Here is a 104,986-nt window from a genome sequence, read left to right as displayed (position 1 = left end):
CTAGTGGATCACGAGTCTCGGTCTCACCATGAACAAAAGCATTTTTATTTCTTCTAAACGGATGATCAGTAGGCAAGAACCGACGATGACAGTCAAACCAAGTAGCCTTCCCACCGTTGTGTAACCAAAACGCTTTGGTGTCCATCATGCAAATAGGACATCCTATTTTAACCCTCTTTCCAGGATTATGTCTATCGTACATCCAATTACGATTGGTAAAATCCATATCTGCGTAGTTTAATTAATATATAATTAGATCAATGTATTAAATTTATTACTTTATTTTTCAAAAGTATTTTGGACATATATATATGTCTACTCAACAATAACATATAAACTTTTAACATTTTATTTTTAAAGTTTATGGTTTATTAAATCTAAAAAATACAAAGTTTTTTAGTTGACAAAACTACCGACTTTTTAACATATATATTATAATTTTTTAAAATATTATTTTTTTTCTTTTTTTAAATACATAGTAATAATAAAATGCTAAGTAACTATTTCTAAGTGTACGGTAAAAAAAAAACTATCACTAAATATTATAAATTAAAATTACATATATTACTTACTTGGGTGCCGGGTAGAGTCTTACTTGACGCGCTCCTAACCACTAACTCCGCTCCTAACCCACGACCTCCGATGACCACGAGAATTTGCTAATAAAAATTGTAAACAACAAAATATTAGAACATATACATTTAAATAACAAAGTAAAAATTACATATTACTTTTTTAAAAATACACAAACTGTTAAAAATTTTCTTTTTTAAAAAGAATTTTTTTAAAATTTCATTTTTTAAAAAAAGAATATAAATATACTGTTTTTTTGAAAAAAAAAATACTTATTTAAAAAAAAAAATTCTGTTTTCGAAATAAACAAAACTAAATATATTTTTTAATTTTTTTTTACAAAAACAATAATTTTTATACATAGTGATAAGAAATTATTAGTAACAAATTACAAAGTATTAATTAATAACTATTACTAAGTATACGGTAAAAAAAAACTATCACTAAGTATTATTATAAATTAAAATTATGTTACTTACTTGGGTGCCGAGTAGATTCTTACTTGGCGCGCTCCTAACCCACGAACCTCGCTCCTAACTCACGACCTCCGATGACCACGAGAATTTGCTAATAAAAATTGTAAACAACAAATATTAGAACATATACATTTAAATAACAAAGTAAAAATTTTAACTTTAAAAACACTTACCACTTTTTGGATAGAGATATGAAAATGACATTACTTTTTTAAAAATACACAAACTGTTAAAATTTTTCTTTATTAAAAATAATTTTTTAAATATTTCGTTTTTAAAAATAAGAATATAAATATACTGTTTTTTTGAAAAAAAAATACTTATTTTAAAAAAAATATTACTGTTTACGAAATAAACAAAATTAAATATATATTTTTAATTTTTTTTTTACAAAAACAATAATTTTTATACATAGTGATAAGAAAATATTAGTAACAAATTACAAAGTATTAAATAATAACTATTACTAAGTATACGGTAAAAAAAAACTATCACTAAGTATTATTATAAATTAAAATTATGTTACTTACTTGGGTGCCGAGTAGATTCTTACTTGGCGCGCTCCTAACCCACGAACCTCGCTCCTAACTCACGACCTCCGATGACCACGAGAATTTGCTAATAAAAATTGTAAACAACAAATATTAGAACATATACATTTAAATAACAAAGCAAAAATTTTAACTTTGTAAAAATAAAACACAAACACTTACCACTTTTTGGATGAAAATATGAGAGTTAAAAGTATGAAATTTAAGAGAGAAGTTAGAGAAAATTTAGAGAGAGAATGGAAATGTAAAAATGAAGTGAAGTGTAGAATGGATTTGTTGAAGAATTTATAAATAGGAGAAGTGTAGAATGACCGTTGCTCGTTGATTCAAAATTCAAACATACATTACTGACGGCCTGCAGCCGTCGTTAATTATTTGCAGGCTTTTGCATTACTGACGGCCTGTAGCCGCCACAAATTCACAACGGTCAGTTCATTACTGACGGCCTGTAGCCGCCACAAACGTCTAACACGTTTTCTTGCATTACTGGCGGCCCCTAGCCGCCAATAATGTCCAGTCTGACTTTTTTCGTTCTTCAAGGAGGGATAAATGCATTACTGACGGATTTTAGCCTTCAATAACCCACAAATGCATTACTGAGGGCTAAAAGCCCTCAATAAGTTTGGTCAGTAATATTATGTTTTCTTGTAGTGGAGATGCAACAAAAAGAACGGTTAAACTTAAAGGCATATCATTATGCAAGAAAGTGTTTATATGAGATTCAAGACTTATATTCCTCTTACATATAGCAATCTTCCTACTATATCCATTATTCAGTTTATATGAGATTTTCATTTGTCACGCCATTAGATTCGTGTGTCCTTTGAAAACCCAAAAATACCTTACTCGAATTCTAGAACTTGAACTGAATTTTTGAGATTTCGAATTCTAGGACTCGAACCATATGAATACCTGAAAGGATGCAAAATACTTGAACACATAAGCTTTCTATTGCCAATAGTCACTACTAGAAAATTGCTATTTAGATAGGGCAGAAATCCGTCGCAAAATGGATAAAATTCCATCACAAATCTTTGCGATGGCTAATTTTCCGTCGCTGGTCTTTGTAATCCGTCACAAATTAGTGGATTAAAATATCAATTTAAAAAAGTTATCCAGTCACTGACCAGTGACAGATTTGGAAATTCCAAACAAACAGCTATAGGAGGGCCTGATTTAGCGACGGTTTACCGTCACAAGCAGTGATTTTTTAATTTTTGCCAAAATAGAAATTTTCTACTCATATATTTGCTTTAACATTTATGAGAAATTTCATTCAGTATCAAAATAAATTACTCATTAAACAAAAACTATTAAACCTGTCAAAAAATAAAATAGAACACATTAAATCAAATAAAGTTGAACATCAACATAATTATAAATTAAAAACATCACTTAAACATATGATTTTGCAAGACTTAAATTATTTAATTCATCTTCAGCGGGTTCAGCCATGCATGCCGCAATTTCATCAAAGATTCTTGGACGAATGAAGTTTGATTTGATAGCATGAACATTTCTAACTAGTGTCGCGTCTAAGTTGAGTTTTGTTCACCACAATAACTCGAGTCTTATGTATTTATCTCTTAACTCTACTGTAATTTCTATAACAATTATGAGTAGCTAAACTCTTATAGATCAGATCGTTAGATAGATGAATCTATTTTGATGCTACTTAAATCATGTTGTTGTTATATTATTTTAATCAATTATGCTACCAAAGTATTTTCTTGAGTATATATGTACGTATTAGAAGAATAGGAATATTAACCTCAATCAAGTAATGAAATCAATAGAAGCTCATCTCTCAGAGATTAATACTGCATCTGAAAAGCAATCATGAAGATAAATAGTCCGATGAATACGAAATATCTTCTTAAAAGTTATAAAGATTAAAGCGTGAAGATTCATTTTAATATGTAATAATTTTATGACCGTCAAAATTTTCAACAAATATAAAACTCAAATTAATTATTGACATTTTCATACTTTGAAATGTGGACGTACATTAGTCTATTTATTATGTAACAAAAAAAAATTAGTCTATTTATTAAAATTAATCAGAGACTAATATGAGTTTTATTTTTATTAGGGACAAAATTGAAATGTTAGGAAATTGTAAGATACTAAAATGATTCTTCACTCAAGTACCCTTCCCCTAAAATTTTCTTTATATAAAATGAAACCATATCGTAATTTAACAAGACATAAATATCTGCGGTGATATTAATCTACAGTGAAATCTCGGCCATTGCTTATGTTTATTGCATGAGGTCAAAAACAATCTAAATGGTGGGAATTTACACTCGACCACCTTTGGTGGATATTTCACGCGAGACAATCCTCTCTCCGAATGAATATAGGAGAAACCAAAGATATGAAAATTAAAACGAAAAGGAAATATTGACTTAACAACATGCATCCACCTAAAGATTCTGTCACCGTTATATATTTTGCTTTACTCTCCACAACAACAGTTCCATGTTTGATTCTTGTCTGCTTTTTCCAACGTGTATGCTGAATTGTAAAGACATTTGCCAATGTGGCTGTAGAAGAATGCATAACACATGCTGATAACAAGTGATGCACACACCCTAATCATAACTCCACACTCCCTCTGTGCAGAGTTTGTGCCAGTACATGGCCAACAACTTTTGTTTTTGTTATATAAAGACCAATTGATCTCTAACCTCAATTCAAACACAACACAACTTACACATTTCAAGTCACTTTCTTTGCTTCATTCTCAACCAAAATGGCATCTATTTCCATAGCTGTTGTTCCAAGGTGCATTAAGAATGCATGCAGTGAAGGTGAATGGTTCGGTTATACTTCGGTATCTTGCATTGAAGAGGAAGATTATTACAACGGCAATGGAGATTCATACAGGGAAGGTGACGATGATGACGATGGTGACTATGACTATGCTCCTGCTGCTTAAATTCTTAAGAATGTGTTACTTAACTAAAGCTAGCTAACTAGCTAGTAATAGTAATTAACAAAATGTATGCTCTGATCTTTGTTTAAGCAAAGGCATGTTATGGTCATAGAGTAGTCTTATGCTAGCTAGTAAGAGTGTATTATTCGATCCTTTAATGTATACTTTGTTTTTAATTGCCAACTTAACTCTAAGCATCAATTAGGCTAACGTAAAAAGTGGTTGACATATTTATATGATATTAGACATTGAAGAGAAGGTTCTCTGATAGCTCCGTTTACAAACTAATGTTTTTTATATGAAGATGAGATGCAACAAGATGAAATGGTTAAATTTAAATGGATATTCAAGACGGCCCTCTGTCTAAACTATCTGTTATATACATGCCGAAATTTCCATTTGCGCCCCTGATCAATATTTCTCAGGCATCCTGTCAAATAAACAAAATATCCCCTTGCTACTTAAGCAACCAACTCTATTAATATTTGCTGGTTTCGTAGGGAGTGACACCATTTATTTAACCTGACTCCTATGTTTGCACCTGTTACACACCAGATGAAATAAAACTCTGGTTTGAAAAAACTATTGTTTGCTACGTAGTTTGCAATCTCCCTTCATGGGTCTGCAAATGTGTGGTTTGCTTTTGCAATATGCACTAGGCAGTCTGTCTGGTATAAAATGCACCAGAACATGTATAAATAAACATTTGTGGTTCATTTTTTTCAATCACAACTCAAAAAATGAACATTTATCATGTCCGGAAGAGCACTCACCTAGTTGCAATCAAGGTTTTAAATTGCGGTTGCGGTTGCAGTTGTTGCGAATGTGGTCATTGCGGTTGCTGCACGCGCAATGCGGTTGTTGCGGCGTGAAATCATTTTAAAATTTCACAAGCTATATAAAATCAAACTACTATGTAACTACACTATTTATCCACCATTACATAGTCTTAGTTTATTCTATAAACAATAATTTGAATGTATTTAAAATACACGGTTGAAAGATTGTTAAAAGTAAGATTTTTCATTAATTTGACACAAATTAGGATTTGAAGTTCATAAATTTTACTTTTTTGTGAGAAAATTTGAAGGAACATCGCCGAAAACATCTGATGCGACTTCTGATGCGGTTGTGATGCGGTTACGATGCGGCCGTACACGTGAATTAAGATCACACCACAATTGCGGTGCGATGCGGTTGCGGTGACTATCGTATCAACAATACTGCGGCCGCAATTGCGGATGCGGACCGCAATTTAAAACCTTGGTTGCAATCTACTACAACAACGAGAAACCAAATCTTTTTAGGATCTACGTTGATGTTACATTGGTTGATCAGAAGCACCTGCTGCGCCAACTCAACGGTCTCAACTGCGGCGATGCAAAAAGGTGGCCGATGTTGAGTCAGTCTGCTCAGACGGACATGTTGTTTAGAAATGAAACGATGAAAATATAACAAATGTTAAAAATTGAAAGAATCAAAGAATTTGAGAATGCAAAAATGTACGTGTAAAGAGAAAAAACAAATTAACTCAAGGTCCTCTTTTATGGAATTCACCAACACTGTGATTGGTGGATGCTATTTCACAGACTCACAGACACACATGTTGCCAACCAAATATAGCCACGTGTACGTCAATACTATTTTGACTACAACAAGGCCTTTTTTTACTGCTATCAGGTTTACCGGTTAAAATGCGAACTCAGGTCGTTGTGTAGGCAGCGAACGTTTTTCTTATAGATTTTTCTATTTTTTACACTAGCCACCTAATATGCAAGGGAGTAAAATATGTACGATCTGTTTGGTAAAAATAAGCTATAAGTTAGCTGATAGCTGATAAGCTAGCTGATAGCTGAAAAGCTAGCTTATTGAAATTAAAGTGTTTGGTAAAATTAGCTTTTAAAGTGGTTATTAAATATAAAATTACATAATTGATAGTGGGTAGTTTATTTTTTAGAGTGGGTAGTTATTAAATTAAAGGGTAAAAATAGAATAAAGTGTAAAAAGCTATAAGTTATAAGCTCATATGCTACTTGAAATAACATCTGGAAAAAAGCTATAAGCTAGTACAAAAAGCTTGTTACCAAACACCTCTAATTTTTTGAAACAAGCTTATAAGCTCATATAATAAGCTATAAGCTAGCTTATTTGTGTTATCAAACACACCCGTAGTTAAAGGATGTTTGAGAAGCTTGGGGTGTGGATGGTCCAGTTCAGTCTCTAAAAAAAATAAAACTAAAAAATATAGGGAAATTGTTTTTTCCACCCCAACAATTATACCTCTACCCCTACAAATCAAATTTTTTCCCCAATTCTACCCTTTATTATTTTTGGTAGAATAATTTTATGCATTATTACAGACAAACCTGTCATTACAAGTCAAATTTCTTTTAAACTCAAATAATAAGAGTAAAATTATTCTAACAAAAAAAAATTAAAGGGTAAAATTGGAAAAAATTGAATTTTAGGGGTAGATGTATAATTGTTGGGGTGGGAAATTTATTTTTTTAAAAATATAGTCCTTGATTATTAGATCCTTAATGTATATCTTGTTTTAAATTTCCAACTTAAATGTAACATTTGTCTAATGTGAAATGTGGTTGACTAATTTATAACCAATGTATTGCTTGTTATATCTTTGTAATGGTAATGTCACTTGTATATGTTAAAGAACACAAGCAATATATTGGTTACAAAGTAATATAAAAGAAAGGCTTGACTAATGATTTTTATATGGAGATGAGATGAAACAAAAATAAATGGTTTAAATTAAAGGGATATCATTAAGCGAGAAAGTGTTTAAGCAATCTCATTCTTCAAGAAGATAATCACGAGATTCAAGATTTACATGCCTCTTGCAAATAGCAAATAATCTTCCTACTATATGCATTATTCAATTTATATGAGATTTTCATTTGTCATCCCATTAGATTCTCGTGTGCCCCTTGAAAATCAAAAAATACTTTACTCGACTTCTAAAACTTGAAAGTGTTTTTGCAATTTTGTGTTCCTCGACTCGAACTATATGAAATCAATACAAGCTTATATCAGAGACTAATACTGCATCTGAAAAGAGATTCATTTTGGTCAGTAACAATATTATAGTAATGGTCAAAATCTCCAACAAAAATAGAACTCAAATTAGTTATTGACATTTTCATATCGTGGAGTGTGGACACATTAGTCTATTTATTAAAATGAATCAGAGACTGATTTGTCATGAGTATAAAAAATGTCGGGGACTAATATCACTTTTATTTTTATTAGGGACGAAATTGAAATGTTAGGAAATTGTAACAGACTAAAAGCCATACGAACATCGTAATTTAACAAGACATAAAGTATCCCATCATCGAAAATAGATACTCTACTGTGATATTATTCTACGGTGAGGTCTCGCCAATTACACTAGACCACCTCAGGTGGATATCTCACGGGAGACAATCCTCTCTCCCCATCATCGAACGAATAAAACGAAAAGGAAATATTGACTTAACAACTTGCATCCACCTAAAGATTCTATCACTGTTATAAAACGAAAAGGAAATATTGACTGGACAACTTGCATCCACCTAAATATTGACTCCAAAAAAAAGTTCCATGTTTGATTCTTTGCTTCTTTTCCCAACTTGTATGCTGAATTGTAAAGACATTTGCCAATGTGGCTGTAAAAGACTGTATAACACAAGCAGATAACAAGTGATCCACACACCCTAATTATAAGTCCACACTCCCTCTGTGCTAAGTTTGTGCTACTACATGTCCAACTACTGTTCTTGTTATTATATAAAGACCAATTGGTCTCTAACCTCAATTCAAACACAATACAACTCACACACAAATAGCATAATTCCATTATCTTTCAAATTTCAAGTAACTTGCTTCTACATTCTCAACCAGATTATGGCATCTGTTTCCATGGCTATTGCTACAAGGTGCATTAAGAATGCAAGCGGTGAAGGTGAATGGTTTGGTTATGCATCTGTATCTTGCATTGAAGAAGATTATCACATTGGTGGTAGAGATTCGTACAGGGAAGGTGACGACGATGATGACGGTGGCTATGACTATGCTCCTGCGGCTTAAACTCTTAAAGATAGCTAACTAGTAATAGTATTGATTAACAAAAATGTATGCTCCAAATCTTTGTTTAATTAAGGAAAGGCTAGTTATGGTCAGAGAATAGTCTTGAGCTAGCTAGCTAGTAAGAGTGTATTATTCAATCATAATTAATGTATACATTGTTTTAAATTGCCAACTTAAATTTAAGCATTAGGCTACTATGAAATGTGGTTGGCTAATTTATATAATCTGAATTCTGAACCATGTATTGCTTCCTTCATATTCGCTATCGTAATGTCACGGCTTGTCTGGGGCCGGCCCAACACATAGCACTACTAGAAAAATTCTAATTAGCGAGGGAAGTATTCCGTCACTAAACACTAAATTTCCGTCACAAAGCAATTTAATGATGGAATTTGTTGCGGCCCTAAATCCGTAAACAATTTCAACGTCGCAAACTATTAGCGAGGGAATTTCAATTCCGTCACAAACTGGTACGGAATATATCCGCTACTAAAGTTAAATTCCGTCACTAAATTACAAACATGACCAATTTTATTTCCGTTACTGATTAATGAGGGAATCATGGACCAATTTTTCCGTCACTGATTAATGAGGGAATCTTAGACCAATTTTATTTCCATCACTGATTAATGAGGGAATCTTTTCTAATTGTGAGGGATTCATTATATCACAAATTTGTGACTGAATACATTTCCGTCACTGATATTGCATTTGTGAGGTTTATGTTTCCCTCACTAATTATGAAGGAAACTGCTATGTTAAATTTATGGTTAATATAGCAAACTTATTGCCTAATTTCACTCATGATATAGAAATTGCATTTACTATATATATTAAATAAATAAAATTAAAATCATCAATACATGTATTTAATAAGAAATACTTTTTAAATTGTGTTCATAAGTATTTATACACAATCACCAAAATACATGGAAGCCATAACTAATATAACATTGTTCTTGAAACTAATACTACTAACATTGTTTTTTTATCAAAAAAGCATTGTTCTTGAAATTATAGTGAGGCTAAAGGCGGAATTAAAAAAGATGTTTTTTTAAATTTCTTAATAATACTTTGATAAAATTACTAAATTTTAGTATCAATGTTAGTTTTCATACATTTAAAATACAAAATTACTTATTAAATTAATATAATCAATTTTGTACGTATTTTCTTTATTTAATTATTTAATTTTTGGTGGCCTAAGGTCATTGCCTTGTTGGTGTTACCCTTGGTCTGGCATGAGCTTCTCTTCTTTGACATATAAAAGAAAAGGTTCTCTGATAGCTCTGTTTACAAAATAATGTACTTATTAACTAATGATTTTTAATGGGGACGAAATGCAACAAAAAGAAATGGTTAAGCTTAAAGGGATCATATCATTTAAGCATGACCGGCTGAAAAAAGAGTTAATGTCAAACTTGAGCCGAGTTTCAAGTTGAACCAATTTTTATCGACTCGACTCATTTCCAGCACTAAATTACAGACAACAAGACTATGAAAGAGATAAATTAATTATTTCATTTTTAGCTAGCAGGTTCAACCATATAAAAGGCCCTCGGAAAATTGAAGCTAGCGAACCGGTAGCATCAGCGTATATGACTAGTGTCGATGTTGTGTTGTGTCTAACTCTATCAGTCCTTTGGTACTATACTGAGAGACAATAGGGAACATGGTTCGCACATCATCTTCATTTACAAGTTTCATTTTGGTGAGCCTAACACGTCCATTTAAGTGGATCGACAAACGGTAATACTCAACACTGGTCACCCTTCATGTATCTTTGTAGTTGAAACGACCATTCAATTAGTCTAATTGGTGCTTCAGATAACACAGTGTAACATCGACGTTGATCCTAAACAAATGGAACCCTTTTGTAAATTTTAGCTTGTTATAGTTCATTTTGATTGGGTATAAGAGTTGATATTGTTCTGTCTTGTGAATGAACATGAACTAAGCACATCTATTTATACAAAATTTTGTTCCAGGAGCTAGTCCATGCAAAGTGTAGTGTACTTTAGACCACACATAAAAAATCCTTGCATTTTTCTGATTCGAGTTCTAAAATTCAAACTTCTCTTTTATGAATAAACATCATAAAAGAGAAGTTGGATAGTGAATTGATAACTAAAACTTACATTCCTTTTGGATATTAGTCGCAAACAAGGTTTTAAATTGCGGTTGCGGTCGCGGATGCGGTTGCGTTTGCGGTTGTTGCGAATGCGGTCATTGCGGTTGCTGCACGCGCAATGCAGTTTTTGCGGCGTGAAATCATTTTGAAATTTCACAAACTATATAAAATCAAACTACTATATAACTACACTATTTATCCACCATTGCATAGTCTTAGTTTATTCTATAAACAATAATTTGAATGCATTTAAAATACACGGTCGAGAGATTGTTAAAAATAAGATTTTTCATTAATTTGACACGAATTAGGATTTGAAGTTTATAAATTTTACCTTTTGGTGAGAAAATTTGAAGGAACATCGCCAAAAACAACTGATGCGGTTTCCGATGCAGTTGTGATGCGGTTACGATGCGGCCGTACACGTGAATTAAGATCACACCGCAATTGCGGTGCGATGCGGTTGCGGTGGCTACCGCATCAGCAATACTGCGGCCGCAATTGCGGATGCGAATCGCAATTTAAAACCTTGGTCGCAAATGTGTTAATAAAAGACTTACCAACCAAAAATTCAACCAACAAATACTTTCAGCCAAATGATAGATATCTATTCACTAGCTTGAATGAAAGGAATATCAATAAATGGAGATTAATTGATGAAAGACAGGGGGTGTGGGCTGATTTGTTGCGGTATAGATATGGGCATCTACCTACTAAAATTTTGACGGGAACAACACCTCAGGTTGGGGCTAAGGACTCTATTTGGTGGAGGGATATTTTGAGCATAGGCAGAATGGCTGATGAGGATTGCTTCAAATCGAATGTGGGTTGTTGCGTTGGTGATGGTAATGATATCGGATTTTGGAAATTCAAGTGGTTTGGAAATAACAGTTTTGGTGAATTATATCCTAATCTGTATGCAAAAGAAGCTTTTAAGGATGTTTTGATCTCAGATAAGTTGAGTCGAAATGGAACAGATACCGAGTGGCATTGGCAGTGGTGTGAAGAACTTTCTGACAATGACGCACATCATCTTCGAGCTCTTAAACAACTTTTACTTGATTGTCCTTTTGATCAAGCGAGGTCGGATAGATGGCGGTGGGTGCCGGATTCGGTTGGCCTCTTTACGGTTAAATCGTGTTATAGTTTGTTGCTTCAATATTCTAACACGGTTGTTTTGGAGTCAAATGTTTTGGATGCTATCCAAAAGCTTTGGAAAAACGATGTTCCATCTAAAGTTAATATTTTTGGTTGGAGATTGCTTCTAGAGAAGCTTCCTACGCGGGCAGCCCTTCATCATAGAGATATATTGAATAATCCGCATGATATTTCTTGTACTTTTTGTTATATGCAAATGGAAGACTGTTCCCATCTATTCTTCAATTGCTCTTTTGTTAAAGGTGTGTGGGAAACTATATATAGATGGTTAGGATAGAGTTTACCGACAGGTTTGGAAGGTTGGAATCACTTTTTATCCTTTGGTTCTTTGGTTAAATCAAGAAAAGGTAATCAGATTCGTCATTTGATTTGGTTGGCCACTACATGGTGCTTATGGAAGCTTAGAAATAATGTTGTTTTTAATGGAGACTTACCAGATGCTTCCAAACTTGTAGATGATATTAAAACTTTTTCTTGGTTTTGGTTTAAGGGTCGTTTTGGTCGTAAGTCCTCTTTCTCTTTTTCTGAATGGTGTTTAGATCCTATTATATGTCTTCAAAGCATACTATAATTTATTTTATGTTGTGAGGGATTGAGTACCCCTTTGTACTCATTTATAATATATTGTTTGCTTATAAAAAAAATATAATTTTATATTGTGCAATTATTTTGTATATATTTATTCATGTCAGCTCATTAATTATGTCCATTAGGTTTATATTTGTAGTATTTTATTCAGTCCTATGTCCATTAGGTATATATATTTAAACACTTTCACCACTACAAATTTGTTTTTTTCCTGTGGAATTTCTTGCGAAAACTTATCTCCTGGTATTCCCAAGGATTTTTCTACGGATTTTGCTATTCAGAACCATTTCCTGCAGATTTTTGTGTTTCAAGAGATTTATTCTAATTTGAAAAAATAGTGTAAATTAACAAGATATGTATAGAATTATTCAACAAGTTAAAATATTTTGGATAAAAATGTTTTTTAATAAGCATTTTGGTATTTAATAAATGCAAAAAATTGATATCTACTCACGAAGGTTTTAGCTGGAAACTCGAATCCGTAGGAAATTCCGCATGCAACGTGTTCCCTGCGGAATTTTTAACTAAATCCACAGGAAAACAACAAATTTCTAGTAGTATTTAGTGATGGTTGTTAGAAATTTCATTTTTTTGTGATGATCTACACAAATTAACTTTTCATAATATTAAAAAATTATTCCCCAATTCATTTTTTTTGTCTAGTAGTATGGTTGTTAGAAATTTCACCGTGAATAAATGAAGTATTCGAAGTTTGAACTCTGGCTTCTGCATAATATATGTGATGTCTCTAACAACTGAACTAAACTCACGGGAGGATTCCCAATTCTATATAGTGTTAGAAGTCCCACATTGGCTAGAGATATGGCATAGATAGCCTTTATAAGTGTAGTGCAAACCTCAACTCTCAAGCTAGCTTTTGTGGTTGAGTATAGGCCTCATAAATTCTAATATGGTATCAGAGCCTATCCTAGATCCATTTGTTGTTTATTGTGGAGACCTCCCATATTTGGGCCACCCGTTGTTGTTGATTCCACGTTCCAGCTTGTTCAGTTCTGGACGTGAGGGGGTGTGTTAGAAGTCCCGCATTGGCTAGAGATATGGCATAGATAGCCTTTATAAGTGTAGTGCAAACCTCAACTCTCAAGCTAGCTTTTGTGGTTGAGTATAGGCCTCATAAATTCTAATATATAGTATTATATATATGATTAATTGATATTGAAAAATGTGCATGTCTTACATTCATATTGAGAAAATATTCTCCAATTCTACATATTGACTTGCAGATGGAACATAAAAGATTCCGGGGGCAATTCACTTTGTTTGATTCTATTCTTCTTTTTCCAACGTGTAAGCTGAATTGTAAAGGCAATTGCTAAGGTGGCTGTAGAAGAATGCATAGCAAGTGATATACACACTCCCTAATCATAATTCCACACTCCCTCTTTTGCCTTCTTGTGCCAGTATAAGTCCAACAACTTTTGTTTTTGTTATATAAACACCAACTGGTATCTAATTACCTCAATTCAAACACAATATAACTCACACAACTAGCTTAATTAGTTTGTCATAGCTAGTTCCATTATCTTTATCATTTCAAGTCACTTGCTTTTCTTCATTCTCAATCAAATTAATGATATCAAGTTCCATGGCCATTGCAACAAGGAGGATTAAGAATGGATGTGTTACTGAAGGTGAGTGGTTCAGCTATATATCTGGAGCTTGCATCGAAGAATATTATCACAATGGGGATACAGATTCTTACAGGGAAGGTGACGATGATGACGACGGTGACTATGACTATGCTCCAGCTGCTTAAACTCTAAGAATGTTTTTAAAGTTACCTAACTAGCTAGTAATAGTATTTATTAACAAAATGTATACTATAATCTTTGTTTAAGCAAAGGCTAATTATGGTCATAGACTGAGCTAGCTAGTAAGGGTGTATTATAAGATCCTTAATGTATATTTTGTTTTAAATTGGCAACAAATTTGCCTAATGTGGTTGATTAATTTATATGATGTTAACCAATGTATCACGCGGCTTGTCTTCTTTGACTAATGATTTTTAAATGGAGATGAGATTCAACAAAAAGAAATGTTTAAACTTAAAGGGATATCATTAAGCAAGAAAGTGTTAACCAATTGGTCCTTTTCCATCAAGCAATCTCATTCTTCGGGAAGAAGGATCATGAGATTCAAGATTTACATGCCTCTTGCATATAGCAATCTTCCTACTAGATGCATTATTCAGTTTATATGAGATTTTCATTCGTTACCCCATTAGATTTTTGTGTGCCCCTTAAAATCCAAAAATACTTTTACTCAACTTGAACCGTGTTTTTGCGATTTTGAGTTCTAGGACTCGAACTATATGAATACCTGAAAGGATGCAAAATATATACTTGAACACATAAACTTTCTATTGACATCAACCTAGTAGTACCGACATAAACTTGAACAATATAATTATAAATTTACAACATCAGTTAAACATAGGATTATGCAAGAGTTAAATTAATTACTTGCATTTTAGAAGACCAACCTTTTGATTATAAATCCTACGGGGCTTACCACTTAGCTGCTCCCACCTTTTAGTTTGGTAGCACATGATAGTCTCATATGTCTACGGGAAAACCCCATTTTGTTAGAACTTATTTTTGTTAGTCATAACATTTTCAATTTGGCCAAAAAAAAATATTCGTCGCATACCATAACGTTCCCTATCATGATCATTAAAAAACACTGATAAGAACAATATGAGTAATTGGAAAAGGATTATGCGGCCGTCTACAAACGAAATGATGAAAATATAAGAAATGTTAAAAATTGAAAGAATGAAAGAGCTTGAAAATGAAAAAATGTGAAAAAAGAATAAACAAATTAACTGAAGGTCCTCTTTTATAAAATTCACCAAGACTGTCATTGGTGGATGCTATATCTGTCACAAACACACATGTTGCCAACCAAAACTAGCCACATGTCAATACTGTTTTGACTACAACAGGGCCATTTTTTTTCTACTATTAGGTTTACTGGTTAAAATGCAACCTCATATCGTTGTGTACGAGCCAATGATTTTTCCCAGATTTTTCTATTTTGCACACTAGCCACCTAACATGCGAGGGAGTAAAATTGGTAGTTCGAAGGACGTTTGAGAAGCTTAGGGGGTGTGGAACAAAAACTCCATACATGCCTATTGCTGATGGAATTTAAGGTCCATTATAGTTTTTGGCCCTTAACAATTTTCTGACTGTCCAGTTCAGTCACTAACAAAAATAAAACTCAAAATAGTCCTTGACATGTTCATACAGTGGGCAATTTAGTTTATTTATTAAAATGAATTAGAGATTAATTTGTCCTGAATATGAATTAGAGATTTATTTTAGTTCGGAACTGAATTCGAACTGTCAGAAAATTATAAGAGACTAAAATGAGTCTTCACACGTCCCTTGTCCAAATTTTTCTTTATAACAAGATATAAAGTAAAGGACCGAGATTGTATTATATGTTGCTTTCACGCAGTTTTACGAACTAGAAAATCTATAGATCGTAGAAACACATTCCAACGGTTCTGATTAATTCAATTTAATTTGATTATTTTTTTACAGTACTAATCACAGTCGTTCACATCTGATCGAACAACCTTTAGCGGTTTTTGTGTTAACATAGTAAGTGCGTTCAATACAATTCCATCTAAAGTAGGGGTGTGCAAAAAATCCAAGTAACCTTAACCAAATCATTAACCAAACCATATCCAAAATTAATAACCAAATCCATTTTAAAAAAAAACCAAACCAATCCAATACAAAAAAACCAATTCTAAACCCTATCCAATTTTTTATAATTGGTTTAAAATTGGTTTTTAAATTGAGGCCCAATAAGGAAAAAGCCCAATAGTTTTTTTTTTTAAATTTTTTTTTCTTCCAAATTCAATTAATTATATAATTTAATAAATAAATAATTAATAAGGTGGTGGAGGAATTGGTCAACGCCGGACCACCGGCGGCCGGCACGGCGGAGCTCCGGCGGCGGACGGTGGCGGACGGCGATTTTCCGGTGGCGACCGGCGCGGTGGTTGACGGCGGCGCTCCGACGGCCGGCACGGTGGTTGGTGGCGGCGCTCCGGCGGCCGGCCACCGTCAGCCACCCTTTAATATTTAATTATTTTTTATTTAACAAAATTAATTTATTTTAAAAATAATTATAAAAAACAGATTTTTGATGATTTTTTTTAAAAAAAAATCTATATTTTAATTATTTTGGGCTTAAAAAAATCTGTTTTTTTGGGCTTATTTTGAAATATGTTGGGCTTAGAAAAAAAACTCTTATGAATTCATTATAAACCAATAATTCATAAAATTAAAGAAAAATTATGTTTTTTCTATAAACAATAATTATTAAATATGTTCTTTTAATCAATTAAACAAAAAAAAATATTGGCTTAATTATTGTAAAAAAAAAAGTTCAAATATATAGAAATTAAAAGTTATAATAATGCATTTTAAAAAAAAATAAAAAATAAAATAAAATTTAAGATGAATCGGTTATAAATAAGTAACCTATTTTTTATTATAAACCGGTTATAAATTGGTTCCGAACCAATTATAAACCGTATCCAAATTAGTTTTGCAAAATAACCAATTTTTCATTAAAATGGTTTTGGATATAAACCAAAACCATAAATATGGTTTGGTGTGGTGTGGTTTTTAAACCATGCACACCCCTAATCTAAAGTATCATCTAAAGCTAATACTGACTTTAACATGCATCCACCTAAAGATTCTATCACTTTGTTATATGTTACATTACTCTCAAAAAAACAGTGCCATGTTTGATTCTTGGAGGCTTTTTCCAACGGGTATGCTGAATTGTAAAGACAATTGCTAATGTGGCTGTACAGGACTGTGGTAACACAAGCAGGTAACAAGTCATGCACACACTCCAATGATAATTCCACACTCCCTCTGTGGTAAGTTTGTGCCAATACAAGTCCAACAACTTTTGTTTTTGTTATATAAACACCAATTGGTGTCTCTAACCTCAATTCAAACACAACACAACTCACAAAATTAGTTTGTCATATCTCTTTCACATTTCAAGTCACTTGTTTCTCTTCATTCTCAATCAAAATGGCATTCCTTCCCATAGCTGTTGCTCCATGGTGCATTAAGAATGCATGCAGTGAAGGTGAATGGTTTGGTTATAAATCTATATCTTGCTTTGAAGAAGAAAATTATCACAATGGGGATGGAGATTTATACAGGGAAGGTGACGATGATGACGACGGTGACTATGACTATGCTCCAGCTGCTTAAACTCTAAGAATGATTTACCTAACTAAAGTTAGCTAACTATCTAATAATAGTATTGATTAACAAAATGTATGCTCTAATCTTTGTTAAGCAAAGGCTAATTATGATATAATAGTCTTGAGCTAGATAGGAACAGCGTAGTATTCTATCCTTAATGTGTACTTTGTTTTTAATTGCCAACTTCACTTTAAGCATTAGGCTATATAATGTGAATTGAAATGCAGTTGCCTAATTTATATAATCTTAGGCATAAATGAAAAGGTTCTCTGATTAATATACAAACAAATCGAAATGGTTAAATTTAAAGGGATATCATTAAGCATAAAAGTGTTTAACCGAATGATCCTTTCGCATAAAACAAACTTCTCTCTCTTCAAGAAGAGATCATGAGATTCCAGACGGACCTATGTCCAAACTAGATGCATTACCCGAGACTTTCTTTTTGCACCCCCTAAGTTTTTTACGCATCTACCTATGTGTCAGCTACCTAAGTAACAAACAGATACCGCTACATAAGTAGCGGATGTGTAAAATATATTCAAATTTTGAAATGTTTTAAGATTTCACGATCCCTGAGACCAAGTTAAAATTTTGATTTTTTTTCTCATCCGCTACTCTTAAGTAGCGAGCCGGTGAAATTGTCCCCTACCTAAGTAGTGGACTGTTCCTACGTATATAAGGAAAACTGCCACTTTTCCTCCTTATTCTATCAGTTTTAAAAAACGAAGCGGAGCGTGGTTTTAAATATTCTCGACAATTGACTATGTGGAGATAGTCCATAAAACATGCAGCGGACCGTGGTTTTAAATATTTCTCGAGAATTACCTCACTTGTAACACATCCACTACTTAAGTAGCACATGGGGCGCCAAAACAATATCCCGCACCATTCAAGTTATATCAGATTTTCTGTTGCACAAACTTTCTTTTGCCACCCCATTAATTAGCATCTCATGTGCGCCCTAAAAATCTAAAAATACCCTGCTTGAGTTTTTGAACTTGAACCGTGTTTTTGAGGTTTCTAGTTTGAGGAATATATAGCACTAGTGCAGAAAGGGGATTCCACTACCGGCCAAATAGGGATTCCACTACTGGCCGCGGCCGGTAGTAAATACACTCGTCGTTGTAAGTCAATACTTTCCACGACGGGTCTTTTTATACCCGTCGTGGTATGTCAGGTTTCTACTGTATTATTAATTAAATTTATGAGGATTCCACTACGGGTATTTACAAATACCCGTAGTGGTATGTATGAGATTCCACTACGGGTATTTTCAATATCCGTAGTGGTATGTATAGTTTTCATTTTTTTTTTATAGTCTGGGATTCCACTACCGGTATTTGTAAATACCGGTAGTGGTATGTGTGGTTTTAATTTTTTTTTTTTAGAATTGAGGATTCCACTACTGGTATTAACAAATACCCGTAGTGGTATGTATTGTTTCCAGTTTTTTTTTTTTAGAATCTGGGATACCACTACGGGTATTTAACAAATACCCGTAGTGGTATGTATTGTTTCCAGTTTTTTTTTTTTAGAATCTGGGATACCACTACGGGTATTTAACAAATACCCGTAGTGGTATGTATTGTTTCCAGTTTTTTTTTTTTAGAATCTGGGATACCACTACGGGTATTTACAAATACCCGTAGTGGTATGTGTGGTTTTCATTTTTTTTTTTTTAGAGTCTGGGATTCCACTACCGGTATTTGTAAATACCGGTAGTGGTATGTGTGGTTTTAATTTTTTTTTTTTAGAATTGAGGATACCACTACGGGTATTTACAAATACCCGTAGTGGTATGTATGGTTTTCACTACTGATTGTTATAAATATCAGTAGTGGTATGTTAGTTTTTTTTTTTGTTTTTTTGTTTTTTTTCGTTTTTTTTAATTCCTGTGCCTGCATATTAATATATGGCGCCCTTCCGGCGCATAAATTATACGTTCTTTTAGTAGGTAATAACGCAAAAGAAAATTGTCATAATTTCGAATATTATTTTCCACAATTCATTGTCAATTCCTAACAAGTTACACATTCAATACATTAAAATCACAAAACTTAACATTATCACTAATTATATCTATTCTAATTCCAAGCATACAGCCCCCTAATATACACAAAAATCAAAACTAGCTCTATCCAATTCCAAAACAGCAACTCAAACTACCAATTCCATGACAGTCCAAAACAGCAAGTCCAAAACAGTGGGATCTCAAATTCCTCATCACCCTGCAGAATTGGTTAATAACAGCAAGTCCAAAACAGCAAATTCCTCAAATTCCTCATCACCCTGCAGAATTGGTGATGAGGAATTGGTTAAACAGCAAGTCCAAAACAGCCCCCTAATATACACAAAAATCAAAACTAGCTCTATCCAATTCCAAAACAAAGTTCAAATAATGAACTATTCTATAACTCACCAGATAAATCGATCTTAACCCTCCAATAACGACAAAAAATATGTTGACCAACGTAATCGCAATTCATACATCTCCTCAGCTGTTAACTCTTTTGGGTCATTAAATACCTACAATAAGTAAATAATAATATAAAACTATTCTTGACTCGGTTATAAAAAATTATTGATGTATAAAAAATAAAAATTATTACCTCCATCCAAGAATCAGTTATCTTAGCAGTGACAATGTCCAACATATTTTTCATTACATAGTATCCACAGTCATTTGAATTATATTGTTTCCTCGCCTACAAATTATATATAGTAACATTTGATCAAAAAATACCACACTTACTTATCAAAAAAGTAAATATATATAAAGTTAGAATACCACACTTACTTGTGGATAAAGCCATACGGTATTGTTCTTTCTATTGCCATTCGCCATTTGATCAACCGTAAAAACACTAATTCATAAGAAAAAAAAGCCGCATAAAATCATATAAAATTTGTAATAATTTATGTTTATAGTATATAACCAAAACCCCTAAAGTATAAACTTAATTACCTTGAAACAATTTTCTCCATTATTGGATTAAGTTTCCAATGTAGTGAACAAATAACAACCACGGTATTTATCTTTGGACAAAGTATTATCAACTGCCAATGTCCTCTGTACGCGTGCGTGGAAGAACAGTATTATATTGTTAATAACTATGAGTTATAAAAAATAAATAAGTATTAAAAAAATACACAAATTCATACAAACTTACCCATGGTTAAATGGTAATAATTGACACTCTTTCTTTTCATTTTCTAACTTATGCTGGATGTATTTCTTGCATTTACTTTGAGATATTCTCTGATCACTTTTTTTCCCAGCATCACCAACAATGTTCAGAAAACTTGGTTCCAAAATTCCATATACATTTGTGGTGTTGTTTTCAATGCATAAACGATGAATGTACCTGAATATAATTTTAAAGTTAGGAGAGATATATAACATATTAACAGATATTGAGATAGTAGTAAATAAGAAAGTACACTTACGAGCACCAAACACTTAGAGTACTCATGTCGAGCCAAATAAAACCCACCAACAACTCTCTTATACACTTGCAAGACATGAGAAAATTAGTACACATTGAACAATGAGTTAATTGTACATCCAAATGATCATCACCCTTTTTCAGAACCATGATTAACAATCTCTGAACATCGTCCATGTTATCTTCAGCCTCTGCTACCGGTGCAGGAGAACGACTTCCTTTTGCGCTTTCAGTGACAACAACCTCCTTGAGTTCATTTTGCATCTTGACCGGTGCAGGAGAACAACTCCCTTTTGCGCTTCCGGTGACAACAACTTGTTCAGCACAAGCTTCAGGTACCATGACTCTATTATTTGTATCAGAGGTTTGGGATAAACCCATGGACTTTAGTGTCTCCATAAGAGAATCTTGCATCATCTTACGCTCTTGCGCCAACTTTTCCTCAAACTTAGCTTCCAAATCTGCTTTAAATGCTGCTAGTTGCTCTTTGACATCTATACCTTGTCTTTGACGTGAAACCTTTGATCTTCCCCAGTAAGTGGTAATGTTATGTTTTTTTCCAACACCACGAACACTACCACCATGCTCAGGTGTTCCAATGGCTTCTGTTAGGACATCGTGACGTCCCGTTGGAACAAAGTCACCCTTTTTTGAGTCTTCAACAATTTTCTCCTACAACATGCACAAACAAAGTCACAATATAGTAAATAATTGTGTTACTTGAAGCAAAAGCATGATTATAATGTTACTTACAATTTTCTCAGCAACTTTTTTTACAGGCTCAGATGTGAATTCTCCCCCTTTCTTTTGTCGTGCTCTCGTCCATGTCTCATAGCGTTCCGGTGGAGATGGATGACGATCATCATCAGTTAAGCCAGAACTATCTTTCGATAAGGATTGTCTCTTTTCATTGATCATCTGCTCCTCGAGCCTCTTATACCCGCCACGGGATAATACATGTGGGTAAACATTCTTTGCATGATTCTCCCTACCCTTTTGACTTTTTTCCTATTATAAACTCAAATAATTAGTAATGTAAAAATCACATTCAGCAGTTTCAACAGACTTTTTTCCTATTCTTTGCAAGATAGTTTCAGAATCACAATCACAAAATCACAAAATCACAGTTTCAGCAGTCAAGACAGTTTCACAGTTTCAGCAGTTTAGGCAATGTTAAAGACAGAATCAGCAATTTTAGCGCGGTTTTAGCGCAGTTTTAGCGCGGTTTTAGCGCAGTTTTAGGCAATGTTAAAGACAGAATCACAGTTTTCAGCAGAAAAATGAAGGTGTTAAAGGCAGTTTCAGCAGAATCACGGTTTTAGGCAATGTTAAAGACAGAATCAGCAGTTTTAGCGCGGTTTTAGCGCAGTTTTAGCGCGGTTTTAGCGCAGTAGCAGCAGTCAAGACATAAAAATCACAAAATCACAAATCACAAAACACAATATTTAACACAGTAGCAGCAGAAGCAGCAGTCAACACAGTTTAATGATTTTGAAATTACACTAACCTTAAAATCAGAGGTCTGTCGATACTTCACAAACTCTTCCCATATATCTTTTTTGATGTAAGGATACTTGACGTATGGAGGAACGTCATCTGGTTTGGGGTCTGTGATATAAGTTCTAGTCAACCGTGATTTAAAATCTTTCCATCGCTCCCCCGCATAGTGAAACCATATTTTCTTAAAATGATCACTCTTTTTTGCATCATCAAACTCAGGTATAACAAAAATAGCCTATAATATTTACATTAAAAAATTTGGCGTTAGCATAAGATGTATTTGATATGATAATAAAATATAACAAAATGTTGAATTTCAAATACCTTAATATCTGTCCACATAGCATTCTTTACTCCTTCAGGTATATGTTTCCACAACTCTTTCGCAATACTGCATCTTTCTCGAGTAAGAAGTGCTACGTAACTCTTAAAATGGGAGGCATTGTTACCATAACACTCTCCAGTTTCTAGATCAAACTGGAGAGGGATCTTTATACCCGTTTTACGAACGTTTTCAATTGCTTTCAACATAGTGGGACCTCTAACACTTTTTTTATTACTTTGACTAGTTTCAGCAGAGTTGTCGGTTGAATCAGCCATATCGTATCTGTTTACACAAAACACAAAAAAATGAATTAAGCATAAGACACAAAAACTGAGTTGTTGGTTAATAGCAATAACAACCAAAAAATAAATGTCGCAAATTAAAATGTCTCAGCACAAAACAAAAAAAAAAAACTGAATTAAGCATAAGACACTTGCAATATAAATGTCGCAGCACAAAACACAAAAAACTGAATTAAGCATAAAACACTTGCATAAAACTGAATTAAGCATAAATGTCGCAGCACAAAAAATTCAATAACAATCAAAACAAATGGTGTTTTATTACTATGTGTTACAAAACAAGTGGTAAAAAAATGCAAATAGTGAAAGTAATGTCTAATCCCATATTCCTTCGTCATGATCTAAACGAATAGCTGCATGCACATCATCCTCTTCGTTTTCTTCAATGAAGGTAGGCACATCTGTTGAGAAAGGAGGAATTTCGGAAATATCAAGCTCTTGATTTTCATAACTACCATGCACATTTTTTCCTTGTAGAACCACCGACCACCGTTCATTAGAAGGATCTTTGACATAAAACACCTGTTTTGCTTGGGATGCCATGATGAAAGGTTCGTCTTTATAAGCTAACTTGCAAAGATCAACTAGTGTAAATCCTAATTCATCAATTCTCACACCATTGTTGATATCAATCCATTTGCATTTAAATAAAGGCACTTTAAACACAACGTAATCAACCTCCCAGATCTCTTCAATCACCCCAAAGTAGGGTGTAGATGCCATAACCGGATTTTTATCTTTGGAACTAGAGAAGTGCATGGACTCTGCCACAATCATAACCCCACTATTTTGCATGGTACTGCGGTCATCCTTTGATTTTGTATAAAAGGAAGTTTTGTTAATATCATATGCACTCCAAGTCAATATGTTACATTTAGGCTCATAGGACAACCACTTTATTGTATCGGAAACACTATCATCTTGGCAGACCTTTTCTTTAAACCACTCTGAGAATTTCTTATTATGCTCTCTTAACACCCATTTTTCATTCATCTTATCGTGCATTTTCTTTATGATGCTTTTGTGAGCAGACAAGTAAGGTTGAACTTCATCAGTGTTATTCAATATATACAAATGCGCTTGAAGAATTATATCAATATGCATGCTCTTGACATTTAAACCTTGCGTGCCCACACCGTCACATCTTCCATCATGACGAGACTTGGGAACCCCTATAGCATCCACTTCTGACAAATAGTTTGAACAAAACTCAATAGCTTCTTCTGCAATGTACCTCTCAACAATCGAAGCTTCCGGACGGTGTGGGTTTTTTGTATACCCTTTTAGGATCTTCATGTATCGCTCTATTGGATACATCCACCGTAAATAAATTGGGCCACACAATCTAATCTCCCTTACTAGATGAACAATCAAATGAACCATAATGTCAAAAAATGAAGGAGGAAAATACATCTCCAATTGACACAAGATAACTGCAGCTTCGTTTTCCAACTCGTCTAACTTCAATGGATCAATTGCTTTACAACATATTGCATTGAAGAATAAGCACAACCTGCATATAGCTTTCCTAACATTATCGGGCAATATCCCACGAATAGCCACAGGTAGTAGTTGTTGCATCAAGACATGACAATCATGAGATTTTAAGCCGATTAATTTGAGATCTTTCATTGATACAAGGCTCTTGACATTTGACGAGTAACCATGTGGCACTTTGATACTTTGTAAACACTTGCAAAAACTTGTTTTCTCGTCTTTAGACAAAGTGTGACACGCGGGAGGCAAATATGTCTTGTCATTGATTTTTTGTGGTATTAACTCTTGTCGTATACCCATCAAATCCATATCAAGACGAGCATGTGCACCATCTTTTGTCTTGCCTTTAATGTCGAGAAGTGTTCCAATTACACTATCACATACATTTTTCTCCACGTGCATCACATCAATACAATGTCTTACATCAAGACTAGACCAATATGGAAGATCAAAGAACACTGACCTCTTTTTCCATATACTTTTCACAACAGGCTGCTTTTTCCTTTTGACACTTTCACTTTCGGCTTTTGGCACTTTCGCTTTTGGCACTCTCCCTTTTGGCTTTTGGCACTTTCCGAAGACAACATTAATGTCTCGTTGTCGTTCATAAACTTCCTCTCCAGTTAAGGGCGTTGGAGCAACACCATTCTCTTGGTCTCCGTCAAAAGCTTTTCGCAATCTACGATATGGATGATAACGATTTAGAAATTTTCGGTGGCCAAGATAAACAGTCTTCTTTCCATTTTTCAGTTGCTTATAACATGTTTTTTTTTCACATATGGGACACGCATTATGCCCTTTAACGGAATACCCAGACAAATTGCCGTATGCCGGAAAGTCGTTGATGGTGCAAAACAACATGGCACGCATGTTGAACTGTTCACCAGAATACGAATCAAAAACATCCACTCCTTCCTCCCACAACACTTTCAAATCATCAATTAGTGGACTTAGATAAACATCTATGTCATTTCCTGGTTGTCTTGGGCCTGAAATCATCATCGATAACATAATATATTTACGCTTCATGCACAACCAAGGAGATAGGTTGTAAATCATCAGGAGAACAGGCCATGAACTATGGTTAGTACTTTGATTACCAAACGGATTCATTCCATCAGTAGCAAGTCCAAGTCTAAGGTTTCTCGACTCTTTGCCAAAATTTGGAAACAAAGAGTCAATTTTCTTCCATTGCAAAGAATCAGCTACATGGCGAATTTGGCCATCACATTTTCTCTCTTCTGCATGCCATCTAAGATTCTTTGCGTCATTTGCATTAGCAAACAATCTCTTGAACCTTGAAATTATTGGTAGGTACCATACGACTTTCGCGGGAGGACCCGTTTTGGTCACCTCATCATCACTAGAATCACCATCTTTCTTTTTGTAGCGAGACGCCTTACATGTCGGACAATGATTATAGTTTACAAACTCTTTTCGGTATAATATACAATCATTAGGGCATGCATGTATCTTTTCATACTCCAAACCCATTGGACACAATACTTTTTTCGCCTCGTAATAACGATTTGGCATTACATTACCTTCTGGAAGCATTTGTATCAACAATTCAAGCAATTCAGTGAAACTTTTGTCGGTCCACCCATTTTTTGCTTTCAAATTAAACAATTTTAACACCGCAGACAAACGGGTAAAATTTGTGCATCCCGGATACAATGGTTCATCCTTGTCACTGCATAAAGTTTCATACACATGCGCCCTCTTAAACGAATCTTCTCCAATATCACGCATCATGTCTTCTAGTCGATCATCGATATCCACACTACCACTTTCTCTATGGGACACACTTGGCGTTGCTACTACTTCACCGTGCCATATCCATTGTGTATAATTTTGACAAATCCCGTCACAAATTAGATGATTCATGATTTCTTTCTTAGTACGTTTTGGTTCTTTATTTGCACAATTTATACACGGACATAGAAAAAGTGGAGGAAATTCAGGAGGAGGACGTTCTAGTTCAGCATTACTTTCCGCAAACTGTAGAAATTCCATCACTCCATGTCTGTACTCAGTACTTAATCGATTAGCTCTCATCCAACTACGGTCCATACCTACGTTTCGAAATTTATGCATTCTAAGTTAAAGGAATGACTAGGTTGTTACTATTGCGAAACATTCTCTCGCCCCATTTTAATAAAAATTCATAGCCTATAACAGAATTTGCATATAGCAGAATTTTTACATAGTAATTTGAATTGCATCTAAGTTTATAGCTTCTATATATGTTTTGAAATAGAATCGGTACCTGTAGATGAGACCGTGATTGAACCTTCTAACTTCAAACAAAGAGGACAACACCAAAAAACAGCAACACCAGCCCCTAAACAGCAGCAGTCAACACGTAGGAGCAGCAACCACCGCCTAACACAGAAAACAGCTCCACCCCTGCAAAGCACAAGCATTGAAACCCTCAATTCATACATGATCTAAGAATCAATTATGTATTAATTCTACCTAAATATAAGTCAATTATTCAACCAATAAATACCAAAAGCAGACTATTATGTGTTAAAGTGAAAAGTAACTTTACTTAAGATCACCTTTGAATTCAACTAGTGGAAGAAAAAAACACAAAACCCTCCCAAAATTGGGTCACTATCAGTAACACATAGCATCAGGAAAAAAAAACACTAACCATTTTCTTTGTCACATAACAAACATTAACATAGAAAGACCAGAAGGAAAATTATCCTTAACTTTCTTCTAATCACATGTTGTCTATTTTCTGTTTCTGCTTAATACTTTTCACTTCTTTTAACCATTGTTTAGCTAGAGATACCATAACCATAAACAACTTACTAAGAGATGAAGAACAGGAACCCAAAACACATGAAAACGAATATCCAATTTAAAACCTTCACAATTTAAAACGTGAACTTAGAATATCCAATCTTCATTCAATGCTACCAAAATGTACTGAATGAGAAAAATGCGTGTTTTTCTTACCAGCAAATAACCATAAACAGAAAAAGAATGAAAACGAATACGAATGAAAACGAATACGAATGAAAACAAGATCAACCATAAACAGAAAACGAATGAAAACGAAAACGAATGAAATTTGGGGGAAGTTTGATTTATTCATACCTTTACCGAATGAAAACGAAGAGATTTGGAGGCGATTAAGCGTTTGCAGGTTCGTCGTTCCGTCTAGGGTTTGGAGAATGAAACCGCGAATGAAATTGGGACGATTGGAGATTGGAGAGATTGGAGAATGATTGGAGAACGATTGGAGAGTGTTTGATTTGAAGAAATTGGGACGATTTGAGGAACAAATTAGGGAGAACTAGAATTGGGACGATTGGATTGGAGAGTGTGTTCTTCTTCGCGTTTGCAGAATGAGGGAAATTGGGAAGAATGAAAAATATAATTAACACTATTAGGATTCCACTACCGGTGATAAGCTAGATCGGTAGTGGAAAGTGGGAATATGAAAAAACTAATAACACTATTAGGATTCCACTACCGGTGAATCCTAGATCGGTAGTGGAAGATAATTAAAACAATTTTGCACGTAATTACGACATTGCCACCGTGTCTACTTTCCACTACGGATTTAGCAAAGCCGGTAGTGAAATCCCTTGTCTCTGAACTTTCCACTACCGTTTTCAAAATATCAGTAGTGGAATCCTTTGGTCAAATGTATTTCACTACTGGTATTCACATACCGGTAGTGGTATCTCCAAACCAAAAGTCATTTTTCTACTAGTGTAGGAATATAGTTTTTGAACTATATGAATACCGGAAAGGATGTAAAATACATTTTACACTAACATAAATTTTAAATTACAAACACTAGTTAAACACAACAAAACTATGGAAGAGTTAAATTAATTACTTTATCTTCAGCATGTTCAACCATGCATGCCCCGCAATATGTAGGTTAAATAAAGACTTGTTATCTAACTCTTAAATGTCACCATCTGCTATTTTAGGTTCAAATCCGAGGGTGTTACTCAATGGTAACATTGATTGCAATGCTAAGATAAATATGCAACAGGAAAGCAAGGTTTGGGCATCATCGAACAACTCATGAAATGTTTGTAATAAAGCATTGGGTAACTATTTACTTCAAGTTACTATGTTAATACATTACTTGTAGAGTTGTAGTACTAAACATTGTAGTAGCAGTGAGTGAACCATGTATGATATAGTCCACTTAATTTATGTTTGGGTTAATGAATAAATTTGTAACTATAATTTTATTTACAAATTTGTATGAAGTTCTATGATATATTTTGTATTAAAGGATTCTGTGAAATTTTGTTAATGTAAGAAAAAAAAAAAGTGATTTTTAAAATAAATAATAATTAGATGTTAAATCGGGTGATCAGATTTAAAATCTGAGATTTTAAATCGGTTTTGTATATGGTAAAATTTGAATCTTTTTAAATGGTGTCAACAGATTTAATAAGTATATTTTAAATCATTTATTAAAATTTGTGAGGCCTATGCACTAAAAAGACCGACCTCTTATTTTTAGTCCTACAGCTTGCCACTTAGATGCCCCCACCTTCTAGTTTGATAGCACAAGAGAATCCCATTTGTGCACTCGAAAGTCCCATTTTGGTAGAACTCATCATTTCGGTTAGTGATAATGTTTCCAATTTGACCATAAAAAATCCCTCGTCACTTACCATAATGTTCCCAACCATGATCATTAAAGAACACTAATAAAGACGTTATGAGTAACTGACGACAAATTATGAGGCCGGCCATTTACAAACAAATTGATGAAAATATAACAAAAGTAGAAATTGAAAGAATGTGAAAAAAATAAAATTTAACACAATGGTCCCCTATTATAGAATTTACGAAGACGAAGGTTTGTGATTGGTGGATGCTAGATCACAATCACACACATTGCCAATCAAAACAGGCCATTTTTTTATTTTTGACAGATTCGCCGGTTAAAATGTGAACTCAGTTTGTTGTGTAGGTAGCGAACAGTTCTTTCCAAAATTTTACTATTTTACACACTCGCAACCTAACCCATATGTAAAGTATCACCATCATCAAATAAAGATATTTGGAGAAACAAAAGATATGAAAAATAAAACGAAAAGCAAATATTGACTTAAGATATGCATCTATCTAAAGATTCTATCACTATTATATATTGCTTTACTCTCCAAAAAAATAGTGCCATGTTTGATTCTTTGCTGCTTTTCACAACTTGTATGCTGAATTGTAAAGACATTTGCCAATGTGGCTGTACAAGTCTGCATAACACATGCAGATAATAAGTGATGCACACTCCCAAATCATAATTCCACACTCCCTCTGTGCTAAGTTTGTGCCATCTACAAGTCCAACTACTTTTGTTTTTGTTATATAAACACCAATGGGTCTCAAACCTCAATTCAAACACAACAAAACTCACAAAACTAGCTTGTCATAGCGCATTCCATTATCTTTCAAATTTCAAATCACTTGCTTTTCTTCATTCTCAACCAAAATGACATCTATTTCTATGGCCTTTGCTTCAAGGTGCATTAAGATCGCATGTGTTGAAGGTGAATGGTTTGGTTATATATCTGTATCTTCGATTGACGAAGAAGATTATCATAATATTGGGCGTCGAGATTCATACATGGAAGGTGACGATGATGATGACGGTGACTATGACTATGCTCCTGCAGCTTAAACTCTTAAGAATGTGTTACTTAACTAAAGTTAGCTAACTAGCTAGTAATAGTATTGATTAACAAAATGTATGCTCTAATCATTGTTTAAGACAAGGTTAATTATGGTCATAGAATAGTCTTTTAGTAAGAGTGTATTATGCCTTAATGTATTGCTTGCTTCATCTTCGCAATGGTAATGTGACAACTGACAAGGTTCTCGGACAGATAGCTCTGTTTACAAAGTTATATAATAGACTAATGACTTTTATACGGGGATGAAATGCAACAAAAATACTCATTTCTGCTTTTGACGGGATTCAACTATTCGAGGGAGAGTGTGTTTTGTATGATAAGTTCTTCTTTAAGTGAAAACTAGTTCCCAACTCCCATTTAATGGGTGTCATGTCTTTCTGGTAGTGTTTTTCTTTCCATTTATTATTGCCAAGGTGTAGTTTAAGTTATTTTGTAATCTTATCAACTTTGAAACTTAAATGCTTGGTTGTGGTAACTTAATTATGACAGTAACAAGAGGATCTTCATCTTGATCCATGATTTGGAAAGCAATTTCACTTTCCAAATTTGCAAAATATATATCATCTTTCATGTTGGTGTAATCTAAATTACAACTATACGAGTTCTCTAATTGTTGTTGTGTGGTCTATCTGGGCCTCCGGAATGAGTAGTATATCTTTGACGGTGGGTCTTCTTCGGCCGATAATTTGGTGGATAGGGTGAAACTCATATCCTGGAAATAATTTTTAGGTAAAAATCCGTCTCGCCTTTGTTTCTTTTTTGAGTGGGAGGTACAACCAGTCCCGTGCTGGGTCCGCAAGGGAGTGGTGGGGTGGTTTATCAGACTATTCGAGGTATTGGCTGCACTGTCTCACTCAGGGTGGTGTTGTCATCGACTCAGATTCTCCCTTTTCCTTTTCAGGTTTGTCTTTGAGTCTTGGTGTCCTTTGGTTCCTTTGAGTTTGACAGCCTCTTGTACTCTTTTTTTTTTGGTTTTTTTTTCTTCCTTTTTATTGTGAGTATTTCCAGTGCTCTTTCTTTGTACTCTAACTTTATCTTTATATATATAAATATAAGAGTTCTCTAATTTGCCATGAAACCAAGGTTAGGAGTTTCTAAACTTGCTTTTAATCATGCATAACTTAATTAAATAACCATTTCGTTTTGTAAAACAGAGGTATCAGAGAAGCTTTTCTTTAATGTCTTAGATCATATAAATAAGTTTTGGCTTCCATTTGGTTTTTTTGAATATGTCAAAACATATTAAAAACCTAATAAGCAAAAGAAGTGCCTTAAGACTAGCGGTAATTTACAAAGAAACAAAAGGGGATAAACCCGCCAAAATCCACAAGAGAAACATCACCAAGAAGCATTTCCTAAATATGCATGATTAAACCAACAAAGATTTAAATGATCAAAATAAGTTCATTTCTATTTTGCCTTCAAACAACACTAAACTGTGTATTCGATTTGCAAAACAGCAAGTAGAACAGTACATGATAGAACAAGATATATGTACAAGATAAGATAGAATTGTACCTGAGTTATATAGAGAAATAGTTTTTTTTATATTGGAAAATAAAATTAGTATTTTCGTTTTTTTTTTCTAAACTAAAGATATCATCCGCGCAACTGTAGTGACTAATCCCCTCGAGGTAACTGAGATTCATTTAAGGGGTTAACCTCTCCCAACAAATGCTTCTCCATACGCACCAGCCGGGGATCGAACCCAGGGCCAAATTGTTAAGGAATTCAAGTATCTACCACTTGTGTCACACTATGTTGATAGTATTTTCGTATCTTTTACTAGTAAAAGGAAGGTTGAGTTGCTCATAAACAAGCATTGTGATGATGTGGCACCTCTAAGAAAACTCCACTTATTTGATAAAAAAAAAAACTCCACTTATAAATATTTAATTTAATTAAATTTTTCATAATAATGAATTGCACAAAACATGTTTTTATATTATTTATAACTTTTCACTATCATAACCGTACCATTAAGTATTTTCCACTATTACACTTCCCTAACCTTAGAGCTTCTTGCAAATGTAACCAACATAGAGTAATAAAAGAAATATTGCTTAATTTTCAGTTTCACTCTAACTTTTATAATCACCACTTATCACATTTTTTTCATATTTGTTCTATACATTTGACACTTGCAATGATACTCATGAGATCAATATTGTACATTCTTAATTATTGTAAACATTTTTTCAATAATTGTACATTCTTAATTATTGTAATCTCAACAAGATATCTAAACATTTTTTCAATATTGTACATTCTTAATTATTGTAAACATTTGTCTATTGTTACTTTTATTGTAAACTTAATTATTGTACATTCTTTTGTTCTTTTGTTACTTTTATATTCATTTATTCTTTAATGTCATGAAGGGAAAACATGATTGATTGCTCATATTCGGAATGTGAGGAAGATTTGAAGGAGAACTTAGGTGAGTTTTGTCAATCCCTTGAATAATTTCTCAACTTATCAGCTACACTCAAAACAATGTCAACAAGTAAGTAGATCATCTTTTACCAACTTTTTATCTATTGTATTTTTAAATTTACATATTTGTTGTTTTTATATATGAACACATAGATGAAGACATATGATTTTATGGACAACCACACCATTAACACTAATATTTATTGCAATTTCATGTTTTTCAATCGTTACCAGTGTTATGAAGAATGATATGTTGCTGATTGGAGAATGGCGTATGTATTGGTGCAAGTCAAGTATAATACATAATTGTTATATATTATTACTGTAATTTTTATTAAATATATGGCTAATCTTTACTTCTTTTATTCATTGCTAGCAATATCTCTATTTAATTTTAGGTAGACGTAAAATTCAAAACACATAACTCAAGAATCGTCCCCAAGAATTTTGATTATGTTAAAGCAAGCATAATCAAATTTATCCATCACTCATTCCACAAATTAGTTAATTAACACTCTTTTTCTATTTAATTTTATTTATAAAATAACAAATTTAGTAAAAAAAAATATTTTTATTTATAAAAATAATAAAAGGTTTAAATTGATGAAAGGTCAATGAAAAGTCCTAAGTTACAAACTATTTTTATTTTATTAAAATATCAATTATTTACATTTTTTTATTAATAGTATAGGAAAAAAGTAGTTGAAAAATTGCACAAATGAAAAAAAATGATCAAAAAAAAAAAATTTAGAATAAATTTTAATGATAAATAAAACTCAACACAACAAAGTCAATATATCAGCATAAGGCAAGCATGACTACCTCTAACATACAAAAGTAAAAAAGCAACTGTAAGAAAACAAAAAAAAAAGTAAAAAAGCAAAGCAAGTTGCGACTATACTATCACAATGCATAAAAAGAAAATTAAATTCTCATACTATTACACAATTAGAATAAAATATAATGCACCTCTTCAAACTTATGAATATTAACAGATATTCACTAAAAACTATATTAATTGTCCTCAATATACACAATCTACTATGTAGGTTAATATTAAACAATTTTTTTTTTTAAATAACCTTCTTATTTTTAATATAGATTTATATTAAATATAACCATGTTACTATATTTATAATATTATCAATCATTTAATTATATATGATTATACTTATCATAATTATTATTTTTATTGATAAAAAATATTTTAAATGTGTGTTCTAATCAAACCCATGAAATGAAAGAAAAAAACAAATCCTCTATAAAAAAGAGTACTACATTATAATAAGTACTACTAAACTAAATTGAAAATCGAATAAAAATTATTAAATAAAAGAATTCAAAGCAAAATGAGCGGAGAAAAACCTCAGAAAAAAAAAACCAAACAATAGACTAAAAAAAGCCACCATACTTCTTAGTTCAACATTAGTCATGAGCAATATTTTCACCAAGTATAAGTAAAGTATGTATGACCTCCAACTCTTATTGAAAATAAATAAGGGATACATTAAAAATAAAAAAGCAAAATGATTTGTGACTAAAATTGCAACTCATATAATGAAAACTAAGATTTTATACGATAACACAATTAATAAAATAAAATATGATACCTCATTTCAATAAAAATTATTTTAATTCTTAACAACTTTTTTTGTTTTTACACATATATAATATTGAATATAACCATATCGTAAAAAGTATTTAACTATGTATTTTAATCGAATGTGTGATTATACTTATCACAATTATTATTTTTAATTTATAAAAATATTTTAATTATGTATTTTAATCGAACCCGTGCAACGCACGGGTTTACCCCTAGTTTTTATAGTTGTACTATGGACAAAAAGCTATAATGTGATTAAGCGAGGGACAAAAATTATGTATTTGTCCTATCCCTTACTACCCTTAATAATTTTATTATAAGATTTTCCCGTCTCTATTTTGAAGAGCTAAAACAAAAATAAGAAAAATATATTGAAAGGTCAAGTGAGTAATTAAATAAGCTAAAGAGACAAACATATTTTATACAAATACAACTAAAAAACATTTAATAATAATAATAATAATAATAATAATAATAATAATAATAATAATAATAATAATAATAATAATAATAATAATAATAATAATAATAATAATAATGATTTTAGGAATGATTTCTTGTTAACAAAAAGCATGGATTTATTTTAACCAAGACATTGGATATAAGTGGTTAATGAGTTTCCCTTAAGATGAATTGTTCTGAAGAATCTGAGTTCGATTTTTTGTGGGAACAATTTTTTGTTAGATATCACGCAACCAAATTTTAAATTACCAGATTCCCTTCCGTGACAACCAGAGGGTTAAGAAATAAATATTTTTTTGACACTATAAAGTGATGAAATAATTCCTATTTCTAGATTCATAAAAAAGATATGGTTAAAGTTTATATGTTAATTTATGGGGTGATTATCTTTTTTTCCATATTTATTTCTACAATAAATTGTGGTAAGTAAATTTTATCAATGCTTTTAAATTCGGTGAAACAGTACATTAAAATTTAAATTTAATTTTTAAATAAATTTTGTCTAAAAGATACTGATAACAAAAACATTATCTTTAAATTTTATCATTCAAAATTATTTGACACCCATTTTAATAACGTTCCTCAATTCTTATTAGCTGTGATTGCCTGCGAAGAACATGTGGGTTGTCTAAGTTATAAGTGTACCCTTCCTGCTGTTCCACTCTGCTCGTTTTCAGTTTCAAAGCCAGAAGGATTTGGGATATGTAGATGTTTCCGGAAGATCACAGTGCACAATAGTGGCTTGTGAATGTCTGAAGAAGCGGTAAAAGTTAATTACTATCTCTACTCCTATTTATAAGAAATAGATGAATTTTTTATGTTTATTAAATAATATAATTGATATATTTAATCTATATAATAAGATTAAATACATCAATTATTTAATAAACGTAAAATATGAGTTGTTTTTTATAAAAAAGATAGGATAGAGTAAAATAAACTAAAATTATGTTAGTGCTTTTATGATTTATTTTACAGTTATATTTTTGGAATTTTATCTTTTTTAACGTGAATAAATGAAGTGTTTAGGTTTTTAAAAACAAAATGAAGTGTTTAGGGTGTGTAAAAAAATTGTAGTGTCTATAGTTCAAATTCTGACTTTTGCATATAAAATGTGAAGACCCTGCTAAGTGAACTAAAATTAAGAGAACTTTCAAAATCATTATGATTCGATTCTCCAAAAAGCACCAAGCCATGATTTTATCAAGTAGATGTATTCAACCACCAGAGATTTAATTCAAAACATGTGCATTTTTTCTTTGCCTTCAACCACCAAGCGATGATTTTATCAAGCATTAATCTTTAATACAAAAAAAAAATAATAATAATTTTGCACCCCCTGAACCAGGGTCCTGGATCCGCCACTGCCTTCAGTGGCATGTTTGTGTTCAGCAACTTCTCTTTTCACTATATAAACACCAACTGCTCTCTAATTCCAACTCAAACACAACACAACACAACTTATAACTTTCTCATAGCAAATTAAATTATCTTCTTTTCAACTTACATTTTAAGACATACAGTTTTCTTCATTCTCAACAAAATGGAATCCATTTCCATGGCCTTTGTAACAATGAGAATTAAGAACGGATGTGTTACTGAAGGTGAGTGGTTCGGTTATTGTAGATCTGGAGCTTGCATTGAAGGACATTTTCAAAATAGGGATCCAGATTCATATAGGGAAGGTGACGATGATGATGACGGTGGCTATGACTATCTCCTGCCGCTTAAAATCAAAGATTTCTTAAACGTGTTTTATGCGGAATTTTGGTCTAAGTCCACTGGAAAAATGCAAATTTCTAGTAGTGGAATGTGTTACCTAACTAAAGTTAGCTAATAGTAATAGTATTGTTAACAAAATGTATGCTGCAAATCTTTGTTTATTCAAAAGGCTAATTATGGTCATAGAACAGTCTTGAGCTAGCATGTTTTAATTTCCCATTTGAGCATTAGGCTATGTCAATTGTGAAATGGGTTAATTTTTGTTTTTTTGAATGGCAAATGTATTTTTACATTAATATAAAAATGAAAAAAAAATATATAAGAAAAAGTTCATAACAACAAATACTTGATCTAACAATTTTTAAGGTAACACATGCAAATAAAACTACAAGAAAACAGAAAAAATTAGAACCCCTCAAAATTACCATCACGTAAAGAAAAATACCCATCACGGAGATAGAGGAAATTATCAACCAGTTTCAAGATAAAAGTTTCACTCTAACGACCAGGCATTCGACAAATCTATGAAATTGGCATAAAAGAAAATGTTCTCATTTTTTTCCGGGTCTAGCCATAAGCTAAGAATTTAGTATTTGTTTGTGAGTTAGGTTTTAGAGGTCGAAGTCTATATTTTGATATTTAAAGAAAAGTAATGCCATTATATGCCATAATGTTATCGTCGGTTGGGCGGAAAAGCACGAGCATGAGAAAAATAGGAAGGGTTGTGATTTAAGTGTGCTTGTTTAAATTTTAAAATAAAATGATTTTGTTTTGAAAAAATCTAGATATTTACTTATAGAGAATTTAAAAAAATCTAAAGTTATTTTCCATTTGTTTACTATCATAAAAATATTTGATGATTCAGTCACACTTCATTAATTTTGAAAAGCGCGCATTTGCATCAACTCCTCTCTAAAATCAACCTCACAAGTAGTACTGAAATATTTGATAAAAAAAAATATATAATATTTTTGAGTTTATTATATAAAACAATAATGAAAATGATCGTGTCTGATCAGAAGATGCGACTGCGCCGGCGTTGTGCTCTTGATTCCCTTGTTGAAGCGGAGGTGGGTTGTGTACCTGCGGGCACTCCGACGCTCAAGTCAGTTCAAGTGTGGAGTGAAGGTTTTCTGTGCTAGATGATACGTACCTTGTGAATGGCATGAGATCACGTATATATAGCCCCCAGCGCAGGGCCAAGATCCTTGATGGCATTAATGACCATCAAGTGGCTGCCGAAAAACGGCTAGAAAGCCTTGATGAGAAGTTAATGCTCATCATTCCGGTGGGATTTGACGTTACAAGAGGGATTGGAATATAACCGTTGGAATGTCGAGCATCCATGACATTAGGTGTTGTTAGGTGCTGTTCCGGCTATATAAGCTCGTATGATTGGGCTACCGAGCTTGTAAGCTCGGTCCAGAACAGAAAATAACATAAAAAGTTTTAATTAAACTGATTCATCAAAATATCTCATTCGAAGCATCAACAAAATCACAAGAAGCATAATCTGATTATATCAGAAGAGCTTAATTAGCAATGCACTAAATGTGGCGTTGTAGTTGATGTAAAATGTTGTAATGCCATCTCCGATAGATTTGGTTGTAATATTAATTTTGAGTACCGTTGACATTTCGGTCTATGAATTTGTGAGAGACTTTTAATATAGTCCTTAAACATATTAAAATTGCAAACACATCTCTAGTATATTTTTTGAAAGAAATTTTATGAATTAAACTGACAAACAAAAGTATCTCCATCGTCAATTGAAGATATTTAGGGAAACAAAAGAAACTATATAATAAAATGAAAAAAAAAAGGAGAATATTGACTTACATGAAGATTCCAAGCTACATGGATATATGCTTGGTAATTAATCAATATGTTCAAGGTCGGCTTTCCAAGTGCACAAAATCACTACCAAGTAATAAAGTAGCAAGTTTATCGTTCTCCACAGGGATTGTGCCAAGGCCACTAGTTTCGGTTAGGAAAAAGGATAGCTGCATTCGCTTTGTTTGTTTAAGGTATCTTTGCGGGTACTTTAGTAAAATGCAGGAAATAAATGACAAAAAAGTAAATTGCGAAAAATAAAAGGTGTGTGTGTGACCATACGGGGTGGTTAAGTGTGGTCGGATCCCTCTCTTACTCCCGCTTGGTGGCTCAATTATTTCTCTCTCTAAGGATTTAAACTCTTGAAAATAGGTTTGAAGCAATATATGTTCCTATTTCTATTACAAGCTTTTACAGAGCCTATAGTTAAAGGTTACCTTATCTTTATTTAGACGACACCCTAATCCAGAACTCCACTCTTTCGTTTAAACTGTGGTCTCATCGCATTGGGGACCCCTAAATTATAAGCTGTCACGTGTGCCTAAAACTAGTCACCTACCCACATGCAAACTTTGCAAGGTAGAAATTAACGTTCTTTCCAATCTTATACTAAGATGGCAGATACTGAATTTAATGGTCTCATGTAGGCCCTAGTATGTCATCTTTCGGTCGGGATTACTAGCTTCGCTTCCTATGCGATATCCACTAGGTTCTTAGATTTTATTCTAATGTGATCGATATTAAAATAACTAAAACCAGACAACAAAAGAGTTTGAATAACAAATCAAAGTACACGGAAAAAAACGCCCGTTGGTATAGGTTTTTCGGCCTATACCCACGGTTTTGGAACCATTACCTACGGGATTTTGCTGTGGCTATAAGTCAAATTTCTTGTAGTGATAGAAATAACTAAAATTTATAAATATTATAAATAATACAACCAAGCATTCGTAAGGGAGTTTCTCGACTCCACCTAACCTAGGAAAAATAAATTACAAAGACATAAAAAAAAACCTTATTGGCCTTGGAGTTCCTTGGCCTCCTTGCCTCCTCCTTAGAGTTCTCCTAACTCTCTTGCGAATATTGAATTGTTCTCAACATTTCTAAATGAATAATTGTGAAGGAGGAAGACTTTATTTATTATAGTTTTACAGCTGGGTTTGGGCTTTTTCTGCGCCTTCATCGTACCCATCGTGGCCACGATGGCGTGTAATTTTGCCTCATCGTGGCCACGATGGATCCTATCGTGGTGTCATGGAAGATTTACATCGGGATTTTCTGCTTATTTTTCAAGTCATCATCGTGCCACGATGACAAGCCATCGTGCCACGATGGTAAAGATTTTCAGCAAATTTTCTTCAATTTTATCCATTTCTCATCGCACCACGCCCAGACTCATCGTGGTTACGATGGTGCGCTTCTTTATTCCATTTTTTGCCCTTTTTTGCTGCTTTTTCCACTTTTCTTGATTCTGGTCTTTGGTGTTCACTTTTCCCGATATTTGCTTGCTTTTGGTCTTTATTTACTATAAAACTACTCTAATCTACTATAAAAGTGTCATATAATTGGCTGTCATCATCAATCAACTGAAAGATTCTATATATTGTTTCTTTGAAATGTAAAGAAGATTTGCACAAAATTTGCATCAAACAAGAATAGATCGTATTGCTCTCCACTTGAATATATAGCATGACATATAATGTAACACATTTTTTTTTTTTTTTTGACAAATATAATGTAACACATTAGTAATCAACTTATTGTAGAAGAAAAGTACTAATAGTATGAGCCTGTTTGTTATAGATTTTTTAAATTAGATTCTTGTAGTGTTACATAATTTTGTGTAAAAACAATTTACAAATAATTTTTTTATAAAAGCTTGAAAATGAAAATTTGGTTTCAATAGTTATTCTTAAAATGTTATTTTAGGTATTTGATCATTTTATTGAAAAAAATTTGGATATCAAAATTTCGAAAAATCACTTTATTTTGAAGCTATTTCAAATAGATTTTCATAAAAATCAAATATAAAAAAAATCAAAATTTCGAAAAATCACTTAATTTTGAAATACAACTTTTTGAAAAAATTGTGATTTTGACTATTTCAATAATGTGTGTTTATGTTATATGATGTCAAAATTAGTGTTTAAATTTAGAAAAAATGAATATAAAAAATCTTGTAATATTTTGAAAAATGGTTTTAAAAAATCTATTTTCAAAAATACAAAGAAAAAAAATTCATTTTCTTAAAGCTGAAACAAACAGGTAGGGTTGGGAATAGGCCAGGCGGCCTACAGGGGCCTTCGGCCTGGCCTGTATAAGCCCGGCCTGGCCTGGCCTGGTTATTAAAAATGCCAGGCTTAGGCTTTGAAAATGGCCTGTTTACATAAATAGGCCAGGCTTAGGCTTCTTAAAAGGCCTACGAAGCCTGATAGGCCGGCCTGTTTATAATAATTATTATTTATATAATATTATTATTTATATCTTATAAAAAAATATTATTTATAATAATTATTATTTTTCGTAATCGTATTTGTTATTTTATTAGTTTTTAATTATTGTGTTAATCATATTATTAGCTTTTTCTTAATGTTGTAGAAATTATCAAAATTTAAATGTGAACTTTTTAAGGCCTGTTTAGCCTATTTAAAAAAACTATATAGAGAAACTTTAATGTAACACAGGCTTTTAAACAGGCTATAAGGCCAGGCCAGGCTTTTAAAAGGCTCAGGCCAGGCCAAAAAAAATAGCATTTGATAGGCCGCAGGCCAGGCTCAGGCCTGAAAAAAAATTGTAGGCCAGGCTTAGGCCTGTCAAGGCCTGGCCTGGCCTGGCCTGTTCCCAACCCTACAAACAGGCCCTATATATGGTGAAGCGTATTGCATTTTTCATGCTTGATTTTTTTTCTAATTGAAATCTAGTAATAATTTTGTCTAATTACGTCGCACACAAATTAGAAATTTCTATCCCAAACCAAATTAGCGACAAACCAAATTTCCTCACAATTCGCGCATCGCAATGTGTTCGGAACGGAAATAGACAATCCATGGCAACAAACCAAATTTGTGAAAAACCAAATTTCTTCTCCTCCCCGTTATATCAAAATCTATACATATGTTTATTGAATTTTATTCTTCATCTCCATTAATAAACACTTCATTTTTGTATATAAAAAAACACTTCATTTTAATACATACTATGTTTTTATATTTTTTATTCACATCATTATCATTTAATGCTAAACGAACAATGTATAAATTAGGAAACTATACAAAATAAAAAGAAATTTCATAAATGATGGTTCGAAATTATTTTAAAATAAAATAGCGATTTATATGTAACAAAAAAAAATAGCGATTTAAAGTCATTACTTATCATCACAAAGATATTTATTTTGCTAAAATGGATTAAAGTATATCTTTTAATATAAGAGAGAATGAAAGTATAATTCAAACTCAATCCTTTCAAAGAAGAGGAATGTAATTTATTAAACAAAATATAAAACTGTGAAATAAATCATAAAAGCAACAACATAATTTTTTTAATTAACTTTTAGGGCTTCTTCACACATTCAACTGCCACTAATATTGTGCACTGTGATCTTCCCGTAACATGCACAAATCCCTACTCCGGTCATTGGATTCACAAACAAACAGATTGCAAGATCGTCAGGTTCCTTACAAAATGGAGAATTTTGACAATCCTCATTATTTCGGCAGCCAAGCAGATCTAATAATAGAATTACAGAATGTTATGATCAAAATGGGTGAAACAATTTTGAATAAGAAAATTTAAAGGACAAACCACCATTTTAGTCTCTCGAAGTGACTGAATATCATATTCGTCCCAAAATGTATCAAATTGCAAATACATTCTTACTAAAATGATTTGAGGACTAAAATGAATAATAAAAAATGTTAAAAAGACACTTGTGGTGTAACAGACCGAATTCTAAAATAAAGAAATTATTTAGAAAAACTTTATTTACACAATTATTAAAAAAAAAGAGTGTCCCAACGGACTATCCATTACATAAAGTTCTCAATTTATAAAAATCCATTTTGCCCCGTACACGCTTCAACTCAAATCATCAAACAAGCATCTTCTTCAGTACCTAAAATGTTAAATGTAAGGGTCAATTTCCTTATCCAAATTGAATCATACTCACCATAAGAAAAATGTCACAAAACAATAATAAAACACTTCATCAATCAAAAGATTTCCAAAAAATATAATCTTTATTTTTCAAGAAAAAAATAGTCAGAGACCACCAATTTAATATAATATTCAATACCAGTTATATTCTTCACCGATTAATCTCAACACCAAAATACCAATCATACTCATACACTTCACTAATTAAACTCAGAATCAAATAATAATAAATTTATACCTCTTTGATCAAAAGACACAAAAAAAAACTGATACTAATGAATACCAACAAGTACACGACCATTATTTTCAACTTCGTTGAACAACATCAATAAGCAACATCATTAAGCAACGTCATTTATACAACTACAATAGGCAACGTCATTGGCACACATGAATTAATACATGTCAAGTTATAATAAGCAACGTTAATGGGCAACATTATTTAACAACTTCATCGTCCTTATAACAATACCAATAATCAACGGCTTAATCTCGAAACAACATCGATAGACAATGGCTTAATCAAGAAACAACATCAATAGTCAACAACTTATAGACAACACCTTATAAACAACGACATATATCTTAATGTAATTTTTATTTTCAATTACAACAACAAATCATTACACACATAAGCAAACACACAACTGACTAACTTATTACTAACTTTTGTTATATAAATCTCTTTACATGAAACAAGTCATGAAATAAAGCAACAACATCAGCACACGCGGAGTCTAAAAAGTATTCATAAACCAAGTGATGCTAGCAACCATAACCATATAAATATACTGGTTAATTTATAGCATAATAACGGTGTATGTACATGGACCAAACCAAGAACATTATTTTCATAAGAATTTCTTCTTTATTTATTTTCTCCTTTTTTTTTAATTATTTATTACTTTTATAAGTCACCAAATCATCATCAACTCACTTCTCAAACAACAACAAACACACTTCAAACAAGACTAGTTTCTTTCTATTAGTTTATTTTTAATTATTTTCTTTTAAAAGATAAAGACTCCATTACCACTTCACAACACAATCCTTACGTAGTATGAATATATGGGGAAAGAGCCCTTACCTCAAGCGCTTTACTTCCAAGCGATTTTACTCTAAAATTCACAGCTATAGAGCACACACGATATCTCTCGCTCCAGAGTTCGTTTCGACAATCCAACGGTTGAAAATGAAATCTCGCGTGTCGTGCACATGACAAATTGAACTCGAGAAGAATGAAACTTATAACAAAGCTTGATGATGTGTATGGAATGTCATTCACAAAAGAGATCATTGTCATAAAGATGAATTCAAGAAAACAAGGGAAGTCTCACGTTTTAACTTCTAGGAATACAAGGAGGTTATAAGAGGAATTATATGGAAATTATTTTAATGTGAGACAAGGAAATCATTCTTCATCAAGTGCATTCAAGGGGTTACTTGAAGAGAGATTAAATATCATTAAGGTGGTTTGTCTTGTAACCATGAAAGTAAAACGTGTGGCAAAATGAATTGGTATTAAATCAAGGTAATAAATTAGCATATGACCAAGCCATATGAATCCACCATGGTCAAGGCTTCACGTTTGGTTCACGATAGAAATTAAGAAACAAATGAATTATGGTTTGGTCAAATGAAATCAATTATTAACCAATAAAATTTTTAATAAAATATCGGGATCTTACATTCTATCCACCAAAAATTTACTAACACGTCAAAAACACTTAAAGCGAATAAGTTTTAATAAACTAATTATTTCTAAATTTTGGGGCGTTACATGTGGATCTGATTGCAATTTCGATATATTCAGGTGTTGGGTCACGAGATGATAGCCGGAGGATCATCCATATTGGGCTTAAGAATAATTTCACAAGTGAGTTGGAAATTACACTCACCAAAGTCTTACCCAAAATCTTAAAGTGTTAAGTTTATGGGTCATCTCAATTTTAAAATGTTCGTCCGAGACAAATGTGATGTTCAGATACATTTCCAAGGACTAAAATGATGGTTTTCCAAAATTTAAACCAAAGAATTATTAGGAATTTCAACAAGTTTAGGTCATCCAAATATTTTCTGTCATAACTTTTGATTCCAATTTTTAGTCAACTCATGTATACTTTAATATTTTTGAATGAATTTTTGTATTCATGTTTATAATAATTATATAAAAATCTCTCCCACAAACATCCGAACTTCTTAAATCATATGAATTAAATATGATTTTTTAAGTGCCAGAAACTTAAAAATTCATATCTAATTCATCCCTTATTATAAAAAACTAAATTTTTGTGGGTGATATTTTTATATTATTATAAACAAAAACTCATTAAAAAATTGAAACTTTTGATCGGGAAATTAAATATTTTTAAGAGAGGTTTATATAATGAACTAAAAACATGAATGTAGAAAAAATAGTTCGAGTATACAGATAAGTTGAATTAAAAGGAGGAACCAAAATTCGTATAGAAAATTTTTGAGGATCAAAACCAGCTGAAAGTTTTTATATGGACTAAAAACGAATTTTGACATATTTATAAGTACTAAAAATCTACTTAACTCTATAAATTAATATGAAAATATAATATGATACTGAATTTTGTATAGAAATACCAATACAAACTAAGCAAAACCGAGGAACTACAGTTCACCGAATTTTAAAGTGTTGATTAAAATTACTTACTACAATTTGTTATAAATACGGAAAAGAAGATAATTATAGCATAAATAAACATATAAAATTTTGTCATATTTTTTCTTTTATGAATCTAGAAATAGGAATTGTTTGAACATTTTATGGTGTCAAAAAAATCCATGCTTTTTTTTATTACAAAAAACATCACTTGACCTTTCATTATATTTTTTTATTTCTTTTTTATCCCTTCATAATAGAGAAGGGAAAATCTAAATATAAAATTAATAAGGTTGAATCATGACATATATGTGACTTTGTGGGTATCCATCATAATGTAAGGTTTTCCAATAGTTGAGTTAGATGCAGAAATATACAACTTCATAAATTTGTTTTTAACGGGAGGCATTAAAGTTGGAGGATTCGACAAATATTTTTTGACTTCTTCAAAAGTCTTCTGTTGATCTTTTTCCTATTTAAAAGTATCATCTCACACCCACATGACAGGATCTTACATATATGCCACACGAGAGGACACACTTGAAATGTACTATAAGTATTTCATGTTGGAAAAATATCTGACATAAAGTTATTATATTAATATAAATAAAAAAAATATTAGAACAAATAAATATGGTGCATAACAAAATAAAATTGAGAAGAAAAGCTTATCGAATTGTTGACTGAGTTGTGCAAATGCACTAGGCTTAAGAGTATTTCGTCACCACAGATAAGTTGTCCGGTGCAGTTGGTTTCATAGTTAATACCCTCCAGGATACAACATTCATTTCTTGCTAGCACTACACATGAATTAGCAAGGTCTCAAGGAACTACTTTTGGATGCTCACGGAAATTTTATATTATATATATTTTACTTGTGTTACTTATAATTATATATCTTGTGCCGCTTCTAGTGAACCCTTATATATATAGGCCATACCTCCTATCATATGTTAACGTTGCACTATATTGATCTTCAATCAAAGTGTAACCGCCAACTACCTTTCGTCCAAAGTTGAATTAAAGTGTGTATCAGTGATCTCATCACTCACATTGATCTTTCGTCTAAACTTGTTCAACACGGTGTGGTGCATTTTGGCCTTGTATCTCTACCTGGATTTCATAAGTGTCTCTAGAAAGTCTGCCCAAGCTTCCATGGAGGTGGCCCCACCTCAACACTTATATAGGTGAATCTATCAAGTGTACACCACTCATTCATGAGCTATAGATTCATTAAGAGAATAAACTCAACCTCCATCACTGTAGTATATACTATCCTACACGATAGGGATGAACTCTCACAAATAAAAATGAACAGTGTCTCCTCAAATTGACAAGTGACTTATTCTTACCCATATGAACATAGTCTTGCGAATTTTCACAATCTATGTTAGGTTACCATCACTCTCAATTTTTGTATTGGACACACTACAAGAAATCTGATATATAGTGAGGCTAAATGCCGTAGGTAAAAGTCCAAAAACTGTAGTATAGGCTCTAAAACCTACACCAACGGGGGGTTTCGTACCGTCACCCATAATTTGCTACGCCAACGGAAAATTACCGTCCCAATAGCCTATAGCTACGGTATTTTTGTCCGTTGATATAGGTTTGACAATTTTTTTTATACCTACAGTCAGTAACACCTGTTATTAGTTAAAAGAATTTTTTGAATCCACACACTATTTTTTGGTTACAATCCACACACTATATTTGTGTACACTATATAATCATGAAAATAAAATTAAAAGAAAACTTAAATTATATTGAAAAACCAAGTATGTCAAACTACAAATAGTTAAACAGCAGGCTGAAATAGTTTACAAGGCGGCAAATTATGTGTAACATATACCTGCTCAGCCTTTGGCTAAAAGTTCTCTGTACCGCAGGCTGCTGACCCATGCCATACACCACTTCGCCACTTGTTTTCTTGAGCTTCTTGCCTGATATAGTGAAGTGCATGTCACAAAAGCCATAGTATTAATACCGATCTTCTTAGCTAAAAAATTGCTCAATTTGAATATTCTCTACGATAATCACAATAGTCTACCAAAGTTTGTAATAGAATCCAACGTCGTGCATTAATAATAGTGTGTACTTTGTTAAGAATGATAACCATACATAAGAGAAAGACAATTTGATTTAGGGTTTCAATACAATGAACAAAACTTGAAGAGTAAAGGTTACAATAGAGTATAAATATTAGATACTAGAAAAAGACTAAACTACCCTTACCAATACAAGATATAATAAAAACATAAATAATTAATATCTAACATCTCCCCTCAAACTCACGATGCATTAACAGGTAGCATCGAGAGTTTGTCAATCAATAAACGAAAACGTTTAGTGGAAAGCGTTTTCGTAAACAAGTCAGCAATCTGCAAGGAGGATGAGACAAACGGTAGAGTAATCGTTCTCTGCTGAAGATGATGACGAGTGAAATGGCAATCAATCTCAATATGCTTTGTGCGTTCATGAAATACCGAGTTGTGGGCAATTTGAATGGCACTCTTATTATCACAATACATGGGAGTTGGTTCAGAAAGAGGAATACCCATATCAGAAAGTAACCAACGCAACCAAACTATTTCAGTAGTAGTGGATGCCATAGCACGATACTCGGCTTCTGTAGAGGAGCGAGAGACAATATCTTGTTTCTTACTCTTCCAAGAAATAAGAGAGTCTCCAAGAAAAATACAAAAACCGGTGGTAGACTTACGATCAGTTGGGTCACCAGCCCAATCAGCGTCAGAATAAGCACGTAACTCCAATGCAGAGGATGAGGGAAATAGAATGCTCTGAAACTGTGTCCCTCGAAGATAGCGAAGAATGCGAAGAACGGCAGCCCAATGAACTGTAGTGGGAGAGACAACAAACTGACTAACAACATGAACAGCATAAGCAATATCAGGTCTGGTAATTGTAAGGTACACCAGACTGCCAACCAAAGTACGATACAAAGTGGGATTTGGTAAAGGAACACCATCAGAGGGAGCATATTTCACATTCAACTCAAGAGGACTATCTACTGTTCTTGTATCCGAAAGATGAGCTTGTTCAAGAATGTTTGCAATGTACTTGGATTGAGAGAGAAGGTAGCCTCTAGGAGAGTATGCAACTTCAAGACCCAAGAAGTAACGAAGAGAACCTAAGTCTTTCATCTCAAACTGTTTGGCTAACTGTAATTTCAAATCAACAATCCCATCAACATCATCACCTGTAATAACCATATCATCAACATATAATGAGAGTAAAATACGACCATGAGAAGTGGTTCTAACAAACAAAGCCGAATCATAATCACTAGAGCGGAAGCCAAGAGATGTAATCACAGTGCTAAACTTCTCAAACCAAGCTCGTGGAGCTTGTTTCAAACCATATAGGGCCTTCTTCAACTTACACACTTCCCCCTGATTATGAGAAACACCTGGTGGAGGTACCATATAAACTTCCTCGTGAAGATCACCATTAAGAAATGCATTTTTAACATCCATTTGAGAAATATGCCACTGACGAACAGATGCAACTGCAATAAGAGTACGAATAGTTGTCATCTTGGCTACTGGAGCAAATGTTTCTTCATAATCCATACCATATTGTTGAGAAAATCCCTTAGCAACAAGGCGTGCTTTGTAGCGCTCAACTGACCCATCAGACTTAGTTTTGATTTTGTATACCCAACGAGACCCAATAGCATGTTTTCCAAGAGGAAGAGGTACTAATTCCCAAGTATCTGTCTTGTGCAAAGCAGAAAGTTCTTCTGTCATTGCCTGTTGCCAGAGTGGATCAAGTATAGCCTCTTCATAAGAAGATGGCTCAGACAAACTGTGGATAGAAGTTAGAAAAGAAGCAAAAGAAGCAGAGTAAGTGGAATAGACAAAATCAGGTAACTGAGTAGACTTACGGTCACGAGAGGGATAACGAGGAGGAGGCGGCGGATCAACAGTCGTAGGAGGTTGTTGGGTAGCCGTGGGGACAAGGGGGATATCAATATCTGGAGTAGCAGTAGTACCATCCCTGCAACTCTCAAAATTACAATCACTAGAAACATTATTATCAAGACCAAAAGGATCAATCTTAGTCAGTTCAGACCTACTAGAATCATGTGAATCAGAGGAAAGAGAAAAAAATGGTATGTGCTCAAGAAACACAACATGACGAGATACATACAATTTTTTACTTGAGGGGTCATAACAACGATAACCCTTCTGACCAGCTCCATAACCAAGAAAAACACATATTGTAGAACGAGGAGACAATTTATCACGTTCCACGTGTGGACGAAGAACAAAGCAAGTAGAACCAAAGACCTTCAAAGAAGAATAATCAGGACAAGAACCATACAATTTTTCAAAGGGAGACAAACCTGAGGTGACAGATGATAGAATTCTATTAATGGCATGAACGGCAGTTAAAATTGCTTCGCCCCAAAACTCTTTTGGAACAGAAGCAGACAACAAAAGGGAACGAGCAGTCTCCACAATATGACGATGTTTTCTTTCAGCAACACCGTTTTGTTGAGGAGTATCAGTACATGAAGTCTGGTGAATAGTACCATCAAAAGCAAGTAACTCGGAGAATTTATTAGAAGTATATTCACCACCTAAATCACAACGAAAGCACTTTATAACAGCATTGTGTTGAGTCTTAACCATAGCACGAAACATATGATAAATTTCAAAAAACTCAGAACGATTTTTCATAAGATAAACCCAACAATAACGAGTACAATCATCAATAAAAGAAACATAATATCTAGATCCACCTTTGGTAAGAACCGGCGATGGACCCCATACATCAGAGTGAACTAAGTCAAAAGGTGCTTTGGATATAGAAACACTTTTATTAAAGGGCAAAGCAGAAAATTTGGCAAGTTTGCAACCACAACAATCAGAAATATCACTAATTTGCATCTTTCCTAAAGCTCCAGTAGAGGCTAAGTATTTTAATCTAGATGCAGAAACATGACTAAGACGAGAATGCCACAAATAAAAGTTAGAAGATGATAAATTTAAACGAAAAGATGATAAATCAATATCAGAAGTAGAAACTGAGGCTGCAGTATCAGGAACTCTCAGCTCATCCAGAACATAAAGTCCCCCATGTCTACGTCCTGTCCCAATCAACTTCCCAGATTGCCGATCCTGCACATGACAATGAGTGGAAGAAAACATAACAGAGTAACCAGAATCACACAATTGACTAACAGAAGCAAGACTCAAAGTGAGATTAGGAATATAATAAACATCAGAAAGAAACAAATTAGATGTAGACACTGACCCAATTCCTCCTAATGGCATAGGAGTGCCATCGGCAGTCATGACTGACATAGGTGATGTAGGATTTAAAGACAAAAAAGACTTATAATCATATGACATATGATGTGATGCTCCAGAATCAAGAACCCATATGGAAGATGTACCTGACAAATTAGACGGGGTCAAACCTTTAATAGAGGAGACAGACGTGGCATGAGGCTGAGTGGCGAGAAACTTTTGGAATTGCTCAGCAAGATCAAACACTCGTGAAGTAGTCTCATGTGGGTATACATGACCAATTCTAGAGCCAATGGGAGAAGGAGCGGCAGCAACAACATTAGCCATAACAAACAATCGGAGTAACAAAATAAGTGGTAGCCTATCAGCGGAAGACAAATTTCAGAAGCACCAATCACCAAATCAATAGACAGAACACCAACAACAAAGCTCGTAATAAAACAAAAGTGTACCAAATAATCCCCAAACTGCCGTTAAAAATAACAAGCCAAAATGTGCCGAAAAATCACAACCACAATGTGCCAAAATACAAACTGTATGCTTGCAACAAGCAAGAAATAAACCCAATGATATAAGATCCTATAAACACCATTCACGTGGCAGCGGCAGCGGCAGCACACAAATAGGAATATCAATCCTATTAATTCCTTCAAAGTATATAAGTATATGATTTCCCAAATTCAAAGTGGGTAGAAAATCAATGCCAATTCAAGGATTCAAAGAATTTAAAATTGAACAAATGGAAAGAATTGAATAGATGAGATTGCAACACCAAAGAATAAACTCAAATGCCAAATTGATTCAAGAAACCCCAAATTTTACTAAATCAAAACCGATTTTTTTTTTCTTTTTTCATAAAACCAACTAACCATATCATTCTCCCTTTCTTTGATGTGTTTCTTCAAATTGATGAGTGGAAAGAACCAAGCTCTGATACCATGTTAAGAATGATAACCATACATAAGAGAAAGACAATTTGATTTAGGGTTTCAATACAATGAACAAAACTTGAAGAGTAAAGGTTACAATAGAGTATAAATATTAGATACTAGAAAAAGACTAAACTACCCTTACCAATACAAGATATAATAAAAACATAAATAATTAATATCTAACATACTTAACTGCAATTGTCAAGTCTCTGAGCAACCATCATTGATGATTCGTAGAGTCGTCGCAGCACTTCTGGTAAACTCCATGCCTTTAAGAATATATTAATTGTTGAGAATAATATGCCTAAATATCTTCTGAAGATCTTAGATTTAAATATTATTTAGATTTATATTTAAAATATGATAATATTAGGTTTTATGATTTATATTTCTATTTAGAATATTTAAGATTTGTTTAGAATTTATTATAGGATTAGTTTTGTTTTAAAAATATATGATTTGTTTTTATGTAGCTCTATATATAGAGCCATAAGCATAATGAATAAAACAAGAACTTTAGTATTCTTCATATAACCCTATATTTGAGGAGAGTTTTCTCCCTAAAATTATATCTCACCAAATTTCGCAATACAAAAACACAAAAAAACCATATCATTAATCATGTTAATGTATTGACCCTCCACCTTCACATGATCGAATCAAATAGCCACTGGGAAGCATTTTAGTCCTCTCAAATTGTGAGGCAGCAGCAGCATTAGGTCCAGCACCAGAACCAGACAGTGACCTTTCACAAACCTTCCAATGTGCAATAAAAAATCATAAGTGCAATTACATTAAATCATCTTCCTCTCTAATGCAGTTTAATATATAATCCCATTTAACAATAGTAATTCCATTAATAAAAAAAAATACTCACCACAATACTGCCATTTTCCAAGTTTGTAGTATATCTTAGAGTCACTACTCACTACTACAAAAAAAAGCTTTAATAGCGCATTTTTAATAGCGCTTATTTCAATAGCGCTATTAAAACGTAACTCGGATCCCTTATAAAAGCGCTTTTAGGTAAAACGCTTTTAAAACACTGAACCCGGGTATACTATTATAGCGCTTTTGAAAAAGGCGCTATTAAAAGCTAAAAACGCGGAACTCTTTAATAGCATTTTCGCAAAACCGCTATTAACGTTGATACCTACAATAGCGCTTTTGATATAAGCGCTATGATAAATGAATTTATAAAAAACAATTTGTGGTTAGTGGGTGTCGAACCTTTGAACCCTTGGTTGATGAATTAAAAAAAGGGAAAACCAGATAATTAAAAAAAAATAAAAACACGTCTCCAATCCATTGTTCCTCTACTCAAAACTGCATAGTTCCATCACTCCTCTTCTCACAACCTCCATCTCTGTCGAACCCTAAATCTCTTGATTTCTCTCCCAAAATAGCAAGAACCTCACTGTCGAACCCTAATTTCTTCTCTGAGCACCTTTGTTGCCGTCACCTCATTCGTATACTTCTTTTCGTGTGTATTTCAGGTTATTGTAAGAAAGGTCAAGAATCAATATACCTCGAAGGGAAATTATCAATGTAACAACCATTATGTCTCCACATTTTCTCTACTTTTCCTAAATTATGGACACAAATTTTGATTTCGCCCCTAGACCTGTACAAGGTGAGTTCGATGATTTGATTGATAATGTGTAATAATTGACAGTTGTACTGTTATTGTTAATTTGATTATTAATTATTATAAGTATTTACAAAAATTATTAGATTATTTTGATTTCGGCAAAGTTGCCGACCCCGCTACAAAGAAGCTTCTTTGTAATACAATTTTTAGCATTGTCATGTCTGCTGTGTGCATCATCTCATGAGTGGTACCATATTGTATAGCAAAACTAGTTGACAATGCACAATTTGTCAATTTGATATATACATTGGCTCTAACTACTAATTTCTTTATATAACATTGGCTGTGAGTTTGCAATTTTATTGACTTCTATATCATTTGACAAAGTTATCTAAAAGTCTTGACTTCTAGCTATTAGCCTTATAAGGTCATATGAAATTTTACCTTGAGATAAATCCATCCCCATTTTATCCATTCCTAATAATTTTATGGACTGACTTCTAGTTCTTCCATCCATGCTCTTACTCTGATTAGATTTTAGATTTATTTTTGTGGCAAAAAACTGATAAAGCTCTTGGTTAAAACTTAGAAACAGAGGTATAAATTTTTGTGGTCTAGTTTGAGTGAGCTTTGTGATATGACTTGTGGACATCTTGGTTCAGACAAGAAACAAACTTAGGCTAGAAATATGGACATAGTTAATGGCAGCAAGCCAGCAACAGTTCTCAACAAGCAGGACCTAATTAGTCTTCTGGGGTAACCAAGGACTTCCCTACAGTAAATGTTATAAAAAATCCTAAATTTCAACTGAAACCCTAGAAATCAATTGAACCCTAGAAATCAATTGAACCCAGAGCTCAGTTCATTGTCTTTGTTAACACTATTATACAATATCTTGGTGAGTTTTCCATGATTTTTATTTTTTTGGGAACAATGCATGATTTCACCTGTATTTTCTCTATGATTCATACTAATGATAAGTTTCACTTGTATTATATATAAACTACTCACTTATTTTTGTTATTTAACCGCTTAACAACTAATCATAATACTCCCTCAATTTTACCTCAGTTGTTTGGTAATTTTTCGTTTTCTTGATTCTCCTATCTTCTAAGACTTGGCTGACAAGGACATGAAGCAAATTAATGCTCTGTTTTGTGAGGTAATTCAACTGATTTGACGTGGATCTTCAGATGATTATTGGGCCATTCAAATTTGTTTTTATAACTTAAGCTAGTTATAGAGTGCATGGTTTTAAATTGCGGTCCGCATCCGCAATTGCACACATCGTAACCGCATCACAACCGCATCGGAAGTCGCATAAGATATTTTCGGCGATATTCGTTCAAATTTTCTCATTAAAAAATAAAATTTATGAACTTCAAATCCTAATTTGTGTCAAATTAATGAAAAATCCTACTTTTAACAATCTCTCAACCGTGTATTTTAAATACATTCAAATTATTGTTTATGGAATAAACTAAGACTATGTAATGATGAATAAATAGTGTAGTTACATAGTAGTTTCATTTTATATATAGCTTGTGAAATTTCAAAATGATTTCACGTCGCAACAACCGCATTGCCGTTGCAGCAAACGCAATGACTGCATTTGCAACAACCGCAACCGCAACCGCAACCACATCCGCGACCGCAACCGCAATTTAAAACCTTGATAGAGTGCAGTAGCAATGTGTTTTGCAATATTATATAACTTATTTTATGGCACCTGGCATTAGTCATAGGATTGTTGATTTTCAAAGTTCAAATGAGAAATTTGATTAACTTTGTAGTTGTATGCCGTGTTTGATTTCGTTTATATTACAAGTATTTTATTTAACTTGATTTTTGATGACTTATCGTCACACTCTCATATCCATGCTTATTTAAGGAACATTAGACTTGTTTTAGAGGTTTTTAATGAATAAACCAAGAGAAATCAACTCAGAAGCAAGATGACTTGGATTACAAGAAAGCAGGAAAATTATGCCGGAATTCATACATTTACACTACGTTGGGGGCGTGAAGCATCACGCCCGGCGTAGAATGATCACCAAGAAGAAGATTCCATCTTGTTTTCACTACGCGCGGCGTGGGGACCTGTCAACGCGCAGCGTAGTTACCTGCTCGGAAGATGGTTGCCACTGTCAACATCACGCGCGGCGTGAGAAGAGCCACGCGCGGCGTGATAGGAGAATTGAACTACGCTGGGGGCGTGGTACCAATCACGCGCGGCGTGATGGATCTGACGCGCGGCGTGGTTGCAATCTGTATATATTGAAAAGCCATTTTCTGGAAGGAGGTTCGAGTTTTGACAGTCTGATCCTGATTTGAAGAGTTCTTGAGTACGAATTGGAGTCTAATTCAGTGTTCCAGAGGTTAAGAGTGGCTAGATTTGAAGCATACAACATGATGGGAATTCATCCTTTGGAGTTGGAGCTAGGATTAAGCTACTTCACCATGAGGTTGGATCATGACTAGGAACTAGACTATTGTAATCTATGTAATCCATTGAGTCTGTAATGAATCTCTCTTTATAGTGTTATTCAATGAATTTCTGTTCTTAATGCTTTACAAATTCTGATCAACTTTGCAATGATTTTAGATTTTGATTATGTATGAGAATATGAGTTAAAATCTGACATGAATTTATTGTGCACTTGCGTGTTTCCGGTCGAGAGATTGAAACATAGAGTGTAACATAAGATCAACGCGCTTTTTAATTACTCCGTTACCGGTAGCTTCCATCCAAGAGATTGGAGAAGTATTGGTAAAGGATAGGGTGGATTTATCAAGAGATTGAAATTCATCATATTGTTGATCTGTGACACTTGAGTGGTTCATTACGACACGATTGATTGCATGCGATTACTATTGTTTAGGTACTCGTCGACGATCCAACCTCGCTCTCTTATCATTTGATTTCGAAACGTTTTCTTACAAACCAATTACTCAAACAAAACCCCCAAAATGTGTTCTAATTTTAGTATGTTCATAGACACAATGACTTTGATAGAATCACGCAATTCCTGAGGATCGATATCTTTTATTACTCAATTGACGAAATTGTACACTTGCAAATACTCAATCAATTTTGTTAATAAATGAATTGTAGTCAAGCCTCAAAGAAAATGAAGAAAATGTAGCCTTAAAAAGTCATATTTTTGTCATGAATCATTCTTATAATTTTATTTTTAAATTTTCCCCTTCTCTATTATGAAGGGATTTCAAAAAGAAATAAAAAATATAATAAAAGGTCAAATAATTAATTCAATGAGCTAAAGAGACAAATATCTTTTATACATACTTCTAAGAAACATCTTTTCTCACTCTATAAAGCGATCAAATGATTCCTATTTCTAGATTCATAAAAGAAAAAATATGGTTAAGGTTTATATGTATATTTATGCTATGATTATGTTTTTTTCCGTATTCATTACTATAACTAGTGGTAAGTAATTTTTATCAACGTTTTTAAATTCGGTAAACTATGATATCTCAAAGTTTAGTTTGGTATTTATATTTTTAAACAAAATTCAAATACCATACCATATTTTCATATTAATTTTTAGGGTTAAATAAAATTTTGGTCCTTATAAATATGACAAATTGATTTTAACCCCTATAAAAAAATTTAAGCAAATTTTTCGAATGATTTTCCGTCCCTACTTTTAAGTCAACTCATCTAGTATTTTGTTTTGTTTTGTCAATTCATCTATATTACTTGATATTTTTATTTTTTTTATGCAGTCATGTTAAATCAATTATACAAACCTCTCTTTTAAAATATTAATTTCTGATCCATACTTTCGTATTTTCTAATGAGTTTTTGTATTTACGTCTATAATAATATAAAAACCTCTCCCACAAAATTTAATTTTTTTAACAAGAGACAAATTAGATATGAATTTTTAAATTTTTGCCGCTTAAAAATTTTTTGTTGTAGAGATTTTCACACTACTATAAACAAAATTACAAAAACTCATTAAAAAATATGAAATTATATATATATGATGACTTGACTAAAAAATAGGAATCAAAAGTTATGACACAAAATATTTGAGAGACTAGTACTTAATGAAAGTTTGTATATGAACTACAACAATATTTTAGGTATTTATAAGGAAAAACACTTGTTTAACCCTAATTTTAAATGATTTTTGTCTAAATTTAATATATTTAGAAAAATTCCTAATAATTTACCTTTAATTTTCTTATTCAAAATTGTTCCATCCCGATTTTGATAACTTTCCTTAATTCTTATTAGGGATACCCTGCGAAATTAATTCTGATTGTCGAGATCATGTGTGTAGTGAACCTGACATTCCAGTATGTGGGTTTCTGTCTCCGGTTTCACCCGGAATAGGGACTTGTGGATGTTACAAGTATAGCACATTGGAAATTATATATCCGGAATAGGGACTTGAGGATGTTTCCAGTAAAGCACATTGGAAATTATATATTAACAATGGCTTTTGAATGTGTGAACAAGCCGTAAAATTAATTATTAAAAATAATTATATTGATGTTTTTATGATTTATTAGTATAATAACTGTGCCTCTAGGCAAATATTGTGTGTAGCATGAAATTAGTCTTGTTATATTATTGGTTGGTATAAAGATTGTTGCCTCGTGTCTAATAGTTATAATTGTAATATTTATTATTGACAATTTATTTATATGAATAATACCGAACTTGTTGGGTGATATTTTTCATTTTAATAGTAGCAACTTCTCTTATACTATCATACAAATTAAAAATAAAAGTAAAAAAAATAAAAAAAATTAAAGCTCATTATAAAATTTTCAAATACAATAAAGACGATTTGACATGAGATTAATCTTACTACATCGTGTTGATATGCAGTTATTTTAAGCGTTATTGATAAATATATGTATCTTATTATTTTTAGCGGAAAATATTCAAAAAAATTAAGCTTGATGCATTTGTTATAGGGCGAATATTGTGTAGCATGAAATTAGTCTAGTTATAAAATTGCATGTCAGTATAAAGATGGTAAATTCTAATATGGACCACTTCATCAAGTGGTCTATATATATGAGCACAACTATTTACCACGAAGTCAATTTCCACGAGAAACACGAAATCAATTTCACCGCTATTTTTAGTTTCAACACCGCTAGTTTCCTTAATCTTCTTTATGGTTGCTGCACTGTAGGCACAAGCCAGATTCATCTTTGCAATTTCAACCTCCCCCTTCCATTGTTATATTGCTTCACCATCTTAGTGGCTTCCATCTCCTAAACCTAAATAACCACCTCTCAAGCAATAGATTTTAATTGAGAGATTTGCATAAAGTCCTAACTTTTCTTCTTAATCTTTCATCAATTCCTAACCACTGCAATATGAATTTGATAAAGGATAAACCAATGAGCCACAACAAAATTTCTGCCAAAAAATAAACTACAATCTCATAACCCAAATTGGTAAAGAGATATGTAAAGAAAAGCACCAAGAAAAAAGAGTGATGAAAAGAGAGTACCAAGAAAGAAGATTTGACATGAGATTAATCTTACTACATCGTGCAGATCTGCAGTTATTTTAAGCGTCATTGATAAATATATGAATCTTATTATTTTTGGCGGAAAATATTCAAAAAAATTAAGCTTGAGGCATTTATTATAGGGCGAATATTGTGTAGCATGAAATTAGTCTAGTTATAAAATCCCATGTCATTTTAAAGATTGTTGTCACTTGTATAATAATTATATTTGTAATATTTACATGTGAATAATATTAAACTTCGATTGATAGTTTTAAATTTAATAGTAAGCATATATATATATATATATATATATATATATATATATATATATATATATATATATATATATATATATATATATATATATATATATAGGGAAGGGATCAAATTATACCGATGTAACATTTGAGTAATGTTACACCGCTCAATAACGCTCTAATTAATGAATATAAATTTTACAAAATTCACCGTTGGATTGAAAGTTTATATCATATAGATCATCCATGTTAAATTTTGCAAAAATCTAAATTCGTTTGATATGTTATTGAGATCGATGAAGATTAATGGTTTATACGTTTTTATTGAATACTGTTAACATTGATATATATATATATATATATATATATATGGTAAATTCTAATATGGACCACTTCATCAAGTGTCCATGGTGGACCAGTCATAATAACATTATAATGAATACGAATTTTACAAAATCTACCGTTGGATTGAAAACTTATATCATATAGATCATCCATAAAAAAATTTAGAAAAATTGAAAATCATTTGATATGTTATTGAGACACATCATGATTAACGATTTATTAAATAACGTAAATCTTGATGGGTCTCAATAACATATCAAATGATTTTCAAAAAATTTAAAAAAATTTATGGATGATCTATATGATATAAACTTTCAATCCAACTGTGAATTTCGTAAAATTCATATTCGGTAGGTCACTTACACTAGAATTACCAACTCTGATACTTGAGTAATTCTAACTAATGCTGTGCTTTAAAGATAAGTATTCAAACGCTTCCGAAACAGATCTTGTGATTTGTGAATACTTAACATATACTACAAAAGATAACTTTGGGAAGAGCAGAACTTAAAAAATGTCGTCTTAAAAATTGCCCTAAGTTACAAATTCTGTGAGTAGAAAGAAAGATATATACTACGCATATTTTAACTCTGATATCCTTATATATGATCTTGCACTTAATTATCAATATTTCTTTTTTATCATAAAAATATGAAATCCTAAAGTTAGCACTCATCAAAATTTTATGTAAAATTCAAAAAAATCTAATGTTCTGAAACCAGGGAAAGCTTGTGAACCTTTCTCTACGCATCAGTTCTAAAGAATATTTTGAAGGTATAAAACACAGGGGAAGTTTGTAAACCTAACTCTGTAGTTTTACATTTGAAGAAAATTTTATGAAACCATGCTAATTCAGAGAGAGCTTACAAACCTCACTCTGATAAAGGATAACATATTTAGGGGGAGCTTGCAAACCTCGCTTTAAAAATGATTATTGGGACAAGGTTGGTTTCACATCACCAAACATGTGTTTGTCATCACCAAAAAGGGGAGATTGTTGGGACAAGGTTGGTTTCACATCTAGCGCCTCAAGAGTTTTGATAATAACAAAACATAAAGAGAGAACAATTTTATGCACTAATCGTTTTATTACGTGTGTGCAGGAAATTAGTAAAGCAAGTTGTGTCTGAAGATTCTGGAGGTATCATATCAAGGACTCTGAACGAAGCGAGACTTTGGTTCTGAACTAGGTGAAAACTCTGAACGAGTGAAGTTATGGTTCTGTCACTAGTGGTGGATTGAAGACTCTGTGCGACAAGTTTAATAATGAGGAAACCAACCAATGATCTGACTAAGTTTCAATGTTAATTCAACTAAAGTCAATGATCAAAAGAGACGTTGGAAGAAGATCATTTGCCATCAATGCTTATACGAAGAATTTACTTAATGAAGGAAACAAATAAGTAAAGCTTGGCAACGGTAGCGCTTAAATCATGCAATAAGCAATAAAAAGGACGACGCTCCTATTCAAATCTCCAACGATCTACTTCCTCAATACAGCTAAAAGAATATCAAAGTAATCGAAGAAAAGTGCAGAAGTACATACATACATATACTTGCACATAAAATTCTTATTCTTTGTAAATCTTCCGTAAAGAATACTTATGAGAATAAGTAACAAGAACTCAAAAAGATCATTTTTGTGTAATCTGCTTACAAAGAAGCAACTTGTAAACACAAAGGGCAATTGTTCATCTGTCTATATTAAGTTTGAATTTCCTTGAGCGACTAGTCGTAGTCAGGTTCTCAAGAATCAAGAACTTGTAAACACAAAGGGCAATTGACAGATAGTCTGTGAGATTGATGTAAAATGTCGAGATTATTGGATTAAGTCCTTGAGGTACATGACGAACTCACATAAGTGTAGGGGACTGGAGTAGCCTAGTTAACGGTAAACCAGTATAAAAACTACCGTGTTCTTTACTTTGTTGTTTGCGTCTTTTTCTTCGCGTGAGTTTATTTACTTGTGTGTTTGGGGTGATAAAAAGAGTACAAAAAGAAAAAGTTTTTAAGCGTTGAAAACCCAATTCAAACCACCTGTTTCTTGTGTTCTTGAACCTTCGGGGTAGAGTTAGGTTTGAAGCCTAAATCTTGTGACCCTCTTTTGGGAATCTTGTGTAAAGTTACTTTATTTGATATAGTCGAACGGGGGACTCCTCTCTACCCTAGAGTATAGGTCAATTTGGACCGAACTGAGTAAATAAATTATTGTGTTATTTTCTTGTTCTCTTTATCCTTCACATGTTCTTTCATTTTGGATTATTAATATTATCATATTATCTCTATCCGCTTTATATTTGATTGCTCGATTCAATTTGCTCCATTCATCAAATTTTTATTGGTGTGATTTTCAAATTCACTACAACACAACACTATTTTCAAATATCGTAAAAACCTTACATTAGGATGTATACTCAAAAAAGTCATGTTTTTGTCATGATTTTTAGATTTTCCCTTCTCTATTATGAAGGGATAAAATTGAATTAAAAAAATATAATGGAAGGTCAAATAATTAATTGAATGAGCTAAGAGCCAAACATATTTTATACATACAGCTAAGAAACATTAATTTAATTAATAATAATTTTGATTGTAAGAATAGTTTGATATTAACAAATAATTTTAATAATAACCTTACATCTATGAAATTGTTTTCACACTATAAAGCTAACAAATGATTCCTATTTCTAGATTCATAAAGGAAAAAATATGGTTAAAGTTTATATGTTTATTTTTGCAACGATTATCTTTTTTTCCATATTTATTTCTATAACAAGTGGTAAGTAATTTTTATCATTGCTTTTAAATTAAGTGAACTATGGTATCTCAAAATTTAGTTTGATATAGTGGTATTTCTATACAAATTTAATAACATATTTTTATGTTAATTTATAGGGTTAAATAATTTTATTTTTCTAAATTTTTTTTGTACCTATAAATATGTCAAATTCCGTTTTTAACTCCTATAAAAAAAATTCAGCAAGTTTTGATCTTCAAATATCTTCCGTACGATTTTTCGTCCATGCTTTTAAGTTAACACATTTATATATAATTTTTTGGTTTATAATGGAATTGGTGAGATTCGAACTTAAAGCCCCATGCATACTACTGAGCAAACCTCTCACCACTAAACTAAACCTAGTGACTTGTCAACTCATCTTATATTATTTGAAATTTTTATTATTTTCTGCATTCATATTTACTACATTATATAAACTCTCCGACAAAAATTTAATTTCCTGATCAATCTATCTTAATTTTTAATGAGTTTTTATATTTATATTTATATTTATAATAATATAAAAATCTCTCCCTCAAAAAATTTAGTTTTTTACAAATAGGAATCAAAAGTTATGAAAAAATATTTGGGAGACCAAAACTTGCTGGGATATGTTATATAGACTAATAATGAAATTTGAGAATATTTATATCGTTCAAAAACTTGTTTAGCCCTAATTATTATTAAAATAAATTATAATTTTAAATGACTTTTGTCTAGATTTTATATATGTATAAAGATTCCTAATAAATTTTACCTTTAAATTTTCTTATTCAAATTGTTTTCACCCTCATTTAAATAATGTTCCTTAATTCTTATTAGCTGCGTGCCAAAATAATGCGGATTGTCAAGATTATGAGTGTATCGAAGCTGACGATAGTCCAGTCTGCGGGTTTTGGGTTTCAGAGCCCGAATTTATAAGGCCCAAATTTGGGATTTGTGCATGTCTCGGGATGCTCACAAAGAAGCCATAAAAGTTAATTATAAAAAAATAAAATTATGTTGCTGCTCGTATGATTTGTTTCACACTTATATTTATTTTAGTAAATGATAATCCCCTCTGTTGAAGGAAGTTTGAATAATATTTTTCTCTTTTGTTATGTTAAAATAAACACTTTTGTCCACTTTAATAAAATTATTTCAAGTTACCATTTAAGAAATTAATATTCTTTGTTTATAATTTTTTTCTCATTACTTTTATGATTTTAGAATATAAAATGTAATTTGAAGTATTTTTTTAAATTTGGCTTTAATAATTTATTCAAATATTTTATGTTGTAAAAATTCATAATTTATGACATCGATAGTTTAAAATTATATATTAATGACGTGAATAAAAAATATGAAAATAGGGAGGCTCAACTAGAGTTTCGCCTTAGCAGAGCTTCGTTATTCTTCATATATAACAATCGTCACAATCTTTTCGCTGATCATGATGAAACTGTGCCATTCAACATGGCAATTCAAGGTATGCTACCACATGATTTTCAAAGTCACATGATTTGCAAAGCTTATGCGTTTTCCTGATTTGGTTGCCAAAGGGTTCAAACTTGAATGTTTTAAGCTTAAAACAGTAATACGACAGCAGCGGTAAAAGTGCTTTCATCAGGAATATTCATCTTTTCTTTTACTACCTAATTAACAATGAATTGAGGCCCAATAATAGAAATTTTCTATAAAGAATAGTAGTGAATATCTAAGTTTAATTTAGCCTGCTTTTCCCAAAAATATTTCACAATTTATATGAGGCAAGTTATAACCTTTAAGACCTCAAAAATATGTGTGATGTATTTACTTTGATTGATGTTTAGAATTTTTTCAAACTTACGGTAAAATAGCATTTGCATGTTGGTAGAGTGAATACCTATCAAACATTTAGTGAATTAGTGAAACGGTTCATTTGACCGAATCTGATTGAAGTTATAGAAGCTGGAGTATTGACTAAGCAGGATCACTGAAGTTAAGTCCGGTGGGTTCTACTGTCGAATGAATAGAAAAAGTTTATGACATTTTTAATATTCAAATTGATTTGTTAGTTCTCGGACAGTTTCATTTTGACAGTTTCAAGTTTGGGATTATGATACTGATGACAGTTAGTCGGTGTTAATTTTAATTGTAATTTCATAATAATTTAATTAGCTTTTAAAAAATGCATTATTAAAGAGAAAAATATTTTTAAAAATTGACATAGTAAGAAATTTGAAGACCAAAATTCGAAAAAAGAAAGACTTAAAAAAAAATTTGAAAGTTTTGAGAGCATGACGTCATCAGCTTTGTTCTCTCATTTAAATGACGTGTCAGCAGGGTAATGGGACGTGATTTGCTTTAGTGGCACAAATTGTAATTTTGAAGGATATATAAATAACAGCTTTTCATTAACCTAGAAGATATCACCTCTTGGAGAGAAAATATGCATCACGTTCCAGCATCACAGAGAAGATGAGATTTCAAGGCCCATGGTGATTTTTATCGATTATTCATGTATAATTTTTTTAACTTTTTTGTTATGCCAATTATCGTTATTATGCTTATCAGATTAGAGATTTTAGATGATTTTCTGTATTTGAAGTTTGCACCATGTTCGTATTTATGCAATCAAAACTAATACTTATTCAGTTAATTTCGTGCCAAAACTAATAGTTATTCAGGTATTCAGTTCATATTTATACAAGTCTACTAATTTATCGTAAAATTTATAAAGTTTGTATTTGCAAAGATTGTTTCAATCTCGACAAAACAATTGTATCGTATTTAGGATGTATATACAAGGGAGTACGCTTGGCATATATTGTATTTGGTTTATATGACAGTTAAAATAAAAATTGCAATAAATTGACAAATACTTTTTACTAGAGCGAAGTGATTAGGGATATTGTTTCGAATCCTCTCCGTATCCTACTCTATAGGTTCTAATTCTCAACAACCAAACATTAATAGTTACGATAATTTAACAAATTAGATTAAGTCCAATTATTTGGCTCATGATCCCTTTTATCTAATAATTAAAGTTCCCGAATTTCAACTAATATTATCAAAAGCGTTAACGTAAATTTTCAATCATATCAACTAATTCTTCCTGAAGTGATTACGATTGATAAACAGTTAATCTAGTTCTAATAATAAAACCTAGGGTTAGTAGTGAATTATTTCTGGAAATCAATTCTATATTGGTCAAATAAAGAAAAGCATTAAACACAAAATTAACCGAATAACTATTGGTTTTGATTGCATAGACAAGAACATGTGGTTACGTGGTTCAAATAGTTCTACACAGAAACATCTAAAATTCTTAATCTGATTAGGTTAGTAACTCATAATAATAATTGACATAAAAAAAGAGTTAAGAAAATTACACATGAATAATTGATGAAAAGCACGACGGCAAAACCCTTGAAATCTCGTCTTCTCAGTACTAATGAACCATCAGAAGTACAAAGTACCTACATTATTTTTGGGCAAAATTACACCGGAGATCCTTTATCTTATTTATTTGCAACACTTGGTCCTTTATCTTTTTTTTTTTTGTAACATTTTGGTCATTTATCTTTATAAATATGCACAAGTTAATCCTTGTCTATTATCCCCTCTCTAATACTAACTTCTTTCCATAATATGATGACTTATTTGTTCAGTACACTATTAATTCTTTCCAAATAAAGTGGCAATGTTTAATACAATTTTTTTTATTCTGCTTCATAGACGAAATTACAAGTTTAATACAATATTTATATTTACTAAGTTGATTTCACATCACCATCAACATCATTTAATTGAAGGAAATGAAGAATACAAAGTGCACAGATGTAGGAAAACAAGGACAACCATAAATTGAAGGAAATTAACAAGAGGAGGACATACCCCTTCAAGAATCAAGACTCTGTGCCAATATTTTTTATTTGATGGGTTTTTTTGTTAACTTTGTTTGAAATAAATTGTATTTTGTATTGTTGGTAAACATGAAATCAAAGGAGTACCATCACAATTCTAACTCTAAGCAATAGCATAGTAATTGTTTGATTATTGTGTTACAACCTACAGGGATAAACCAATGAGGGACAAGTTGAGTTCTTTGTTCACTTCAGCAAAAAAGTGTACAAACTAACTAAAGGAAGTCACAAATGCATCATAACAAGTAACAAGATTATATTAATTATTGTGTATGTATGATGTAAGTCATCTATTTGGTTTGGTCATGATTGGTCTTTTTAAGACTTTTGTCTGTCAGGTTATTGGCAATAAAGGAGGATGCATATATGATTGGCCTCAGTTTTTGTACAATACAAAGTGATATGAATTTGCAATCACTACTGCAATTTTGATTTATTATATATAGCTCCTCAAGTGCTATTAATACATAACATGGAGCCTCTATAATAGCATTTTAAGAAGCGCTATTAAAACATGAAATTTAAGGATAATATAACAGTGCTTCTCAAAGCTACTTTACGAGATCAATCGATAGTTGATTCAATGGTGATTGACGCCGAACTTGATAGGGAGACCACAGTTCAATCCCCGCATCTGCGATCGAGAGGGGGTTGAAACCACTTGATGCCATAATAGAAAATACAGACTACACAAACAGGCACGGCGTGCCTGTTTGGCCGCTAGTTATTATTATTATCATCATTATTATCTCTTTGGTTGATTCAGTTTACTCTACACAAAGAGTTTTCATTAGTGTAATTTTCGACGAATTCACAACTAACACAACACTATTTTCAAATATGGTAAAAATCTTACATTAGGATGTATACTCAAAAAAGTCATTTTTTTGTCATGATTTTTAGATTTTCCCTTCTCTATTATGAAGGGATAAAATAGAAATTAAAAAATAAAATAGAAGGTCAAGTAATTAATTGAATGAGCTAAAAGACAAATATATTTGATACCTACATCTAAGAAACATTAATTTAATAATTATTATGATTTTAAGAATAGTTTCATATTAACAAGCATGAATATTTTTTTACACTATAAAGCTAACAAATGATTCTAATTTCTAAATTAATAAAAGAAAAAACTATGGTTAAAGTTTATATGTTTATTACTTATGCTATGGTTATCTTTTTTTCCATATTTATTTCTATATCAAGGGGTAAGTAATTTTTATTATCCGGTAAATTCTGGTATCTCAAAATTTAGTTTGATGTAATGGTATTTCTATACAAAATTGAATATCATATTTTTATATTATTATATAGGGTTAAATAAATTTTTTGTTGCTATAAATATGTCCAATATCGTTTTTAATTCTTATAAAAAATTTCAGGAAGTTTTTATCCTCAAATATATACCGTGTGATTTTTCGTCTCTGCTTTTAGGTCAAATCATCTATATATATTTATTTGGTGTACAATGGAGTCAGTGAGAGTCGAATTTAGGACCTCAAACATATATATTATTCAAACCCCTAACTACTAGACCAAACCTAATGACTTGTAAACTTACCTATATTAATTGAAATTTTTATTGTTTTCAGCATTCATTACAAAAAATTAATCTCCCGATCAATCTTTCATAATTTTTAATGAGTTTTTATATTTGCATTTATAAAAATAAAAATCTCTCCATCAAATATTTAGTTTTTTACAACACAACAGATGAATTAGATATGAATTTCTAAGTTTTTGACGCTTAAAAAAATCATATTTAATTCATCTAATTTAAAAAGTTCTAAATTGTTGTGGGAGAGATTTTTATATTATTATAAACATAGATACAAAAGACTCATTAAAAAATATGAAAGTATACATGAGTTGACTTAAAAATAGGAATCAAAAGTTATGAAAGAAATATTTGGGAGACTAAAACTTGCTAAATTTTTTTATATAGACTAAAAATGAAATTTGAAAATATTTATACTATTCAAAAACGTGTTTAACCCTAATTTTTATTAAAATAAATTAAAATTTTAAATGATTTTTATCCAAATTTGATATATGTATATAAAGATTCCTAATAATTTTACCTTTAAATTTTCTTATTCAAATTGTTTCACCGTCATTTTGATAACGTTCTTTTTCTTATTAGCTATGTGTCGAAATAACGCGGATTGTCAAAATTATGTTTGTATCGATGCTGGCGATGTTCCAATCTGCGTCTTTTGGGTTACGGAGCCTGAATTTAAAAGGACAGAGTTTGGGGTTTGTGCATGTGTCGAGAAGGTCACAAAGCACAAAATTAGTGGCTAGATTGTGAACATATACATACTCCCTCCAGTCCTTAATATAAGAAAAAATTTATTTTTTAGATTCATGGAATCTAGAAAAATGGGCCAATTATTCTTAAAAATGGACCAAATACATCAATCATTCTATGAATTTAGAAAACAAAAGTTTTCTTATGTAAGGGACCAGAGGGAGTATTTATAAAGAAGCCGTAAAAGGTAATTAAAATAAAAATAAAATTATGTTGCTGCTCTGTTTGTTTCATACTTATATTTATTTTAGTAAATTATACTCCCCTCTTTTGAATAATATTTTTCTCCTCTCTTATATGTTACAAGATCGGATAATAGTCTTGCTTCTCTTATAAAATTTCATCATGCTTTTATATATATTATCTTTTAAAAGAAAGTTTGAGTAACTCCTAGAGAAGCTTTGTGATGATGTGACATATCTAAATGAGTTCCAATTCTACATTTTCTATTAACTTTGCTCCATGATACGACTAGTACAAAAAACGTTTTTTAAGTCGGTTAAAAACAACTATTTAAATCGGTTCCTAACCTGACTTAACAGTTACAGTCATTATAAGTTTTGATATGTTAAGTCAGATTTTTAGCCGACTTAAGAAAACACTTCTTAAGTTTGTTGATTTGTCATTTAACCGACCTACAACGTACTTCTTAAGTCAGGTAATTGCTTAACAACAGACTTAACAAGATTTTTCTTAAGTCGGTCAATATTATACACATTGTCAAATTAAATAAAACTACTTTTTTTTTTCCTAAGTGTACTGGGTTCGATTCACTCATGGCATTGTCATTTAATTTGTTAAATTAAATAAAATTGCTTAGGTCAGGCGCGGGAGAACAGACTTAACAAATATATATATCACTTATTGAGTTTTGAATTTTCCATCCTGCATCGCTTCTATTCCTAAGGCAGTTCATTGGGGAAAGTCCCAACCCAGAAAAATAAAACGAAAAAAGAGGCAAGACAGAGTGTGAAAGGAAAGGCAGATTGACTAATTGGTTGAATAAGTTCTAGAGGGGAGGTTCACAGTAAAATATACACTTATGTCAATTTTAATAAAATTAATTAAATCTTTTTGTGATGACAATTAACTTTAAATCTCTATTTAATGTAAAACTATTTTCAGATTATCATTTAAGAAATTAATTTTCTTTTTTTTTTTTTGAAAATTTTATCATTACTCACATGATTTCACAATATAAAAATTTATTTAAAGTATTTTTTAAAAATTGGCTATAGTAATTTATTCAAATATTTTATTTTGTATAGTTTAATAATTTATGAGATCGGCTGTCTAGAATTATATGTTAATGATGTGAATAAAAAATATGAAAACAAATGTATTAAAAGTTTGATTATATTAAATAGATAGAAGTGTTTCTTAGAAAAGTGTAGATTTTATATTATTAAGAAAAATGTAGATTTTAAGATGAGGGGGAAAAGAAAAAAAAATTCAAGCTCTTTATGTAACAAAAAAAATTATTAAAACCCAAATAAGCACAAGAAGTGCATACAAGGGTAGTGATGGGGAACACTAATCAGTGTTGCACAAAAGGTAGAAGAGAGATCATTAGACACTAAAAAAAAGTGTCTAATTGCAGTATGTTTATTGCGGCGGTTGACACGAAACCTATTTATTAGATTATTGTTATTTATTTGTTTAAGTATTTCTTCATATTTTGTCATTTTTTTCTATTTTGTGTGCTTTTGGAAGGGTCAGTATATAATATTAGAATTTGTTAGTAAACTCAAATTTAGAATTTTAGACAATAAAATTAGAAGAGAATTAGTAGTTAGAAATTGACAACTCACTACAAGAAATTTGATAGTTAGCGACGGTTCTAAAAGGCATTAGCGACGGTTTTAAACCGTCGCAAACCAATATTACGACAGTTGGCAAAGGGCCGCAAAACCTGGCGTCGTCGCTAAACATTGCGACGGTTTTAAGAACCGCCACACAAACCGTCGCGACAAAGTTAGCGTCAGTTTAAAACCGTCGGGAAATGGAAACTAGCAAGGGATCTATTTCTACATTGGCGACAGTTTAAAACCGTCGCTCTATCATTAATTTTTTTTTTACTTTACTGGCAGTTTGAAACCGCCGCAATCTCTATTTTTTGGAAAAAAAATTCAGTGCTTTTTTTTTTTCCTCCAATTAATAGTTCTTTTTTTTTCTTTTTCTACTTAGTGACTAAAATTTTTTGTGCTTTTTTTTTGCTGCAATTAATTATACTAAACAAGGTCTCTTAAACATAATAAAAATAGCCCACCTATACCTAAACATCCAAAACATAGAAGATGCTAATTGCATCTATATTTTTATTTTTTGGTAGAGAATTGCATCTATATTATATAATAAATTAAGAAAAAAAGCTAATTGCAAGTAAAAACTTCCAAATATAAAAGATGAAATTGACAGAATACCAAACAAGCAAGCTGAAATTAACACACCACAAACCAAACAAAGATTCTGCTATTCCAGTCCTAAACCTCACCCTTCTTAACTCTAGTATAACTAAAATATTACCCTTCTTAACTAGTATAACTAAAATACAAAGGGATATGAAGCATGATAGTTTTAAACCTCAAGAAGAGCTTAACATACCTTTTGAACCCGAGCTGTCAGCCTTGTCATTGCACTCTTCAGTTTACGAACTCTGTCCAAATTACGACTACTAATCTGCAGTTTAATGTAACTCAAAGTTCATAACAATTGAACAAAATAAAGTCAAGAATTTCAAAAACATAAATAAAACAGATTCCTCAAAAAGGTCAAACATGGAACTAGAACATCCACGTTTCAAGCCAAACAATAGAAATCATATAAGTGAAAGCATTCATGATCAGAATTAACATCTCAATGATGATAAGTACAAGCAGTAAAAAGCATAAGATATCTGAACTAAAGGAAAGAAAAATCTCCTAAACCACTTTTAATGAAGCTTCCTAGTTGTTAGCTTATTATATATTTGTGAGGGAGGGCTCGTGTCAAAACTGAAATGAGAGAAAAACAAGATAAGGAATTTAATTATATATGTACCTTGGAGGTAAGTTCATATAAGGCAGGATAAGCAACCATCTCCAACTCAGTTGTACGTGCAACAAGATAACTACAAATGGCTTCTAAAACCACCTCCAAGGCATGAAACTCAAACGGTGACTCTACATTGCATAATTTAGATCATTCAAATACAGGAAGAAAAACAATTTTGATTAGAGAGGAAAGGATGCAATCAACTATTTTTTTACACAGTTCATATTTAATCTAACATACCATCTTCAGCAGCTTCAGCATCCTGTTGACCACCAAAATACTCTTTACCATCTCCTTGTTGTTGACGGATGTCACTCAGTTTAGGCAATCGCCTCTGCAGTTCCTCAACAACAAGAACCACGTGTTCATCTGTTGGATCTCGCAGCAATACCTATACCACAACTAGTTACAGTTATAATGCAGAAGTAAAAGCCATCTCATGTGAATGATGAAGTTGAGGGGGAGATTGAGGTTGTCGATGTTGGGGTTGAAGTTGAGGGGTTGATTGTGAGGTGGAGGTTGAGTGGGAGGTTGTATACGATAATTACGTCTTCTAGTTGAGGTAGACATACCTACAATCAATTGTCAAAACCACAGATACAAATTGAATAGAAAAGATTTGTAAAATTCACAAAACTGAAACAGTCAAAACAGGATACAAATATGAAGATTATTTTACTATTTGTGGAAGAAATACATAGACATACCTTAAATCATATTTGATAAGAGGATTTATTTAAAAGGACAAATTGTTTCAAAACTATATTGCAAAGGAGTTAATGTATTCTCCGGTATATATCATCCGTCACAAAATCAGAATCTGCCAAAAGACATTTTTGTCATTAACCTTTTAAGCTATGAGAAAGTAGACATAAGAAAGTAATCAGTTTTTAGAAACAAAGATTAAGTGTATAACCATATGTAAACTTAGTTTGAATTTGTTTTAAAAAAGAAGTTTTCATACCTTTCTTAGACATAGTTGAAACATAAACTTAACAGGAAAAGAAAATCAACACAATATTATGTGAAATAAAACCAATAAATATACAATTGCACCCAAAGTTGAAAGTTTAACCCAGAAATTTTTATCCATCATCTTCAACATAACTTTGGAGCAACATTACAAAAACATAGCAAACAAATATGCCTAGGAGAGAGGACAAACAGGAAAGGTTGGCTCACCGAGGCGGCAGCAGAGAATCGGCAGCGTTCAGAGATGCGCACAGCACCGGGGTGACCGATGCCAACCCACAACGACGGCCATGACACACGCAGGAATCACAATCTAATATTGTGTCAAGTTTACCACTATATAGCACACACAAAAAAAAAAAACAAAAACAAATTAAACTCATTTTTAGCCTCATGCTAAGTTTATAATTGAACTGAACAGTTCATAACTCGATTAAAGTTCATTTTCTCCTTTACTGAACTAATGAATAAAGTTTAAGCAGATGAATTCATTTATAATTATAAGCATATGGAAAATCCTCTCACCTTAGGTACCTTCCTCACAGCATCAACTTCAAAACTGAGAATGGATAGTAGTTTCTTGTTCTTAAAAGCCAAAACCTGCAAAATCAACATGTAGTGAGCATAATCAAAGTCCATTGCAGATCTATTTGGACAAACAACATACAAAAAAGTGGAGTTACTTGAGTTGCATTAATCTTGGTGTGTAAAACTTGGGCTATCATGAGGTATTTATAACACCATCAATAACATCATATGCCCACCAAATTAACCATGATCACTCCACAAAGAAGCCAAATTCCAATAAATTTACAACTTTTCAATCAAAACTTTCTCTGAAATCATCTTACTTCAACCCTTGAAATGAAATACAGAATCAAAATCAAAATCTGCAAAAGGAAAAAAAAAAAAGAATAAAAACTGAACTCTTCAATTAAAGGATCAAACAAAACACACAAAATTTAATGAAAAGCAAGAAAGAATAAACCAAAGATAAAGTTTGTAATAACAATACAAACCTTGGCATCAACAGAGTTTATCTTCTCGGCTCTGAGATAACCAGTAACTTCCCAAATTCTTGCAACCCTAACCAGGACAAAAAATGAAACCAAATCAGAATAGAACAAGAAGGAGAGCACAAACGATGAATGGGAAGATGAACCAGAAGCAAGCGCATATATAGTGGAAACAAATGAAAGATAAGGGCAAAAAGGGTAAATGAAAGCATGAACAAAAGCCAATCATGTCGTCGTCTCCTTTAAGAACAAAAGCCAATCACGTCGTCGTCTCCTTTAAGAATGAAAGATAAGGGCAAAAAGGGTATATGACAGTCCTATTTTCTAACCATTACATTGTGATTCCTAAATTTACAACTTAGTGTAGTAAAGTTCCCATTAAATTTTCTTCTAATGAACCATCTAGTGGTGTAAAGTCATGGCAAGTTCCAGGGAATGATTAACATTATTATAAGTTTAATAGTCTTACCTACATTTGCAAGAACTGAATCCATAACCCAAATCAACAGAATTCAATAACAATTAACAGAAACAATACATAGGCAAACCTAATCTATTAGGATGAAAATCATTCTTAATAGAATCTGGCAAATTGTCCCACCAAGTGAGACTAGGAACAGAAAAAATCAATGAAAGCTAGGCTTTAAAACAAGTCCTGGTGACAAAATCTCAGACAACAAGGATGTAATAATGAAATGTAAAGAATAACAGCACCAGCCACCAGGAAATACAAGTGTTAACTATATGGATAGGTGACATAATCATAGCACAATTAATTCCCTGCTTGAAACAAAAATTAATTAGATGCAAATTACAACCCTAATATTCATCAATTAACCAAAATGTGAATGTCATAGGTACATAAAACCCTGTGTTACACTAGAGCCTAACATTCCAAAAAAATTCGCCAAACAGAGCCTTATTAGAGTGTTATCAAAGATGGCATTGCTATGAGCTTTCAACAATAAAGCTACCATACTGATCTCAACTTATTCTAAATCACATCCTTCAAAATTACAAAGTAATGACAAGCTAAATAAACTACATATCAGAAGGTTAAACACCTCAATTGACTTTAAAAATCTGAAGCTTAATTATTCATACAATGAGCTATGTAAAGGGGCTTCAAGTGAACCTGAAGCAAAATTAAGCAATATTGAATCTGAAGCAAAATTAAGCAAATAATATATTCAAGTGAACCTCAATTTCAAGGAATATTGAATCTGAAGTAAAATTGAACCTGGATTTTGAAGATTGAATATGAATTTGAATGTTGAACGAAGCTGAACGAAGTTGAATGAAGATTGAAGGTTCAGCGAAGCTTGAGAGGTTCAACGAAGCTTGAGAGGTTGAGTGATTTAGGGATTCGAACGAAGCCTGAATGTTGAACCTGAACGTAGCTTGAGAGATTTAGGGATTGGAGCTTGTGAGTGAGAATCACAGATTTAGGATTGAAGCTAATGAGTAAGAATATCGCAGATTTTTTTAGGGTTTAGGGATTGAAGAAGCTTGAAAACGAATCTGATTTAGAGATTGAAGCTCGAAGGTTGTGGGATTGAAGAAATTCTGAAAAAAGAGGGAAGAAGTGAAACAGCGCGGGTTTGTCGACTTCTCGACGGTTGCTTTTGAACGGCCGCAAGGTTTCAAATATTAACATAACGGCGGCGGTTCTTCTAAACTGCCAGAATGCATGTGTCGTAAGTCAACATATTTTTTGTAGTGACTATTGAGAAATTGTTAGCGCATATAATAGACAAGCTTAGTAGGTGAGTTTATGATTTATTTTAGTTAGAGTAGAAAAATAGAAAACATTAATAGTAATAATATGAAAATAGTAATGGACTTGGGTTGAGTTATGAGGAAGTAGAGTAGGGGTGTAGAGAGATAAGGATAATTACTTATTTTATTTATAATAATTGGTCGGGAAATGAGGGTGTTACAAAACCCACTATTTCAAGAGAAATTCGAGGCAGAAATTTTTGAAAAAAGGAGCAATGCAGGTTTAAACTTGGTATCATCTTTGAAGGATGAATTCAAGTGGTTTTCAAAGTAATGATATTGTCAGTCTCTCCAAGAGATAGCTTCCTAAGCATCTGACCTATGACAAGCATTATCTGTAATTTCTGTCAAAAGGTATCAAGATTAATCTCTCTGCATCAAGGAAAGTCTTGATAAATCCATAGCTCGTGTTGCACATCCAAGATTGCTCTCTGAATTATTCTATCAAACTAAGTTAATAGAAAGGTTGAAAGAATACTTTGAAGCTAATGTGGAAGAAACTATAGGATGCATTCTGGATGCTGAGGTTCTGATTGAGTTGGATTCTACAAGAAAAAACGCAATTTGCTACCATAATTATGCTACGAAACGTGTTCCTGGTTAATTTCAAGTATATTAACAACCATTTGATGAAAATTAATTTTATATTATTACTCTATTTACAAAGTACTGTTATTACTACTATTCTCCTTATATTTTTTTTTTTGGCGTAAAAATCTCAGAACACGAAGCCGTTATCATCAATATCGCGACACCGATTTTGCAAACGCTCTCACTCCGATTTTTCTCCGATCTCATTCACCCTTCGATTTGCTCCGATTTCACTCTTCTCCGATCCTCTTTGCCGCATTCCTCTTTCCTCGCGATTGTTATTCTTCGTTGAAATTTGACGGTGTTCTCGATTCTTCTCTGATTTCTGCGTAAGTTAAATTTCAACATTCTAATTTAGATTTCAGCGATTGTTATTCTTTTTTGGCATTTCAACACTCTAATTGAGCTCTGGATTTGATTTGAACACTATGAATTTCGTTTTTATTTTGCATATTACCGAATAATCACATCATCTCATTCATCTAAATTAGAAATCACTACTGTAAAATCAGAAAATTAGGGTTCCTAGTTCATGCTTGTTTAATTGCATAATGATCCACTCACTAAGCATTGATTATTTGCATGTTATTACGTGACAGAAGACTTTACAGAGAAAACTCCTTTTGAATCTCTTTTCACATCAACAAAATCCTTCAATCGAACATATTTTATGGCAGTTTTTGTTTTCATTTCTCTATTTAGGTTTTGTACCGATTGAATTCAGGTTACTGAATTTGTTCACTAAATTCATTTTAATGTATAAGATAGAATTAGATGATACTTATTGGATTGATTCTATAATTGATATATCCAGTGGCGTGTATTTAGATGATTCTTATTCTTACAAGAAACTTTGCTGTGATACAATCATTTCCCCTGTATATTTGTTACTGACTTGTGATTGGGGAGAGCAATGAGTCACCGATCCCTTTATACATGTTCATAATGATCGCCTTTTTTCTAGTGTAGGTGAATTTCGATATGGTTTGGTAAGTTAACCAATACAACTCAATTTGTGATATGACCACCTTTGCATATTGTATGCAACTATTTATTTATGGGGAGAAAATTATATAGTCTTAATGATGTCTATGATAAGGCTAAAAAATGATTGGACCAGATCACATGATAGAAATGAAGATGATCGATGAGGCACACATGGAGAAGGGGAAAATAAAGTCTTTCACTTCATACTGTGGTGGACTTCCATTTCCTGAAGATGCTAACAGTCCATTAGCATATAAATTCAGGTACTTCTTGGAATATATGTATCTATGCAACAGTTCCCTAATGGTTCTAAAATGAACTCACTTTTCGTAGTTGAATAGCTAGTAGCTTCTCACATTTATGATATATCACTTGTTGATCTGATGTGCTGACTTAGTGATCACATAGTTATATAGCTTTTTACTGGCACAGTACTCGGCGATATTAATCCGTAAGCTACTTTGTTGCTAACTATTGTTTAGTTCATTGTATTATGCCCTATTGTTGGCTGAATTGTTTTGTTAAGATTTTTAGCTCTATATCACTATTTTTTAATTCACTGTATCACTAATATGGTTCTTTTTAGTTTGAGAGTGGCTTTTGGAAAAATAAATAATAATAATAATAATAATAATAATCGTAGCAGTACATTAGTGTATCAATGTGTAGTACACTTTATGGTTCACTTATGGCGTTCTCAGTTTGTTCACGTATACGTTTTCAGACCTGTAATAATGTTTGTCACTGCTGATATTTCTTGCTGCTATATTTGTACTTCAACATTGTTTAATTTATTTTCCGTTAATTATATTATTGCAGTTCTTCAACAACAGCCTAGATGAGACTGCTTACTTTAAAATGATCCTAAACCGGGAAAATGTTACCAATCCTGTTGTCATGGTTCAGCCTTCATTGATTTCGTATTCGTTACATTCTGGTCCTGAGCCTGACCTTCTCGATGTCGCAGCCATTGCAGACAGGGTTCTGCTTTTGTACTCGTTTTTCACAGTCGCTATTTTTCATGGTTCAACCATTGCCAATGGCACAAAGCTGGATATCATAATGAACCAGAACATCAGGTATTCTTCGGATATGTTGCTAATCTAATATAGTGTCTGCTAGTTACAGTAAAAAAATAAATATCATGTCTGCTAGTCACCGTAAAAAAATAAATATCATGTCTGCTAGTCACCGTATAAAAAAAGAAAAAAATATCGTATCTGCTAGTTAATTCTGATCAGAATTTTTCTATGGGAGAACAAGGGTATCCAGCTGATGGGGACAATATAACATTGTGAAAGTATATGAGTATAGGTGAAATCATTTTAGTATTTTGGCATAGTTTCATTGTTAGGACAAGATTAGGTTCAGTAAGGTGCACGTGCTTAAGGTTATATTTCAGAATAGGGATGTATTTTCAGCTTCTACAATGTTGAAGTTAGACATCAGTTTTCAGTTTATCGGGCCTTGTTAGTCTCAAAGACTTTGTGATTTGTTTGTTTAGATTATTTTAGGAGTAGTAGGATCAATACATCTTGGTAAGAATGAAATAATCCAGAGAATAAAACATTAATTAGTTCAATGTGAAGGTAAGATCAGTGCCACCGAGCATGGTTTTATGTTTTTGTTGAAAAACTTTCCTTTGATAAATGTTTCACAAAATTATACAAATTTTGAACTATTTGGGGCATAATGAAGGTCTTAATTAGGAAATCCATGCTATGGCCATCTGCTATTAACAAAATTGCCAATTTAGTTAATTTGAGTCAAATATTTTGCAGGCATTTGCGCAGTTGCAACGAGCTCCTCATGATGATTCAGATTTAGTAGTTCAATAGAATTATAGTCAGTGTCTCCTGTGACTTTAATGTAAAATTTTACTTCGATCGCTACTATTATTATTATCATTAGGGCATAATTGTATGTTTACTATTGATTCAGTTCATTAAAATCAGTGCTTTGTTTCTTACAGTAAATACAATTGTAGCATATGGCTTGTAGATGTTTCAACTTGGAATGTCCGGTGGGGTCCTTAATCCAAGACCAGAGGTAAATCCAAGATGTGACATATCTTGATCATGTTCTTTTGACTTTGAGGGTTGGATCTATCACGGGTCTGTTAATTAGGTGTCCGAATTTTAGATTGGGAACATAATGGCTAGATGCTTGTCATGCAATGTACACAAATAAATTGAAAGCACAATTGAAAATTTGAAACGACAATTTGACATGAGCTTTACTAACATGTACATTTTCTTTTCAGGTCCTCTGAACTAATACCTATGGAGCATTTAGATGACGAAGAAGCATATTGGCTAGATGCTATTGATGAGGTTTGTTCATACAATGCTTCCTCGAACTCTTGGGTTGAAGCTGCTTCCTTGTCAACTGTTAGGTAAATATCCTCATTCCTCATGTCTATCCCTTTGTTTTGTAGTTGATGAAGAGTGGTCAGTCTCGGCTTTCCCTTGAAGCACATGAATTTGTTTTGGGTAAATTGAACTTTTCTTTTTACTTAGTTCTGAATTCTTGATAACCCGAGGCATTAAATAGATCAATATATTTACTTTGCTAATCAATTTCATGTTCAAATTATGCATTGCATTAGTTCTGTTCATGTGTTTATTAACACTAATCAATTTCACTTCTACATGTTTATGGTTTTAATATTAAAATGTATAGTTTAGATTGGATTTAAAGTATCATCAATATCTTTAAGTATAACATGCATATTTGTTTCATTTGCCGGTAATAAGATGTAATGAGAGTATATCATGCACATTTAACTTAGGTATTTTGATGGATGATAATTAATTAACAATTAGGTTGGTTTTAGGAATGGATTCATTGTAATTAGCCTTTTATAATTATAATTTTTTTCTAAAATGCTTGAATTTGGCTGCGAAATTGCTAGGAATATGTTGCTAGAGATTTATTGCGAAATTGTTGTGACAATGTCCTAGCGATTTAGTTAGGAAACATAACCTTTTCAACAATATTTAACTATGTATTAATTGGGAATTAGCTAGGATTTCCTATATATTAGTTGCAAATTAGCTAGGAAATATTTTTCTAGATGATTTGCCGCCCAATCCATGCTAGGACCTATACGGCAGCTAATTCACAACAAATGCGTAGCAAACACTGTTTTACTAGCGATTAGCTAGATTTTCTTGTAGTGTTAAAATGGAAGGATGAAATTAGGACCCATTAGAATCTCTGAAGTTAAGGTCTGAAGAACCCTTGTTTTTCAAAGACTTTTCGTCTATCTCTGACGAAGTGTGAAGATAAGTCATTCTAAGTTATCTTAAAATGGTCAGAATGGAAACGAATGTCACTGGTTCAGGAGATGGAGCTCCTAATGTATCTGGAGATAATTTGCAGTCAGCTGGAAAGAGAAAGAGGAAGACAAAGAAGGTGGGTTCTATAAGGATGAAGGGTCAGAGATAGAGGCAGATGATAGGGACCGGATTGGTGAACTGCATCTATCTCTAACCATGTGGTCTATACTGTAATGTCTTTTTATTTTCAAACACATCTATCTCAATAAAAACAGAACATGCTCAAATTACATCACAGTTTTGTAGTTTGTTTCTTTATTCTTGAGTTATGTTTACATTGAAAAAGTATCACCGTAGCAAATGTAGGATTCATGAGGCAGGTAGTTATTGCACCCCCATCACAGGTACCTGATCGTTGCTCACTACAAGAAAATCCCAATTTAGTGGCCGCATTTGGCCACCACAAAATGGGAAAAACGGCTACAAAATTGAAAACCTGTCCGATTTATCAGCGGTACGGTCATGGTCGGCCGCAAAAAATGTTGCTGGTAACACTTACCGGCGGTTTAATCAGCCGCAAACTTATGGCACAGGTCTGACACGCACACGTCTAACTTACCGGCGGTCATGACCGCCGCAAGTTAGTTATTACTAGTATTTTTTAAGAAAAAGTTAAAATCACTTCCGGAAATTCCATCGCAGGTTCATGTTCTTCTTGGGCAACCACAAATTTATTGAATGAAGATGCCCCTAAATTCACAAACCCATAATTGATTTTGCAAACCTAGAATTTCGCAAACCCATAATTGATTTTGCAAATCTAGAGTTTTCTTCTTGTTGTTAGATGTTGTGTTTCTCTATGTTGGAAAAGAGAAAGAATTTTTTTCTTTGACTTAAAAACAGAAAGAGTTGTGATGCTGTTGTGTTTATGTGCGTTGGAAAAGAGATTTTTTTTTTTTTTAAGATATGCATTATTTACCGGTGGCTTATGCCGTCATTAATGAAACTATCATATCAATTTACCGGCGGTTTAGGCTCCACTAAATAATACTATGTCTTAAAAATATATTATTGTTTAATTTTGTGAGGATTTTTTCTAACTCACGTATTATTTAATTTAGGCATATATTTTTCTATAAATAGAGGATGCTTTATTCATAGAAAAAAAGAGACTAGATTAGCGATTAAGGATAATTTCCACCAACACAAAGGTTAGGGTTTTAGAGAGAAATAAGAGGGGTTGTCTCTTGGTATAATTCTAGGGTTAGGCAAAAGGTTATTCAATTAACCTTGGGAAGCACTTATCAAATTGAGTCTCTTTGTCACGGAAAGAGATTCGGGAAAAGGGTAGAGTTAGGTTTGAAGGCTAATTCTTATAACCCTCTTTTTGGAATTTTGTGTAAGTTTACTGTATTTGATATCGTGGAACCGAGCGCTGCTGTCTGCCCAAGACTAAGTCAATTTGGACCGCACTAGGTAAACAATTTTCTTTTCCTTTTAGATTATTATTATTATTATTATTATTATTATTATTATTATTATTATTATTATTATTATTATTATTATTATTATTATTATTATTATTATTATCTCTATCCACTTTATATTTGGTTGGTTCAATTTGCTCTACACATAGAGTTTTATTTTTTAAAATTTTATAGGATTATAAATAAAATAATTCTCTATAAACATAGAGTATTCATTAGTGTGATTTTCGACGAATTAACAACAGCACAACACTATTTTACACTATTTTCAAATATCCTAAAAATCTTACATTAGGATGTATACTAAAAAAAGTCATATTTTTGCATGATTTTTAGATTTTCCCTTCTCTATTATGAAGGGATAAAATAGAAATAAAAAAATATAATGGAAGCTCAAGTAATAAATTGAATGAGCTAAAGAGACATATATTTTATACATACATCTAAGAAACATTAATTTAATAATTATAATGATTTTAAGAATAGTACTTCATATTAACAAGCATGAATTTTGTTTCACACTATAAAGCTAACAAATGATTCTAATTTCTAAATTTATAAAAGAAAAAGCTATGGTTAAAGTTTATATGTTTATTTATGCTATGATTATCTTCTTTTCAAATTTTATTTCAATAACAAGTGGTAAGTAATTTTTATTTTCGCTTTTAAATTCGTTGAATTCTAGTATCTTAAAATTTAGTTAACCTCTTTTGCGGAAGGATCATTGCCGTTCAGATACCTTGGTGTGCCTCTCACTAGTAAGAAGCTTTCTATACATCACTACATGCCTCTGGTGGATCGTATTGTGGAACGCATTCATACATGGAGTGCAAAGTTGTTGAGCCATGCCGGTAGACTCCAATTGATCAGTAGCGTGACCTTTGCAGTGGCCAACTACTGGATGCAATGTCTGCCACTTCCCAAAAAGGTAATTCATAAAATTGATGCGATATGTCGTTCATTTTTGTGGACTGGTGGGGCTGTTGTCACTAGAAAATCCCCTGTGGCTTGGGGACATGTGTGTGCGCCTAAAGCCCAAGGGGGTCTTAATTTGATCTCTCTTGCAGATTGGAATCGAGCCAACCTAACAAAACTGCTATGGAATATTCACAATAAGGCTGACAGCCTTTGGATACGTTGGATCCATAGCTATTATATCAAACATGACCAGTTGATGACTATGCCGGTTAAGCCCTCATGTTCTTGGATTCTCAAAGCTATCCTAAAACAAAGGGAGCTGCTCCCAAATATCCAAGGGTGGGAACATGTGAAGGGGAAGACTATCACTAGGAAAGTTTACAAGGTGTTGAGGGAGGACTACCCCTTAGTAGATTGGAAAACAGTTATGTACCAGAATATTGCTCGGCCTAGAGCAGTTTTCATTTTTTGGTTGGCTTGTCACAGCAGATTGGCAACAAAAGATAGGCTCCTTAAAATTGGCCTGACTGTGAACTTACAATGCTGTTTTTGCACCCAAGAGGAAACCATTAATCATCTATTCTTTGGCTGCACTGAACTGAAACATATTTGGCAAAAAGTCCTTAGATGGTTGCAGGTTGATCATGTCCCTATGGAATGGAGTGCTGAATTGAAATGGATTACGAAACATAGTAAAGGTAAAGGGTGGAAAGCACAACTCGTGAAGAGTGCAGCTGCTGAAACAATTTATGCCTTATGGAAATATAGGAATGATGTTTGCTTTGGCAACAAAGTATATAATACAAACATAGATGATGACATTATCAATACTATAGTTTATAGAGGTTGGAGGAATGCTAAGCTTAGGGAGCACATTGCTCATTTGCTAATCTAGTTTAGCCTCTCTGTATGTTTTTACTTGTCCCCTTTGATTGGTTGGATCAGTTGTGATCACCTTGTACAGACTAGTTTTTTGAATGGAATAAAAGTTTTCTTGTTTCAAAAAAAAAAAAAAAAAATTTAGTTTGATGTAATGGTTTTTCTATACAAAATTGAATATTATATTTTTATATTATTTTATAGGGTTATAAATAAAATAATTCTTTGATAAACATAAAGTATTCATTAGTGTGATTTTCGACGAATTAACAACAGCACAACACTATTTTACACTATTTTCAAATATCCTAAAAATCTTACATTAGGATGTATACTAAAAAAAAGTCATATTTTTGCATGATTTTTAGATTTTCCCTTCTCTATTATGAAGGGATAAAATAGAAATAAAAAAATATAATGGAAGGTCAAGTTATAAATTGAATGAGCTAAAGAGACATATGTTTTATACATACATCTAAGAAACATTAATTTAATAATTATAATGATTTTAAGAATAGTACTTCATATTAACAAGCATGAATTTTGTTTCACACTATAAAGCTGACAAATGATTCTAATTTCTAAATTTATAAAAGAAAAAGCTATGGTTAAAGTTTATATGTTTATTTATGCTATGATTATCTTCTTTTCAAATTTTATTTCAATAACAAGTGGTAAGTAATTTTTATTTTCGCTTTTAAATTCGTTGAATTCTAGTATCTTAAAATTTAGTTTGATGTAATGGTTTTTCTATACAAAATTGAATATTATATTTTTATATTATTTTATAGGGTTATAAATAAAATAATTCTTTGATAAACATAGAGTATTCATTAGTGTGATTTTCGACGAATTAACAACAGCACAACACTATTTTACACTATTTTCAAATATCCTAAAAATCTTACATTAGGATGTATACTAAAAAAAAGTCATATTTTTGCATGATTTTTAGATTTTCCCTTCTCTATTATGAAGGGATAAAATAGAAATAAAAAATATAATGGAAGGTCAAGTAATTAATTGAATGAGCTAAAGAGACATATGTTTTGTACATACATCTAAGAAACATTCATTTAATAATTATAATGATTTTAAGAATAGTACTTCATATTAACAAGCATGAATTTTGTTTCACACTATAAAGCTAACAAATGATTCTAATTTCTAAATTTATAAAAGAAAAAGCTATGGTTAAAGTTTATATAGGGATGGCAACGGGCGCCCATGGGTGCGGGTTTGATACTTACCAAACCCACACCCGAAATCATCACCCAAACCCAAACTCAAACCCAAAGGTTGTTCGGGTGGCAAAACAACACCCACGCCCACACCCATTGGGTTCGGGTTTTTTCCCACCCAAACCCAAACACGCAGCACATTTGAAAATAATTTGCAAATTTAAGAAATTAAATTCCAACACTACTAGAAAAAGTTTAAATACCGACGGAATTTAGAGACGGAATTTGTTTCTTCTCTATTAGAGACGAAATTAGAGACAGAAAAAAACAATCAGAGACGAAAATTAAAATATGTGTATTAGTGACAGATGTTAGAGACCGAATATCCCGTCTCTAAATCACCCTGTCTCTAAATCTGTCTCTAGTTGATTATTTTTATAATTATAAATAGAAAATAATAGTTTGAGACAAATTTTAGAGACGAACTTTAACCGTGTCTAATTTTTTTGTCTCTATATCCGTCTCTAACAAGTCAAATTGTTATTATAATAGTCAAACTTTTATTAGAGACGAAAAATATCTGTCTCTGAGTATTTTCGTCTCTATTGATTGTCTCTAAATTTGAGGGCCTCAATATTTGTTTTCAAGCCCAACATACAAAGCATTGCTCATGTATTATTGCGGAGATATAGTTACAAAAGAAGTCAAATGGCAAAGTGGTTTGTGTTAAGTTCCTAGTGTCTTGGGTGCGGTAGTTCTACTCTCACCTATGGTTGTTTTTTTGTGAAATTATAATGAAAAATATAAAACTTGCAACATGGTTAAAATTGATAAGAATAAATTAGTAATTAACTTTGGTAGTAATCAATTTTAATATATTAGTGGTAGAATATGAGTATTTTTAAATAAAATATTACTTTCTTTATTTAAAAAAAATTACTCTTTTTAAAAATTGATTTTTTAATTAAAAAACATTTTATTTGAATAAATTTATTTTACTTTTAAAGGGCCTTTTTATCTAATGTGTCTGGGACTTCTAAATATACAAGGATGACCCTGTTGTTGCTTTATTCCTAAATATAGAGGGACGACCCTCTAAAATTGCTTTAACCCGTGCATTTGCACGGGTCGCATTATATTACCGACATTAATTAGTATATCGACTATAATCTTATTGTTATATCAAATTTATGAAAAAAACACTATCTATTCTTAAAAAATTTAAATAAATGAGAATTAAACAAAATACATACCATCTATAAATTTTCAAAAACTTCTTTGAAAACAATATTGGTGGTAGTCTTCAATGCTTTGTCTTCTTTTTTATGGATTAAAATTTTAAGTCCTTTTTCCTCCTTACCCTTGAGATTGCCACAAACTTCTTTGAAAACAACATTGATTTTTTTATAAAATCAATAGCTCGTGACATATTTGGAACACTTAAAGAAACAAGAGTTATTTGTAGGTTATTTATAAGTAAAAAATATGTTGCCCAACAGGTTGCTTAAATAGAATAGATTGTTGAGTTAATCGTATTCATCTGTTTGTTTTTGTTTTGAAAACTTGGTATCCGGCCCTATGATCGATTCATGTGTGTGGTAAGGTTTATGTTTGTGTTTAGTTTGCTACTGAAACCTCTGTTATGATGTTTAAACTTAATGGTCTATTCTTTTAAATTTACTTCAGGTTCTATGATGTCAATGCTAGTTGTAAGTTTTTTCTTCAAGTTTACTTAAATCAATGGTCTATTCTTTTAAATTTACTTCAGGTTCTTGAAATGGTAGAGCTAAGCATGTGATGTAGCTTGAGCCTTGAGGTTTTGTTTCTATTTTATTGTCATGTTAATAGCGGTAGTGGTATACTCTTCTTTTTAGGGTTTCCCTCAATTATTTTGTTTTTTCTTTTCTATTGATTGAGGTCTCACTTTTAATTCTATCAATTGTAACAACACATTCCAATTTCATCACTTGTGATCAGTATTGTACTTGTTTTATTTTGAATTCCCAATTTAGAATTCGCATTAAGAATGTTTTTGTGATTTTTGTCCAGGTTTAGGCAGTTGAAATAGGATTAGCTTTTTCAAATGGAGGACAGTGAACTTGATTTCTCGCCTCTGGTCTGTGTTCATCTTCTAGCTGCTAAGTTTGCGTTCATCTTCCTCCATGTTGGGTTTGCGTTCATAGCTGTCGTCGATGGGTGTATCTCCTTGTCGAGATGGTTACTAATGAAAATGATGTGATGAAGTTTAACTTTAGTTACTTTTAGTTATATATTTTTGTTAAATTCATCATATGTATTTTTGTGTTTGACAACTTTAAGTTTGATATTATTATATAATGTCATAGTGGCATACTTGATACTTTGTAAGAATGACATACATTTTTATGTTAATGTTTCAAATTTGGTGTCAATCGAAATTTAATTTTCTCACATTCTAGAATTATATGAATTACATAAAAATTAATATTTGAAAAATTGTATAAACATTTAATTGCTAAAATTAACTTATTAGAGACGGAAAATGTGTTGTCTCTATTGAGACGGAATTCTATGCTTAGAGACAGAATTTTAGAGACCAAATTATTTAAATTTAGAGACGGATGATTTTGTCTCCAATAGAGACGGATTTATTGTGTTATGAATTCAATGTTTAGAGACAGATTTTTATTTGTTAGTGACGGATAAATTTTGTCTCCAATCAGAGACAGAATATAAAATATGTCTCTGATAGTTTAGAGACGAGGAAATTAAAGACAGAATCAAATCTGTCTCTAATTCAGTCTCTAACATGCTTAGTGACGGAATATTTGCATTTTAGAGACAGATTTTGCCCGTCGGTATTTGAGATTTTTCTAGTAGTGCAACATAGACTTTGAATTAAATTACAACTAAAATTAAGGTCTTCCAAAGAAATTCAAACATAGACTTTCAATAAATTACAACATAGACTTTTAAGAAATTAAATTACAACTAAAATTTAAGGTCTTCCATGTAATGTGAGGGAGACAATGAGGGTAATTAGGTAATTATAAAATATCTCGGGTGGGTGTATGGGTTTCGGGTGTGAGTTTGACTGATACCAAACCCACACCCATATTATCGGGTGTCAGCCGAACCCAAACTCAAACTCAGTCAAATCGGGTTTCGCCCGTTGACTTGGGTTTGGGTTCGGGTGGGTCTCTCGGGCTTGGGTTTTTTTGCCATCCCTAAGTTTATATGATTATCTTCTTTTCCATATTTATTTCAATAACAAGTGGTAAGTAATTTTTATTTTCGCTTTTAAATTCGTTGAATTCTAGTATCTTAAAATTTAGTTTGATGTAATGGTATTTCTATACAAAATTGAATATTATATTTTTATAATATTTTATAGGGTTATAAATAAAATAATTCTTTGATAAACATAGAGTATTCATTAGTGTGATTTTCGACGAATTAACAACAGCACAACACTATTTTACACTATTTTCAAATATCCTAAAAATCTTACATTAGGATGTATACTAAAAAAAAGTCATATTTTTGCATGATTTTTAGATTTTCCCTTCTCTATTATGAAGGGATAAAATAGAAATAAAAAAATATAATGGAAGGTCAAGTTATAAATTGAATGAGCTAAAGAGACATATATTTTATACATACATCTAAGAAACATTAATTTAATAATTATAATGATTTTAAGAATAGTACTTCATATTAACAAACATGAATTTTGTTTCACACTATAAAGCTAACAAATGATTCTAATTTCTAAATTTATAAAAGAAAAAGCTATGGTTAAAGTTTATATGTTTATTTATGCTATGATTATCTTCTTTTCAAATTTTATTTCAATAACAAGTGGTAAGTAATTTTTATTATCGCTTTTAAATTCGTTGAATTCTAGTATCTTAAAATTTAGTTTGATGTAATGGTATTTCTATACAAAATTGAATATTATATTTTTATATTATTTTATAGGGTTATAAATAAAATAATTCTTTGATAAACATAGAGTATTCATTAGTGTGATTTTCGACGAATTAACAACAGCAAAACACTATTTTACACTATTTTCAAATATCCTAAAAATCTTACATTAGGATGTATACTAAAAATATTCATATTTTTGCATGATTTTTAGATTTTCCCTTCTCTATTATGAAGGGATAAAATAGAAATAAAAAAATATAATGGAAGGTCAAGTAATTAATTGAATGAGCTAAAGAGACATATGTTTTGTACATACATCTAAGAAACATTCATTTAATAATTATAATGATTTTAAGAATAGTACTTCATATTAACAAGCATGAATTTTGTTTCACACTATAAAGCTAACAAATGATTCTAATTTCTAAATTTATAAAAGAAAAAGCTATGGTTAAAGTTTATATAGGGATGGCAACGGGCGCCCATGGGTGCGGGTTTGATACTTACCAAACCCACACCCGAAATCATCACCCAAACCCAAACCCAAAGGCTGTTCGGGTGGCAAAACAACACCCACGCCCACACCCATTGGTTCGGATTTTTTCCACCCAAACCCAAACACGCAGCACATTTGAAAATAATTTGCAAATTTAAGAAATTAAATTCCAACATAGACTTTTAATTAAATTACAACTAAAATTAAGGTCTTCCAAAGAAATTCAAACATAGACTTTCAATAAATTACAACATAGACTTTTAAGAAATTAAATTCCAACTAAAATTTAAGGTCTTCCATGGAAAGTGAGGGAGACTATGAGGGTAATTAGGTAATTATAAAATATCTAGGGTGGGTGTATGGGTTTCGGGTATGAGTTTGACTGATACCAAACCCACACCCATATTATCGGGTGTCAGCCGAACCCAAACTCAAACTCAGTCAAATCGGGTTTCGCCCGTTGACTTGGGTTTGGGTTCGGGTGGGTCTCTCGGGCTTGGGTTTTTTTGCCATCCCTAAGTTTATATGATTATCTTCTTTTCCATATTTATTTCAATAACAAGTGGTAAGTAATTTTTATTTTCGCTTTTAAATTCGTTGAATTCTAGTATCTTAAAATTTAGTTTGATGTAATGGTATTTCTATACAAAATTGAATATTATATTTTTATAATATTTTATAGGGTTATAAATAAAATAATTCTTTGATAAACATAGTATTCATTAGTGTGATTTTCGACGAATTAACAACAGCACAACACTATTTTACACTATTTTCAAATATCCTAAAAATCTTACATTAGGATGTATACTAAAAAAAAGTCATATTTTTGCATGATTTTTAGATTTTCCCTTCTCTATTATGAAGGGATAAAATAGAAATAAAAAAATATAATGGAAGGTCAAGTTATAAATTGAATGAGCTAAAGAGACATATGTTTTATACATACATCTAAGAAACATTAATTTAATAATTATAATGATTTTAAGAATAGTACTTCATATTAACAAACATGAATTTTGTTTCACACTATAAAGCTAACAAATGATTCTAATTTCTAAATTTATAAAAGAAAAAGCTATGGTTAAAGTTTATATGTTTATTTATGCTATGATTATCTTCTTTTCAAATTTTATTTCAATAACAAGTGGTAAGTAATTTTTATTATCGCTTTTAAATTCGTTGAATTCTAGTATCTTAAAATTTAGTTTGATGTAATGGTATTTCTATACAAAATTGAATATTATATTTTTATATTATTTTATAGGGTTATAAATAAAATAATTCTTTGATAAACATAGAGTATTCATTAGTGTGATTTTCGACGAATTAACAACAGCAAAACACTATTTTACACTATTTTCAAATATCCTAAAAATCTTACATTAGGATGTATACTAAAAAAATTCATATTTTTGCATGATTTTTAGATTTTCCCTTCTCTATTATGAAGGGATAAAATAGAAATAAAAAACTATAATGGAAGGTCAAGTAATTAATTGAATGAGCTAAAGAGACATATGTTTTGTACATACATCTAAGAAACATTCATTTAATAATTATAATGATTTTAAGAATAGTACTTCATATTAACAAGCATGAATTTTGTTTCACACTATAAAGCTAACAAATGATTCTAATTTCTAAATTTATAAAAGAAAAAGCAATGGTTAAAGTTTATATAGGGATGGCAACGGGCGCCCATGGGTGCGGGTTTGATACTTACCAAACCCACACCCGAAATCATCACCCAAACCCAAACCCAAAGGCTGTTCGGGTGGCAAAACAACACCCACGCCCACACCCATTGGTTCGGGTTTTTTCCACCCAAACCCAAACACGCAGCACATTTGAAAATAATTTGCAAATTTAAGAAATTAAATTCCAACATAGACTTTTAATTAAATTACAACTAAAATTAAGGTCTTCCAAAGAAATTCAAACATAGACTTTCAATAAATTACAACATAGACTTTTAAGAAATTAAATTCCAACTAAAATTTAAGGTCTTCCATGGAAAGTGAGGGAGACTATGAGGGTAATTAGGTAATTATAAAATATCTCGGGTGGGTGTATGGGTTTCGGGTATGAGTTTGACTGATACCAAACCCACACCCATATTATCGGGTGTCAGCCGAACCCAAACTCAAACTCAGTCAAATCAGGTTTCGCCCGTTGACTTGGGTTTGGGTTCGGGTGGGTCTCTCGGGCTTGGGTTTTTTTGCCATCCCTAAGTTTATATGATTATCTTCTTTTCCATATTTATTTCAATAACAAGTGGTAAGTAATTTTTATTTTCGCTTTTAAATTCGTTGAACTCTAGTATCTTAAAATTTAGTTTGATGTAATGGTATTTCTATACAAAATTGAATATTATATTTTTATATTATTTTATAGGGTTATAAATAAAATAATTCTTTGATAAACATAGAGTATTCATTAGTGTGATTTTTGACGAATTAACAACAGCACAACACTATTTTACACTATTTTCAAATATTCTAAAAATCTTACATTAGGATGTATACTAAAAAAAAGTCATATTTTTGCATGATTTTTAGATTTTCCCTTCTCTATTATGAAGGGATAAAATAGAAATAAAAAAATATAATGGAAGGTCAAGTTATAAATTGAATGAGCTAAAGAGACATATGTTTTATACATACATCTAAGAAACATTAATTTAATAATTATAATGATTTTAAGAATAGTACTTCATATTAACAAACATGAATTTTGTTTCACACTATAAAGCTAACAAATGATTCTAATTTCCAAATTTATAAAAGAGAAAGCTATGGTTAAAGTTTATATGTTTATTTATGCTATGATTATCTTCTTTTCCATATTTATTTCAATAACAAGTGGTAAGTAATTTTTATTATCGCTTTTAAATTCGTTGAATTCTAGTATCTTAAAATTTAGTTTGATGTAATGGTATTTCTATACAAAATTGAATATTATATTTTTATATTATTTTATAGGGTTAAATAAATTATTTGTGCCTATAAATATGTCCAATTTCGTTTTCAATTCTATGCGATTTTTTGTCTCTGCTCAACTCATCTATATATATATTTTTGGTTTACAATGGAGTTAGTGAGAGTCGAACTTATGACCTCAAACATACTACTCAAACCCCTAACTAATAGACTAAGCCTAGTGACTTGTCAACTTATCTATGTTACTTGAAAATTTTATTGTTTTCAGCATATGTTTAGTACATTATATTAACTCTTCTACAAAAAATTAATCTCCCGATCAATCTTTCATAATTTTTAATGAGTTTTTATGTTTGCATTTATAACAATATAAAATCTCTCCATGAAAATTTTAGTTTTTTAAAACACAACAGATGGATTAGATATGAATTTCTAAGTTTTTGGCGCTTAAAAAAAATCATATTTAATTCATCTAATTTAAGAAGTTCTAAATTATTGTGGGAGAGAATTTTATATTATTATAAACATAAATACAAAACACTCATTCAAAAATATTAAAGTATACATGAGTGGACTTAAAAATAGAAATCAAAAGTTATGAAAGAAAATATTTGGGAGACCAAACTTGCTGAAATTTTTTATATAAACTAAAAATGAAATTTGAGAATATTTATATGATTTTTCAAAAACTTGTTTTACCCTAATTTTTATTAAAATAAATTAATTTTAAATGATTTTTGTCCAAATTTGATATATGTATATAAAGATTCCTAATAATTTTTACCTTTAAATTTTCTTATTCAAATTGTTTCACCATCATTTTGATAACGATCTTTATTTCTTGTTAGCTACGTGCCGAAATAACATGGATTGTCAACATCATCTATGTGTCGACGCTGGCGATATTCCAGTCTGCATCTTTTGGGTTACGGAGCCCGACTTTTTAAGGACCGAGTTTGGGATTTGTGCTTGTGTTGGGAAGGTCACAGCACACAAAATTAGTGGCTAGCTTGTGAATGTATACATATTTATAAAGATGCTGTAAAAGTTAATTAAAATAAAAATAAAATTATGTTGCTGCTCTTATGGTTTCTTTCACACTTATATTTGTTTTAGTAAATTATACTCCCCTCTTTTGAATAATAATTTTCTTCTCTCTTGTGTTACAAGATGGGATCGTAGTGTAAAAAGTCTTGCTTCTCTTATAAAATTTCATTCGGCTTTCCTTTTATATATATATATATATATGGGGGCTGCTAACTTAGACCAAGTTGGGTCTAAGTTAGCAAGGTGCACCTTTTCAGTTGGACAAAAATACCCATGTTTTTAATTTTCGAAAGAATAGAGCAACAGGGGCATTTCTGTAATTTACCCGACAGTACACGCGCCCCCACCTTCTTTTCCCACCCCCCAGGACACGTGTCACGCTATTATTGCACAAAAATCACGCGCGTGCATCACACGCGCCGACAGGCGCGCGTGGCTGCAGCCCACACGCGGAGAGAGAAAGCTTTTTGAAAAGGCAGGCCACGTGTCAGCATATGATTGGTTGCGTTAATTTTTTTTCATTTAATACTTTAAACTCAATTATTTCGTCGTAAATTAATTTTTTTTTTTTTTATTTTTTATACCAAAATTCATAATTTTTTTTTCTCTACAAATAGAGACTTGGTTCGTTTGATTTGGACACAGAAAAAAAACCCAATTTTTCACTACCTTAATCTCATTTTTCACTACCTTACATCAACTTACTGAAACCATTCTACCAGGAAAATGGTTTCAGAGTACAAATCTCTGAAACCATTCTACAAGCTAAATGGTTTCAGAAGCAAATAACTAATAATCAACTTACTGAAACCATTCTACCAGCAAAATGGTTTCAGATTACAACTCTTTGAAACCATTGTACCAGATAAATGGTTTCAGAAGCAAACACAATTAATAAATTACTCACTGAAACCATTCTACCAGTAAAATGGTTTCAGAATACAACTATGTGCAACCATTCTACAAGCTAAATGGTTTCAGAAGCAAATAACTAATAATCAACTTACTGAAACCATTCTACCAGCAAAATGGTTTCAGATTACAACTCTCTGAAACCATTGTACCAGATAAATGGTTTCAGAAGCAAACACAATTAATAAATTACTCACTGAAACCATTCTACCAGTAAAATGGTTTCAGAATACAACTATGTGCAACCATTCTACAAGCTAAATGGTTTCAGAAGCAAATAACTAATAATCAACTTACTGAAACCATTCTACCCGCAAAATGGTTTCAGATTACAACTCTCTGAAACCATTGCACCAGATAAATGGTTTCAGAAGCAAACACAATTAATAAATTACTCATTGAAACCATTCTACCAGTAAAATGGTTTCAGAATACAACTATGTGCAACCATTCTACCAGTAAAATGGTTTCAGAAGCAAACATTAGTTTTTAATTATCGTTTTATCTCATTTAATTAACTAAAAATAGTTTCAGGTCTCCAAAAATTTCATAAAATATACCAAAAGTTCCAGAATATTATCTACTATTTTCCTGGTATAATGGTTTCAGTGAGTTGGTTGAGTGGTGCGTGTTAAATTACAACACACAAGTAACGTATTTAGTAGACAAAAAATGAGATTAAAGTAGTGAAAAATTGCGTTTTTTTTTCGGTGTCCAAATCAAACGAACCAAGTCTCTATTTGTAGACAAAAAAAAAATTATGAATTTTGGTATAAAAATAAAAAAATAAAAAATTAATTTACAACGAAATAGTTGAGTTCAAAGTAAAAAATGAACAAAAATCACGTCCAGCCAACCATTGTGTGACACGTGTCCTACTTTTAAAAAGCAAATTTTTCTCTCTTCAGGTTGTAATCCAGTGTGACGCAGGCGCTTGAATCTGATGGATCAGGATGATCTGGGCTGTCTGATTGATCAGACAGTCTTGATGAGATCAGATCTTGGCTGTCTGATGGAAATCAACGGTCTGTAACCATGGTCCTTCGGTACGCGCGCGACACTGGATCCGCGTCTATTAATGGTTTAAGAAGGTGGGGCGCGTGTATATGGTTGGCAAAATTGCAGAAAATTACAGAAATGCCCCTGTTGCTCTATTCTTTCAAAAATTAAAAGAATGGGTATTTTGGTCCAATTGAAAAGGTGCACCTTGCTAACTTAGACCAAACTAGGGTCTAAGTTAGAAAACCCCATATATATATATATATATATATATATATATATATATATATATATATATATATATATAGGGCAATGCTACCCTTTAATTTTTATGAAGGTGTGTAATAGCAACCTACACCTTTTGAAAATTACCAAAAAAACCACAACTTTTCAAATACTCCCTCTCTAATGGCTTTTGTACGTGATGTATCTTCATAATTAAAAACAGTTGTAAATATGTGGATAACAATATTAATTTGTTGTTGAAACTAATGCTCCCTCTCTAATGGCCATTTGCTTTCATAGAATTTCACCTGCATAGATGAAGAAAATCACAATTTTTATTTTTAATCCAATTTTCAAACCCTTTAATCAAAACAGCACTTACTTTGTTGAAACTATAGCATTTCCTCTCAAAATCAAGTATATTGAGCAAGGTTGTCAGAATCGAGTTTTTACCTTAACTCGTTTTGCATGGGTAAACTCGACACGTAAACTCGAATCGTAAACTCGTACGAGTTTACCTAAAATTAAAATAATATTAAATTATTATGTGTATGACATATATAATAATATAATACTATAAAAATTACAATATTTCAAAGAATTAACTTAATTATAAAGCCAAAATATAAAAAATCACAAACAAATAGCATAATGTCCATAAACTTGCATAAAAATACATAATTATCCCAACCAAATCAGATAAACATTCAAATAATAATTTAAAATAAGAAGATGAATAGTGACGGTCGGCTCTGCAAGTGCGCAAAATCGCTACCAATTAATAAAGTGATCCAGAACTCCACTTTTTCGTTAAAACTTTGGTCTCATCACCCTGTGGACCCCTAAATTATAAGTTGTCACGTTTGCCTAAAACTAGTCACCTACCCACAAGCATACTCTGTAAGGTAGAAATTAACGTTCTTTTCCAATCTTATACCAAGATGGCAGATACTGAATCTAATGCTCTCATGTAGGCCCTAGCACACTGTCTTTCATTCGGGATTTCTAGCTTTGTTTCCTATGCGATATCAGCTAGGGCCTTAGATTTTATTCTAATGTGATCAATATGAAAATAACTAATATCAGACAATTGAAAGAGTTTGAAATAGAAATAACTGAATTTATATAAATAACTAATATAAATAGTACAACCAAATATTCGTAAGGGAATTTTTCGACTCCACCTAACCTAGGTAAATTAAATTACAAAGACAGAAAGAAAAGAACCTTATTAACCTTGGAGTTCCTTGGCCTCCTTGCCTCCTCCTTAGAATTCTCGTACTTTAGAGTGAATATTGAATATCCAATATTTCTGAATGAATAATTGTGATGGAGAAAGACTTTATTTATAGTTTTACAGCTGAGTTTGAACTTTTTCTACGCATCCATCGCACCCATCGTGGACACGATGACGTGTTTTTTTGCTTCATCGTGGCCACGATGGATCATATCGTGGTGCGATGGAAGATTTGATCAGGATTCTCTGCTTATTTTTCAAGTTATCATAGTGCCACGATGACAAGCCATCGTGCCACGATGGTAAAGATTTTCAGCAGATTTTCTTCAATTTTATCTGTCTTCTCATCGCGCCACGCTGAGACTCATCATGGGTACGACGGTGCGCTGCTTTATTCCATTTTTGTTCTTTTTTGCTGTTTTTTCTACTTTTCTTGTTTTTGGTCCTTGTGTCTTCATTTTTCCCGATATTTGCTTGCTTTTGGTCTTTAATTACTATAAAAACTACACTAATCTACTACTAAAAACATCATATAATTGGCTTTTATCAAATAGTTATTTGAGAAAAATGAGAAAGATATTGAAATTATGAAAGTTTTCAGCTCCCAAAAAGAGAAAAGAGTAAAGAAGCTCATGTTTCAAAAGCTCACTTTTCAGCTTTCCCAATTAAAAACTTGAAAAACGTAATGGGAAAAAAAAAATATTGGGTCAGAAAAGTTTGAAAAGCTAAACTCGGAAAAACATGTAAACTCGCACGAGTTTATCCGATTTTCACGTTTTCACTCCGAGTTAACTCGGTTAAACTCGTTTTTTCCACGATTTTACCAAAAATCGAGTTTACGTCCGAGTTAACCAGTTTTCCACTCCTGATCACGTAAACTCGTACGAGTTTACAAGTTAACACTCAAGTTTAACAACACTGATATTGAGGTCCTTAATAAAATAAAATAAAAAAAGACTCAATTTTTTCTTGGCTTAATTAGTAAAATAGTCCTTAAAGACATTTTTTGTTTCATATTTGTCCCTTAAAGAAAAAAATGTCCGAATAGGTCCCTTATAGACATTTCCGTTAATCAGTTTGGTCCTTTTCGTCCATTTTTTCGAGGACCAAACTGATTAACGGAGATGTCTTTAAAGGACTAAACTGATTAACGGAGATGTCTTTGAGGGACCTATTCGGACCTTTTTTTTTCTTTAAGGGACATATTCAGTTCTTTTTTTTTTAAGGGACCAATGTGAAACCAAAAATATCTTTAAGGGACATTTTACCTTTTTTCTTCTATTTTTCTTGTTTGAATTTCACGCGGACACTGTTGGCATGAAGATGGAGAAGTGAAAAGGGAGCAGGCGCGGAAATTACATTCTTTTCAAAAGGTGTAGATTGCCATTACACACCTTCATAAAAACTAAAGGGTCTGTTATAGCATTTCCCCCATATATATATATATATATATATATATATATATATATATATATAACTCATTCAGTTTTGAATTTTCCATCCTGCATCGCTTCTATTCCTAAGGCAATTTATTTGGGCAAGTCCCAACCCAGAAACTAAAACGAAAATGAGGCTAGACAAAGTGTGAAAGGAAAGGCGGATTTACTAATTTGTTCACCTAGGAAGTGTTGGAACATGATGAAGGAATAAGAGGAAACTTGGTATTGAAGTAAACACATTTGTTAGAACCATGTGTAGTGTGAATTGAAAAAAGGCTCTTTGAGTCCCACATTGGAAAAATCACACCACTTGGTAGTGTTTATATACCACAAGGTGGCAATCCAAGGGTGTGCCCTTGGGGTACCCACTTTTGTAAGAAAGGGAGACCACACACAATGTCGAATATCACACGCGCGCCGCCGCCGCCGTCCGACCGGCCGGCTCGGCTCGGTTCGGGCCGGGCTTGGGTGATATATTAATTTTTTAATACTAAGAAAAAAGAAATTTATTTTTATCTGTTAAACGGTCAAAAATGATGTGTCCCGCGTGTTCCTATTTTTGTGCCACGTTTGGAACTTTGACTGAGCAAATTCAGCTTCTGAAAATCCTCTGATTTCAGCTCCCTACTTGCCTATAAATACCACTTCAATTCTTCAGTTTTTACTCACTTCTTTTTTCTCTGCATTCTGAGAAAACTGCTTCTTTCTTTCTCTCATTTTCTTCTTCGAAATTAATTTTTGTTGTTTCATAATTTGAACGGTTGTAAACCGTAGAATTGATATTCGTATATCAATTAGAGTGGTTCGAAATTTTCGACCATACTTGGTGTTATTCTGACCGATACTACAGTGCAGTAGTTTATCGGTATTTTCATTGAAAACGGCTGTTTTATCCTGGGGACTTCGCGGTTGATATACTAGTGCACTTCTTCGAGTAGTTCCGCGAAACGTCTTAAAGAAAGCGACCTAGTACGCGACTCAGCCAATAATTTGTTTCGTTGCCAATTTTAAAAATTCGTTTTTCTGTTTTTTATAAAGTCAGTAAACCGTTTTACAACAGGAAGCATCGACACTCCTCAGATTAAGCGTGTCCATGTCGGACACGTGTCGGTGTCCGTGTCCGACACCGACACTTATGATTACACTAAATTATGTCACTTTTTCATATTTTTATCGATTTCGACGTGTCAGTATCCGTATCGTGTCCGTGTCTGTGTACGTGCTTCATAGTTGTTCACAGTAAACTATATACTTTTGTCCATTTTAATAAAATTAAATCTCTGGGATGACAAGTAACTTTAAATCTCCATTTAATGTAAAACTAATTTCAGGTTATCATTTAAGAAATTAATATTCTTTTTTTTTTTGAAAGTTTTATCATTACTCGTATGATTTAAGAATATAAAATTTTTATTTAAAGTATTTTTAAAAATTGGCTATAGTAATTTATTCAAATATTTTATTTTGTATAGTTTAATAATTTATGAATGTTAATAAAAAAATATGAAAACATATGTATTAAAAATTTGATCATTACTCTATGTTAATGATGTGAATAAAATATATGAAAACATATGTATTAAAAATTTGATTATATTAAATAGAAGTGTTTCTAAGAAAAATGTAGATTTTATATTATTATAAAAAATATGAATTTTAATATGAGGGGTAAAGAATAAAATTCAAGCTTTTATCAAAGGAGAGGAATTTAACCAACATAGTGTGACACAGATAGTAGATACTTGGGTTCATTAACCATTTGGTCTGAGTTCGATCCCTGACTAGTGCGTATGGAGAAACATTTGTTGGGAGAGGTCAACCCCTTAAATGGATCTTAGTTACCTCAAGGAATTAATCTCTGTAGTTGCGCGCAGATGATATCATTGGTTTACCAAAAAAGGAGAGGAATTTAAATTTATCCAATATATTTTTGTATAAAAGGGGAGGGAAATGTATATTTTAACATGATGAAAGGTGATGTAAGCATCTTTTCAAAAAAGAGACTATAATTTACTCTCTTTTTTTAACATAAGATGAAAGGTAATGTAAGCATTTTTTTTTATTATAACGTACCAAAAAAATTATTAAAAACCAAATAAGCACAAGAAGTGCATACAAGGGAACCCATAGGATCATTAAATGTGAGAGAGAGATAGCGAGAGAATTCAACAATTTAAATTAGTGTTGCACATAAAGTAGAAGAGATCTCATCAGGAAAAAAAGTGTCTAATGGCGGCAGGTTTATTGCGGCGATTGACACGGAACCGCCGTTATAATTGCTAACTGCGACGGTTACTTAAACCGCCATAATTAATCAAATAATTGCAACGGTTGTGATGCTAATTGCGGCGGCTCTGAGAAATTGACGCAATAATTAGTTAATTACGGCTGTTGAAAGTGCTAATTGCGGCGGGTCAGAAAAACAGCCGCAATAATTAGCTAATTGCAGTGGGTCAGGAAAACTGCCGCAATAAATTAGTTAATTGCAGCGGTTGTTTGAATTAAAAATAATATTTGAATTATTTTTTAATTAAACACTTTGATAAATTTAGTAAAAAAAAAAAACACTTTGATAAATACACCTTTTCCTTTTTTTCGTGGAGACCTTTTATTATTATTATTTTTTGGTTAATTAACTTAGTGACTAGAAAATTCATCTTAAAACAAGTTAAATTAAATTAATATTGGTTCGCAATAAATCAAATTATAATAACAAAGTTAAGAAGAAAAGGAACTGTATAGTAACTAAAATAGCTCCTTGTTGTTACAAAAAAGAAAAAACGATTTCTCATCTCCTTCAATCCACCATTCATCTCCTTCCTCAGCTCCTCTCTTCAGTCTTCTCGTTTAAGTCACCGAAGTTTATTTCTGTTCTGTTTCAGTAACAATGATGATAATATGGGTATTCGGTTCTGTTTCTGCATATGCATTTGCTTCAGTGTGTTTCACAATTGGTTATGTTTCTGCATCTGCTTATTAGAGAATGAGTATTTATATTTATTAAGAAATCTTCACTCAAAGAGTGGAACTTTCAAAGGTATTTATTTGTTCCAAATATTCGCCTTGTATGTTATAGGCTCCACATGAACCATGTGAGTGAAAAATGATAAGCCTCGTATGACTTGAGTAATAAGGTTCGACACAAATTTTAAAATTGTATTTACATTCTATCAAAGATTTGTTAGGCCATTTCTATTAGGACATTCAGGGATCACATGATAGATATAAAGTCTTGGATGTGAGAAAGTGTGTTGAGAGTCCTACATGTTGGATCATGAAGGGAATCCGATAGATCATCCATATTGGACCAAGAGCAACCAGACAGATGTGTCGGATACCACATAACTATAAAAAGAAATTATGAAATTAAGTTTGGCATATGCTGTGGGCACTTAATATTTGTGAGTTACCATGGTGAAACTTGTGGTACAATTTTTAACATAAAATATTGAGACCCTGTGAAATTGTTTAGCTGCAATAAATCGATCGGCCAATAATATTGGCATTACTAAATAAAACATATTGACATTGATCAACAATTCATCAAAGAGAGAAGTTGGCTAATGGACCGTTACTTATAACAAATGTGTTAACAAAAACATTTCCAACCGAAAAATTTAGCCAACTTATAATAGATATACATTTAATTTCATTAAATAATGGGTAGTTGAAATATCTATTTATCTTAACTCTAATAAAACAGAGTTTTCTATAGATTTGTTGTGATAGGTCGTAGCATGGATTGCGGGTGGCAAATCATCTATCAAAAAATTGGCTGCCACATGTGACAAAATTGACGGAAAGGAAACCTAAAATAAATGCAAGAGACCAAATTGATACTTTTTAAAGGTAATGGACTAAATTGAAAACTAAAATAAACGTAAGGGACCAAATGTGTAGCCAAAAAATTTCTAGCTAATTTGCAACTAATAGAAAGAAAATCTTAGCTAATTCCCAATCAATACCTAGTTAAATATTATTCAAAAATTTGAGTTTTCTAACTAAATTGTTAGGATAATGTCACAACAATTTCGCAATAAATTTTTAACTACATATTCCTAGCAATTTCGCAGCCAGATCCAAATTTTATCGAACCTTTTTTTTTATAATTTTAATTTGCCTTTCTATTCGAAACCTATTATGCTAGATTATAAAGCTTGAATCATTCATCATTCCTATATAGAGGCTAATACTGCATAATACAAAAAGACTCCAAATTTATATAAAAATAAAATAAAATACATTTCATTGATTTCTGCTACACATATTAATTATCTATCTATCAAGTATATGACTAAAAGAAACAAAATAAAAAATCCACAAGGACAATTGACCAATAAAATAAAATAAAGCTGAATTCTTTTGTTTACGTATTATATGAATATGTACCGGTACATTTGTTAAAGTGGGTGATTGTGATTGATTTACAAATAGTATTTATTAAATTTTCTATATTAAATACTATTTGTGAACCAATCATAATCATCCACTTAAACCTTGTACCGATACATATCATAAAATATGTGTACCAGAGTATTCAGCTAAAATAAATCTATTATACAACCAAAGGCATGGCATAAAGACTATATATTAGGTACACATGTAAATTGCAGCAAAGTAATCATCTAGCCCTAAAAAATTTCACTTCCAAGACCACATAATTAATAGAGGTGCATGGCATAATGGTTAAGTATTATTTTTTATTTTTTTTAAGAAGTTAAATTAAGTTGGCACCAGATAGAATCAATGGTTTAGTATTTCTTTTTTGTACATAATCAATGGTTCAGTATTATTATGCAGTAAATTGACATTATCCAGAGTTTTTGGAAAAGAATCTTAAGGGTTTTCTTGCCGACAAACAGAATGTGTCAGCTAATAAGTTTTCTTAAAAATAAAATCACAAATTATATGCAAAGATGGTTCATAAGTGTATATACACGTTAATAAGAATATTAGAAATTAAAAAGTCGTAACCCAAAGTAAGATATATTCATAACTGGAAGAACTGAAGCAAACTCGTATATTTTAGTTAAGAAATTAAGCTGTATTGATTACCTTACTAAATCTTATCACAAATTCACAAACAATATAAAAAGTTTTGTGGCGGAATTTATGCCCACACAATTAGTGTCAAATGTAAAATTCTCTGACAAATGTTTGTGAGGCTCGTTTCTGTTAAGTTTTCCACCAATAGGTTTGTAACTAATGAAAGGATTTGGGAGCAAAGAAATCTGCAAGTTGAGATTTGGTGTGGATAGGAAGTAATTTGAAAATTTCCTGTTGCAACTTTTCTCGAACAAAGTGGCAGTTGACCTCGAGATGTTTGGTGCGTTCATGGAAGACGGGATTAGCAGCAATATGAAGTGTGCTTTGGTTGTCACAATATAAGACAGGGGGCTTGATGCATAACACTCTCAAATTTTCGAGCAAATAAGCAAGCCATTGAAGTTCACAAGCAGCAAAGGATAAGGCACGATACTCTGCTTTAGAAGAACTTTGAGCGACCGTATGTTGTTTCTTGGCACGCCATGAAATCATGGATGAGCCAAGGAAGAAACAATACCCTGAAGTAGATTGTCGTGTATCAAGGCAACCTGCCGAATCAGCATCAGTAAAACCAAGCAATTGCAATTTTGAAGTCCTGCTAAAGAACAAACCACGACCAGGGGAACCTTTAAGATATTTAACCACTCGACAAACAATATCATAATGAACCTGTGTAGGTGAAGTCAGAAATTGACTAAGTTGTTGAGTGACAAAAACAATATTTCGCCTAGTGGTGGTGAGATACAACAATTTTCCTACCAATCTTCGATAGCTAGCAATGTCTTCAAATGGTGGAGAGGTATCTTGATGTAATTTGATTGAAGGGTCAAGAGGTGTCTTTGCAGGCTTAGCTCAAAGTAAAGCAGTGTCTTGTAATAAGTCAAGGCAATACTTGCATTGACAAAGAGTTATACCTCGACTGGAATGGGCTACTTCAGTGCCAAGGAAATATTTCAACTGGCCAAGATCTTTAATTTTGAATAGTTCATCCAATAGCTTCTTAATGTGGAGAAATTCATCAAGTCAATCACCAGCCAAAATTATATCATCCATATAGACTAAAAGAGCAGTGAAACTAGAATCTTTGTAAAGTGTGAATAAGGAATGATCTGATTTCGACTGCACATAACCTTGAGCTATTAAAACACTAGTAAGTTTCTCATACCACTTTCTGCTGGCCCATTTTTAACTATATAAAGACTTCAAAAATTTACAAACTTGATTTGGCTTTGAAGTAGTAACACCCTGAGGAATAGACATGTAAACTTCTTCTTGCAATTCTCCATGCAAGAATGCATTATTTACGTCCAACTGGTGTTAGTGCCAAAATTTAATTGCAGCTAAAGCTATCAAGGTCCTCATAGTGGTGATTTTTGCAACAGGTGAGAATGTTTCAAAGAAATCAATACCTTCAACTTGTGTGTATCCTTTAGCTACAAGACGTGCTTTATACCTCTCTATGGATCCATATGCCTTATGATTCACCTTGTAAACCCATCTGCTTCCTATAGGCCTTACATTAGGTGGTGCATCCACTAGGATCCAAGTTTTGTTCTGTTGTAAAGCATGAAGTTCTGCATTCATTGCTTGAACCCAACAATCTTGCAGGCTATAGCTTGTTTATAAGTGCTAGGTTCAATATCATTGTTAACAGACAAAACAAATTTGGAATGTGAAGTAGGGAGGTAAACACAGGAATGAAAATGTGAAATAGGATAAAGCATACCTCGAGATGATGATTTGGAATGAGCATCAGAAAGATTGCATACATAATCATTCAAGTGACTAGGTTGAGATCTCAATCTTGTAGATTTTCTAATGACAATATCATTATTGTCAGGTGGAAGTGGAGGAGGAGTAGGTGAAGAAGATGGAGAAGATGGAGAAGATGGAGAAGAAGGAGAAGAATTAGAGTTAGGTATATGGCTTTGGGTGGTAACAAGAAAGTCATCATCAAAAATTGGAGTAGATGGTGTGACTGTGTCTGATGCAGGAATATCATCAAAAGTAGAATGAATCGAATGATAAGACCATTGAAAAGGTGGATTGTGGTTTCGATAGGGTAGAATGTGTTCATGATATGTGACATGCCTAGAAATAAAAATGGACTTGGTTTGCAAATCAAGAAAAATTGCCCCTTTGACACCTGACTTATGTCCTAAGTAAACAGCTTTTCGAGCTCTACTATCGAATTTAGTTCTTTAATTTTGAAGAGTGGAGGCATAGCAAAAGGAACCAAAAAATTTCAAATCATGTAAATCAGGATCATGATTGAATCTAATGAAATAAGGAGATTTATTATGTAACAAGGGAGTGGACACCCTATTAATGATGTAAGTGGC

General features: G+C 32.0%; 4 protein-coding genes and 8 long non-coding RNA genes across 16 annotated transcripts; 8 read left to right on the top strand and 4 right to left on the bottom strand.

The window, feature by feature from the left end:
- Positions 1–11,548: 11,548 nt before the first annotated feature.
- On the top strand, positions 11,549–12,190 carry LOC123909036. Its single transcript, XM_045959814.1, has one exon. The coding sequence runs from the start codon at positions 11,549–11,551 to the stop codon at positions 12,188–12,190; it is 642 nt and encodes a 213-aa protein (XP_045815770.1).
- A 7,532-nt stretch (positions 12,191–19,722) lies between these two features.
- Positions 19,723–28,341, bottom strand: LOC123910125. Its single transcript, XM_045961176.1, has 12 exons — positions 27,956–28,341; positions 27,114–27,253; positions 23,045–23,327; positions 22,728–22,955; positions 21,974–22,228; positions 21,222–21,892; positions 20,945–21,139; positions 20,740–20,844; positions 20,572–20,638; positions 20,384–20,479; positions 20,194–20,300; positions 19,723–20,115 (listed from the first exon to the last, which is right to left on the bottom strand). Exons 3-11 carry the CDS (start codon positions 23,318–23,320, stop codon positions 20,208–20,210), a joined length of 1,986 nt encoding a protein of 661 aa, XP_045817132.1. The 5' UTR covers positions 23,321–23,327; positions 27,114–27,253; positions 27,956–28,341; the 3' UTR covers positions 19,723–20,115; positions 20,194–20,207.
- LOC123909026 lies at positions 23,663–26,917 on the bottom strand. The gene has a single exon (XM_045959798.1). It carries the CDS (start codon positions 26,915–26,917, stop codon positions 23,663–23,665), a length of 3,255 nt encoding a protein of 1,084 aa, XP_045815754.1.
- Positions 28,342–35,303: 6,962 nt separating the features above from the next.
- LOC123909418 lies at positions 35,304–37,027 on the top strand. The gene is made up of 3 exons (XR_006809919.1): positions 35,304–35,454; positions 35,629–35,795; positions 36,659–37,027. It is a non-coding gene; the product is annotated as an uncharacterized LOC123909418 (long non-coding RNA).
- Positions 37,028–41,992: 4,965 nt separating this feature from the next.
- Positions 41,993–45,517, bottom strand: LOC123909616. Its single transcript, XR_006809976.1, has 2 exons — positions 45,426–45,517; positions 41,993–42,316 (listed from the first exon to the last, which is right to left on the bottom strand). It is a non-coding gene; the product is annotated as an uncharacterized LOC123909616 (long non-coding RNA).
- A 10,978-nt stretch (positions 45,518–56,495) lies between these two features.
- Positions 56,496–57,885, top strand: LOC123909110. Its single transcript, XR_006809820.1, has 2 exons — positions 56,496–56,627; positions 57,444–57,885. It is a non-coding gene; the product is annotated as an uncharacterized LOC123909110 (long non-coding RNA).
- A 4,012-nt stretch (positions 57,886–61,897) lies between these two features.
- On the top strand, positions 61,898–64,668 carry LOC123908728. Of its 2 annotated transcripts, XR_006809678.1 has the most exons (3): positions 61,914–62,064; positions 62,887–63,532; positions 64,369–64,668. It is a non-coding gene; the product is annotated as an uncharacterized LOC123908728 (long non-coding RNA). The 2 variants fall into 2 exon arrangements; XR_006809677.1 differs by lacking the exon at positions 64,369–64,668 and having other exon boundaries at positions 61,898–62,064; positions 62,887–63,224.
- Positions 64,669–67,027: 2,359 nt separating this feature from the next.
- Positions 67,028–68,571, top strand: LOC123908377. The gene is made up of 2 exons (XR_006809612.1): positions 67,028–67,162; positions 68,098–68,571. It is a non-coding gene; the product is annotated as an uncharacterized LOC123908377 (long non-coding RNA).
- Positions 68,572–70,474: 1,903 nt separating this feature from the next.
- LOC123908379 lies at positions 70,475–74,928 on the bottom strand. Its single transcript, XR_006809617.1, has 5 exons — positions 74,527–74,928; positions 72,796–72,870; positions 71,539–71,689; positions 71,305–71,426; positions 70,475–70,944 (listed from the first exon to the last, which is right to left on the bottom strand). It is a non-coding gene; the product is annotated as an uncharacterized LOC123908379 (long non-coding RNA).
- An 860-nt stretch (positions 74,929–75,788) lies between these two features.
- LOC123908378 lies at positions 75,789–79,051 on the top strand. Of its 4 annotated transcripts, XR_006809614.1 has the most exons (6): positions 75,789–75,985; positions 76,626–76,906; positions 77,463–77,722; positions 78,425–78,512; positions 78,616–78,692; positions 78,907–79,051. It is a non-coding gene; the product is annotated as an uncharacterized LOC123908378 (long non-coding RNA). The 4 variants fall into 4 exon arrangements; XR_006809615.1 differs by lacking the exon at positions 78,425–78,512 and having other exon boundaries at positions 76,777–76,906; XR_006809616.1 differs by lacking the exon at positions 78,425–78,512 and having other exon boundaries at positions 76,621–76,906.
- Positions 79,052–82,155: 3,104 nt separating this feature from the next.
- Positions 82,156–83,224, top strand: LOC123909010. Its single transcript, XM_045959776.1, has 2 exons — positions 82,156–82,339; positions 82,479–83,224. The coding sequence occupies exons 1-2, from the start codon at positions 82,318–82,320 to the stop codon at positions 83,222–83,224; spliced, it is 768 nt and encodes a 255-aa protein (XP_045815732.1). The 5' UTR covers positions 82,156–82,317.
- Positions 83,225–91,018: 7,794 nt separating this feature from the next.
- LOC123908376 lies at positions 91,019–92,825 on the top strand. Its single transcript, XR_006809611.1, has 2 exons — positions 91,019–91,664; positions 92,588–92,825. It is a non-coding gene; the product is annotated as an uncharacterized LOC123908376 (long non-coding RNA).
- The last annotated feature ends 12,161 nt before the right edge of the window (positions 92,826–104,986 follow it).

Source organism: Trifolium pratense, linkage group LG2 (genome assembly GCF_020283565.1).
Source record: "Trifolium pratense cultivar HEN17-A07 linkage group LG2, ARS_RC_1.1, whole genome shotgun sequence".
NCBI classification, from domain to species: Eukaryota; Viridiplantae; Streptophyta; class Magnoliopsida; order Fabales; family Fabaceae; genus Trifolium; species Trifolium pratense.
Note: the sequence above shows the minus strand (reverse complement) of the source record. Positions and strands in the feature narration are given on the sequence as shown.

Coding starts and splice junctions, on each gene's coding strand:
- LOC123909036 (XM_045959814.1), top strand. CDS start 11,549: ATGGCTGATGAGGATTGCTTCAAATCGAATGTGGGTTGTTGCGTTGGT.
- LOC123909010 (XM_045959776.1), top strand. CDS start 82,318: ATGTCTGCCACTTCCCAAAAAG. Junction 82,340..82,478: donor GTCTGCCACTTCCCAAAAAG/GTAATTCATAAA, acceptor TCTCTCTTGCAG/ATTGGAATCGAGCCAACCTA.
- LOC123910125 (XM_045961176.1), bottom strand. CDS start 23,320: ATGGCTGATTCAACCGACAACTCTGCTGAAACTAGTCAAAGTAATAAA. Junction 20,480..20,571: donor CCGTATGGCTTTATCCACAA/GTAAGTGTGGTA, acceptor TATAATTTGTAG/GCGAGGAAACAATATAATTC. Junction 20,301..20,383: donor TAACTGATTCTTGGATGGAG/GTAATAATTTTT, acceptor TACTTATTGTAG/GTATTTAATGACCCAAAAGA.
- LOC123909026 (XM_045959798.1), bottom strand. CDS start 26,917: ATGGACCGTAGTTGGATGAGAGCTAATCGATTAAGTACTGAGTACAGA.